This window comes from Amborella trichopoda, chromosome 13, assembly GCF_054954075.1.
Source record: "Amborella trichopoda isolate Santa Cruz 75 chromosome 13, AtrichopodaSantaCruz75HAP2 v2.0, whole genome shotgun sequence".
Classification (NCBI taxonomy): domain Eukaryota; kingdom Viridiplantae; phylum Streptophyta; class Magnoliopsida; order Amborellales; family Amborellaceae; genus Amborella; species Amborella trichopoda.
In genome coordinates this window covers 18,456,577-18,600,755 of record NC_142348.1, presented here as the reverse complement: position 1 = coordinate 18,600,755, position 144,179 = coordinate 18,456,577, and the positions used below count along the sequence as shown (strand labels likewise).

Below are 144,179 nucleotides of genomic sequence, written 5' to 3'. Positions count from 1 at the left end.
TTTTAGAGAGGATTGGAAGGCTGACGTCCCCAACCTTTTAGAGCCAAGGAGGGGTAGAGAAGGTCGAAAGATGGAAGAGACAGATAAAGAAGATTCTAGCAGTATTGCACTACTCGGATGAGATGAAAGTTAGACTTGGGACATTTATGTTAGAAGGAGAAGCTGAGCACAGGTGTAACTCGGTAAATCAAACCTGGAGGGAGTTAGAAACCTGGGCGAACTTTTTGGCAGCCTTTGATGAGAAATACTTCCTAGACTCAATCAGGGAAAGGAAAGAAGTAAAATTTATTGAGCTCTAGTAAGGGAACATGACTGTGGAGCAGTATGCTGCCAGGTTCGCAAAACTCTCTAGGTGCACACCCCATATTATAAACACCGAGGTGCGGAAGGCGGCCAAATTTGAAAGGGGCCTCCGGCTGGATATAAGGGGTAGAGCAATGTCGGCCAACCTAAAGTCATACGCTCTGTTGTTAGACCTCGCCCTGGAGATTGAGAGAGACTGTGAGAACCACCGATCGAGGAAGGAAGGAAGGAAGGAAGGATGAAGGCTATGTCGTCGAGGAGGCTCGGGAAGACACCCCTGCAAGTCCCACGAAGAGATGTGAGAAGGAGGCCATACTAGCTGAACCCGAGAACCCAAAGGAATCTCCCAGGCAGCAAGAGCAATGATCGACACCGTGCTTGTGCTCACTATGGGAAGGACAACCACACTGCCAAAGATTATTACTGGAAGAAGAATGTGTGCCTAAGGTGCGGCAAGCCCGATCGCTGGGCTAGGGACTGCCCTATGATGAAGACAAATGATCACCTGAAGACTCAAGGACGATTGTTCGCCCTTATGGAACAAGAGGTCAAGGCGTCCACCTTAGTGATCCGAGGTACACTCTCAATTTGTTATACTAAAGCTAGAGCCTTAATCGACCCTGGATCTTCTCACTCGTTTGTTGCACCCCACTTTGCTTGCCATTTGAATGTTGCACCTGCACACCTTAACTACACCCTGGTAGTATGCACACCATTGGGAGGCTCTATGAAAACAAGTAGAGTGTATAGGCAGTGTAAGATTTCAATTGATGGGCATGACCTGTCAGTGGACTTAATTCATCTAGTCATTCAAGACTTTGATGTCATCCTGTGCATGGACTGGTTGTATACACACCATGCTACTGTCAACTGCCATGAAAAGACCGTGACTTTTAGGCATCATAACCAAGGGGAGTTGCACTTCGAGGGCATTAGAGATGCTGCCTCGCTACATTTTGTCTCTGCCCTTCGGGCCTCTCACCTTTTGACAAAGAAATGTGAAGGGCATCTGGCTTATGTAGTGGAAAATCAGAGTGTTCAGTCTTAGTTAGAAGGGATACCTGTGGTGAAGGAGCACCCCGAGGTACTCCCTGAAGAACTGTCATCCTTACCTCCAGTAAGAGAAATTGAATTTGAGATAGATGTAGTCCCGATTACCATGCCCATCTCTAAAGCACCCAATAGGATATTCCCAGCCGAGTTGAAGGAATTGAAAGAGCAGTTGAAAGAATTGTTAGATAAGGGGGTTATCCGACCCAGTGTGTTACCCTGGGGTGCCCCCGTCCTATTTGTGAAGAAGATTAATGGATCCCAGAGGCTATGCATAGACTATAAGCAGTTGAACCAAGTGACGATAAAGAATAGGTGTCATCTGCTTAGAATCGATGACCTCTTTGATCAACTCCAGGAGGCCCAGGTGTCTTCAAAGATCGATCTTTGATCATGGTATCACCAACTAAGAGTGAAGGAAGGGGACATCCCAAAGACGGCCTTTAGAACTCAATACGGTCATTACGAGTTCCTTGTCATGCCGTTTGGATTAACCAATGCTCCTGCTACATTCATGGATCTGATGAATAGGGTGTTCCGACCTTTTCTATATGACTTTGTGGTGGTCTTTATTGATGATATTCTGGTATACTCGAAAAGCTGGGAGTTACATGAGCAGCGTCTAAGATCTGTTTTGCAAGCTTTAAAGTCAGAAAGGTTGTATGCCAAATTAAGTAAGAGTGAGTTTGGCTTCCTAGTGTAACCTTCCTGGGTCACATTATTTCCAAGGATGGGATCATGGTCGGCCCCTCCAAGGTTGAAGCTGTACTTAAATGGGAGAGACCAGCAAATGTGATTGAAATTCGTAGTTTCCAGGAGCTAGCCGAATACTACAGGCGCTTTGTTGAGGGATTCTCAAAATTAACGCTTCCCCTAACTCAACTGACCCAAAAGAGCGCAAAATTTATGTGGTCGAAAGATTGCGAGAGAAGTTTCCAAGAACTTAAGAAGAGCCTGACCACAACCCCGATTCTGGCATTGCCTGAGGGAAATCAGGATTTCGTGACTTATACTAATGCATCCCATAAGGGGCTCGGCGGTGTACTAATGCAGAGAGGTAAGGTTATTGCTTACACCTCCAGACAATTAAGGCCGTACGAGCAGAACTACCCCACTCATGATTTGGAAATTGCGGCAATAGTATTTGGGCTGAAAATTTAGAGGCTCTACCTCTATGGACTACAAGAGCCTCAAGTACTTGTTTTCCCAAAGGACTAAAATATGAGGCAAAAGAGATGGATGGACCTAACTATGATTACACAAGTGAATACCATCCAGGCAAGATTAATACGGTGGCCGACACCTTAAGTCGGAAAACCATGGTCTGCATGGCACAATTGATGGTGAGAGAAATGAAGTTATTGGAGGATGTAGTGGAGTGGCACCCATCTCAACCTCTTGGTGAAGAGAGTGAAGTATTGTCATGTCTAAGGGTGGAGCCCCAACTCTTTCAACAAGTCTGAGTGTCTCAGAAAGAAGATCACCAACTGATGAATATCCTCAAAAAATTGAAAATGGAGGGAAAAGATGAATTCTCTGTAGGAAGTGATGGACTGTTAAGGTTAATGGCCGAATATGTGTTCCCAATGACAAAAATGCAAAAAGGACCATTCTGAAAGAAGCACACCACTCTCGCTACATGATACACCCTGGAGGTGCAAAGATGTATCAGGATCTGAAAAGAACCTTCTAGTTTGTGGCTAAATGCCTAACATGCCAACAAGTTTGTGGCTAAGTGAAGGCAGAATATCAGAAATTTGCTGGACTATTACAACCCCTACCCATCCCAGAGTGGAAATGGGAACACATCGCAGTGGACTTTGTCTTTGGGTTACCAAGGTCAAGTGTAGGGCATCATGGTATCTGGGTCATAGTAGACCGATTAACCAAAGCTGCTCACTTCTTACCGGATCACATGACCTATACATTGGGCAAGTTGGCCCAACTGTACATCAGAGAAATTGTGAGACTTCATGGGATTCATATTAGCATTGTGTCAGACAGGGACCCCAGGTTCACTTCTAGATTTTGGTCAAGCTTACAATCAGCTTTGGGGACCAAACTTACCTTTAACATCGCCTTTCATCCCCAGACAGATGGTCAATAAGAAAGAACCATTCAAACACTAAAAGATACGCTTAGGGCGTGTGTCACTAATTTTAAAGGAAGCTGGGAGGACCACCTACCCCTGATAGAGTTTTCCTTCAACAATAACTTCCAAGCCAGCATCCAGATGCCACCTTATGAGGCCCTATATGGGAGGAAATGTAGATCGCCAATCTGCTAGGATGTGGTGGGCGAGAGGAAATTACTAAGGCCTGAAATAGTCCACATAACTTCTAAGAAGATTGTCTTAAAGCGAACGACTCAGGATAGCCCAAAGTTGGCAAAAGAGTTACGCCGATAATCGCAGGAGAGACCTCGAGTTTGAGGTAAGAGACCGGATCTTCGTGAAAGTATCGCCAACCAAGGGCGTTACAAGGTTTGATACAAAAGGGAAATTAAGCTCACAGTTCATTGGGCCTTTTGAAATTTTGGAGAGAATTCGGAGTGTGGCATACCGTCTTCCCTGCCACCAGATTTGGCCAATACCCATAATGTCTTCCATGTATCCCTGCTAAGGAAGTATCAACCTGACCCGTCCCATGTTTTGAAATATATGCCAATACCACTCAGGGACGACCTAACTTACATTGAATGACCAATTATGATAGTGGGCCGAAGAGTGCAGGTGTTGTGTAATAAAGAAATTTCCCTGCTTTGGGTTCAATGGCAAATATCACACCAGGGAAGAATCAACATGGGAATGGGAGGATGAAATTAGGGAAAAATACCCTCAGCTCTTTGATTAATAATTTTGGGGACAAAATACTTTCTAGGGGAGGATGATGTAAGGGTCACAATTCAACTGAGCTTGATCACATGCGGCAGAGAGAGAGAGGAAAGTCAAAAGAGATAAGAACGCATGCCCGATGCAAAAGGCGAAGGATAGCGTCGACCGTGTGATTTGGCCTAGTGTCGTCCATGTAACAAGGAGGCAACACCAAGTGCAATTGAGGGTAATGTCGTGGGTATAAGGGCCTACGTTGTGCGTAGGCTAGACTAACGCCGCGCATCGAATCGAGTATTGCCATTTGGAGCATCGCCGTAAGTATGTAACCATCTGGAGCATCACCGCAAGTATGTTGCCATCTGAAGCATCGTCGTGCAAGTATCACCATCTAGAGCATCGTCGTGCGAGTATACCGCCTGGAGCATCGCCGCGTGAGTATCGCCATCTGGAGCATTGTCGAGCGAATATCACCGTTTGGAGCATCGCCGCACGAGTACTGTCGTCTTGAGCATCGTTGCGCGAGTATCATCATCAGGAACATCGTCAAAAGAATGTCGTCGTCTGGAGCATCGCTGCTTGCGAGTATCGCAGTCTAGAGTATCGCCACAAGTGTGTTGCCATCAGGAGCATCGCTACCTGGGGCAACGTTGTGCACGGTTGATCAAGTGTGTAGCCGTCAGCGCCACGCCATACTTGCCAGCACCGTGCCATACTTGTTAGCGTCGCACGAGTGATGCCAGCCACAACTCTTTTCTCAACCACCCCGCGACATCAGCCACAGTTGTCCTCACCTACCCACGCGCCTATATATCGTGCCCCTCCTCACCCTCAGTGCCATTTTTCCTCTCTTTACCTCAATCTTTCTCCTTCTAGAGAGCCCAGTGCTGTTACCATTGGGAGGCTGCCGACTAGAGCAAAACATGGGGGCCTAGGAGTGAGGCTTCCATGGGGCGGAGGGGGGGGGGGAGATAAGGGGCGACCTGCGCAAGGAAGTTTAGGGGGCGTTGTGACCTTTAGGTAAGTGGATTTAGTTCTATGCCTTGAGATTTTCATGGAGTGATGGGATACGCAGAATAGAAAAGTGGTAGGTTAAATGCAAGAACGTAGAAATGCATGTGCATTCATTCATTGCCATTGAACTTGGAAAGAAAAATTACAAAGGAACTCTTCTAGCCAAACTTTCTAATTCGACTTGTAAAGGTGTGTATCATGGTAGTATCATGTTAATACTTGAGGGAAGGAAAAGTTTCCAGCAACTGTGAGGGCTCTTGCTCTGAGCTTTTCTCTAGCCAAACGGCATCCAAACGTGTCCAAACGGGTCTTAAATGAAAGATATACGTGCTCACTTCAAGTTTTATTTATATGCCATTTTGAAATGTTGTATAGATTGAAAAACGTGAACTAAAATGTCGAGACATGTTGCTGTTCATAATTACAGTAAATTCCACCAACTGTGACTTGTTTTGGGCCACACCTTGACCTAAGCAAATGACTTCCAAAGGCCCTTAAATTACACTGTTGGAAAGGTCTGTGAATGGGCTCTAATGTGCATTTTTTGAGATTTTTGAAATTTCTCATAAATTGTGAGTTATGCCTCAAGATGCATTATCACGTCACTGCTTACTATTTTCCATCAACTATCAATTGTATGGGGCCAAGCCTTCAATCTAACAAATGAGTCCTGAATTCCTTGATGAGTGACGCATTTAATTTCTCATTTGGCTATTAATTGAAGTATCGAATATTTCTTGATAAGTGAAAAGTGTGAATGATATATGCTAATTGCTATGCTTGTGCTATAAGACTATGTGAATGATGCTTCACCACAATGTGCTACGGAAAAGTGATATGGTAATATCAATGCGATAAATTAATGATGAAAGTTTCATGATATGTGCCAAATTTCCAATAATAATAACCATTTGTAAGCACCCCATGCTAGCATATGTGATGGGTGCCTTTTGCTAAATGTCATATTGTTGTACTGAGAATGTGATTTATTATTATAAAGCATTGAATTGGCATGAATGAATTGAATGCCCTCAAAAGAGATGGGGTCCTAATGATGACCACTACGTAATGGGACACCCATTGGTAGTGAACACTGCTCTGTTATATCAATGTGAGAATAGTTGTTGTTTATGGATGCTGGCCACTACGCGATGGGTCACCTATCGGTAGTGGAGACTGATACACTGAGACAGTAATGTCAGCATATTTCCCTAACCTGTATAATGATAGGAACTGATTAGGGGACTGTGTGTGTGAGTTGACGGTATTATGAAGCAAATTACCCCACTTGTCATTACCCTCCCTCCTGTGGGATGGTAGAAGTCCTATGCAATGGGTTTGGCTTGGCCTGATGGATAGGACTTTTACTAGAAGGAGTAGGTAAAATAGGGAGTGAGAGTGTAATAAATGAATTGTGACTGTGATTTCCTGTAGTTGTAATGATTGCATGATATTGTCTATAATTGATACAATGTTGCTTGGATATCCTGTTTATGATTGATGTATCGATTTGATGACAAAAATGCATGACTACTGTACTTCCACTGATTTTGATCTTGTAAACTGCTTATTGCACATGGATGGACTTGTTACCAGTGTATAACACTGGATCTGCTTACTGAGCTTCAAAGCTTATTCCATTATTTTTTCCTCCTTGTAGACTGAAAGTGACATGCTCAGAGTTGGGAGTGTAGGTTGTAGCTAAAGATCAAAGTGGCCATTCAGAGAGGGATTTTTTAGATCTTGTAGGTAGCTGGGCTCTGAGCCCTATTTGTACTTCTTCTTTGAACTATATAACTTTGAGCCTTGGAACCCCAAACTCTATTGTACTACTTTTGGGGTGCAATGTAAGGTAACGAAACATCTTTTCTTATGAATGGATTTGCTAAGTTTTAAAATTTTGTGAGCATCGACGTTCCTTGGTTTGCGTTGAGTATAAGACGTTGAGTATGCTCTTACTCGAGTAACAAACACTTCATTGTGTTCACGAACCTACGCCCGGTTGCCCTCCGTCATCAGGAATGAGGCTGTCAGGGAGGGGTCGTGACATACGGGGCTTTAGAAATGGGAACAGTGTCCAGGACTACCTTTATCTCAAACTCATTCTCCCTCTCTGGAGGTAGGGACGATAACTCTTCTGGAAATACCTCAGGGTACTCTCTTACAGCTAGTGTCTCTTCTAGCTAGGTCTAAACACCCCAGCTTTCTACAACAGAGGAGAACTATCCTTAGTCCTCTCAAAGTGTAACTCTGCTTGGTTAAGACGTTTAAAGGTTACCGTGTTTTCGTGGAAATTGATGGTGGCATGGTGGGAATACAGCCAATCCATGCCCAAAATAACATCCAAGTCTTGAATGTCTAGATGAATCAAGTCTGCTGATAGGTCACACCCATCAACTGTAATCTTACATGGTCTATATACTTTTTCAGACTCCTTAGAATCTCGTACAAGTGTGCATACTACTAAAGTATAATTGAGACATGCAGGTGTAACATTCAAATGAAAATCCAAATGGGGTGCAACAAAAGAATGAGTGGAACTAGGATCAATTAAGGATTTGGCTCTAACACCGCAGATAGAGAGCGTACCTCTGATCACCGAGGTGGATGCCCTAGCTTCTTGTTCGGTGAGAGAAAACACTCATCCTTGTGCCTTCGGTTGGTCCTCGGTCTTTGCCACGGGGCAATCCCTAACCCTGTGACCGGGTTTGCCACACTTTAGGCACACGTTCCGCTTCCTATGGCATTCGGCGGTAGTGTGGTTGTCTTTTCCACAATGAGAGCATACCGTGCATCGATCACTTTCCATATTGCTTGGGTGATGCTTTTGGGCCTTCTGATTAACCTGGTAGGCCCTTCCTTTAATATCCCTCCTTAGAAATTGTCGAGGCTTCTTTCCAAACCTCCACGGTGGCACAACCTTCATCTTTCCTTCCTTTCTCGATCTATGGCCCTTGCAGTCCCTCTCAATCTTTAAGGCGAGGTCACCATTGGGGCGTATGACTTCAGATTGGCCGACATCACTCTCCCACCAATATCCAGTCGAAGGCCCCTCTTGAATTTAGCAGTCTTTCGTGCCTCGGTGTTAATAATGTGGGGCACGTACCTAAAGAGCTCTACAAATCTGGTCGTGTACTACTCCACCATCATACCCCCTTGTTGGAGTTCAATAAACTCTACTTCTTTTCTCTCCCTGATAGAATCTGGAAAATACTTTTCATTGAAGGCTGTTAGGAAGTTTTCCCATATGGTCTCGATTCCTGACTCCCTCTAGGATTGCTTCACGGAGTCCCACCAGTGCTCGGCTTCTTCCTCCTGCATGAAGGCTCCCAATCTGACTTTCTGCTCATCCAAGCAGTGCAACACTTCTAGGATCTTTTCTATCTGTCTCTTCCACCTCTCGGCCTTTTCTACTCGTCCTTGTCCCAAAAAGGTTGAGGGCGACAACCTCTTAAACCTCTCTATAAGGCTACTGTCATTCTCCTCTAGGGTAGGGGTAGACTAAGCTGGCATTGACTCTTTCATCATCTGGGTCATTGCCCTCAGAGTCTTATAAAAATCACCGAGCATCTCAATGTTCTCATTGTTGGAGCTCGCATTGTTGGCACAAGCCTTCGGCATCTTCAACTTAGCACAGGAGCACCCAATCATTAATCTATGCTAAAGCTATTCTAAGGACTCTTCTAAAACCCCCTAGGCCAAGAATCATATCTTGGCTGCTCTGATACCATAACTGTGAAGACCCTGCCCATGATCCCCTTACCGTACGTGACAGAGAGTGTCCAAGTGTGGGTTTGTGATCCCAAAGTAACATTTGTCAATTAGGTCGGGGTGAACACAACACCATTATTTCGGTAATCAAAGCAAACCATGGAAAGATAAATACATAAGTAATTCTAAATACAGGGGAAATTTATTAATTTAAAGCTCCATACATAACAAAAGGGCTTTACATAACATTCTTCCAAAAATATTACATTTGAGTCTAGGGCATCAGAACCCAAAATTTACAAGTTTATGCAATAAAAAAAATCCAGGACTAGACTCCCCAACCACATACAAGATTTAGATCCCGCCTCCAATAAGTCTGGCTTCAACTTCCTTCAGAAATCCTTGTCGTTCCAACTCTTGGCCTGTGGTTATCATTCTACAAGGAGGGGAAGGAGAAATGGGATTAGCTATACAGCCCATAAGTAGGACTAAGCGCTATGCATCAATAATGAGCCTATACATGAATCATAAACAATTTATTTAACTATATGGAATTTCAGTACAGCAGTCATGAAAATCAGCATTCAGGTCAGTACATCAATTATAAGCATTTTATCCATATAGCAGTTAACACTCAAGCGATTCAATCATCGGTATTCATAATCACTATTCAATCATCACCCACTCACTCCTTAGTTCACCTACTCCCGTATTAGAGGCCCTATCCATCGGGCTAAGCTAATCCCATCGCTTAGGACCTCTACCATCTCCACTAAAGTAATGCTCTCATACTCACCCACACAACCCCAGTGCGTATTAGGGGTTCGATAGGTACCTGCCTTGCAAGGCGTCAGTCACTAGTCTCATCTCAGTAAATCTCGGGTGGTGTGACCCTTCCATTTTGCTTTTCCCCCTAACTGCATCCTATCATTCAACAAGTTAGGGGATATAGCCGACATCACTTTCCTTAGTATAACAGCCCTCACTACCGATGGGTTTCCCATCGCGTAGCGAGCAGTATCAGTGAAACAATGGTCAGTATCACAGTATTATCATAGAGCAGTACTCACTACCAATGGGTGTCCCATTACGTAGTGGTCATCGTTATGGCCCCATATCGTGCTCAAGCACTTAATTTCATTCATGCTAAATCAGTGCATCATAACAGATAAATCAAATTTTATCATGCAAGAATGGAGTCTTGCTCAGAATCATCAAACATTCACAAAACATTATAACAATTATCATGAACCATCCATTGCATGAGCTGTCACATAGCATTTATGCTTAGAAGTCATCGATAGAAATTCGACACTTTTCATATAGCATACATCATAGAAAAATCACTTCAGCTTTACACTTATCCATTTATCACATAGAACATAGTTGCGTAGCACCAACCACATAAACCTCACATAATGCTCGTATTTATCACTTATTAAAGATGTTACATAGCTACTTGAATCACTTAATGAGTAATCCTGAGAAAGGTGGCAGAAAACGACTATAACACTAATTTTTTGAGGTGCAATAGTGACATACTCCTCTTCTTGGGGCTTAATTCCCCAATCTAGGGAGAATTTCAAAACACTTTAAACATGCAACCTCAAGTTCATGCCCGAGACTTTAAAATGGTGATGATTTGAAATAATTTGAACGACTTCTAATAGGTCAAAAGCTCGGCTCAAAATGATTGAAAGTTGCTGGAAATTTCCTGCAACAGTGGGTAGTGATAAACCCATGGGCATAACTATCAATTTACAAGAAATCTCAAAATCATCAAAACATAAAACTTTAATTTTATTCACTGATATTTCAAATGGTGCCATTTTGAAGATGTTTGGGCACCGTTGGTTAAGCCAAACGTGCCGCACAAAAAGAGTCACAGTTGCTGGAATTTACCACGACTGTGGACAGTGATATGCCCAACGTTTTGGGGCATATCCTTTGATCCATACAAAATTTTATCATAGTATAAATGTAAACTTAACATAGACACACATATATTTCATTCAAGACCTATTTGGGCCCATTTGGGCACCGTTTGGTCATCGAAAAGTCCAACGTAAAAATCCTCACAGTTGCTGGAAAATCCCTCTATCCCACATTTTATCATGCTATCAAATGATACACCATTTCACAAGCCAAAATAAACTCAACACAAGCCTTATTCATGTTAAGTAATTTAAGCAAGTTTTACAAGAAAACTGCTCTATAAATTTATCAAGTTCATTACTCAATGCTCAATGCCTCATTGAAGCCTCTTTTTATTCATTTGTATTCATTCACCGCATTCTATCATCTTGCTCTTCAAATCAACTTAATTTTAAATCCTATGAAGTGAAATGATGCACGATACTAAACCCACTTACTTCGTGTCCACAGTGTCTTCAAATCTCCCACTGGCAGGCCACCCCAAGTTCTGAGCAATGGCTTCTCTAGGACAACAGTTAACTCACTGGTTCTAGAGAGAGAGAGAGAGCAAGGGAAAAGTGAGAGGAATGGTGGAAAATGGGGAGGGGAGAGGGCTTAAGTACCCAGAGTAGGTGAAGGTCACTGTAGTTGACGTGTACGGCTCTAACAGGTGTGGCATTGACACGTACGACACTGACAAGTGTGGAACTGGCAGTGGTCATATCTTCCCTCTTCACCATCGACGTTAGCTCTTCTCAGCCTTCACACACAACGATACCCTAGTTCATGCGCGACGATGCTCCAGATGGCGCTACACTCGCGGCGATGCTCAAATTTTCACTCGCGGTGATGCCTTTCACACGAGGCGTTGCTATTCCTTTTCTCTCTTCACAGCCGGCATTAGGCCTCTTCCACAGACGGCGATGCTCATCCTTATCTTCACATGTGGTGCTGACTTTTCATACGTGATGCTGACTTTCTCTCTTTTATCTTTAGTTCATAGACGGCTCTGGGTCACAGATGATGCTGGGTCTCCTTACACAAATGGTGATGGCCCTCACGCACATGACATTACCACCAGCACGTGCGACGATGCACAATCGGTGCTGCCCATATTCACGCACGGCGCTGCCCCCTTGCATGTGCAGTGCTGCCCTTTACACGTGTTGTAGTTGGATCTTCTTTCTCTCTCTTCTGCCACTACAGCACAAATGGTGCTAAGCTCTGATACATGCGCGACGATGCTCCAAACGACCCTAGGCCTCTGTTTTACCCTTCATCATCGTGCCCATCTCTGAACTGGGAGAAAATTGTGATCCTTACAGCAACCCAGAGACAAAGTCCATAACAATATGCTCCCATTTCCATTCCAGCATGGGTAAGGGCTGCAGTAATCAAGTGGGTTTTTTATGCTCAACTTTTACTTGCTAGCATGTCAAGTACTTAGAAACAAACAATGCTACTTCCCTTTCCATGTCATTGCACCAGAAAGTCTTCTTCATGTCCTGATACATCTCTGTACTCCTGGGATGTATAGTATAACGGGAGAGGTGAGCTTCCTCTAAGATAGCAATCAGACAATATCAATATCACAAAATGGCTAGGTTAATATCACAGAATAGCAATTTTAATATCACAAAGCTACAGTATTAGTATCACGTACTGACAATATCAATACCACGAAGTAACAGTATCAGTGTCACATGATATTTTTTCTTGTAATTTCAGATAGTGATATCCTATAAAAACAGGGTCATAACTCTTGATTCGTTTGGAATTTAAAGATAGTTCCAGAAACAATTTTATGCTAGACACAACTATCTTTCAAATAGGCGTAGTTTGAAAGAAATTGGACCTTATTTGCCCTTCAAAAGTTCCGAAGAGCAGAGACTCTTCCTCTAAAATCTGTTGTGCAGTGAAGACAATGACATGTCTTTGAAATTTTGTCCATGACTCAAAATCAAGAAGGAATTTCAAAAAGTGCTCAACATGTGAATTGTAGATAACTCATAAAACGTTCAAATGGAAGTAGCTTGGAATAAAATGGATATATCTTGGTCAGTCAAACTTAGTGACATCAGAGGCATTAAATCTGTGCTTTTACCAAAACTGTCCACAATGATATGTTTTCGTAATATGATAAATTACTTTTAATCTAAGAGGAATTTCAAAATGGTTTCTCATGAAAGTTTTAGCCTACACCGATATCTTTCAAAAGGCTATGGTTTGACAGAAAATGGATTTCTTTTAGTTGGTGAAAACCAGTGATCACAGCAGGGTTAGTGTAAAATCCAGAAAAACAGTCCAACAGTGACCTACCCATATTTTTCGAAACATATCTTCATTTTTGCAAGGAATTTCGACAGGGACAAAACAAAATTTTTTTACTAAACTTGTATATATTTCCAATGGCATTGGTTTCGTGTCATTTGGCCTTCAATAAATCAGGCAAAGTCTCAGTACAACAGAAGTAACGTTTCTGGAAATTGTAACAATATGCTAACAATGATATGCTTGCACATTTCATATCATATCCTCCAATCGATTGAGAATCCCTTCTAGACCTAAGAATCAAAATGAAACTAGACTCAGAGATCTTTCCAATGGTGTTATTTTTATGTGATTCTGAGATTATTTGATAGGCCAACCAGGTGTTACAAAAATATGAATAGTCTCTGGAGTTTTCACAGTCCAACCATGGTGTGCATTAAGGATTACTCTGCAAATTATAAATTATGCAAAATAACAACATGAGACCAAAACCAGTCTAAATTAGACTCACAAGAGCAACGACCCACCAATTTTCAGACCCAACTGATATAACAGTAGTGCATAGCATGATACACAAAGAATGACTAAATTCCTGTAAAAACATAGCACAACACACATACAACTCTATTCCCCTAACACAATTCCTATGCAATCTCATGCCAAAAATCATGCTTCAATTCATTCACCATTTAACTTTATTCATGCTTCATACAACTTCGTGCAAGGGGGTAGAGATCCACTTACTTCACAAGAACTCCAAGTTTTCTCTCCACCAAGCTCCTCCTCAAAGGTCAAGCTCCCAAAGCTTGAAGCTCTAAGTGTTCTAGAGAGGGAGAGAGAGAGCAAAACGTGGGAGAGAGAGAGGGCCAAATCTCTTGAGATGGATGGGAAGGGTTCTATTTAAAAAAGAGGAAAAAGGGAAGCATGGGACAAGTGGCATTCATGCAAAACTAAAGGACATGCATGAGGAGAGAGAGAGAGAAAAGGGAAAGCATGGGGGACAACATCATTGTGGGTACAGAAAATCATTGCCACTTGGCACACAACTTTTCTCTGCCTCCTTGTGCACAACTTCCTCATGCACTCCGCCTCACACACTTCTCCTCGTGCACTTCGCCTCGCTAGGAATAATCTGGGTTGTCACAACGGTGACCTACTTCGTTCGACATCGTATCATATATCATTTCGGAGTGCCCGACTGGATTATATCTGACAACAGTCCTCAATTTAGGAGTCACCACATCGATCGGTTAGTTAACCAATCCAATTTCGAATGGAGGTACTCGACTATGTACCACCTTCTGGTGAATGGATTAGCTGAGGCTTTCAATAAGACTCTGTACAACATTTTAAGAAAGTTATTATCAAAAACAAAGAAGAACTGACATGAGAAGCTTCCCGAAGCACTATGGGCTTATCATCCTACTATGCGAAATGCTACTGATTCCACTCCTTATTCTCTGGTCTATGAGGGTGAAGCAGTTGACCTCTCGAAATATAAAGCCCTTCACTGCGAGTCGCTATTCACCAAGGAATAACTGAAGATGAGAGAGTCAAGCTCCAGTATCAAGAATTGGATGCACTCGTTGAAAAGAGGCAAGAGGCTTAGCAGAACCTTGAACTCAACCAAGGGAGAATGAAGAGGGCTTTTGACAAGTCTGTCAAGATCCACTCATTCACCTGTGGCGATCTAGTCTTAGCTGTTAAGAGGCCTATTATTATGCATGGCCGGCGTAAAGGGAAGTTTGAGCCTAAGTGGGAAGGGGCCTTTATAGTAAAAAAGGTCTCGCCCAACGAAGCCTACATACTGGCACATCCTGAAGGAGGGGAAGCAGTGCCCCCTATCAATGGACGATACTTAAAGATGTACTACCCATGATGAATATTCAAGAAAAAGAGACTCAACGCGAAAATAAGCAAGACAATCCAAAAAAAATCTAACTCTTTTTATTGCAGTAAAAACGAGTTACGAGTTACAAGCTAAAGAAGCGCATTACTAGGGAGGTTACAAGTCTTTTGCACCTGAGAATAAGAGGACGGTTATAAACCAAAATCTGTAGTTTCATTCTTGCATCTGAGGATAAGAGGGCGGTTACGGGCTAAAAGAATTACTCCCCTCATAAAGAAGAAGCAAACCCACCAAAGAAAAGTCCTCCTCATGAAGAAGAAGTGAAACCACTTGGAGAGTTAACTTCAATTCATTTGACGAGTAAGAGGATAGTTACAAGCCAGAAGACGAAGCGAAGCCACTCCAAGAAGTTAACTTCAGCCCATCTGACGTGTATATCAAACATACAAGTTAGATATCTCACCTGACCTGTATGTCAAACATACAACATAGGATGCATTCGACATGTGTATCAAACATACAAAGCAGGCTAGACCTAGCAAGGAACTGCCCTATGCTAGAAAGCATACCCTGATCACAATGGTTGCCCTACCACATAACAACATGGACCTCACTGGTTTGCTGGAGGATTTGACTTCCATTAGGTACCACAAGCCACCCCTTACCATCATTCACCACTTTTTTCCAACCCTTGAACATCGTTGTGCATAGCTCATCGCTGAACATCGCAAATCCCACACATGACTTAGCACCACATGCGAGCATTACTCTCTGCATCATGACAAGTGACACTGCTGATGAGCGTTGTCTGAAGTCAGCGCTGGTTGTGTCTTCCAAAGGCTAACGTCGGCTGAACTCCTAACGCCAGTTGCCTTTCTTGAGGATCAACGCTGGTTGTCTCAGCACCGGTTACACTTCTAAACCATCAGTGTTAGTTGCCCCAGCGTCGGCTGCACTTACGTTAAGGCCAGACCTGTCGTGACTGTTCACTTCCCGAGACTTCTCTTTTTCGGGGCCTAAGTTTCCACACCCCGTTAATGGTCGCACAATTTCCAAGGGCGATGGTTCACCTCCCACGACTGTTCACGTTCCTTGCAACCGTTTTGTCCCTTTGGTTTCCCACCGGAACTTCTTCTACACAGCCAGAAAAACCCACTGAAAGACTTCCCCCGCCTACGTTTTTGGTCGGGAAGTCACCAAAACCTCTGCAAAATCACAACAACACTGGAAAAACTCACTTAGAGATTTTCCTCTACTGTATTTTTTGGTCGGGAAGTCACCAAAACCTTTGAAAAATCACTACAGCCCCCGGGAAACCCTTAAAACCACCAAAGAAACCTTTCAAAAATTGCGAAAATGCTTACTGCTGCATTTCCCACCTCTTCTACCCTCAAAATACCAAGGTCGGAGCTCGTCCCTCCACCGAAAAGTCCTCTGTGCTAAAAACACCTCCCCTGCAACTTCACCAAATTCTTGGCAAAGTTTGCTCGCAGAAGGTCTTCCCTGAAAACCACCGGGAATCCTACTGCTTGTCGAAACTTCAACCGGGCACCCTCTCCTCACTGTTAAGAAAATGTTTTGCTTAAGTTTTTACCTTTGGTGAAAAGTGAGGGAAAACGGGGTCTTACCCCCCTTATGTAGCCTACACTACCCTTGAACACCCATCACAAACTGGGAATCCCAGTCGGATCCAAGGGAAGCCAAACGACGATGAGCCGGGACGGGCTTTGACCTGAGGCTCGAGTCAACACTCATTGCCGCCTGCAAAATTCCAACAAATAGGCAGGAATGGGTCAGGCTTGAGTCATGACTGAAGTATCAATCCTTGCCCAACACCGGCTACTCAGTTGAAGTGACTTGGCGTCGGGTGAATTTCAAACAACCCTAGCGCCGGTTGACTTGGCACCTGGGGAATTCCAAACAACCCTAGCGTCGATCGATTTGGCTCTGGGTGAATTTCAAACGACCTTAGTGTCAGTTTACTTAGCACCGGTTGTGTTCAAACAATGTCACGGCTCCTTCACAGCACCAGTTGAGTTTTAAAAACCCAGCGCAGGTTGTGCTTTTGAAAACTCAACGCCGGATGAAAACTTGCGGGAAACAATTATTGCTACACCTGGTGCCAGCGGTATTTCAAGTCGTCTATTGTCGCCTATTTCTAGCTAAAGCCTTGTATGTCCTGTTATCCCTAGTGGAGTTGTACCCAGGCCGTTGCACCCAAGTCGTGACCTGTCATCCCCAATGAAGTCAGGAGCAAGCCACTATCCCTCATCCCCATAGAAGTCACAACCATACTGCAACCCATTATTCCCAGTGGAGTTAGGGTCATTCTTACCTCTTTAATTTTTGGTGAGTCTGTTTCGCACCAAGCTATCTTATTCCTAGGGAGTTGGGTTACCTTTCATAAGCCATTTCTCCATAGAGTCTCATCTTTCACCCCAAGGAGCCACGCTTGTCCCCTTAAGCCCTGTGAAGTCCGCTTCTGATTGCCATCCTTCATCAGGTCACCATTTCCGTCTGAGCCCTTAGTTTGTGGACGATCTTAACCATTTTATCCCCAGGGAGTCGAATTTTCATCCACAGACCTATTCCCCATGGAGCTCCACCTACATGGTGACACAAACCTCGATCCATGCTGCACGACCCTAAACTGCACAGCCTTAGTTCGTGCTGCACGACCCTAACCTACACAGCCTCAGTCCATGTTGCACGCCCTAAACTACACAGCCTCGGTCCGGTTGCATGACCTTAAAATTACACAGCCTTAGTCTAATTGCAAGACCTTAAAATTGCATGGTCCAAACTATATGACCCTAAGCTGTAGCGGAGGTCTAGTTGCACGACCTTCAACCGCACGGTCCTGGTTGTATGACTTTAAACTACATAACCACAGTCCAACTGTATGACCTTAAACCATAGTGCACGTCCTAGCCGCATAACGTAAAAGGACTCAGCACCATGGCTTAAACTGTAGCGGAGGTCTAGTTGCACGACCTTAAACTGCACGATCCTAATTGTATGACTTTAAACTGCAAAACCACAATCCAACTGTATGACCTTAAACCATAGTGCACGTCCTAGCTACATGACGATAAATTGTTTTGCATAAGTCTAAGAGGTATGACTTTAAAACTTGCCCCCACATATGCACACATGCCTTTACGTGCACTTTCATGCATGCCTTCTCTAACCTACCTGTTAGTGTGTGCGTGCGACCTTCATTACCTTCCCAGTGTGTCCATTCAATTCATCACCATACCTCATTTCCCAGTGAGTCTCACCCACGCTCACAAAACGGCGAACCATCATGCCATCCATACTCATTGTAAGTTAGTGATTCACCATCATCCACTCACATTTCATACATCACCCATTCCTCTAGTGAGTCAAACCACCACCATACTCACTCCATGGCCTCCACAGATTGCCATTCATTACCACGACGGTCCAGTTGTATGACCTTAAACCATAGTGCACGTCTTGGCCGCATGATGTTAAACTATTTTGCATAGGTCCTAGAGGCATGACCTTAAACACTCCTTCACAAAAAAAAAATGATGAAATAACGGGCATGGTGTATACCTTACCAAGGGAACATTATAAGTAAAAATGACGGACGAGCATCGTCACGAAACCATGAGCAAAAGAGTTCCGTGAATAAAAACCGGGCATGGTGAAAACCCAAAGGGCATCGTGAGTAAAAATGGATGAAAAGGGTAGACATGGCCGAAAGGTTATGGGTAAAAGAGCCCCAAAATTAAAAGGAGTTGGTGAAAACCATCTCCACGGTGCCGCTTCCCAAGTTCAAGTGAAAATCCACAAAGGATGCCTAGACCAATAAACAGGTTGATGCAGCACTAGCCTCAACAGGCGGCTTTAGCCCTCACTCAAAAAAAAAAAAAAAATCCCTAATAACACAATGCCAAGAATCCAAAAATACGATCTTCAAGAAAAAGATTCCGACAGCCTAAGTCCAATTGCAAAAGGACTCAAAAGACAGAAGATTCTCCAGGAAAGCAAGACAAGTCTCACGAAAAATGAGCATCATTCCTAAGAGGTTACAAATATACTCTAAGATGTCTGAGATGCCTCGAGAAGGCTAAGTCAGCCATCACTTTGGAGCGGCAGTCAGATGATTGTCGTAGCTGTAAAGCAGTGGGTAGGGGTGGTTGTACTCAGAGCTGGTCATCTCGAAAAACTGAGGTACCCCACTCGTCAAAGAACAATTGGTGCACGATGCAGATGAGAAATGACAAAAGGCTCTCCAGCAGAATAAACAAACAAGAAAGTCATTTCGATGAACCAAAGATGCCCCAAGAAGGCTAAGTCAACTAGGACTTTGTACTGGAAAATCAAATTATTGTCGTAGCTGCAAAGCAGTGGGTAGGGGTGCTTGTACCCAAAGCTGTTCATCTCGATTAACAAAGGTACCCTACTTGCCAAGGAGCAATTGGTGCTCTATGTAGATGAGCACCAACCAAAGGCTCTTTTGTTGTCTATCCATGACAAAGAAACCTAGACCAAATGGGAACAATGCGCTTTGACATGGCACTCAATTGCCAGACGAGCCTAATTCTGACTGACTAGGTCAGTACAAAATCCTCAGCTTCAGAATCACCAATAGTCTACATGAGGGTGAGGACTTCGAAAAAATCCCTCAAAACAGTATCTTCTCCCCGTAAAAGTCCCCACGGACAGACCTGCAAATAATGCATCCCTACGTCTGAGCATCCCAGTTACTATGAAGAAAAAAAGTAAAAGCCGAATGAAATTTTTCGAATGATTTTCCTTCTCACTTCTCTTGAAGGACAAAATTTGACAGGGTAAGCTGTTTGAACGTATTTTTCAGCACCTTGGTCCCTGATAGGAAGCAGATCAATAAAGCCTACAAAACCGTGGAAATTCTCAACAGTCTCAAAATGGCCCCATAATTGGTCAAGATCTTCATCAACACTTCAAAAGACCACCTGAGAAGTTTCATCGCGATCAGACATGCTTAAGGTAGTGAACACAAAGAAACAATTTCAGCGAAATCGGTCTCTAGCACCTTGAAATGGAACCTATAACGAGAGCAATAATTTTGGTGTGTCAAACATCTATGGGACTACCACCATTAGATCTAATATGATCGAAAACCCCTATGGGTCAAGTTTCAGCTTAATCGAGTAGTCCAAGACAAAGTTATGGGTAAAATACCGAAAAGGGGTAGACCGCACACTATTACCGTGTGGCCACTCTGGATCAAAATACCATTAAAGATGGTTGTTTTTACACTCACTAGCAGTGACTTTCAGGACCTATAACTCACCTGTTCCAAGTCGGATCGCTCCCAAATTTGGCTAGCGTGTTTATCTTATTAAGACTAGCATTTCGATATGTGGTACACCACATGACGATGCCCGAGCAGAGATAAAAACTAAATGAAAGTCGTTGATCTGTTAAGGAAGTTGCAGAAAATTCAGCAGTAGCATGCCTCGTTCGAGCAGCCAGATCACGATGCTCACATACCCGATCGGCACGAAACCAATTGTATTATGTGTGTGAGGTTCGAGGCTATCTCTGGTCCGAACTTCGCATACGATGAACAATTAGATTTCACACATGAAGACGTCAAAGCTGCTGTAAATTCCGACCGTCAGATTTCAAGATTCTGTTTAAACACTCAAGACGACAAAATCTTCATCCGAACATAAAATCAAGGTACATTTGTTGCAACGTGATCGTGACGGCAAGCTCAGTGTGATTCAATGAATAAGTCATGAAGAAACATCAAGAAACAAGCACACAATCGATCCGAAGTTTTCAAGATTCATTTAAACTTCAAGTCTCATGATCATAGCTCAAAAACATGATTCACGGCTCGAAGTTGGTATCAAAATGATCATCATGCCGAGCCCTACAAGAAAACAATAATCTTTCGATCAAACGGGCATCAGAACAACCTCGGGTCAGCCACAGAAGATCACACAAGTTCTTGATCAGCAACAGGGACTGCTCTGAAATTCTACATATTGTTATGTAGGGGCAAAATATTCCTTTTGCACCCATTTTTTGAATTTCTTTAAATTCAATTAAATTGTAATTATCTTCAATTCTAGGTGGTTTTTGGGCGTACACCCACATTTTAGCCCAATTCTATATAAACAGGCAATGCCTCACTGTACAAAGGACGAATTCATTCCTCTTAGATCAATCAATAAAATTCTGAATTTTTCTTAAGCTTGTGGGTATGTCTTGGAGAGAGAGAGGAGAGAGAATAAGCGGGTCAGTACCCTTTAGGCTAGTAACTCTCTCTCCTCTCCTCTTTCTCTATCCTCCCCTCTTTCTCTCTCCTCCCCTCTTTCTCATCTCTATCTCTTTCTCTCTCCTCCCCTCTTTCTTATCTCTATCTCTTTCCCTCTCCTCCCTTCTTCTCATCTCTATCTCTTTTTCTCTCTTCTTTTCATCTCTATCTCTATCTATCTTATTCTCGTCTCTATCTCTTTCTCTTCCTTCTTTCTTGTCTCTATCTCTATCTCTCTTCTTCTCATCTCTATCTCTTTCTCTCTATGCTTCTCGTCTCTATCTCTTTCTCTCTCTTCTTCTCATCTCTATCTCCCTTCATTCTTCGTCTAATGTAGTCGACAAAGCCTAACGCCACTAGATTTCTCTCTCTCCTTCTCTTCTATTGCAGTCAGTGAAGCCTAACGTCAGCTGAATTTCTCTCTCTCCTTCTCTTTTATTGCAGTTGGTGAAGCCTAACACTGACTAGATTTCTCTCTTTCCCTTTCTTCTGTTGCAGTCAGAGAAGCCTAGCATCGCTGGATTTCTCTCTCTCCTTCTCTTTTATTGCAGCCCTCGAAGTCTAGTGTCGAATGGATTTCTCTCTTTCATTTTATGTCACAGTCGGTGAAGCTTAACGCTGGCTCGATTTTACTCTCTCTCTCTCTCTCTTCTGTAATAGTCGGCGAAGCCTTGCGTCGGTTCGATTTTCCTCCCTTCCTTTTCTTCCATCACAACCGGCGTAAGCCTAGCGCCGGTTGGGTCTCTCCCTTTCTTCTCTTTTGGCACAGTCAACAAAGCCTAACGTGGACTACATCTTCTCTCTTTTCTTCTAGCACAGTCAGTGAAGCTTATCACCGACTGCATTTTCTCTCTCTCTTCTTTTGGCACAGTCGATGAAGCATAGCGCCGACTCTGTCTTCGCGCTCTTCTCCTCTGCATAACACAGTCGGTGAAGCCTAACGCCGACTGTATTTTCTCTCTCTTCCTTCTAGCACAATCGACAATGCCTAGTGTTGACTGCATCTTCCTTCCCTCTCTCTCTTTTATTCTCTCACCTTTCATACTTTTCTCTTCCTTTCTTCTCTCTGCTTCCTTTTGTTCCCTTCTTCTCTTATTTCATTTCTTATTCTTTCCTCATAACCATCATTCTGTTATTCTTTCATTCGACTAAGATGGATTGAGGTTAGCCTCCCATGATAGTCTTGTCGTCTAGTCGTAATGTTGTTGTGTTAGGATTACTTGGCCCACTTTATTGCCATGATAGACTAACCATCGTGTTTAGCTAATCGGTACTGGTAATGACGTCTAGTAATAATCCTGTGAGCCGGTCTTAGTTACCGAGCCTGTTTTGCTACCACGTCAGGCCAATTATTCACCAGCTTAGTCATCGCTCTAATCTTCCAGCTCAGTCGAATACTTCTCTCCCCCATCTTTCTTCTCTTATTTTTCTCTTCTTCATTTTGAATGTGCATGCTTGTGTACGTTCATCAAAGAAAAAAGGGTGAGATCTGACCCACCTATCTTATAACCTTTGCCATATGTGTGTGATTGCAGACAACAGAAGAATACAAGCCAAGGGAGGCAATTCCGAACCAGTTTTATTACTGTGGGGCTTTCTTCGTGATCTAGGAGGGCGCCCACGCGAGCCAGCCTATATAAGTCCCGAACCCACCTTAAATTCCTCTCTCACCGGTTGGTAACATCTGCCCCCGTTCTTGAATTAGGTTCTCAAGAGAGCGATCTCAAAAACATCCCGGGTCTCCCTCGAAACTCGAGACGTGTGCCGCCCAATCCTCAAAGGATCTAGAGGGCGAGATCGAGGCACCTAACCACCAGCATGATCCAAGACATTACAAAATACGATTTTTAAGCAAATGAAAAGATAAAAATGAAATGAAAATAATAAAGTAAAAGAAGTAAAATGAAGGAAATGATATCGAGACGGGCCGGAGGGCCCGAGACTCCCGAGCCTTTTAGGGCTTGCCCGCATAAGAATATGTCCTCTTTTGCCTCTTTGATTTGGATGTCGACCAGCAAGTCTCTGGTGTTAAGGGTTAGATCAAGGGTTGTTGTGCTCTAGGTCTAGCTCTGATCTAGGGTTTTTGTGCCCAAGGTCTAGGTTTTCTTAGGCTTCAGGGTTAGGGTTTTAAGAGGCTAGGGTCCTTCTAAAGCTATCTCTCGAGTTTCTAATCTCTCTGAGGTTTTTGATATCTGTCTCCCATCAAATGACCACGAAAAGAGGCCTTATATGGGTCAAAACTTGTTGGGAAGGATAAACACGCATAACAAAACACATCCCCATCTAAAAATCCAAATTTTGAGGGTCTCAGATCTGGGCGACACGGGCAGTGTCGCCCAAGTCAAACTTGGTCAAAATGAAAATTTTAAACTTTGGGTATGTTCCTTAGCCTTTTGTGAAGCTACTAGAAAAAATTTGGGTCAAAACGAAGTTTTTTGATATTTTTAATGATTTATTTCGTAAAATAGGGCATTTACAAGTCTCTGGCTCAAAACAGGGTTCTTGCAAGGTTCCGGGCAGGCAGACTAATTTTGGGTCACAGATAGGTTGTGTGAACTATGGATTTGGGTTTACTAGGTTAAGTGTGATCCTAAAGGTTCAAAAAACTATAGACTTTGTCAAATTTAAAATGGGGTGTCTACACTCTTTCACCGTAATGCACGCCTTATACTCTCTAGCATAGGTCTCAATCATTGTCGCAAAAGGATGTTTATTGCAGTGTGGTTCTTAGAGACCCAGGTAGCATAGGCATCTCTAGTAGCCTAAGCCACATTCCATTTGGGCTCAGTCGAAGGAGCCTGGGACATGATAGTGATGTGACTCTCTTCATGCAAGACATATCCCACTTTTCTTTTCCATTCAAAATAATTCGTCCCTTCAAACTTCTCATCTTTTTAGTAAATCAGTCAAAATTCCCTTTGCGGCCATATTAAAATCTAATGCATAGTACTATAACCTTAAAAAATTCCTTAGCTCTGATACTAATTAAAGTAGTGCCAAGGGAATCACACAAGGTATAAAATAAAAATTAAAAGGGACTTTACATAATCTTCGACTTCACCTTGGGAAAACCCTGACATACTACACACTACAATATTGGAATTATAATAGTCTTTGATCAAGAACAACAAACTTACAACTTGACATAGCTCTTTTACAATTTATCTGAGAATAATACATCAAAAGTAAAGACTAAGAAGTAAATGTGCATGACTTTAATATTTCTTATGATAAGTTGATTACAAATAACCACTGTGCATATACCGTAACGATATGACGACAACCTTTGCTATCACTCGGAACCGATAGTGCAAGACGACATGGCTTTGATCCAAATTCAGGAAGCAACCAAACGATGACCACATCATGGAAGTATCACTCTTATCAAATGTCTAACATAACTTCAAACGGGATTTAAGACCATGAGAGCCAAAGTGCGAGAAATCGGAGCCAAAACGGAGTAGTTTATGCTCTAGGGTTTGGTTGAAACATCGAAACACCTATGGGATCAAGTAGGTTAGGCTTGGTGCATGAGGGACACTAGAACCTCACTGTTATGCATGTCATATCAGCAACACGAATGACATAACAGTTTGCACATAAGAAATTCAAAACAAAAAAGGCATATACTCACTCTTATGCATGTCATATTAGTATTTACAACAAATGAATGACATAACAATTTGCACATAAGAAGTTAAAAAATACACCATCAAATAGGGCATATAATAAAAGCTCTTTAATGTAAGATTAGAACACATCAAAGATGAAAGATCAAGTAATTAAGCTTGTTGTTGTGAGTAATTCCAGCAGCTTTTACTTTCATAATAGTGAGTTGATCCCATGGAGAAGTGTGTGATGGTGCTCATGACGTCATGTTTCCAATATGGAGTGGAAAACATGTAAAAGGCTCAAAACTGCATTATCAAAGGAGCATATAATAAAATCCCTTTAATGAATGGATTAAATCAGTTCAAAACTAAAAGAAGTTAGCTCACTATTATGATAATTCTAGCAGCACACATTTTAAAAACAATAGCCTCAAACCATGGAGGGGTATGTGATCAAACTTGAAGAATCATGTTTCCATTATGGGCTAGAAATCGTGCAATAATTTTCTTGAAGGTAAGAAGCTCAAGTCATCAACTTTGAGATGAAAGGAAGAAAGCTATGGAGTGGGGCGTGGTGCTCTTGAGGAGGAGAGATGGTGAGTTAAAAATGAAGGCAAAAATATTGAACGGCGTGAGATGAGGTCTATACATAGAATTTACATATGGGCAATCAAAGATAGATTAGATCTCAACCACTCTTTGAATGATCCAAGGGTACCCTTATGGATTACCATTTATGGATATCAAATGGATGATGATGAATGAGTACACCTTTATCACCATGCCCACATAACACCTCCAAAACTCCAATAATTCCATAACTACTGTAAACCTAAATTGTCAAATTTGAACTCATTTATTTAAAACAATTAATCACAACTATAGATCTACCATCAACTTTGAAAATTCCTCGAGGGTGGTGTGCTACTCCTTTCTACCACCTAAGAGGATTAAACTTGCACTTCATTTAACCTAGTGAAGTGTCAATATCATGGGGGATATTACATCACCTTATGTCATGATGTGTCGCCTTTATCCTCTTAACACCAATCACAACACACCATTTTAAAAATCTAATGGTTCTCAAATTACAAAGTTAAAAGATTAAAGATTTTATAAAAAATATAAAATCTTTACTCTCTCACATGTAAACACACACATATCACCACATGTGTGCTACACACATGTACCATAAAGAACTTACACCTATCAACAATATGCAGTACTACCAAACAAGGGTCTCACGTCTAGGGTTAGGCTATCCACGTCATGCCTATTGGGCAATGGCGTGATAGTCCTATGAGATGCACGTGTGGCACACATTGGCTATCTGTGTGCCACATGCCATATGTGTGAACGTCCTCATTTAGAATTAGCACACAACAATTTTAATAAAGCATTTTTCTTGAAATAAAACTCCCAAACATTATCTAAAATCATGATAAATCATTTTTTATTATTTTCTATCAAAATATAGTGGTCAGGAACTGCTCATAAATCTGGTTGGGAAAGCAGGGTCCTAAAAGAGATTGGGGTATATGGTATTCCACTATGCTAGACCTAGAAACCCAATGCAATTTCTCAGGCCAACCCAATTGGCCCCTATGATCCATAAACTTCAGTCCGAACATGAGCGGACCTATCAAAGCTAACCGATAGTTAGATGGATCTCGGGGTGTTCAGTGGATTACAAAGACATGCATTCTTGAGGATGCGGGGGTCCTCTCTCAGTACATGTGCACAGTTATGATAGGTAGTCTTACCTCATCAGAAGAGTTTTCAAATATACGATTGTCTGTGCACACGAAGTGAGCACGCTACCTATGTGGCTACATATGTTAGGGATTTATACTTATGTCATTTCAGAGCCCAGCTATGCTCAAACATGGCTTATAGAAAAACATCTCAAAAGATCCACTGTCCCCAAGCCCTGACTTACACGAATGAGGCGAATGCAGTCATACCGATCCTGATTGGAGGAAAACCTTAAATCCTCTCATTTCACAATATGATCCAAGAACTTCGCCTCATTCAATCAGGGTTATTTCGGCTTATTCGGAGCCTAGTACGCAAAGATTTCGGTAGTCACTTTATTGATCACTCCCACTCTGACTCTAAATAGTACTGGCATTGCATACAGGGCCATGAAAATCCATAATCCAACAAATAATAGGGGTAGAAATGGCAAATAGGATGGGAATTGAGTGCTTGAATGCCTTCAGAGATTCCTAGCTGGTGATAAGGTGACTAAAGGGAGTGTACGAGGTAAGGAAGCTCTAACTGATTCCTTACTTTAAGTCAGCCGAGAACTGGTTAGCTACCTTTATAAAAGTGAATATCGAATACATTGCCCAACACCTTAATCATCAAGCCAATGCTTTGGCTAAGATGGCGACATCATTTGAGTTACAAGAGGGGAAATTACTACATACCCTGATAGAAATCTGAAGAGTCAAAAAATCTACTCACATAACTTGATGGTGGCATGGAAAGAACCCTGGAGGAAGATTTCCCACCATACCCATTCGGAAAAATAGACCACACAACGATGTGTGCGAATGTAAGTGAGATTGATTGGCATCAGCCAATGCTGGACTATATTTTGCATGGTCAGTGACCCAAAAATTGCAAGAAACGAAATGCTCATTGGGAAGCTAACCTTATTCTCATTTGTATCCTTGTGAAGCATCAACTAGTGATCTACCACATCTACTGAAGTGGGACGAAAGCCTTTAAGCAAGGCCCCCACCGGTAGACCAAGAGTGAAGCCCGGTGAATCGGGGAGGAAGCTCCCCTTGGCCCCGACCACCTGACTTCCTAAAATTGAAGGCTTGGTGAATCGGGGAGGAAGCTCCCATTAACCTCGACCACGAAAATTTCTTGAAATCCTGACGGATTGGGAAGAAAGCCCCTGACTGCTAGACAAATTTGGATTCTGACAAGATAGGTTTACAAGCCCTTAAGGAAGGACCCAAGTTGTTGAAACCAAAAATTTTGCTAGATTGGAGAGGAAGCTACCATTGGCCCCACTAATAGGTCAAATTGAAGCTTGATGGGTTGGGTTTACAAGCCCTTAAGCACCGCCCCAACAACCAGGCTTCCTCAAAAGTAATTCTAATAGGCTCGATTTACAAACCCTTAAACAAGGCCCAAACTAAAACTTTCTCAGTCACCCCTTAAGGAAGAAACTTGGCGTGAAATAACTCCCAAAGGTCGTGTTGATACCAATGACTGGAAACAAGGAAAATTGGGAGAGAATAATGATGCCTAAGTAAGGATTCGAAAGATGAACTCAGACAATTTTATTACAAGTGTCACAATTCTCGCTCCTCTCGAAGAGCGACATTCGGTGGGGCAAGCTATTGTAGAGTATTTTTGATGCACTTGTATATGCGATGCGAACAAAACAGTAGACAGTTGTGACCCAGGCCAACAGGTACCAACAATGTCTTTGGACCACGGAAGCCCTTGAGAAAATAAGCCTTATTTTTTGAGAGACTTGGAATGGTGTTATCCTGACCCGAAAAATCATGTGAGGGTGGCATTTGATCAAAGGTGCCACCAAGTTTCGTATCGATCAGACAAAGATACAACAGAACAAGACGAAGCTTCAATTACAATGCTGCTCTTTAACATGTATAAAATACTTCATAACTAGAGCTATATTGTCAAGGTCTCTGATGGTCATTAGACCACCACAGATAATCTCAGAAGGCTCAAAAATCTAAAATACCAAGTTTCAGCTCAATCAGACCTCTCTAGGTTTGAATTTTCTAAAATGGGTAGGCTTTCTACTATTCATGAGGAGCCACTATGAGCCAATTTCTATTCATGGAAACTGTGATTTCCAAACCTGGGGTTTCTTGTAAAGGCCATAACTTCATCGTCTTGAAGGCAATCGATCTCAAACTTTATATTATGTCCTTCTTCTCATTAAGACGAACATTTCGACATATGGTATGACCCGAGACAACGCTCGAGACGGAAGAAATATTAAAAAATTTTTTGTGAAAGCACAAAATGTAGAATTATGTGAGCTAGACGTCCTCACGCTCCAATGGATAATTCTCGAAGCCTTGAGATCGAATGACCCAGAAAATAGATCCATTACGACCGTGACTTGAAGGGATTCTATTGGAGGTAAGATTTTCTTTAGATCAAGGCCGAAACACCATATCAACTCTCCAAAGAAGCATAGTTTTCAGTCGTCGAAAAACCATTTTCCAACGACATCCATTCTCTATCTCTCTCTCCCCCCCTCTCATTTTTCTTTCTTTCTCTCTCTTCTCTCTCTCCCTTCCTTCCCTCTCTCTCTCTCTCTCCCTCTCACTAGAACCAGTGGCTAGGCCACCCACTCTCCCCCTCTTCTCTCTCTCTCTCTCTTTCTCTCCTCTCATTTTCTTTCTCTCACTCTCTCTCTCTTTGGACCGGTGGCTAAGCCATCGGCTTGGCCCCTCACCCCTCGCCCTCTCTCCTAACTCTGTCTGGTAGCTAGGCCGCCAACCACCTCTCCCTCTCTCTCGCTCTTCTCTCTTCTTCTCTTCTTCTCTCTCTTTTGCTCAGCCCCTCTCTCTTCCCCTCACTCTCTCTTTATCTCACTATCCCTCTCTCTTTTTCTCTCTCTCCATTCTCCTCTCTCTCATCTTTCATCCCTCTCATCTTCTTCTCATTTCATCTCTTCTCGTGGTGGTTTGCTCTTGGTTAAGGTCCTTTCGAGTAAAAAACTAAAGAGGGGCCTCCAGAGTAGTTCCTTCTCTCTTATCTTTCATCTCTCTTTTCTTCTCATTTCATAGCTTCTCGTGGTGGTTCGCTCTTGGTCATGGTCCGTTCAAAGTAAAGAATTAAAGAGGGTTTTCGGAGTAGTTCCTTCTCTCTTTCTTCCCTTCGCATTTCGTTGCTCTTCACGGAGATTTGCTCTTGGTCAAGTTCCCTTCTGGGCAAGCATCAAAGAGGGGCCTCCAGGGGGCTTAGCACCTTTCTTAAGGCACCGGCATAGCCTCCTAGGGGAGGTGACCTTCTTCTCTTTACATTTTTTTCTCTTTAACCACCCAATTTTTTTTCTTTTCCTTATGTTTTTTCTATCTAGAATGCAATTTAATTAGAGTAAAAGAAAACCCTAAAGAAAGCTACGATGAGACCCCCAACTTTCCAATACATATTGGAATCTTTATCCTATCATGTGTGAACTCACTTCTATCCTAACCATCTGGGACTTACTCAAACAAACTCCAAAAGAATAGGAAAGATGGTTAATGGTATGCGCCAAATTAATAGGAAACAACCCTATCAACTAGGAAATCCAAGATAAAGGAAAAAACCAATCCAAAAAGAAATAATCCCACATCGCTTGGGTTTCAAGGCAAAAGATTAACAAATTTATGCTTGCACATATAGAGTCCTGATAAATGAGATTTCATTGCATGATGATTAAGCCTCTATATTCATCTTTCTGTGTTCTACAACAAAAATAAGGATTATGACAAATTTTTTCATTTTAACTATAAATTTCATTTATTAGAAAATCTTTTATACTAGTTTTAAACAATAAATTTGGAAATTAACACAATTTGATGGATTACACCTCTTCGTGGCACATGAGCATGAGGTTTGGTTTCATATATTTTTGTGGCCATTTCTTTGCTATGCTCTTTAGTTCTCTCTCTATGTAAGAAAAAAATGTGGGCGCACATGAATCTACGTTGTATGGCTCGACTCTAAGGGCATATTTAGTTCACATGAAAATACTTCTTTATGTATTTTAACCTGAAAATACCTCATGTGTTTTGATGAGGGAGTTTTTTCACATTAAATGGTTGTCAATTGGAGTGAAAAAATACATTGAGACCAAATGATGTGAAAAAACTCAGGTTACGTAAAATTACTTTTACAGAAATATTTTCATGCGTACCTAACGTATCCTAATAAGAAAATACTTTTATAATAGTATCCATATTTCCCCATAAATCCATGGACACCTCCAGTATATACTGCCTTCAAATTGGCTTGGCAGAACATCCGTCTATCTATCCACATAAATGCATATCCCACCCGCTTCAGATTGGTTTATAGCTTAAAAGGGACCGAACCAAACTTTTGTAGCAAGACCCCCTTATTTCTCCACCCATCCCATTTAAGGGCCCTGTTTTATCAGATCTCCTCTTCCCCCATGCGCACAACCAAGCGCCACATAGCTGTTATGATGGACCACAGCAAATTCAATGGAAAACTCAGCCCACTTGAACAGCAAAATTGTATCCACCTGCATTTTAAAGGACTGTAACATGCAAAGATGTTAACATGCAAAGATGTTAACTTTGGTATAAAAAAATCACACTCGTCTTTAGTCATCAGATGTGAAATTTGATAATTAGAAATATATATTTCCTTTGCAAACAATTATCTTCAAGCACAATTAGAGGCACAACTTGAACGACTCAATTTCAAAGCTGATTGCTACGGATGATAATGAACGTTGTGTACCAAAGGTGTAGCTCAATTTTAAAAGCCGCTATGACCCAATGCCTGATCTCTCATAGAAAGAGAGAATTGACATAAATGGGAAAATTCTCGAGGTTCATCCAACACGTTCCAAAATTTACAGCAATTAGGTTGCTTACTGCATAACTTGATCGTGAGAAATTTCACATGAATCCAATGGAGTTAGATCATCAATGCAAGAAAAAATTAGGAGCACAATATTACAAAATGGTAACTTTTTTGGCTCAAAGTTAGGACAACCACCCCCTCTTTTGGCGGCCTTTTTTTCCTTTCCACACTCACCTGTCTGGCAACAATGACGGATAGGAGAGAGATCCCACATGTTTTCAAATATTTTTATAGAGCCAATATAGCATGCTCCTATGAGAGCCACGATACCTAGCTACAATGATTTTTTTTTTGGGTCTAAAATTTTGGAAACTATATAGTAATTACTATCTGATTAATTTAAAATAAAAATTTGAAGTTTGAGTTTTGTGATAATTAGACCCAGCCATTCAAAAATTGGACGGCCTTTATTCAATCTTGGAGCATTCATTTTTCTAATACATGGAGATATTATTTTGGAAAAGTTTTTTGTTCAGATTATTCTAAGGCTTATAGGGATTATATCTCCAAAAATTGCGATCTAAAAAGTATCCTAAGCATACATTTTGCCGACGGACTAAATAGACAGTATACTCCTACAAGAATAAACACTTATTCTCTTTCTTCTTTAGTGATCTTTGCTCCTCGTCCTGCCGGGTGTTGAAATTGCCAGAAAGTTTTGGCAATTGCATCAAATAATAAAGCGGCGCCAAAGAGGGGGGTGCTCCTAGTAATTTTGACCAAAAATGTACAAATATTATAATAAAGGCATTGAAATAAGGGTGTGATTTCTATAAGGATGCAACCTTAAACAATTCAATTAAGGCGCACCTTAAAATTTTATCTTAACATGTAATTTTGTTATAAAAAATTCTTAATTTTATCTTAAAATCTCTTTTCATACCTAAATAGAAAATTTTAAATTTCAAAAATAGTTAAAATCAAGTAGATCTATAAATATATGAAAATCTTGAAAATAGACAGTCGAGATAATATGTTGCGAGATGTACTATTTCCAAAACTCAAAAACTTTATTTTTTCATTTTTATATATCTCAATATCGAGATGATCAATTACAAGGTTTATTCAACATTAAAACAACATTCCAGATAGATTTTTGAGGTGCATTTGTGATTCTACATTATATGAACTTTTCCTTGGAAATACTGCACCTCCATAGTTTTCCCTCAATTTTCAATATCGATGACACGCCTGTGCATAATGGAGTCAGTCAGTGCCCTCTAAATTCATTATAAATATCTGAAGGTTTACAATAAAGAATAAATACAACATACTAATGTGGTGCCCAATTTTCATTGGCCACATCGTGCCTAAACAATCTTTTATGGATGCCGTTTGTATAGAACCTAGGCTCTAAACAATCAAATTAAAACTTAACTTCAAATGGTATCGAAAAATATTGTTTCAATATTGAAAATCTTTGTGATAGCCTTAAAATATATTTTTATATTTATTTATAAAGTTTATGGCAAGCTTTCTATGCATCCCCTACAGCATAAAACTTATATACTTCCCCTTATCCAACCGTCCATTCTGAATGAAGGGCTAAGATTGTCCAAATCACAATATCACATCTTTACACTATTTTATTTTTAATATTTTTCTATAAACTATTTTGACACCAAATTTTGGATATCCAATCCTCTATTAAACTCGCACTAGCGAAAAATATAAAAACAAATATTTTAAATAAAATAAAATGACTAAAATACCCCCTAAAAGTTTCAAAAGGTATTTTGGTCATTATATTTTATCGAAAATTTATTTTTAATATTTTTTATAGGCACACCCCAATGAAAAGATGGCACGTACCAAATTTTATATTCATACAATTTGTATAAAAAAACTAAAAATAAAATATTTTGAGACGTCGGATCTAAGATCTAACGGAGAGTGGCTCTCTTGATCAAAATTGGACGGCTGGATGATAAGGAAAGCATAGATCTTCTATGCTGTAAGGGAAGTATAGAAACATTTCCCTAAGCTTTGAAGCTTAAAAAATAGTGTAGATCGACATATCTGTGAGAAATTGAAAATCTTGAAAATTGATAGTCCAAAAATACATTACAAAATACATTACTAGCAAAACTTGCAATCCATTTTTTTCGATTGTCCATGCTTCTTGATGTCGAGATGATCAATTTGAAAATATCTGAGCATCAAAACAATCTCTTCTAGTGGAATTTTTGAAGTAGGCTCAAATTTGATTGTTTAGAGCCTCGGCTATATAAACTTTTCCCATCTTTTATACTAGATACAACAAACTACAGGTGCATGTACTCTCTCTTAAAATACCTGTGCATTTATTCTCTCTCTCTCCCTCTCTATTAAGGGAGACGTTACACCCAAATTTGTCTTCCGTTTTCTGAATGTCATTTCCTTCCAGTAGCGCCTTTCACACTTGTAACTGTGGTCACTGCTCGTTCTGCATATTTATTGCCTAAGTTTAAGCACAAACTTTATGAGCTAGGCAAGAATGGGACTTGAGCTAGGGTTGTTTGGATAGAGTCATGGAAGTTATGTGCCACTAAATACGCCACAATCCCAGCAGTATACCCTGCAAAAGCAAACCCGCTCACCTGCACAAAAAAACCCCTGCCTCAATTAGAACACAACACAAGTGACATCCAATTTATAAATGTTGAGGAAATATGCTAACAGCCCACGAACTTAAAGAAAAATCACAGTCCATTAAGTCTCATTTTTGTCCATTGATACGATGGGACTGTGATGGAGAATGGGATCCATAAGATTAGGACATGACCCCAATGTTGGGTGCCAATCATGGATCCTCATCAGTGTCTGTTTCAATGGTTTGTGATGACCCAAGTACTATTATTATTCAACGAGTCCATTAGCTGATGGTATACTTTGTAAGTTCTAGTCCTCGAAAAGAAGTGGTAGATTTTACCTTCCTTAGATACCAAAAGAAATCAACCTTCTCCATTCCCATAAATGCTACACCAGCTGCCGAGCCAATTATGAGCATGGACCCCCCCGTACCCGCACAGTAAGCAATGAGCTGCCAAAACTCAGCATCCATTGGGAAAGAAGAGAGGTGGTACATTCCCATAGTGGCAGCAACCAATGGGACATTGTCAATCACTGCCGATACAACACCGATGGCACTTGTGATCAGTACTACATTTGGTATGTGGGCATCCAGATAGTTGGCCAATTCTCTCAGGATCCCGGCAGCCTCAAGGCTGCAAAAACCCACCAAAATGTAGGCATTTATCCTCAGCATGCAAACTAAACTGCACTAGAAGTTTTCGGCAGTTCTCAAGGAAAATCTAGAAGGTATCTGTAATCTTTGACATGTAACAAATTAGGACGCAAATTTTGTTGGTGACTTTCCTTTCCATCAATGTTTTTGCTATTTCAACCATATTTTTTTAATCATTCGCATTATATGGGTGGCAATAAAAAATCCTCGCTGACTAGAATTTCCAGCCATTTTTAAGGGTGGGAATAGCAAAAACATAGGCCCAAAGAGCAATGCCTTTCATTAATTCAAGTATCAGTAGATATTAGGAATCAAATTTTAACTACAGGAAATTGCATCATAACATGAAACCACAAGGGCCAATAGAATGCTAGCATCCACAAACTAGCAATTACAAGTATGTAGAGATATGATATACCTATCTCCCAACATCTCCACAAGTTAGAACAGTTCCACTAAAATCTCATCTAGGAAGCTAAGTGGGATTAGATATTTAGAAGCCTTTTCTACCTCCAGTTGAATAATTCAGAATGGGCTACAATGCCTAAATCTAATTTAAGAACTGTAGTAGCTAGCCGATTATCAATTATACTATTGAGCAATGGTTTAAAAACCGGATCGGTGACCCGGATCGGGCTTTTCAAAAACCGATCCGGATCGGCGAATCGGCGATCCGGATCGGAATCGGGTGAATCGGTCAGAATAAAGCTTCAAAAAAATCCGAAAAAATTATTAAAATTCATTATAAATATTGGTTTTTAGGAATTCAATAAAAAATGAGGGTACTCCATTAAGAATTTTCATGTTTTTGAATGAATATGCGAATATTGATATGTTCTTTCCCTGCATGAACCGCCATTCAGCATTTAATTTACAGTATTTCGTGCTCATCCCTACACTGTTGCTGTTGGGACTCGATATGTGAATAATATGGCTGGGATAGGGTGGCCTCAGAATCATCATCTCTCTCGTTTTCTCTTTGAATAATATGGATTAAAAAAAAAAAAAAACAAATTTTCAAAAAAATCTATCATGGATTAAAAAAAAAATCACAAATTTTCAAAATATTCTATCATGGATTACAAAAAAAAATTCGATCATGGATTAAACAAAAAAAATCACAAATTTTCAAAAAATTCAATCATGGATTACATAAAATTCGATCATGGATTACATAAAATTCGATCATGGATTACAAAAAAAAACAAACAAAAAAAACAAAAAATTCAATCAAGGATTACAAAAAACTCTATCATGGGTTACAAAAAAAGCAAAAAACAAAAAATTCAATCATGGATTAAAAAAAAACAAACAAACATTTCAATCATGGATTACAAAAAAAAAACAAACATTTCGATCATATATTACAAAACATTCGATCATGGATTACAAAAAATTCTATCATGGGTTACAAAAAAAAAAAAAAAAACAAAAAAATCGATCATGGATTACAAGAAAAGAAAACAAACATTTCGATCATGGATTACAAAAAATTCTATTATGGGTTACAAAAAACCAAAAAATTCGATCATGGATTACAAAAAAAATCTATCATGGATTACCAAAAAAAAAAAAAAAAAAAAAAAAAAAAAAAAAAAAAAAAAAAATTCCGTACGGAATCGCCGATTCACTGTTCGGACTCGCCGATTCCGTACAGTGAATCGGCGATTCACTGTACAGAATCGTCCGGTTCTCTCTAGAACCGGACGATTTCCGATTTTTGGACGATCCGGTTCCTTTTTCACTATTTCCGAGTCGAACCGGGCGAGTCCGGTTCGACTCGGCGTTTTTTAAAACGCTGCTATTGAGCATTACCCCACATGAAGCATGAAACCTGTATATTTCAAATGCCCTTGACACTCAAAAATATATGATCTGGCAGTTTAAGGCAGCCGATATCTAGATGTTACCGTTCTACCCAGGTCTCATTGTGCCAAAGAACCTGCCATTTCCTAAATGCATGTATGACAATGACTTCAGAAACTTCATGTGGTTAAATCCAGGAGTAATCTATTCAGGCAAGTACTCATATCACACTACAGAAAATGACCTACATAGATGATGAAATAAGATGTGAAGGCTTCCACACGTTATGGTGTGCTGTCCCCAATTCTGTCAAGAGCTTCTCATAAGAATAGAGATAATAAAGGAATTACACAAATAATGTCAAACTTCCGAGAGAGTTAGATACAAGAGGACAAAGTGAATGTACAATAAAATGCAAAAAGAAACATCAAGATACATTAACAGTCCAATGAATTGATTATTCCTTTTACATATTTTTTAGTTGGAAATGGTCATTGTGATTTTACATCACAAGTAAACCTACTTTTAAATAAGATGGAAAGACCCGAAAGAGGTCGAAATAGTTTACCTGCTCACAGAGAGTAGAATTCCAAGAAAAAAAAGAACTCCTTGTGTATCGATCCGGGATAAAGCTTGTGGTACTTTCAACGTTTGCCTTTCAGATTCCCCATAATGAATTGCATCAGTCAAGATCCAAAGGACTCCGAGTCCTAGTAGTATACCCATGTAAGGAGGAAGACCTGTTATAGCCTTGAATATGGGAACAAACAATAATGCACCAATTCCAACACCAAAAACAAGCTGCCCTCTAGGGGCCATTTGCTCTGATGCCAAAACATCAGGAGATTCCTGTCCCTTACCATCAACTTCACTGGGAATCAAAACAAAAACATTTAGATCCATTTTCTGTATGTGAAAATCTTATATCAAATTTGAAGTAGTCAGAAATCCTGGTAAATATGACCAAGACCTAATACCTGGTAAGAGACATAAGGGCCAGAGGGACAGCCAAAGAAACTACTGCAGGTATAAACAGATTCTGCACACCATCATAAACTTCTATCAGGAATCTAACATTAGCCCAAAATAATGTGGATGAATTAAGCTCGATGTGGAACAAGTAATAAGCATCCTCTAACTAAACTGCCTGAATAGAGAATCACTACTTTGATGATTATAAACAATTCCACTATGAACTTTAATGGATATTGTACAAATAAAACAGTAATTGTACTATGGAATTTGTACTTAACCGCTCATGTTGTGGCATATTGGCATACAAAGGTAACTTTAATAAACCAGTGTAAGAACTTACTAGAGTATGGAAATCTAAGTGGTCAATGTAAAAACTCAGTGACCACTGATTAATGGCAAAAGTCTATACTAAAACTGCCTCTTAATTAAACAATTGAATTCAATGCCTATCCTGAGACCCGAACCCATATTTTAATACAAAACAGAGGTCCCCCTTGGACCGTTTAAGCATGTCTGATCCCCCCCACCGTCCCCCCCCCCTCTCCCCCCCAACACGCACAACGAAAAAGGAAAAAAAAAACAAAGCACACACACACCCCTTCAGCAATCGTAGAACTCCACTTCTCTTTGATTGTCCCTTTAATGAAACAGTTGACATTTTGGATCCAAAGATGCTCTGCATTGTCCCTGATGCTTGTAGATTAGCCCGTCAATCCAAACCGTACACTTTATGGGGGCGCAGACATCCATTATGCGTCAAGTTTGCAAAATCTACCTTCTTAAATAGTAGTTCCTTCTAGCTTTAAAATGAGTCCACAGCCATATCAAAATCTTCCAATAAATTTCCTGAACTTGACTAAAGATATGGCAAGAAATTCATTCATCAGCACCACATTCTGAATGCAGGGTGTTAGCCCTAATAAAAAGAAACCTATTTAGCAGTATTTTATAGATATAAATATAAATATTCTCTTTTGAATCACGTGAGCATTTAAAAGAAAAAAAAAAGAGTTAATTCTGAATTTATAAAAGCCGACAGAGCATGTGCCTCAGGGAACACACAATCAATAGACTTTTGCACATTCACATTATTACTTATAGTATAACTTTGTTTTATCTTATATATATTATAAAACTTTTTATTAATATGAAATATTTTTTTCCTCAGAAACAAAACCACCAACCAAACCTAGTGAAGCTAAACTTTGTCGACATGTGGATCCCAACCTAACTCTATTATATCAAGCGGTTGCCAAGCCTACTTCCTGAAGAATGCTGTTAGGCATTCCCAAAATAGGGAGCTTCAGCCACAGGTAGATCCCATGCTCCTGCTCCTGCTCCTGCTCCTGCTCCTACTCCAGCCTCCGCACCTGCTTCCACTCCCAACAACAAAAGATTGGTTATACAGATGTGTAGAAGCAGAATTACGAAAACCCAACTCGCAGAGTAAGTATTGAGCCAAATCATGTCACACGCAGTAGACAACATAGCTCAATTGGTATTTTGGTTTAGCACTTGAGTGAGCAACAATATTTTATTTGTCTACAATATGCTGTAGTAGATTGATGATCAATAGGACATCCAGGCCAATCTTCATCAAATGCCCCAAAACCTCAAGGCCAAGGTTATTGCGAAATAGAAGACCACGCCCAAATGCTGCACATATCGAAGAATTTGAACAATGACATCTAGATGTGTAGTTCAAGAAGCACATATAAATTGGCTTACAACACCAACAACAAATATGATCCTAGTAATGGTAGATATACCAGCCACTGATAGAAGCCAATGTCTTCTGAAGACTCGTCAGACATGAGATCCGGTTTGCAGGTTAGCATCTGCTGGTGTGTCAGTTGTGGGGTGGTTAATCTTCCTATCTCATAGAGAAGATCTATGATCCATTTTGCATGTTCTTTGAGAATTAAGATACATTTATTGATTAGAAACTTCAATTCCCAAGAAACACTTCAATGCACCAGGATTTCTAATATCACACTGTTGGATCACATACGCCTTAGTGTGTCTACCCCTTTCGGAATCATCATTAGTGACTGCTATTTCATCTACATGAACAAGCATTAAAGTGGTCCTAGATGCCAAATGGTGAACAAACAAGGAATAGTCAGATCCACTACACAGGAAATCAATAAACTTCTCTGCTGAACCTATCAAACCTCGCTTCGGGAGATTGCGTGAGACCATACAAAAATTTGCAGAGATGGCAATGGTCTCCCCAGAATTGGAGGTCACTACAGGTATATTTCCTCATTCAGATTTCTATGAAGAAAGGTAATCTTCAAATCAAGTCCATAGAATGGCCAATTCTTGTTCATTACGACTTCTAGAGAAGAGCTCGAACTGATCCCATTTTGACCACTGGTACAAAGGTTTCTCCATAATCTACTTCATGTGTTTTAAGTGAAGCCATTGTTTTCCAATGGACTTGATGCCTCTCAATGCTATCATCAAACTTATACTTCAACTTGTATACCCAAACAAGATTTTACAACCTCCTTCCCAGTTGGTGATTCGACCCAGTGTAGAGAGTATGCATTACATGCATTACGTTTTTTGTTTTTCTTTCTATTTGTGTAACAGAATGTTGTCATTGAATTATGATATAACTACAAAATAGTTTAAAAGGTATTGGAACCCTATTTTCCTTACAGGCCTTCAAACCATACATGCCTTGTCCCCTTGCTCTCTGCTAGGGTTTCCATCTTATACCATGCAAGCTTGACAGATAGCTTCAAAACATTTTGAAGGTAGTAGTACGCAATTTTAGATTCTCAAATTCACTATCGTATAACAGATCCAAACAACTACTAAGGATCTCATTGCCGACTCCTAGTGAATCTTTTAAATTACTGCTACATGATCCCACTCAATTAGGCTCCATTTCGATGGCCCAACAACTCCATTAAAGACTGTAGCTAGTTGGAAATAAGTGGAAAACAAGCTTATTTAATAGGGTTGTGAGCATTGTGGTGGAGTATTCTAAAGAAGCGGGGATGGAGAGGCCCATACCATCGAATACTGGAAAGGACCAAACTTTGTTCTGCCTATCTAAGTACGCAGAGGAACAAATAGACTTATTTGTTAAAAAAAGGACCAATCAAAACAGGTTCTTTTGCAATATTCCATGCAGATGACTATTGATAGTCATCTGTTCTAATCAATAATAATCATTGTGTCCACTTCCATAAACATATCCTGTATGTAGTCAGAAAATGAAAAAGGCATTTGGTGTGAAGAAGATAAGTTTCTCAGTAAGGTTTGAACTATGGCATGTTTTGTGGAAAAGTAAGATACAAGCAGGCATTCACATTTCTGATCATTCCTCTCACTCACTTATTTCTAAGTAATGCCGAAAAACAATAATGGAAGAGTAATCAATATTGGGCACATCAGTAAAGTAGATACATGGCAAGGCCTATTAGATTAAAATATGTGGACCCGACAATACGAGGAACTGTTAGTACTAAATGAATGACAAGGATAGGAGGTCAGGATTGATTTAGACTGATGGGAAAAAACCTGTATTGTTTGCACCGTTGAGATTTGACCATGTATCCATAACATCGTTGTTGTAACATCACCAATTGGAGTCCAAGCCCCACCAGCATTCGCTGCTATCACAACAACAGCTCCAAGAAATCTGTTGACAAAATAGAAAATACTTAAAGAGAGACAAATGTATGGAGTCAACATTACAACAATAATATTTATCCTGATCCTAGATCAAATATGTTGGGGGACTAGTCCGCAACTGCTTCACATTTCAAGACCATGGAGTACTTTCTTACCGATAAATGCTTTGTGATCATTATATCAGTGCACGGAAAACAATAGCAGGGCAAACAAGTGTATCTCCCAGATGGAACTTCACTTATCAAAATATCAATTTGTCCCGGCAACCATTGCAAATTAAAGAGACGATTCAATAATTTCCCATATATTCTTATTACTATACTAGAAAGGATTCAACTATGTACTGATGGATATTCAAATAATGGGTGTTAGAAAAGAAGTACACCAACAATGACCCACAAAGAGGACGATCAGAAAAGGGTGTTAAAAGCCCCACATGGGAACTCCATGCCACATTACAAGACACTCCAATCCTAGACATAGAAAATGTCAATCTTATTCTTGTGAAGTCTCACATAGAATTAGAGCTGCATGCGTAAAGTGAAGATGTGCAACAGGAGTTTTATGTGACCGCCGCACAACGATGAAGCTGAAGGGAAAATTCTATAGGACGGTTGTGAGACTAGCTTGCTTTATGGGACAGAATGTTGGGCGGTCAAGAAATAACATGCCTAGAGGATGAGTGTAGCTGAGATAAAAATATTGAGAAGGATGAGTGGTAAGAAAAGAAAAGATAGAATTTGAAATGCATACATTCGAGTGAACTTAAGTGTGGCTTCAATATGCAATAAGATGAAAGAAAGTAGACTTAGGTGGGCTGGCCATGTGCAGCGCATACCCAATACAACATCGGTTAGAACGTGCGATTTTGTTCATGTGGAAGGCTTTAAAAACTCAAGAAGAAGGCCCAAGAGAACATGGATGGAAGTAGTGAGAAAATATATGAGGACTTATGATCTTACTGAAGGTATGGCCCCTTGATAGAGCAGAATAGTGGAACAAGATTCGTGTAGCCGATCCCAATTAGTTGGGACAAGGCTTTGATGATGATGATGATGATTAGTCTTGTCATTTATCTCATGCCTATTACATTTCCTATATTTAAATAAATTAATACAAGTTATTTAAATAAATTAACTATTCCATAATGTTAAGATGGATATTGGTCTTATATTTTGTCTATGTCACTTGTCAACAAGTTTGAGGGTATTTTGTCATATTACAGGAGTATTTGCGTACCTTATGTAAACTAGCCATGTGAATATGGGTTTAGTACCTTTTTCTAATCAAGAGAATCACACACGATTTCTCTATCTCTGAGTTTAATTGTATTAGAGCTAGCATGAGAATTTTACTCGTCAAATTCTAATTCAGATATCAAGCACACTCTAATTTTCAAATATAGAAGTTGTACATCCGTAACCAACACATTTAATAGACTGATTTGGCATTTTTTTCTGACAACTGTAGCAATTACCTTATTTACTGTAGCATTCAGTACAGTACATATAATTATCCATACAACTTTGTTCCTTTCACTTTCCACAACTCCATTGACATACAACTAAGGGGTGTTTAAAAGGGAATCCAAGTACTAATAAACAGATATGTCACGATTTGATTTGAGGTTTGTGCTTCCAATTCTATAGATCTGGGTTTTTAAGAGTTTGAGGAACTTTTTTATTCATTTTGGCAATACCAATATTCCCTACAAGAAATTTAGCGAAAAAAATCCATTTTCTTGAGTTATTTATGTTTTTTCTGTGGCCTTCAATAATAATTCTGCCAGAACAGAGATTTCCCTCGAGTTGCATGTGTGGATGTTTGATCCTTGACATAGCTTCGTTCTTCAGATCCGACCCACTTAGATCTATTTTGCATTCAAGTTTCATCCTCATCCAGTAAGTATTTTTGGGATATGGCCTTTCTTTGGTTCCATGAAATCTGAATTTTTCAGGGTGGTATGAATTAAATCACAGTTTTTCATGGTTATGTGTCTGCAGCATGCTTGAGCTTCTATGTTTCTCCAACTCTTGACTGGCTTCCAGAGTTTCCTATTTCGTCATTCAATTCAAGTTTCTTTTTGGATATCATAATGTTTATACCATTTTATTTTTGTTGGAAATATTTTTTTATTATGAAATCAACCGCTAGTATTTTGGGTAAATGAAGTCAGCCACTACTAATTTTCAATTAAATCAAGTATATGAAAATAATCTTATTAATTCATTAGACATAGAATCACAAAAATTTGCTCTATTAAAGGCAGTTGCCCCCCTTATTAGCGCAACTGGAGATTTGCAACTGGCAGCACTGCCTCTAAGATAAAACAAAGCTTTACTAAATTATTGTTGGACTATAACTTGCACAATTAAAGTACATCCTAAATACTTAATACTTCACTACTTTCGAAAGTGTCCCCTTCTAGAAGGAACTTCTATTGAAAAAACCCCTCTTCAAAGAGCCATAATTTACTAAATAAATTGCGAAAATAGTGACAAAGGATAGAGTATTATCTTCCAATGTCAAATTGTAATATAGATAGAAATTATATATTAGTCGCTATAGACAGAGAGAGAGAGAGAGGTGTCTCTTTTTTTCTACTTTAACATCCGGTAAGAACCTTTTTGTGGAGTTTGGAAAGGTGTTGCCCCAACACCTTTTCAAACTATCCATTTGTGGTCCAGAGGACCACAACTTCCAAATTTAAAATCATTCAAACATGTGTTCCATTAAATTACCAAATAGGCCCCCGATATTTTAAAATTACAAAAATAATCCAGAACTTAAGTCTTTTGAGGAAATATATCTTCGTCCAAATTATTTTATGAAAATGGTCCAATATCAAAGTATAATTCTCCAAGACCTTTTCAAACTATATCCATTTGTGGTCTAGAGGACCACAACTTCCAAATTTAAAATCATTCAAACATGTGTTTTATTAAATTACCAAATAGGGCCCCAATATTTTAAATTACCAAAATAATCCAGAACTCAAGTCTTTTGAGGAAATATATCTTCGTCCAAATTATTTTATGAAATACCAAATGGTCCAATATCAAACTATAATTTTTTAGGCGTTTTCAAATCCAATTTCACAAAATATTTTGAAATAATCTAACAATTTTGAGCAATGAAACCAGAATAGATAATTCTAATGCCGGTTTTCCGTATGAGGAATTATATTTTAGGTTTTCCACATTATGAGAGAGGTAAGCTAACCAGCGAGGATTGACCAAGAGGCTCCATGGTACATTCATGATAAAAACCTTTACTTACTAAAAACTCTAAGGTTGTTGCATGAATAACTAGTTTAGTACTTCAGTAGAATTGAAGATTGGAGCTGATTTGACAAAATTCAGAACCACGAGAGTTACACAGTTGCATGTCGAAAAGAAATATCAAAAGACTAATTATGAAAAATGACGAGCAGTTATGAAAAATAGTTATTTCTTTTCGACATGCAACTGTGTAAAAAGACTAATTATGAAAAATAACTATTTGCACCATAGTTATGTACTGCTGCATGAGATTAGCAAATGACTTGTCAATCATAACAACGTTAGAAATGGCTATGTACTACTGCATGAGATTTTCAAATGACTTGTCAATCAGAACAACTTTAGAAATGGTTCCGATCCAAATAGGTTGAACCAGTGTTTTAAAAATCGGCGAGTCGAACCGGACTCGCCTGGTTCGACCCTGGAACCGACACAACCCGTACCAGTTCCAGTAAAAAACCGTGAACCGCCCGGTTCTAGAAAAGAACCGCCGGTTCCCATCTGATTCTACCCGGTTCAGCCCAGTTCCCTTCCGACACGCGTGCGACACGTTTGAGGTTGCCTCAATATTTGTACACAAATACTTTGATTCATATTACATAGGTATTTATATACCAAAGTTAAATACCCATCTTTCGATGTGGGATAATTCCCAAACATCATTAAATGAAATAGGAATGTAAATATATTCTATTAATCAGCAAGTTACAACCACATCTGATGAGGTGGTGTGGTGGTTAAGACCTTTGCTTCTTAATGTGATGTCACAAGGTCGAGTCCCCCCGTGAGCGTTACATTTTTGTGTTGTATAGTTTTTGTTGTATATATTGTATAAGTATTTTTTTAAATAATATAAAAAACATAAAAAATAAAAAATAAAAAAAGTTAATTTTTGTTGTATATAGTGCTAGAATTATTTTTTTAAATAATATGAAAAGCATAAAAAAATAAAAAAAAAAAGTTTATTCTATTTGAAATCTCTATCTTTCTACTAACAATCTCTTTCACTAAATTTATCATAGAAACTTAAAAAAATAAATTTTTGAAAAATTGAAGTGTTATTTCCAAAATTTGTACGTATTTTATTAATTTTTATATTGATAACCAAATCTTTTATTTTATCTATTAATTTTTACATTATAAATCATGTAATGTACTATTTTTCTTACAGTTGTCAATAATACATTTTAAATTAGATAATATTATAAAATATTTTTAATTTGTTATTATTTGTCTAATAAAATAATTATAAAATGTCAACTAATAATTATAATTTCATTATATAATATTATAATTAGTTAGGTTTTAATAATTTTGGATTATAGTTAGTTAGGCTGTAATAATTTAGATTTTTTTAGCGGATTAGGGTTTTTCGCCAAAACGAGATTTTAATGGCCATTCTTTCATTGATTAGTCTACTCTTTATAATAGTCCATGTATAATTATATATTTTATCTATGATATTTCTATGATTTTTCTTTTATGTGATGCAAACTTAATGGTTAACATAAGTTTATACAGGGAAAAAGCATCTCAATATTCACAAATTGATGAAAAAAATGAAAGTTAATAATGTAGTACCCTCATTTCTTATTGGATTCCTAAAAAACAATATTTATAATGAATTTTAATAAAATTTTCGGATTTTTTTGAAGCTTTAATCCGACCGATTCAGCCGATTCCCGATCTGGATCGGTTTTTTAGGTGCCCGATCCGAGTCACCGATCTGCTTTTTAAACCATTGGGTTGAACCATCCAATTGGATCTTGTCATTAAATAAACCAGAAGAAAAAATTAATGGCAGAGTAGAGAAACCCAGTAGCAAAAGAAAGGACCTTAGGAATTGCAGATAGACTTGCAGCCATATCATTGCAGGATTGCTAATGAGAGGAGTCCTCGCAAAATATATATATATATAAGCATAGCTGCATAGGTCTGAAAGAATCATGCTGCTTATTAGAAGTCCAATGGTAAGACCCCTCAAAATACTCAGCATATCATTCACAGCTGCCAACAAAATAGAATGGACTCTGCACCTCAGAGCCCATGATCGGACACGAGAACAAATGCATTCCCGGTGATTTCACTGATATGCATGGTCGTCCTAAGGAACTACAGATATAATATGCCTCGCAACAGGCCACTAGGTATGGGCATCAATAAATTAAAGTCAACTGCAACCAGAAGGTTCCCCAAGCAATTCTATGGATGCATCAGAACTCTACTTCTGGAAATAAACATCAAAACCCTTCCTTATTGCAAGCCTTCATGGACTTCCACCCAAAGTGCAACTATTGGCTTCCATAAGTAGAGGAAATATTCATCGAAACCTTGGTGCAGCAAGACTTTCATGAACTTCCACCAGAACTCCAAGGACAACCATACAAATCTCTTATATGCAAGCAAACCCCAAATGATTCAGGTCTCATTCCACAACCTTATCCTTGAAAGCAAACTCTAAAAGTTCATTTTTCTTCTGCCAAAGAGGCTGAAGAATTCCACCTTGGCTACTTCCCCGAAGAGAATCTGAATCTTGCTTTCGGGTTTGTCTTTCGGTTGATCAAGGTGTTTTGACCAAAGCAAAATTTCTTTTGTTGCTTCAGTTGAAAGACCCGTCTTTGGCAGGAACGCTTGATTGATAACTCGTCTTACACACATACAAACACACACACAACACACACAGAATACTTGCGATAAGTATACTTGTTTCCAGTCTAGCCCTGTATGCTTTCTATGATCAATAACAATGTAAGAAGCCATCTGAACAGGCCAAGACATTTATCCCAAGTATTTTAATAAAGCAAATGTTTAAATGCACTCAAGGATTAGGTATCAATGTCAGAATGCACAAGGTAAAGATAGGACCATCAATACTTCATAATTGTGTACAACTTAAACTGATGATAGAAGGTAACAATTGATCAAATACTAAACTGCAAACTACATCACATTCAGGTCCAAATGCTTCATATATCATTATGTTTTCTATAGTGCATTTCCTCTGATTACAAATTCAAAATTTTGGTTTTCTAAGGCTATATTTAATAGAAGTTGGCATGTAGGTAGGATTTAGGTGATAGAAAGAACAATAAAGCACATACTTCCTGTATTCAGATGGAGGTAAAAGTTTCCGCAATAATGACACCATCACAATCGTGGTTGTCAAATTGTCGAGGATTGCACTGAGAAAAAATGTGACAAAACTAACCTGCCATACACATAAATATCTTCATTAACTCTTATAGCCCACACAAACATTTAATGATGGGTAACCCCAATAGGAAACTTTTACAGAACAACTTCGAATGTAAAAACATGATTGCATTAACTACAGCCAGGAACATAAAACAAAGGACCAATATGGCTTATAAAAGAAAGTAGAAAGACTACTTAAAAATAAATAATAGTGTCCAAATTATAGCTTCTGTGTGTACAAATTCTTTCATGTTTCTCTTAGATTGTAACCCCTCTAAGAATCTATAGAACCCCACGATGTCGAGATTAGCTGGTGTATACATATCAGCAACTTCTTCAAGCAAATCATTAGCTTCAGGAAATATTACATGTTAAGCTCCGATCAGAAGCTTGTTACATCATCAAACACACCCACAAAGGCAACAGGAGGGGCCACCTATTTTTGCAAATATGGTCAAAGCTGAGTTTAAGATAACCATTTGAAGGAACTGAGCTCCACCAAACTTTCAGAGTAGGGGTATGAAGTGTAGAGGAGATCCATCAAGCATATATGAACTATGAAGAAAGGACAACAAATCTTTCATCGTGATTTCACCTTAGATCTTACTGTGAAGTTCAATGACAAGTGTATAAAGCCTCACATGCAAGCAGGTTAATATACCAGATGCATCTTGACTCCAGTATTCAATTCATGCTACCTCAAATGGAATATATGAAATGCTTTCACGCACAAGAAGGAACTCAATTCCATATTTTGAACATACCAAACACAAAAAACGGCTTTCTTTACCAGTCTTGATCATGGGAATGCATTAGTAAGATAAAGACAAAGGGATGCATCAACTTTTGGAGATTTTGGCTATCCAGTATGCCTATCCAACCTTGATCATGGGAATGCATTAGTAAGATAAAGACAAAAGGATGCATCAACTTTTTGGAGATTTTGGCTATCAAGTATTCCTATTGAAACAAAATAATACATTGGAGACCATAGAAATACATAAAGATTGGGAGTAACACTTCTTTAAGCATGTCTTAGCTGCTATCATTATTTGGCCTCTATTTAATGGCACAGTTTTGCTTCCATAAAAATGAACGACTTATTTCTTTGCGAATCTAGAAAGACAAATAGCAGATTTCAAGTCATCAGTCGGAAATACATAAAACTTTCCTCATAAACAGGAAGCAAGACAAGCACAAATTAATCTACCAGAGTGTTGACATCCATAAAGAACATTTGTGAGATGTGCAAGTGATGTACACTTGCAACAGATAGGAAATATAATTCAGATTTTTTTAATCTACTGACAAGATTTCAAATTCTATGGGATTAGACAAGCATGTTATACCTATAAAACACTTAGGTCATGATACAAAACAAAATTAAAGCAAACATGGACATATTTTAGTGCTTTAGAGATTAGCAGGGTGCGCCAAAGATGGACCCTGAAGAATTTTTTTCTTTTTTTGGTAATTAAAAACAATTACGTACTTACCACCCAAAGGAGCGTACGTGGTTTCCGAGTGGTGATATTATCTGTAACCAGCTTGAACCCTTGATGGGCATCAACTATCTCAACTATGGTCATTGCACCAAGCAAGAAAAATACAATTTCACTGACTTCGGCAGAAGCATGAGTCAGTTCATTTACAGCTATATCTGTTGAAGGAGCCTGGAAAAAAATAATATTAATTGTGACCCACAATGAATAAATGAAGCAACTTAATTCTTATGAAATATTATCTAATATCCAAAAGTAAAAAAACAAAGGAGAGTTCAAACCTTGACAAACAAGAAATATCAACATCATATAATTTGTATAGACAACATTTTAAGTTACTTATGTCCATACACTTCAATGAGTCAAAGAATACTGAAGTTTAAGAGTTGAAAACCCCGAGGCATATTTTCACAGAGTGCTGAGCGCATAATCGGGTTGAAAATCCAACAAGGGGTGATTCTAAAGCGGTAGTTAGTGACTCTGAATCAGACATGACATTAGGGGAAGAGATTAGTTTAATAAAGACCAACGCATTTAGTTGCTCCACCGAAATGAATGATATTGATTGTCAATAGGTAAACAAAATTAACCTCAGTCAAGCATGATCATTGATCTTTAACCACAGTTTTATTGCAAATGCATCTGGCATGTGGACACATAATGATGGCGCTGCAAGTCATGGTCAGAACTAATTGTTTTATTTGTCATTGGTTTGTTCATCTAGGTTTCTTTAGCTTAACATGATAATAATTATGTATTTCTATATCACTCAGCAATAGGGGCCCAAACTGCAATTCCTTTGATTCAAACTGAATAGAACTTACCATGATTTATTAATTAAATTTTTGTTTAATTAGTTAATAGAATTGTTATAACAATAATCCTACAAAATATAATTAAATTTTCTGATGATAAAGCACATCAGGATGACTGACAACTATACAAAGAAGCTGATTTTTTTTGGATAAAATCTGCGTTATATACAATTCACACTTTACAACCTCCAAAAGCACATCAAGCTGCTTTATTTACAATTTCACACTTTACAACCTCGAAAAGCCTTAGAGATAGAGAGTATGATCGCAATTAAGAACTAAATGAATCATCTCCTTGGCCTCTTGTTGCCCCTTCAAGTGGCTAGGATCGAACCTTAAGACGTGTGGATCAAGATCCCAGAACTGCAAAATCGTGATCGCGCCCTGAAGTGCTAGAACAAGACCATGAAGGGGGAACGACGCCTAGGTTGGGAGATGATGTAAATCGCATCCAAGATATTTATTGTTATTTATTGTTGGGACAGAATTTTAGGGATATTCATATAGGGGTTAAAAAAGGATTTTTATTTTATTTAGGATGGGCTTGGATGGATTTCCTAGATTGTAGGATTCCATGATCCTATTTTGGTAGGATTGTTAGACAATTAGAAAGAAAATGATGGGCAAGGGTTGATCACGCGAGGGGTAAAGAATTTTCCCAGAAAAGAGGATCTATGAGAGAAAATAGAAAAGTTTGGAAAAGGGTTGATTTACTTGATCTAGAGAGAATTATGTGGGATAAAGGCTTTCTAAATCATGAGGGAAGCTTTATGAAAGGAAGGAAGAGTGGATGGTTACGTGAAGTACATAAGAGGCTTAAAGCTTAGGGGATAAGAAAAAGAAAGAAAAATAATAGGTGGCGATATGGGCACGTGGTGGTTAACGTGATTTAGAGAGAGAGAGATTTTGATGTGGAGGAGAGATAGAGAATCAGTGGGGTTTTTGTTTTAGTTTTTTATGTTTGGCATGTATAAAAGAGAAAGGCTTATGTGTAGAGAGAAATGTGGATATTTTCCAGTTTGTTTGACAGCTTCTTCTTTTCCACGACTTGATTTACAACCACATTTTCCCCTCCATTATTATTGAAATTTTTGCTTGTGTAAGATCAAAAGAAGACAGGATTTAATGATGCAAAAGGAGTCCAGGAAATTAAATCCAGTCTTCTTTTGATCTTAAACAAGCAAAAATTTCAGCAATAATGGTGGGGAAAATGTGGTTGTAATCAAGCCATGGAAAAGAAGTAGATGTCTTTCTTCATTCATAAAACAAACTCTCTTTGAAAAATATCCTTGTTTCTCTCCACATAATCCTTCCTCTTTTATACAAGCCAAATATAAAAAACTAAAATAAAAAACCCAATGATTCTCTCTCTCCTCCACATCTAAATTTCTCACCCTCTCTCTCTCTCCTCCACGTCTAAATTTCTCGCCCTCTCTCTCTCACACACACACAATCACGTTAACCACCACATGCACTCTCCACCTATTATTTCTCTATCTTTTTCTTATCCCCTACGCTTTAGGCTTCCTATCTACCTCACGTAACCATCCACTCTTCCTTCCTTTCATAAAGCTTCCCTCATGATTTAGAAAACCCTTATCCCATATAAATCTAGATCAAGTAAATCAACCTCTTTCCAAACTTTCCTATTTTCTCTCATAGATCCTCTTTTTTAGGAAATTTCTCTGCGCTTCACGTGATCAACCCTATCCCATCATTCTCTTTCTAATTATCTAACAATCCTATCAAAATAGAAACATGGGATCCTACAAACCAGGAAATCCATCCAAGCCCATCCTAAATAAAATAAAAATCCCTTTTTAACCACTACATGAATATCCCTAAACTTCAGTCCCAATAATAAATAAAAATAAAAATAAATATCTTGGATGCGATTTGCATCATACTCCCCAGGTTGGAAAAAACACTCGTCACGATTTTTTCTTGTTGCATCTTCATCATCCTCCCTTAGTTGATGGTGAAGCCCTTCTTCTTCATGCAATTGTTCTTTTGTAAGGCATGAACCTAAACAACCAAGATGCATCTTCGAGGGCCAACCATTTGGCATATACATTGCAGAACAAATTGCTGATTGAGGGATCAAAATTGACTACCCTTGCTTAAGAAGCATTGTTTCCAACCGAAGAATTTTGATTCCTAGCAAAAGAACTTCCTCCCATGACAAACACCCAAACACATTCAAATATCTGCACAGGAAATATAATTGTTGACGAACACATCCTGCACCCAAGACTAGAACCGTCGGTCTTTCCTCCAGGTGATCTCCTGCCTGAACCAGTTTTTCACCAACCATACCAACCTTTAGTGAAATCCGTCTATACCTCTCCTGGAAATTCTAGCCACCAAATCATCACTTGGATTAGTAATAAAAGACAACAAATCAATTATTTGGTCAAGAAAGCTTTGATCATCGACTCCAACTTCTTGTTCTGAGAATAACAAGGCATCCGCACTTTGACCCACTTCACATTTCACTAAATGAAATGAACCACCAGCAGCCTCAATAACATCCAAAGCCTTGTTGATAAAAAATTGATCAGATAAATGTGTTATACGTCATTTTTTACATACTTATTTCAAAGTTGCATAAGGAGAGAACCAATAACAACCTAGTCCTGCCAATACCCAAGACATTGCTAGACCATGATAACACTGCAAAATAAGCCTAAAACTGGGCAACCTCTGAAAAAATATTGTAACGGGAAAAGACAAGAAAAGGGTAGTTTGGGATGCCCAAAGGACGCTCATAAAGTTTCGTCACATTATAATAAGTTTTGATATGATCAGGACAAAACTCGATTCTCAAATCCAGCTCCTATCATGCTGAAAAGGGACCTTATAACTACAGCCCCATTTTCGAGGTTTCAAAACCGTACCAGACCACGGCCAATAGATCCGGAACGTCGAAAAACCCCTAAGGACCAAATTTGAGCTCCAGCAGACCTTCAAGGATCATTATGGGCCCCAATCACCAAACTATTTCGGTGCAGCCTCAGTGAACTAGTTGCTCGTTCTGGAAACTGCATTTTCAACCCCTCGGGATGATTTAAGTGCTCATAGCTCGCTCGTTTGGAATCAGAACAAGCTCAAATTCGGACACAAGTTAGGTCTCAACGACCCCGTCATTTTGATAAATGGCACGCGTCATGACGTGGCCCGAGACTAGAAATTTTCTAGAGAGAAGATGAGCCCGAAAACATGAAAATCAGAATTTTGAAAGAAGACATTCCATACTTCACGAAGCAACAACTAGAGATCCGAAAGTCGGATCGGCACGAAATCGGGTCCGTTACAACCGCATCGCGAAGGGCTACAAGTTTGGTATAGCTTTTACATTCAATTAAAGGCTGGACAGTACGAATTTCAAGGTTGAAGATGGCAAGAGTTTTTCGATTGCCAGAATCCCATTTTTCGACAACTTCCCAATTTGGGGATATGCTCAAACGGAACCAAATTAGACGAATTTTAATGCAAAACAATTGGAACAATGTCCCCTTTAATTTGTGATCAAAATGAGGACTTGGAACATCGTGGATCGCACCGGATCCGTAGTCAAAGTTTATGGACTTGGCTGGATTTTTGCCTCTGCATGAAAATCTGTTTCAAGACGATTAAAAGACATCAAAATGTTCAGAACGGATCAAACATCCACTCTACGACAATGGATCATTCGAATCATTGCCACAAGCGTTTGAAAAAGCTGCTGAAGTCTAGCAATGGCAAGAGGCCCCTCTGGGAGGGATGGTTTTCTCATTTGCTCAAAAAAACTAAAGGGTATTTTGTTAATTTTGTCCAAAAACTAGATTTTATTTTAATTCCATTTAATTATATTTCCCACAATTTGGCTTAGTTTTGAGCATCCACCCATGTTTTGTGGTTGCTCTATATAAACAAGCTGAGGTCAATTGTAAAAAGACTGAATCATGCGATAATGGAATTAAGACATTAAGCTTGCTTTGCTTCTAGTCTCTGGATCCAGCGCTGAGGAGAGAGAAAACTTTTGTGGAGAGAGAAACTAACCCTAGTCCATATACCCTAGCCCACACGCTACACCATACACCCTAGCCTACACACTATGCCATACACCCTAGCCTATACCACAGACCGTGGGCTTTAGTCTTGACCCAAGCCTAACCCTTCTCTCTCATATGCATGCAAAAGGGCTCATGGGTGTCCACCTAGGCTAGAACATACCCCAAGTCCATTCTCTCTCCTCTCTCCCACATCCTCTTCTCTCACTTCCCTATTTCTCTCCGTGCCTGCGTGCTCTCTATTTTCTCTCTATACCTGTGAGCCTCCCTATTTTCTCTCTGTGCCAACGTGCTCTCTATTTTCTCTTCATGCCGATGAGCTCCCTATTTTCTCTCTGTGCCTGTGAGTCTCCCTATTTACTCTCTGTGCCCACAACCTTCCTATTTTCTCTCCGTGCCCGCGAGCTTCCTATTTTCTCTCCGTGCCCACGAGCTTCCTATTTTTCCTCCTTGCCCGGGCCTAGCAACCCTTTATTTCTTTATATCTCTCTCTCTCTTAGCTAACCATTTTATCTCTCTCCTCCATGTAATCACTCTCTTATTAGTTATTCATTCTCTCTCTTAGTTGTCCATTCTCTCTCTCCTAATTTGTTCATTTCCCCTCTTTTCTCTCTTGTGTGTTTATCTTTACCTCTACCTATAGCCGCGCTTAACAACGGGCTTAATTTCTCCCCCCTCTTTTATCTCATGCGTGCCTATCTTCTTCTCTCCCAAACTCTCTCCCTCTTTTATTTGTGTGTCTCCCCTTTATCTCTTGTACACCTTTCCCCCTTTTACTCGCCTTTTCTTGATCTCTTTCTCCCAATCTTTATCCACCCCTTCTCTCCTCTACACGCCCAAATCTCCTCACCGTCACTCCACCTTCCTCTCTCTCTCTCTCTCTTACACGTGTATATCCCTCTCTCCCCTCTATTTTGTTCAATCTTTATCCCTCTCTCTACCACGCCATTATTTTCTCTCCCTCCTATCCGGTTCAATCTCTCATTCCTTCTCCAAATTCCCTCTCTCTCAATTCTCCCAACCGTCTTTATCAACTCTCCAAATCATCTCTATCTAATTCAACTCTCCCAACCCCTTGAATATCCCCCTCTCATCTAACGTATCTCTCTCTCTCTTCCCTCTATGTCACTTTTCTCTCCTCCTTGCGCAAACCTCCTCTCTCTGTTTCTTGCACGCACCTTTCCCTATTAATCCCTCTCTCTTACACATGCCACTTACACTCAAACTCACTCATACTCTCACCCTCACACTCACATGCAAACTCACCGTATTCAAGGGTGGAGCGTCCCCAGTGGAGTCGCCAGTTTGTCGGACCTGATTCTCATCGTCCTGGGTTAACCCAATATGGGTGACCCAGTCAGAGGAATCCTCTTTCAAACAATTGCAGGGCCCAAGTGCGTGTGTGCACGTGTGCTTGTAGTGTGGATAGGAACCAACAAAGAGAGATTTTAATCGACAAAGAACGGCTCAAGCACCTACCTTGCCATGTTGGGTTCAGGTGATTCGCTCTCTTAGATCATCTCGAAAGCCCTCCGGCCGTCCTTGCAGCGCAGTTTGAATTCGGCTCCCTCGCTTTCCTGCACAGCACTTGGATCCACACACTAAAAATGGCCTTCAGGGTATACCTTTTGGGGTCTCCTCCTATTGGTAGTATGGTGAATTAAGGGTCTAAACTAAAGGCTAGAGGGGTGATGGAAATTGTTTACCACTCGAGTGTGACGAGACTCAACGATTAGAGCAGTCAAACAGTCAGAACTCTATGGATTGCTAACTCAGGATGACCCCATCCGAGAAAGCGAGGGCAAAATCTCGCAACTCAACTCGACTGTACAGAATGGAGGTTAGAGCAGCGATTCAAAAGTTGAAACCCTTAAAATAGCTCTAAATGTCGCATCAAGTCGAACACACAAAGAATAGAAGAAGCTACCAACATAAAAGAATAGAGAGGTCGTGAAGATTAGGGTGTGTTCAAAACAGTGTAGGCTCAGATGGGTGAAGTGCGAGTGGAAGTGTGTGAAAGGGCACGTACGAGAGTGGAGATAGGAGTATGTGGTAGAGAGTGAAGTGAGTTTGTGAGTGAGAGTGTATTATGTGAGCGTGTGAGTGAGTGAAGTGAGTGTGTGAGTGAGACTGAGAATGTGTGATTGAGTGTGTGTGAGTGAGTGTGTGTGAGTGTGAGTGTGAGGGTGAAAGTGTGAGTGTGAGTGTGAGTGTGAGTGTGAGTGTGAGTGTGAGAGTGAGAGTGTGAGTGTAAGTGTGACTGTAAGTGACACGTGTAAGAGAGAGGGATTGAGAGGGAAAGGTACTTGCAAGAAAGAGAGAGAGGAGATTTGAGAGAAAAGGACAGAAAAGTGGCATGGAGGGAAGAGAGAGAAAGAGATAAAAGAGATGAGAGGGGGATATTGAAGGGGTTGGGAGAGTTGACGTAGATAGAGATGATTTGGAGAGTTGATAAAGACGGTTGGGAGAATTGAAAGAAAGAAGGGATTTGGAGAGAGATTGAACAGGATAGGAGGGAGAGAAAATAATGGCCTGCGAGAGAAGGATAGAGATTGAACAAAATAGAAGGGAGTGAGGGATATACACGTGTAAGAGAGAGAGAGAGAGGAGGCTGGCATGAGGGTGAGGAGATTTGGGCGTGTAGTGAGAATGAAGAGACGGGGTGGATAAAGATGGGGAAAAAGAGATAAAGAAAAGGTGAGTATAAGGGGGAAAGGTGCGCAAGAGATAAAGGGGAGACACGCAAACAAAAGAGGGAGAGAGGTAAGGAGAGAAGAAGATAGGCACGCAGGAGATAAAAGGGGCAGAAATTAAGCCTGCGGCTAAGCGCGGCTGTAGGTAGAGTTAAAGATAAACACACAAGAGATAAAAGAGGGGAAATGAACAAATTAGGAGAGAGAGAATGGTTGCGTGAAGAGAGAGAGAATGGACAACTAAGAGAGAGAATGAATAACTAAGAGGAGAGAGTGATTGTGTGGAGGAGAGATAAAATGAACAGCTAAAAGAGAGAAAGAAATAAAGGGATGCTAGGCGCAGGTACAGAGGAAAAATAGGAAAGTCGCGGGCATGGAGAGAAAATAAGAAGGTCACAGGCACGGAGAAAAAATAGGCAGGTCGCGGGCACAGAGAGAAACTAGTAAGGTCGCGGGCACAGAGAGAAAATAGGAAAGCTCGCATGCACGGAGAAAAAAATGGGCGCTCGTGGGCATGGAGAGAAACAAGAGAGGCTCAGGAGCATAGAGAGAAAATACGGAGCTCGCGAATACGGAGAGAAAATAGGAAAGAGACACAAGAGGAAGTGGGAGGAGAGAGAATAGACTTGGGGTGTGTTCTAGCCTAGGTGCACACCCATGAGGCCCTTTGCATGCACATGAGAGAGAAAGGTTAGGCTTGGGTCAAGACTAAAACCCACGGTCTGTGGTATAGGCTAGGGTGTATGTAGCGTGTAGGCTAGGGTGTATGGTGTAGTGTATAGGCTAGGGTATATGAACTAGGGTTAGTTTCTCTCTCCACAAAAGTTTTCTCTCCTCAACGCTGGATCCAGAGACTAGAGGCAAAGCAAGCTTAATGTCTTAATTTCATTATCGCATGATTCAGTCTTTTTACAATTGACCTAAGCTTGTTTATATAGAGCAACCACAAAACATGGGTGGATGCTCGAAACTAAGCCAAATTGTGGGAAAATATAATTCAATAAAATTAAAATAAAATCCAGTTTTTGGACAAAATTAAAAAAATGCCCCTTAGTTCTTTTGAGCAAATGAGAAAACCATCCCTCCCAGAGGGGCCTCTTGCCATTGCTAGACTTCAGGAGCTTTTTCAAACACTTGTGGCAATGATTCGAATGATCCATCGTCGTAGAATGGATGGTTGATCCGTTCTGAACATTTTGATGTCCTTTATTCGTCTTGAAACAGATTTTCATGAAGAGGCAAAAATCCAGCCAAGTCCATAAACTTTGACTATGGATCCGGTGCAATCCACGATGTTCCAAGTCTTCATTTTGATCACAAATTACAGGGGACATTGTCACAATTGTTTTGCATCAAATTTCATCCAATTTGATTTCCGTTTGAGCATATCCCCAAATTGGGAAATCGTCGAAAAATGTGATTCCTGAGACCGAGAAACTCTTGCCATCTTCAACCTTGAAATTCGTACTATCCGGCCTTTAAATGAATGTAAAAGATGTACCAACCTTGTAGCCCTTCACGATGTGGTTGCAACGGACCTGATTTCATGTTGATCCGACTTTCGGATCTCGAGTTATTGCTTCACGAAGTATGGGATGTCTTATTTCAAAATTCTGATTTTCATAGTTTCAGGCTCATCTTCTCTCTAGAAATTTTCTTGTCTCAGGCCACGTAATGACGCGTGCCATATATTATCAAAATGACCGGGTCGTCGAAACCTAGCTTATGTCTGAATTTGAACTTGTTCCGATTCCAAACAAGCAAGTTATGAGCACTTAAAAATCTTCCCATGGGGTGAAAACACAGTTTCCAAAAATGCCAACCAGTTCACTGAGGCCGCAGCGCAATAGTGTGAAACCTACCCGTTTGTAGTAATTTGGGCCCAGAATGGTCCTGTAAGGTCCGATTGAGCCCAAATTTGGTCACTGGGGGTTTTTTGACGTTCTGGGTCTAATGGCGGTAGTCTGGTACGGTTTTAAAACCCCGAAAATGGGGCTGTAGTTATAAGGTCCCTTTTCAGCATGATAGAAGCTAGATTTGAGAACATCGTTTTGTCCTGATCATATCAAAACTTATCGGAATGTGACGAAACTTTATGAACGTCCTTCGGGTATCTGAAACTTCTATTTTCATGCCTTTTGAAGCCGTTACAGCACGTTTTCAAAGGTTGCCCAGTTTTAAACTTATTTTGCTGTGTTCCCATGGTCTGGCAGTGTCTTGAGTACCGGCAGGACAAGGTTGTTACTGGCTTTCTCCTTATGCGACTTGGGAATAAAAGTACGTCAAAAATGACATATAACAAAATGACCACTAAGGGAAACCAATATTGTGTATTTCTTAAGGAGGCCATCGCAAGGTTTTAGTGGTGAATCAACTGTCTCATGCGGGGAATATATTCATGTAAAAGTGTAAGCACTCCTTTGTGCAATTTACGACTTCTTAAATGAGATAAATCTGATATGTTCATCGTAGAGGCCAAGATACCAATGAAATTCGATAGGACATCTCCAAAATATTGGGTCGCTTCTCTTGCAAACTCAATTGGAAGAATGTCATCCGCTAGACATATTATACCCTCGCCTCTCATATCCTCATGATAAGAAGTTGTGAAAGGATTGTTCCTGAAGAAAGGCTTCTCTATTGACGTGGTTTGATTAACACGCTCAAATTGAACCGGCAACATCACATGTTACATCCGAAATATCAACAAGGTGAGCATCATTTTCTCATTATGCCTTGTAATTGCTTAGTACTAAGCAATCTGTCCCAGTACATGCAATTCACTACTACATATGCAGATGGTGCAATTCTTTCATGGAAAATGGCAACGTAGTACTCTGGATGTGCATAATAGTCAACCTTATCAAATGTTTTTGCTAGGTCCAGAGGTGTGTCCACAACTTCACAAGTTACAACACAACCATATACTTGAAAATTACCACACCAATTATGGGATGGTTCCAATAAACGACCAAACCATCTAAATTTATCATCATCATTCCACATATCATGGTTAGCCTTTTTCAGAACAGATAACCAATCACAACTCACCATGTTCGTACCAAACATGCTCATCACCTCTACTAGACTACTCCAATGCGCACACATAATTCTTACCACCGACACCAACATTAACCATATCATCAACTACAATCTGGATATCATCAACTTTTTCCTTTATATGTAGCCGAATAGAGAATCAAGCCACAACCTCATCTTTAAAAGATTAAGTTGGAGTCTCATCACTTAATGGCAACAAAGATAGTTCATGTCTGACCATCGACAATTCGCTTTGATCAAAAACCACTATCTTGGTTTTCTCATCTAATCCCAAATCCCATTTCATTGTAGTCAGGGGTTGCTCTTTCATGTTCACAAGGAGGGAATCGTTTGAAAATCCAACATTATCTTCAACAGAAATAATGTTAAAAGTTTAGCATTTTCCTTTGATTAATACAATGCAGAATTTCCTCATTATCAGACTTAGAATCCTCCATACTTTTATCAATAAAATAGCTAGGCATATTCTCAATTATCTCTACTTTTTCAGCAGATTGATCTCTAAATACATCTACTTGTTTCTCATTAGATTTAGGACCCTTTGTGTCTTTCAAAGCATCAACCTCTCTAGTGGAAAACATAGGATTTTCATTTACCAAGAAATCACATACCTTTCTCTGTTTACTTGTGTGATGCTCAGGTCGTAGATTTGTTGTAGGGATAGCAACTCCTCGGGTTGGAAGTGTTAGTCTCTTAGACTGGGATGATCCTATGCCAAGGATGGATCTGGATGTAGTAAAATTCTTTCTTTGCTTGTCTCTACACTGATTTCGGTCTAATCCCCTATGCCAATCACATCGGCTTTGGGGTTGTCGATTACTCAACTTTTCTCTGCATTCATGCTCCTGTCGATGCCATCATGCATCAAACCCATAAGTGTGATCAAACATAGCATCAAGCCATTCCTACTCAGACTCGCACTTTGATTTAAGCCGATCTCCACTAGATTTCGCACAATATGAATCTAACACCGTAGATCTCATATTGTTCGATGCATGATGTTGCAATCTTTATGTTTGCAACAACTTTTCAACCATCTCCATGAAGTTGTTGATTTTCTTGTATCTTTGGTCTTGCTTGGCATTTCTATGGCTGCGACCTCCACGACCAACCATCGTAATCGCTAACCTTTTTCGAACCGTGCTCTAATACCAAATGATGCAAAAAGTGTTCGGGGAAATTAAATATCTTAAGCAAGCAAACATTTAAACAATAATGGAGGGGAAAATGTGGCTGTAAATCAAGAGATGGAAAAGAAGAGACCTTTCTTCATTCATAAAACAAGCTCTCTTTGGAAAATATCCCCATTTCTCTCAACACATAAGCCTTCCTCATTTATACAAGCCAAACATAAAAAACTAAAATAAAGAACCTAATGATTCTCTCTCTCTCCTCCATGTCAAAATCTCTCTCTCTCTCTCTCTCTCTCAATCACATTAACCAGCACATGCCCCTATCTCCACCTATTATTTCTCTTTCTTTTTCTTATCCCCTAAGCTTTCCTATTTTTTCTCATAGATCTCTTTTCTAAGAAATTTCTCTACTCCTCATGTGATCAACCCTCTCCCATCATTCTCTTTCTAATTATCTAACAACCCTACCAAAATAGGAACATGCCATCATGAAATCCTACAAACTAGGAAATCCATCCAAGCCCATCCTAGATTAAAAAAAAAAAAAAATCCCTTTTTAACCGCTATATGAATATCCCTAAAATTCAATCCCAACAATAATAAAATAAAAATAAATATCTTGGATGTGATTTACATTAGGAGATCCCCGTAACTATGAATAGCACGATTGTCAAAGATGGGTTAAGGTTCCTTTAAGCCATATCTCCAGAATGCTGCATAGAGATCCACTTAATGGCAGTTGCCACAGCAGCCTAGTGGGCTTGGCAGTTTAAATGGAGACAACTGGAGTAGAACTTTCAAAACCTTCACAAGGTTTGAAAGCAGAACAAAGGCCATGATGATAGTCGTTGGAAGTTTTTGAAAGTAGAACAAAGGCCATGATGATAGTTGTTGGAATTTTTTTACTATTTTCCTCATGCCCCCAGTTAGTGGAAGGTAAAAAACTTAACACCATAAGATGGGTCCCAAAGAGACAAACTCCACTTACAAATCAGCTCCTTACCATGGAGGAGACATTGGAATAAGTATAAGGGAAGTCTAAGAAAACCACCTAGCGCCAAGAGCAATATTTTTCTCGTAAAATAAACCTTGCCTACCTTCCTTCCAAGATAGCTCAAATTTTTCCTTCTTACCTTCCTCTATTAAGGTGAATATGTCCCTTTCTTCCGTTCTGGTCCCCTAGAAAAACTTATCTGCCATATCCTTCCATGAGAAAAGCTCCCTACCTATTCCTCCCTTCGTCTCCCTACTATTGTTGTTCAAACCATTAGTGTTCAACACTTGGCCTTCCCACCAAAATTGGCCATCCCACTCATTAATCATGCTCATGAATAGGACAAAGCATAATATTAGACAACCATAAGAAACACATAACAATGTTCAAGAAAGCGCAGACGCCCATCTAGGCGTTTTGGGGGCCTAGGTGCCTAGGCGCCCCCCCAGGAATAGGGTACCCTCAAGGAAATTGAACCCCCCCAAAAAAAAAAAACAATAAAAAAATAGAAAAACAAAGGAGTTCTTAAGGCAGGGTTTCAAGCCTTATGGAGTTTTTTGGGCAATTTTAGAGCCCCAAATGCCTTGTGAAATAGACGAAAACATAATATTATAATCACACACATAACAAATTATGGATACAAGTCTCAAAGAGATTGTAAGACATTAAAATGCTTGAAATCCCAAATGTCATTGTTGGAAACTAGAAGGCTAGACTAGAAACAATACACAAAGTCAACAATGCAAAAACTAAAAACAAATACATCAAGTCATCAACCAAACAACTTTATGGCAGCCACCGCATCACCACGCTGGGTGTTCAAGTGCATCATGAGGAACACTTAATCGCCCTTAACATATTGGGCATCATCCCTCGTCTCCTCTAAATACTTCTTCCTCTTCATCATCCTCTTTTGATGTCATCACCCTCTTCCTCTTCTTCGCCACTGCCTTCCCTTGCTGGGCGTTCTCCTTCCCCTTCCTTTAGCTTTGACATTGACTTTGAGATTGAGCCCGAGTGGTACGCACAAGGGGGATTGATGTCCCAGAAGCCTTGCGAACCTGACAACAGGTCAAGCCCTCTCCAGGGAATACCTCATCGTCATCGGTATCAACCAGCCACTCACATGTGTCATCAATATCAAAAGCTTCAATGGCCTCCCTTTCGTTGTGCTCTAGCTGTCAATGGCACTCTTGCAACTTTTGATTATACTGAACAAAGACTAGGTCGTTCAGTCGTTTTTTCTCTAGTATGTTCCTCTTCTTTGTATGCACCTAATAAAAAAAAACTCAGTTACTAATTTACTAAGTACTAACTACTAAGTATGTATGAAATTAACTATTAAGTATTATTATTAACTATTAACTTATTAAGTGAATAACTAAATAAGCAATATTACGATTTCAAAGGAGTTGAAGCTGCTCTCACATCCAGAAGAGCTATAAGTCTGATTTAGTATTTTCATGGCCATCTGCCTCAAATGAGGGGTGCTTCCACCATGGCCCATTCACCATGCACCTATTTCATGTAAATGTAAAATTGTAAATGTAGTAATTTAGTAAATTAGGTATCTGGGTAATTGAAATTATATACTCAAATCATAAAATCAAATTTAGGAAGTTCTAAACTTACCAAGAGGGATCTTGGACCTTTGCCTGACAGCCACCTCCTTACTTAGAGATCTAGTAGCAAGCCTATATAAATATAACTCCATCATTGACTTATCCTGCACTTTAGGATCAGGTTGGAGCTCGAAAGCATCCATGAACTTAGGGCTGCTATGTACCTCAGCATCAGTGTAAAAGTGAGCAATGTTAAGGTAATATCCTGCTAAGTGTAGGGGCCTCTCAAGGTGGTAGTTCCATTTGTCTTCAATAATCTTCAAAAACTCCTCATACCTCTTTCATCCCTCAAAGATCTCTTGATTTCTTCCTTTGCATACTCCATGGCTTTATAGATATGCTCCATAGCATGTTTCTTCTCAACATGAACCATCTTGAGAACCTTTACCAAGGGGTAAACGACTAACAAGGCATACTGGACCTTGTTCCAAAATCTTGAGTCCATGATAATGTCCATAACAACTTTTCCATTAGCTCTCCTCAACCACTTGGACTTGGTCCAATCCTTAGACACAAACATGAACCTCACTTTTTCCTTATGCTCAAATACAAATTGCAAGGACAAGTACAAGGTGGCAAATCTAGTCACCCCAGGCCTCATCAAGTCTCTGTTCTCAGTAAACTTCCTCATCATAGCATAGCTAGGACCTGACCAACATAGAATTCCTTGGGTTAAGTAAATTACCCTCAATAAATCAATACATTAAAAAGACTCAAAATAAGTAGCAAATAGCTAAGCATAATACCATAAACATAGTATAGTACTAAAATGTATATTTGAGTGTCACTGTACAAATAAATTGTGACTTTCCTTACCTTTTGCATATTTGTCACGAACGTCTTCTTCTTACCAATAACCTCAAGCATGAGGTCTATGCAGTGTGTTGCACAAGGGGACTAGAACAAACGCAGCCTCTTATCTGTAAATAACCTAACGGCCACCATATTAGCCAAATACATATTAGTAACAACTTAGACCACTTTATCCTCCCCTATATATTGGTCAACCAATTAAAAATAAACTTTGTATCATGGGACTTGTCTGAAGCATCAATAGACTTCTTGAACATTGTCCCTAATGGACAACTCACCATCAAATTTATGATGCTTTTGTGCCTCTTATCATTCCAGCCATCGGTCATGACTATGCAATTATATACACCTCATGCATCAGTGTGGGTCTTCAAATAGTTATTCTTTAGCTCCACTTCTCTTTAAGCTCATAAACAAATGGAGCCCTCAACCCTTGCCCACTGCTCCAACATAGTCTGGAAGCTACCAAGTTAGCGGCATTAAAAGAAATGTCTGCTTGGAACAACCACCTCCCCACATATTGGATGACCTTAATCTCTATCTTCCTTCTTAAAATGGGTATCTAAGCTTGTTTGACCTCTTTCTCGTGGTAGTACCTCAAGATCAGGGCGGGGGAAGAAAGCATTCATAGGCCCTCTTGTTCTTAGCCTACTAGATAACCAATCTCAGTATAGAAGTCTTCTTCCTCTCCTCAAACTCCAAAACATCTACAGTCCTTACAAGTTCATCATGTCTTATTCTCACCTTCTGTTTCTTCGTTTTCACCCCCTCCATGTTCTCCAGAATCTCTCTTCTCACCTCAGCAGGCACTAGAGTGCATGTGGCCACATCCCCTCTAATGCCGGTTAAATGCTTCTTCAATTTGGTTGATGCTGACATTATATGTTTTTTTGCAAAACTTGCACCCTACCCTATTCTTGTCAAGGGGATTTGGACAAGATCCACACTTCCAAAATGGATCACTTGGCCTACTTGATGCACTAGAAGTCATTATCCTCAATGAATAATAATTGATCGAGTATCCATCAATATGAATCAAAATCACCTAATCAACAAACCTAAAAAATACATAAGATTAAAGAATTAAGTCATTAAGTCATTAACTAAGAAGAAAAACATAAGAAACTTGATTTAAGTTTTAAATGAAGATATAAAAAACATAAGAAACTCGATATAAGTTTTTAATGAATGTATAAAATTAAGATGGTATTGTGTTTGTTTTACAGTAAGACGTAACTCATTAAGTTATCATATAATTAAGAATTTAAGTTATATGATATCATTAAGATGTTAGTTTTAAAACAATAAGACTTAATTTTACTTTATAGTAAAACTTAAATGAATATATAAGATTTTAGTTTCACTTTCACATAAGACTTAACTCATTAAGTTATCACATAATCAATAATTTTCCAAATAAAGTAAAACAAAAATAATAGAATATCTAAACATGACACATTTTACAAAAAAAGAATCAACTATTTATAAAAGAATATGATACATGCCCAATTTCATCATCCAAATGAGGAAAAATTCAATTAATCAAAAAAAAATCAATCTTTCAACTACAAGCATGTAAATTTATCATAAAAGAAAAAGTAAAAAAAGAAGCAACTGATTCACAATATAATACGTAATAGCAAAATCAAATCAAAACCCTTTTTCAAATATGATAATACTTTAAAAATATCAAAATCAAATCAATATTGGTGCAAACGTTGTCTATTGCGTCGCCAAAAGTCCTCAAAATCAACTACTAGAAGCTCCAAATCTAACCATGAACTATTGCCTTTGTTTCGAGAAGAAATCGAAAAAATCAAAAATTTATCGATCTTTCGATAAATCACAAAAGAGTGGTTTTTGGGGAGTTTTTCTCTTCCTTAAAAGGCACAATTTTGTTTTGGGAATTTAGAATGCCCCCCAAAACGGGGAAAGACATTTTTTGACCCTCGCCAAGACCCTTTTCTACCTTTTTGCAAGTCACGCAGTGGCGCCTAGTCGAGCGGCTAGACTGTAGTGCCTAACGGCTCCTTGCCCAACGGCTCCTTGCCCGCCTAGACGGGCACCTAGATGTAGGACGTCTAATAGTCCCACCCATAGTTAAGGGAACCTTGTGGGTAGGGTGACGATTCCGCTCCAGAACCTCGATCCCACGGTTCCTACAATGGATCTCATAGGGACCCTGTTTTTTCCATTATGGGATCTCGTTCCCCAAAAAAGGGGACCGTTCCATCCATCAGTGGAATCCAGATCCATTTCGAAATAGATCCCTGCTCCCATCAACCATGGTCCAAGGTTTTGGTACATTAAAATCTTGGATTCCATGTTTGTGGGTTCTACTTTCATTAACAAATGATACCAGGTTAGAGATTGCCATTGTCCAGAGTTCCCACTATTTAGGAATCATATGTTTCATTATATTAAAATCCCATCCCTTTTTCGCATAGCACAAAGTTCCATTATTTTAGATTTTTAATTTGAACTAGGCATAGTTTAGAATGACTCACTATTTTATTAAGTCCTATTGTGTACGCCATCCCTCTTAGTTATAAGAATATATATTTCATTTAAAAACTTATATCTATGGTGTCCTATTGTTTTAGAGTCTTAAATCTGATTACAATTGTGAGATGAGAATATATGCTTTCATTTCAATCTTTAGAAAACTTCTTTTACATCAATCATAGAGAGAGAGCGAGTAGTTCATTTTGCCCTCCGTCCCCTTCGGAGAGCAAGCCTTTGAGAAACAACGGAAGCAAAGGAGACTACATTTGAAGAGGATGACTCTTGAGTGGTAGGGTTCTGGGTTGTCGAGGACCTAAAAGGAATAGTGCATGCCAAACTTGTGTCATGGCCTGAAGATGTAGTGGCCATAAGAAAAACCAACTTATAGAGCTACATAATTAATCCGTTCTTATTCACACAAAAATAAATAAATCCATTGTTAAGGGCGGGAGCACTTGATAAGGGATCTCTAGTAAATGGCACTTGTGGACCTCAGGCCAATCAGCTGAGGACCTTAATTCCTATACTTTAAGAATCTCGATATTAGAGCAGGAGGAACCCCGTTATATGACATACTTAAACCTCGATTCCTTAACCAAGGGAACTCGTACTAGCTATGTTTACAACGTCATTTTTTTGTATAGTGGAGCTTAGCTTCCTGCTAATCAAAACATCAAATCCATTGACGTCGGATCTCGCTCCCATAAACCTAAGGATCTCGATCCGCGTCTTGTTTATTATACAGAAACCGATCCTAACCCCAAGGAGCTCCCACTATAGGGCGGTTCGGCGACTCCCGAACCGATCCCGCTCTCGATCCTGCTCCCACCTCCAACAACTATGGTCCCGCCTAGCTAGCGCCTGGTCGTTTTTTAAATTTTTCCACCCAAGCGGTCGAGCGGGTAAATTTTTGAGCTTTGACACATACAAACAAGAAATAACTCACTTAAGCAAGAACTAATATAATACTTCAATCTAAACTCGGAATTCATATAACACTTGCTCAACCTAATCTCACCTTTTTATTGATTTAAAATATATATAAATAAAAATGAAACTAAATTTTCTCGATCACACGAACTTCCAATCTAGTTGTTTGCTATGTATCTTAGCAAGTGAGAGAGAAAGGTGGGTGTGAGAGATTAAAAAATGAGCCTTGCAGCCCTGAATAACACCTTTAATCTCCCAGGATCTTCCATTTGAATCGATCACACGAACTTCCAATCTAGTTGTTTGCTATGTATGTTAGCAAGAGAGAGAGAAAGTGGGTGTGAGAGATTAGAAAGTGAGCCTCGCAGCCCTGAATAACACCTTTAATCTGCCAGGATCTTCCATTTGAAGAATAAAACATGCACTAGAGACATGCTTGAGAGCAGGGGCGAGAGAGCTTTAGATTATGCACTGAGTGAAAAATAATCAACTACAATAATTTCCTACATGGAAAAATCAAATACAACTATTGATATGGATACGGTTCTTTCACATACTTGACAATGTCTTAAGACTTTTTTTTTTTTGAGACTGGTAATGGTTTTATTAAAAGTAGAAAATGTATAGGAATGTCTTAAGATATTTTTTTGTTATTTCACATACTTGACAATGTCTTTGAGACCTTTTTTTTTTTTTTGAGACTGATAATGGTTGTATTTAGTGTAGAAAATGTATAGGAATGTCTAAAGATATATTTCTGGTTATGAGGAGACAAGATCGCCAGAGAAATAGATGAGATGGATATTCATGTTTACAATAGTGACAGGACAAAAAGCCTGATTATTTTTCAACCATTTGGTCATATAGGATGCAAATTAAGATGTATAATCAAGATAATAAACTCAGCACTCTAAATTACATCACAGTGAAGCAGGTTCTACAGCAGCCAATGAAATCACCGTAAACCTGCAAAGGAATGAAATGAAACTCACTTTGAACAGGAATTAAAGATTCTTAGTGAGAATATGAAACTACCCCAATGCTTCGTATAACCCATAAGCAAACAGCCATCAGAAGTCCAACACCACTTTTGTTGAATGCTAAAGACTCTTCGAATATTATTCCTGCATACCCTAATGCAAATACCAGTGCCATGGCAAGATCCTGTAGCATAACACAACTTTAAATCAGAGCCCCAAAGACAAGCCCAACAGTGACATATGAAACATGTGCATGCTGACAACACAAACTCATAATTTATTTGTTAAACATGACCTATGATCTGAAGTACTAGCTCCAGACAACATCGAAAATGATCGAAGAAAATCCACTCGATATGGTAATAAGGTCAATGAGCAAATGAGCATGATGCTCAAACAAGAATCACCTGATTAGCAGCTACCCAAGAGTGATTAAGTGCAACTGCTCCCACTCCAGCTGCAGCCAAAATGGCGAACGCCTTCAACAAATCAGTCTTTGGCTGGTAATTAGCTTCAAACTCCAATGAGCTCATTTCATCAACTGAACACAATGGATCACAAGTGCCAGGTCTCTGCATGAGTTCCTGATACACATAACAAACAGTTGGCATTGTAAGTATGGAAGTAAGCTTTTCTATATTAGAAAATAAGCATTTAACAGTAACAGCACCAAAAACTCATATATAAATGCGCAATGTTAGTCTCACAGAGATAGATCTACAGTAACACTTTGGTAAGTTCCAACTGCTACCTTTTACTCATTGCTGGTTATGAATGCAACTAAAAGCAAAGCAATCAGAAGAGGAAGACTTTGATAAGTAAATACAATTAAAAAATTGGATTTTTTTTTTTTTTTTGTCTCAGAAACTGCTAGTAATTTGTTTAAATGAGCATTAAGAGTACAAAACAGCAGTTTAATTAAATTACACAATATGAAGAATTAGGAGGCAATAGTTCTCAAAGCATGAATAGATGCATTTTATCAACATAAAATTAAAACAGTGTAACATGTAAAATTCTGATGCAAGAGATGAAATAATAAGATTTCAAATTTAAATTTGAGGTTACAAAATAATAATAAATTAAATTAACTCACATTCCTTTATTGAGATCAGAGAGACATAAAACATAAAGAGACAGATTGATGCTAATTGGTCTACCAACTCAAAGAGGCTTTTAAATAAGGGCAAAAACATATAATCAAAGAGACCACATGATACAGAGACATAAGATGCCAACTCCACAAGGCTCTGCTCCAATGTTGATTAGAACTCACTGTTCGGTTAGGAACCACATGACACCAATGAAATACGTTGCTGGAATGACAAGGAGATAATGGTGGCCCACCTTAAACCACTAGAATTCTAAACTAGCTTTGCTTTACATTTACAACATCCATATTGGACACAAACATAAAGCACCTAGGTAAAATACGAATACCCAAGATAGCTTCATTAACCTGCCCAAGGATCTTTCACGGGCATTGTTTGCATTTAGTAACATGATATGCCTCAAGCATAGTCCTAAAATGCAAGGACCACTTAAATCCTAGACTCCCATGTTCTTTCCTTGCAAGTCCAGGTGCTGTTCCTAGCCAACTCTTCTGCTCAGGCAACACCATCGCCAAATGAGTACCTAGTAGATCTTAAAAAGTGATTACAGAAAGCATTATCACGACTTCAGCAAAATACACAAGTGTCTACAAATTATATAGCAGACGTGACAAAGCAGACCATTGGTTGACATCAGGATCTCAGAAGACATTCATATCCCTCTACATTAAGGTAAACTTCGCCATCCTGTATAGGGATATTTAGTCCTTCACCACATATATACATGTTATAACATGCCCTAGAGACAACATAGTGTATTTGGATGCTTCATTCTTCATTTGTTTCCTACATAATATCAAAGCCACCAAGTACCTGAGATTTTCTTTTCTTTTTTTTCCCCTTTTTATCTTTGTTTATATTTTTTTTTTGCCCCAGTTTGCATTCACTGATGATTGATTCCCATCCTATGACAATCATCCCTGAAGGCATGCAAAATCAGAGAAAGAAGATAAACGAAACAAACATCTTGCTATAATTTTAGGTTTCATTTAAATGCAGGGTAAAGTGTACAAGTACCGTTCACAGCTACTTTACAAAGAACTAAGAATAGAAATTAGTAACAGAAATAACAAATACAAAAACATACGAGTATAAGAAATACCTTATACAAGGAAGCACTACACCACAGCTAACACTGTTAATATGAAATTCTGTCAATGCTTCAATTGCCAACAAGAATATTGCCAATTTCTTTTGTTGAAATGATAATAATTCAAAATCTAATTTATTAAGAGAATGTCAATGAATTCTTGATAGTGCATTGGTAAGATTACTAGTGAATCTTCTCATTGAATTAGTCAACATTACAACATGGGGCAGTTTCTCTCCCGCATAGAAACAATTGAACCTTTTGTGTTTCAAGCACTTCTGATTCTATTTGACGCTTTGTTGAAGATATTGGGTCCTCCTTTTGTTTGAGAGACTTGTAAGGGTAACTTAGCTCCTTTCATAACTATTTTGCTGCCTATCAGTTTATAACTCATAAAGATGGTCTGGTATTATTCAGCAGTGTATCACATAGTTCAAAATCCCATACACGGATTAGTACTCTGCATATTCCCAAGCCAAATGGGCTCAGATGACTTCAACGAGTATCATTAAGACAGCTGAATCTCAATCTCAATGACTGATTAAAAAACAGCCAGGCTGACTCGGGACTCCACTAAGTCAACCTAGATCAAGAGTCACGTGACTCGGGAAAATAAAACCTCAGAGTCCGCTGAGTCTTAGGCAACTTTAAATAGTTGGGAAAGACTTTGATGATGATGAATAGCCTGAGTCTCACCTTTCTTGTTTCCTTTTCCTTTTAATTTGTTTATTAATAGTTCGGCATCCTACTTGGACTCGCTTGAGTAAGATGGAGTGACTCAGGATTGGTAGCCTAAACAAGTCCCTAATTGGGCCTGATTTCTTAGTAAGTGATCTCAAGTGACTTGCCTGACTGGGATTTATTAGGGTGCTCATACACTCAAGCAGTTCCTAATTCAGCTAGCTAGAATTTAAATGTGATGCATCCAGAAAGAATAATGCATATCTTCTGGGTGACGTAATAAAAAACGGATATTTTCTTGGTATATTTCATCATTGCCTTTGTGGCTTTAGAAACTCCACAGATTGGATTAAAGGTGGACTTGTATACATGAGTACTCATACCCATTCTATAGATAATGAGTTACAATGTTTTATCACATTTTTTCCATGAATATTCACCACAGAGCTATTTTCTATATTCACCCTTTTTACATAGATAAGGAATTTCTGGCCATCAATATTGAAAATGTTGGCCTCATATCATTAACAATCTTTCACATGAATTTTCTAGATTTTAAACCTAATTTATTTTCTCCGACAACAAATTTTAAGCAAGTACCTGACATGTAACCACCCTTCGACAACCACTGAATCTTCAATGTCTTGACAATCCATGTCATAATGCTCAAATTTTTCATGAATGTCTTATGTACATGTTATCCGATCTTCTTATGATAGATGGCATGCCTTTTCACATTTCTCTTTGGTCCTCGGCCGCCCCACTCTTCTCCTTTCATACGAGCCACATTCCAAAACAAAAATGTGAGACATGCTGAATTGATGGGAAGACCAGCACATTTAGCACATGGTATGCTTCATTTACTTGAAGGGTACAAGGTCTCCGAATGAGTATCTCTACTCCAATAGTGAGAACTCTGGAGAAGAATATAAAACTGATACAATAAGAAATTGCAAATGAAGATTATTCCAATGCAAAAACATCATCAATTATTCATCGTTAAAGCAAGTGGAGGGAGAGCCACAAACAGAGATGCAGTTGCTCAAAAGTAATACGGCAAGTCAACGAGGGAAAGAAACACACCCGCCTGCAGGGGAATATCTTAGAAACGAAGCGTAGTGCCTAAAGGAAGTAATTTAGTGAATCAAATAAACACACATAAATGTGTGGATGATGAATATTGAGGTACTTAGAAGTGAGATTTCCTCTACATGTGCAAATCTTAATATCTTCTCCATTAATTTACTAGTCGTACTATTTTCCTACGTCCATGTGAACCCATCCATCTTTAGGAAGCATGTACATATCAGAAGCCCAAACCTTCGACCACGAACATGGGTAGATAACTGGAAAATTGTAACAGCAATCTCTCATGAAAATTAATAAATGATAGCACTAGGAAGTATTACTAAATTCACGAACTCAATCACCATTATAGTGCAAAACATTTTACCACTTAAGTTCTCGCCAAAGCATTAATGAGAATATTATAAAGAAAAAAAAAATGAGGAATAAACAACAGCAATCAGAATAATTCAGATACATCCCCAACAAAATTCAGAGTAATAGATAGAAAGACTCAAAAACAACTTGATGGCCAAAATAATAAGGCAAATGGACCTGGTAATCGCCGGAGGTGGATGGGAGGTCAGGAGGACTACCGAACTTGGGTTTCTCCTCCATGGATTGAACAAGGAGGAACCCTCCACGCTTCATCATCCTCCTCTTTTCCATCCAATGAGACTGAGAGTGAGAAAATTCAAAAGGCAAACGCCCCTCAAATAATAGAGCGCTGCGGCCGTTATCACATAGAACAGAAGGAGAAGGATGTCGCATGGTGCAGCAGAGGTGGGAGTTTAGGAAGAAGGATGCCATACTCACAAATTACTGACACAGAGTGAACGCAAGCAATCCTTGAGAAACTATGAAGGGATACAATCTCAGAGGAGAGAGAAAGAGAAAGTAATGGAATAATGGAAATCAATCGCCAGTAGCCGTGAACTGTTGGACAGGTGGTATAATCAAATGGAAAGGAATTGCAGAGGGGTCTTTCCAAAAGATAAGTTAAAAAAACAATACTATGCGGCCAAACCCGCATATGTAGAAACGCGGACCTCTTAATAAATCGATTTTGTAGATGGATTTTAAGACTTAAATTTTTAAGGACATGTAATATCTAACATGGAGATCATGAATATAAAATAATAGATAAATTTTAAAAACTAGAAATAAAACTTTTATTAAGAAAACATTTGGACAGTTAGTTTCCATTGTTTTAGATGGAATACCTATTTGCATCCATCTTTAAGATGGATGCTTTACACTTTTTGGACCGCATATATAGAAATGCGGTCCAATCCACATGAAACAATTTATCCATTTGAGGTATGGACGCAGTTAGCATGTAGCCAGCCTGCATATTGTAAAAATGTAGGCTTCGCAATAGATATTTTCTTTAAAGGGAAAGTATAGAATGAGACCATTTACCTTTCATGCAAAGTGGTCCCATTAATCTTGACCATGGGATATGAAATTGGGTTGCTGCAATTATTCCATTAACCAAGCTCAAACTTCGAAAAAAAATTTCTCGAACTTTGTGACACATCCAAGCTATCAAATTTCACATAAAATGGTTGTAAGGAATTGCGTCGACCTTGTATCAAAGATAAATGGTCTAATTGTATACAATCCTTTCTTTAAATATAGTTTGATCCTAATTTTTAGATAATATATATTCTTTAACATGAAAATCATGAATATGAAAAAATAAAGAAATTTTGAAAACTAAAAATAATAATTATATTAAGAAAACATTTGGACCGTTAGTTACAATTGTTTTTAGATGGACCACCTATTTGCATCCATCTTAAGATGGATGCTTTATACCTCTTGACCGCATATTGCAGAAATACGGTCCAGCCCGCATAAAACAATTGTTCACTTGGGAATTTATCAAATTTTCTTGGAAAAGTATAAAAAATAGTGTGTTATTTCGAGAGCTACCATTGCCCCGGTTGTTTGCTGAGCTTGTAGATGGTTGCCGTGTCCCACCATGGCGGCATGATAGACTTTCTAGTCGAACTGATTTACAGATAAACTCTGACATGGAGTTCGGATTAGAGGCCTCGACATGTATAGCGATCTCGAGTCGCATGTTACGCACACAAGTTTGGACTGCTTCCTTCTCAGGCATAAGATTAGGATAACGGGACGCCAAATTTCTCCATCTTGATATGAACTGATCCACAGGCTCATTGGGGTCTTGAGTCAGGGTGAGAAGTTCGATGGTTTGAACCTCTCTCTGACCTCATAGAAGCGTTGATAGAACAATTTCTCCATCTCTTCCCATGTATGCACTGAGTTTGGAGGAAGTCGAGCATACCATTGAAAGCCATCGAGGGTCACAACGAACTTTCGGAGAAGAAGTCTCCCGTCAGCCGCTATTTCTCGACATGCTGCTTGGAAGTGGGCAATATGCTTATTTGGGGACATGGTTCCATTGAATAAAGGAAACTTCCATGTCTTATAATCAGAGAGAAATGGGAACTGATCAATATACAAGGGGTCTGACCTTTGATAAGGCATCGCACCCTGTATCCCCAGGATTTGTTTGTTCTTTAGGCTATGGGTGACCATAGCATCAATATCTGTTTGAGAGATGGGCTAAGGGATAGAATTGTCCTGTGAAGTAGAAGGAGGGGGCTGCCGTGGAGGTGCACCATCAGAGTGATGGGAATTGACCTCATGGTTAGCCGACTGTCGTGCGACATCAATACGATCGATCTTTTCCATCATCTCGCACACCATATCCTCAAACTTTTTTATGCTCTCTTCTTGCGAATCACCGGGCTCGCTTACAACCATTACGTTGACCGTTTCTCTATGGAGGTCAACGTTAGTGGCAACTGAGGGCTTGTGAACTTGATGGATCGTACGTGGTAAATCTGTCAACAGGGGGCCAGCATGCGCTAACTGAACTCGACTCTTTTATGCTGATCGCATTTGGACCGATTCTCGATGGTCTTGGGACTTTGGCTACTGGGTGGCTGGGTCTTCTTCTACGACAGTAACCACAACACAGGGTTCACAGAGCTCTTCATTAAGCTTCATCGTCTCAAGGGGGTAGAAGGGATTCACGTGAAGAGGGTCGTCATAATTGGTTGTTTTGACTGCTTTGGTCACCTCCCTAGTCAAAATTTGCAGACCTCTATCACGTTTAGCCTTGAGGTTTTGATAGACCTCACCCCAAAACTGCGATCTAGGTCACGACTGGTCAGCTCTTCTTACACAAGGGAGAGCTGTCTCCATCAGGTGTGGCATTGGATGCGGGTCAGGAACTGAAGTCATCTTTGGCAGGGGAGGATGAAGGACTCGATCTTCCATCAGGTCAATGCCCTGAGCTCTCTTATGAGCTCCAGAGACACGATCAAAGTGATAGGGCTGGTTCAAGATGGTACTCTTGGGGAAAACCTTTGAGTGTCAAGGCTGAAGGAGCTTGTTCGATGAAGGAGGAGTGGGTTAAAGCAGGATTGAGTCACGAGAAGGCCCAAGTCTAAGGCTAGGGGACGTCTGTGATGGCGACGCGTGTGCACCCCTTGAAGAAGGATTATAGGAGACTTGGGGGTCAGCCCGGGCTCGTGCAAGTGATCTGGCCTTATGACGCCAAGAACTATGAGCAGGTATCTATAAGAGAACAGATGTAGGCCTGCCCCTTACAGGGTGCGCTTGTGTGTTCTGAATAGGAAGACGAGGAGCTCGTCTCATGTGTACTCGTGTTGGCATAATGACGGTGTTTCCCCGAGCAATGAGATGCATGTGATCAATGTGCACAGGACTTGACCTTAGAAGGTTTGATCTTGGATGCTGACTCAGGGTAGCACAAGGGTTGCCTTAAAATGTGGCTCGAGTGGGTGACCCACAAGCCTTGTGGTGTGTATGAGGGGTGGAGACTGTAGGGTTTTCACCTCGATGTGTTGAGCCTCTAGGGATAGAGACCAATGGTGCAGAAAGGAGCACACGGCCTAGCTCACCGTGTGCTCCTTCAGACGGCACTATGCACTACTATCACCATGCGTGAACTATGTTGAGGGAAAGAGACAAACGAAGAGAGAAGGAAAGATAAAGAAGTTCGCACATGGCTCTGCCATCGCCATGCACTACCTGCGAAGTCACAAGAGGAGGAAGAGAGAATAAGGAGAGAAAAGAAAGAGGGAAAAGAAAGAAAGAGGCATACACAACGATGCCATTGTCGTGCATGGCCTCTAAGAAAGACTCAGCAGAGAAGAAGAAGACATACGAAGAAAAATAAAGAGAAGAAGAGAGAGAAGAGGAGAGAAAAAGAAAACCAAAGAGAAAGAAGAAGGGAAGAGAGAGGAAATACCTTGAAGATAGGAGGGGTATCGCTCTAAACTTTCTCGAGAGAAAAAGAAAATCAAAGAGAAAGAAGAAGGGAAGAGAGAGAAAATACCTTGAAGATAGGAGGGGAACCGCTCTAAACTTTCTCGAGAGAAAAAGAAAACTAAAGAGAAAGAAGGGAAGAGAGAGAAAATACCTTGATGATAAGAGGGGTATCACTCTTAAATTTCTCTCTCATCTATCTCTCTAAGATGTGCTCAAGAGAACTCAAGAGAACTCAAGAAGAAAGCCTTGATTTTATTGATCAAAAGTCGAATCTTTGTACACTGATTTTTTTTTTTTTAAGTTCTCTCCTTCTCAATGAGAGATAGTGTCTATTTATAGACTAGGGCTAAAAAGTGGGTGGATTACCCAAAACCAACCCTAATTGGGGATAATTATGAATTTCAAAAATAAGAAAATAGGTTATCAAATTACTGATTTGCCCTTGTCTAACATTTGGAGAAATTCCAAAACAGTCCCTGCTGAGAACTAAAGACGTTCTTGGTTCTTCTTAAACGATCCAGTGACGATCCGGCATCCGAATGAACAAAAGATGATTGCCATCGTGTAGAGCTTGATGCTACAATCATTTTAATATCAATTTTAAGCCATGAGTCACACTTTAAAGGCATGATCACATAACTTGAAAACTTTCGATCAATAGTGCATCTTCATGTTGATGTTTTTCTATGATTTTTTCGTTGAATTGCATTGAGCATGTCACCACGATCGCGTTGCAACAAATGGGATGCCATTTGGAGCTTAAACGAAGATTTGGCAATCTTGAATTTTTTATCAGAATTTGGGATTTCGGTTGCCGGAATCTGTAGTGACTTCAACTTGATCTTGTGCAAATCCAATCGTTCATCATGCGCGGGTTCGGACCAGCGATAGCCATTGACCTTACGCACATGATGCAACTGGTCTTGCACTAATCGGGCTCATGAGCGTTGTGATTTGGCCACTCGAGTGAGTGGATGTCCTGCTGATTTTTTGCAACATGTTTCTTTGAATCATTTACTTTTATCTAGCTTTTCTCCTTGCTCCGACACCGTCACGAGATGTGCTACATATCAAAACACTCGTCTTGAAGAGATGAACATGCTCCAATAAGTTTAAGCGCGATTCAATCTCGATCAAAGGAGATATAGATGTCACAAGTTTACTATTCGTGACTGTGATTCAATGGAGTTTAGTTGCAGGGTGCCCACATGGGAATAGTGTGCAGCTCCTCCTGTTTCGATCTTTTGTCTAGAACGTCTTCTTGAAGTGTCCGTTTAAGCTGAAATTTGGCCCTTAGGGGTTTTCAACCATGCCGGATCAAATGGTGGTGATCCTATGGCCATTTGATGACCTGAAAATACGGTTCTAGTTATAAAGGTCCGTTTCAGGTTGTTAGAGGCTGATTTTGCTGAAACTGTTTCTTTGTCTGCACTGCCTTAGACATGTCGGAATGTGACGAAACTTGGCAGAAAACCTTTTGAAGTCCTTATGAAAATCTTGGCCTGTTCTGTAGCCATTTTGAGACTATCAAAATTTTCACTGTTTGTCAGGCTTTATCAACCAGCTTCTCCCTTTTATTTCGCATCGGGGACCCATGGTGCTGAAATATGTCTTCAAACAACGTGCCCCACCGAATGTTGTGCTTCGTGAGAAGCGAGAAGGGCAACATTCAAAAAATTTCCTTCAGCTTTATTTCTTTTTTCTTCCTAGCCATAGGACCACATAGACGCCGGGGAGAAATCCATGCAATCCTGTAAGTAGGATGCTCAGACGTTTGAACGTATTTGCCGTAGATCCATCCATGGAGACTTCGGGGAGATGATGCATTGAGGGATCTTGTGATTGTCCTCACCCTAGGGACTCTTTTTTATTTTGAGGGATCTTTTATTCATCGTCCTCACCCTAGGGACTCTTTTTTATTTTGAGGGATCTTTTGTTCATCGTCTTCACCCTTGAGACTCTTTTTTATTTTATGGGATCTTTTGTTCATCGTCCTCATCCTCAAGGACTCTTTATATTTTTGAGGGATCTTTTGTTCATCATTATCACCATAGGGACTCTTTTTTATTTTGGGGGATCTTTTGTTCATCGTCCTCACACTGAAGGACTCTTTTTGTTTTTGTTTTGGAGGGATCTTTCGGTCATCATCCTCACCCTAAAGGACTCTTTTTGTTTTTATTTTGGAGGGATCTTTCGGTCATCATCCTCACCCTCAACGACTCTTTTTGTTTTTGAAGGAATCTTTTGGTCATTGTCCTCACCCTTAAGGACTCTTTTTTTATTTCGGAGGGATCTTTCGGTCATCGTTCTCATTCTCAAGGACTCTTTTTGTTTTTGGAGGGATCTTTTGGTTATTGTCCTCACCCTCAAGGACTCTTTTTATTTTTGGGGGGATCATTCGGTCATTGTCCTCACCCTCAAGGACTCATTTTGTTTTTGAGGTTTGGGAGATCTTGTGAGGCTCTCACTCCCGGGTGTGCCATCTTGATTGGATCCTGACATCTGAGGATTTTGTATGGACCTCATTAGCCAGAATTATGCATGTTTGGCAATTGGGTGCCGGCTGAGGCTATGATGCTGCGTCAACCAGCCTTATCGGTCCAAGCACCCTTTGTGGGTCTTCACCTGGACTGGGAAGTGGCATCGTCTCCTTTATTTTTTGACTCTTTAACCTATGACCTTATGGCCATGTTCGTCCTTTTCATCCATTTTTGCTCACAGTGCCCTTTCAGGTTTTCACCGTGCCCGGGTTTTATTTTTGGACATTTTTTCTCACGGTTTCGGGACCGTACCTATCTACTTTGAATTTGTTTTCTGACATTTTTACTCATGATGCCCTTGTGGGTTTTAGTCATGTCCGTCTTTTTTTTTTTTTTTTTGTGGGGGTGTGTTTAAGGTCATTCCTCCAGGACCTTCTGGAAACAATTTAATGGCGCATAGCTAGAACGTATACTATAGTTTAGGGTCATACAACTGGACCATGGTGGTGATGGATGGCAGCCTTTGGAGGCCATGGAGTGAGCATGGTGGTGATTATACTCACTTTGGGGACATGGGAGGTGGATAGTGGAGACCCACTAGTTGACGACGAATATGGATGGTGGAATGGTTCGCTGTTTCATGAGCATGGGTGAAACTCACTGGGGAACGGTGAATGTTGTAGAGGGGAATGGATCCCTTAAGGAGTTGATGAAGATGAGACGTGCAAAAGGGTATTGTGCGCACTTGTGTGTGTGGAAGCATATTTAAAGTCCTGCCTCCTAGACCTTGTGCAAAACAGTTTAACGTCATGCAGCCTGGACATGATTATAGTTTTGGATCATATAGTTGGACTTTGCAGTTTAAGGTCATGCAACTAGACCTCCACTACAGTTTAAGGTCAAATCGTTTGAACCATGGCTGTGCAGTTTAAAGTCTTGCAGTAAGGACCATGCAGTTTAAGGTCGTGCAACTAGACCTCCGCTACAGTTTAAGGTCTTATAGTTTGGACCATGCAGTTTAAGGTCGTACACCTAGACCATTTAGGTCGGTCGCCACGTAAGTAAAGCTCCGTGGGGGGATAGAGACAGTGGTTCCATGAGGCACGGATCCATTGGGGATTAATGGGGTCAATATAGCTCCACGGGGATAATAAGCAATGGCATGCATGTAACTCCACTGGGGATAGTGATGGAATACACCTGGTGAAGAGGTGCATCCCTTTCACAGTTTAAAGTCATGTGAATGGACTATTTGTCTTACCCTTTAACGTCTTGCTACAGGGACGTGCGTTACAGTTTTAAGGTCTTGTAGCTCAGACCATGGCTATGCAGTTTAAAGTCATGGAGCTAGAACCATGCAGTTTAAGATCATGCAACTAGACCTTCACTATAGTTTAAGGTCATATAGTTTGAACCAATGTTTTAAAAAACGCCGAGTCGAACCGGACTCGCCCGGTTCGACTCAGAAATCGCAAAAAGTGGATCGTATCGGCTAAAAATCAGAAATCGTCCGGATTTAGAGAGACCGGATGATTCTGTACAGTGACTCGCCGATTCACTGTACGGAATCGGCGAGTCCGAACAGTGAATCGGCGAGTCCCGTACGGATTTTTTTTTTTTTTTTTTTTTTTTTTTTTTTTTTTTTTTTTTTTTTTTTTGTAATCCATGATAGATTTTTTTGTAATACTTGATCGATTTTTTTGTAATCCATGATCGAATTGTTTTTTTTTTTTTGTAATCCATGGTCGAATTTTTTGTTTTTTTGTAACCCATGATAGAATTTTTTGTAATCCATGATCGAATTTTTTGTAATCCATGATCGAAATGTTTGTTTTTTTTTCTTGTAATCCATGATCGAATTTTTTGTTTTTTTTTTTTTTTTTTGTAACCCATGATAGAATTTTTTGTAATCCATGATCAAATGTTTTGTAATACATGATCGAAATGTTTGTTTTTTTTTTGTAATCCATGATCGAAATGTTTGTTTTTTTTTTTGTAATCCATGATTGAATTTTTTGTTTTTTGTCTTTTTTTGTAACCCATGATAGAGTTTTTTGTAATCCATGATTGAAGTTTTTGTAATCCATGATCGAATTGTTTTTTTCTTTTTTTGTAATCCACGATTGAATGTTTTGTTTTTTTTGTTTGTTATTTTTTGTAATCCATGATCGAATTTTATGTAATCCATGATCGAATTTTTTGTAATCCATGATTGAATTTTTTGAAAATTTGTGATTTTTTTTTTTTTAATCCATGATCGAATTTTTTTTGTAATCCATGATAGAATTTTTGGAAAATTTGTGATTTTTTTTTTTTAATCCATGATCAAATTTTTTTTTGTAATCCATGATAGAATTTTTTGAAAATTTGTGATTTTTTTTTTTTAATCCATGATCGATTTTTTTGAAAATTTGTGATTTTTTTTTTTAATCCTTGGTCGATTTTTTTGAAAATTTGTTTTTTTTTTTTTTTTAATCCATATTATTCAAAGAGAAAATGAGAGAGATGATGATTCTGAGGCCACCCTATCCCAACCATATTATTCACATATTGAGTCCCAACAGCAACAGTGTAGGGATGAGCACGACAGTGCAGGTGAGCATGAAGGATGGACAATCTTCGGGGATTTTAGATTGGGAACACAACAAAACACTAACACTCAGGGATTTGAGAATAGTCAGACGCCTGCTAATATCGATGATTCGTTTTTAGATCGAATCAATGAATTGTTAAACGAATTCAATCAATGGCGCCAGCGTGACCAAGAAGAACAATAACGTCGTCTATCATTTTATTTTTAGATCATATGTTACTAATTTTATGCTTTATTGTAGTCCATGTATGTTGATATACTTATTCCATGATAATTATATGTTTATCCTTTTGTGTGATGTAAATTAAATGCTGAATGGCGGTTCATGCAGGGAAAGAACATATCAATATTCGCATATTCATTCAAAAACATGAAAATTCTTAATGGAGTACCCTCATTTCTTATTGAATTCCTAAAAAACAATATTTATAATGAATTTTAATAATTTTTTCAGATTTTTTTTAAGCTTTATTCTGACCGATTCACCCGATTCCAGATCCTGATCGTCGATTCGCAGATCCGGATCGATTTTTTGGAAGCCCGATCTGGGTCACCGATCCGTTTTTTAAACCATTGGTTTGAACCATGCAGTTCAGGGTCGTGCACCTAGACCACCGCTACAATTTAAGGTCATATAGTCTGGACCATGCAGTTTAGGGTCATGCACCTAGACCACCGCTATCGTTTAAGGTCATCCATGCAGTTTAGGGTCTTGCACCTAAACCACCGCTATAGTTTAGGGTCATATAGTTTAAACCATGCAGTTTAGGGTCGTGCACCTAAACCACCGCTGCAGTTTAAGGTCATAGTTTGGACCATACAGTTTAGGGTCGTGCACCTAGACCACTGAGTTTAAGGTCATATAGTTTGGACTACGCAGTTTAGGGTCATGCACCTAGACCACTGTTATAGCTTAAGGTCATATAGTTTGGACCATGCAGTTTAAGGTCGTGCACCTAGACCACCGCTACAGTTTAAGGTCATATAGTTTGAACCATGCAGATTAGGGTCATGCACCTAAACCATGAAGTTTAAGGTTGCGCAACTGGACCTCCACTATAGTTTAAGGTCATATAGTTTGGACCATGGCTGTGCATTTTAAAGTCTTGCAATGAGGACCATGCAATTTACGGTCGTGCAACTAGACCTCCGCTACAGTTTAAGGGCATCTAATTTGGACCATGTAGTTTAGGGTCGTGCACCTGAACCACTGCTACAGTTTAAGGTCATATAGTTTGAGCCATGTAGTTTAGGGTCGTGCACCTAGATCACCGCTACAACTTAAGGTCATATAGTTTGGACCATGCAGTTTAGGGTCGTGCACCAAGACTACAACTACAGCTTAAGGTCATATAGTTTGGATCATGCAGTTTGGGGTCATGCCCCTAGACCATCGCTATAGTTTAAGGTCATATAGTTTGGACCATGAAGTTTAGGGTCGTCAACCTAGACCACCACTATAGTTTAAGGTCATATGGTTTGGACCATGCAGTTTAGGATCGTGCACCTTGACCACCGCTACAATTTAAGGTCATATAGTCTAGACCATGCAGTTTAAGGTCGTGCACCTAGACCACTGCTACAGTTTAAGATCATGTAGTTTGGACCATGTAGTTTAGGGTCGTGCACCTAGACCACCACTAGAGTTTAAGGTCATATAGTTTGGACCATGCAGTTTAGGGTCGTGCACCTATACCAAAATGTGGTAAGGGAATGTGACTCCAAGGAAATGATGGCTGTAGTGCAGAGATGGACTCCCTAGGGATGCCGAACAGTGGTCATGTAATATCTGGGTGTAGCTTCACTAGAATAGTGCGAGATATCCACAAGCAGTAGTGTCATAGCATGAACACGGTGCTAAGTTTTGAATGGCGCACGCGGCATTAGGACTGTGGATGATGCGTGTGGTGTTAGGCCTCTTGGTGAAGTGCCCGATGTTAAGCCTCCGGTGAAGTGCACAACATTAAGCCTTTGGTGAAGTGCACAGTGTTAAGCCTCTGGTGAACTGCATGGCGTTAAGCCTCTTTAGTAAAGTGCACAACGTTAACATGAGTAAGGCACGCGACGCTAAGCCTTAGATAACATGCATGACGATAAATCTTTCAGAGAAGCGTGCGACATTAACATGAGTAAGGCATGTGGCGCTAAGCCTTAGAAAATGCGCACGACGATAAATCTTTAAAAGAAGCACACGACGTTAACATGAGTAAGGCACACATCGCTAAGCCTTAGATAACGTGCACAACGTTAGTATCTGGAGGGGGCATGTGCGGCTTTAAGACATAGCGACGCCAATGACAGCAAATCACAAGAGAAGCCAGATGGTAGTAGACTCATGAAGCACAAGCGGCGATGACTCGCATTCAGGCCTCGGGCTTGACCCACCTCGGCTTGGACCTATCGCCATCTGAAGATGAGGATTGGAGCGTCATTTCGAGCTTGTGAAGGGCAATTTGTATAACCCCCGGCTATAAAAGGGGGTAAAATTCCATTTTCACTATTATACTTACAGTAAAACAGTGAGAGAGTTTAGTGCGGGAGAGAACTTCTAGCAATAAAACTCTAGGGAGACCTCATTGCTTAGAGGCCTGCTAATCGAGCCTCATCAAGTTTGAGGGCATTCGCAGGGTGCTTGCGAGAGTTTGTAGAGAGTGTCGAGACTCCTCGAGCGAGCAACATGGATCATTTGGCAAGAAGAAGGAGACTCGATGAAGTTGCAATGAGAAAAACGTTGGCGTAAGAAAGTTGTAGAGGCCACAGTAGTGCTTCCGCCAAAAGGTTCTAGCGAGACAAAGGAAGTGCAATGGCTCTACGACGACCTTTAGTCACTAGAAGGGGAGAGGCATCGCACTTGCCAAGGCAGAGGTGGGGGTTCAAGAAGAGAGGGAGCAGGAAGAAGACACCACCCCGGGAGAGGAGGCTACCGTGGTGCACCATGATACTGAGGTGGTAGCTTCTGGAGGAGAGGTCGCCCTTGCCCTGGCTACAATAGCTACAACACCTGAGCATGAGAGGGTCGAGCCCGAAGAGGTCATGGGAGGTATTTGTGCAAGAGGGCTGTTGCTGAGATACTAGGGTAGCCTAAGGTTACCCCTGAATCTAGGGAGTCTGAGGCCTTGGGTTTCGCGGTCGCTTCCGAGACGCCAGTGACACATCTGGCCACTGTTCCTATGAGTCATGTGGTTGTAGCTGAGGATTCTCCTGTTGTAGTCATGCCTGCTGCGCTGCCTAGGTCCATCCTTAGTGGAATCACAAGAATTATCAAGAAGATGCTTCGGGTAGGCGTTCAAAAGCTGAAGGAGCTACCCCTGGCCAAGCTTGGTGACGCATTCACACAACTGAAGTACCATGCCCTAGGGAGCGCAAAAGTGGCCATCCCATACTTTGTTAGCATCATGAACGAGTTGGAGGGATGGAGTGTAAAGGCTTCGTAAGAGGAAGATACTGTAGCGCGGGTAGGGGGCTCCCAGTTAGAGTCCTTGGAAGCCTCACTGGCACCCAGTCGTGAACTGACGGAGGCCCAACTACAAGAGAGCGAGGCTACCTTCTCTCATAAGTCTTCCCTTTCTGAGGAGACCATAACACGCCACAACAGGGTAAAGACCCTGAAGGCGAAAGTAGCCAAGTGGGCACGGGAACATGAAAAACTAGAGAAGGAGACAGTAGTTTGGGAGGTTGAGGATAAGGAGTTGGGCCAAAAGCTGCTTGACCTCGAGTAATCCTTGGGTGAAAAGTTGGCCTTGGTGGAGCACGAGGCAGGGCTGGTGCCCAAACTGAGAGGAGACATCCAACGGGAGAAGGCATCGGCCGAAGAGTGCTGGGGAAAGGTCAATGAGATCATTGAGGGTTTTTTGACAGTGCCTTCTTTATCTTTTTCTTTTCATTTCTTCTATTGAAAAGAAAAGAATGCTTATAATTCCCCCTTGATTTATGAATGAAATAGCTCTTTTCTCTTTCTGTGTGATGCATGTCTTTTATTCTTCATTCTCTTTATGCTTCATTATTTCTGCCCTTTCACAGTGTGAGATGAAAATGAATAGCCCACTCATTGCTTTGTCTTATGACAGCTTGTGTGGCTTCAATGACCTTGATTGGGGGTGCAGTTGCTTCCTCACCCCTTAGTGTTTGATTAGACAGGGGCTCATAATTCATGGTTCTCATGATTTGGTGAGCCTGTCCGCTGTAAATACTCAAAGCTGGGGGAGCCTTGGCTTTGACTCAAGGTGCATTGCTCTTACGCTCATCATAGGTCTTAGTCTCGAGGACAAACACCTTTAAGTGCTTTAAAGCGACATGGATAACCTCCAACTGATTCCGGAGGCTGCGAACCTCACTTTTCAACTCTACCATGGGGTCTTGTTCCTGAGAGCCAGAGGCTTGACCTTTGTCTTCCTGTCGTTCTCTGAGAGCATCTGAGAAGTGTAATACCTTCTTTTGGCTACTAGTAATCTCCTTGTTCAAGGAGGATGGGATTTGGAGTACTTTCCTTGGTGGTTGGTATGTCAGTTCTTCTTCTAAGAAAGCAATGGGGACATGCAGGAATTTTTGCTGGTCCGACATGTAGGTGACCCTCGGTGCTGGAAGGTCTACCTCTAGGGCTTTCTCAACTTTAGGAGTTGCTTCTCGCTCGTTATTTTGTTTTGGCTGATTAGAAGTGGAGGTAGAGGGGGAAGCTTCTTCTTCGGGGGATGACACCATGACCTTAGAGATGTGGCGAGGTATACTTGGGTAAATAAGAGTCATGGGGAGGATCTTTCCTTGTCTTTCCTCTTCTTTGAACATGTCCATAATCATTCTCCCAAGGTCTTCGACATCATCATGAGACGAAGGGTCCTGTCTCTCTCACAGGCTTCCAATCATCCTTTCGCTTTTCTGGTGCTGAAAGATCTGTGAAATAGTACTTAGCATCAACATAGTGAGTCTCGGCTATAAGGATAGGTCTCTTATCAGCATAGACCATGTGTTGTCTCTCATCTCGACTGTACTTGAAGCATTGTTGGAGTGTGGACGGAACCACCCCTTGATCGTGAAGCCAAGGGTGGCCGAGCAGGACATTGTAAGATGTATCAATGTCGATTACGTGAAACTGAGCGTAATCATTCTGATCACCAATCTTGAGGTGAATATGAACTGTCCCAATTGTCTTTTCTCCTGATTGGTTGAACTTAGACAATGATGTGGGTAGGGGTGAGGTCCCAAGATCTTAATCCCAATCGGGTGAGGATCCACTTGGGATCAGGTTGACTACTGACCCTCCATCTAGCATAATCTGGTTGATAGGGTAGGCATGTAATTCACCAGTCATGAAGAGGGGGCGATTGTGAAATTTGCCTCCCAGCTAAAGGTTGTCTTTGGAAAAGGTGATCGCCAAGCACCCACCCAAGATGGCTGGGTCCACCTCAATAGGCTTAACTTCAGTCTCGTGCACTTTCGGGTTAGAAAGGGCTTGAACTAAGGCCATACGGTAGTCTCTAGAAAACATATGAGCGTCATAAATACTTAGAAGGGCTGAAAGCTTTTTTCAAATGCCCAACTACATCATATTTCACCTTATCCTCACCAACCTTCTGCGCTCTTGATCCTGTCACTGGTTTAGATGGTAGGGTAGGTTTAAGACCAGGTTTTGGTTGATCTTTGGTTTGTGACACTGGCTTTGTTGTTCGGCTGTTGTGGTATGGGCTGATGGGGAAGTAATAGGGATTTGTATTAGGGATGTGGAGGTTTGAGGTTGAGGCTTAGGGAAAAGTAAAGGATCAAGAAACTTGAGGACCATGAGCTTCTGAGGGGTGGGCTGTAGCTTCTTCCCTGATCTTAGGCTCATTTGCCCTGTGTTGGATGATACTTCCGAGATCTGCGCCATATGCTTGAAGATGGCTCGGTCTTGACTTGCGCTGCCAGCGCATCAGCGACGGTTAAGAATCCAGTCGCCTGGGCTAACATCTTTCTTAAGCACTTTCGATGCAACCTACTAATGTTCGTGCCTTCGAGCTCTCTATTTAGAGCGTCAAAGTCTGAGCACTGCCAAGCTGCACCTGTGAAAGAGATAAAAAAAGAGGGAGGAGGAGAAGAAGAAGAAGTGGAGTTAGAGTGTTCTGGGCAGCTTTTTACTTTGTCACTGGAATTGGATGTGTGCAGGGGATATTTTAAGTCTTGCCCCAGCTCTGACTGTTAGGGGATGCTTTTAACGTTGTCACCTGTATTGGACGAAGGGATGAGGCGAGTTGCGTTTGGGATGAAGTTCTGTAAGGTTGGTAGTGGAGGAAGGGGCTTGAGGAATTGCTCCTCAACTGGTGGCTAAGGGTTCCTTCGGCAAGATGACCTAGGTGCTCGTCTCCTTTTGGATCCCTTGGAAGGTGTTTGGTCTGTCTTATTGGGCTGATGAGTAGCCCTAGCTTTGCTGATTGCCTCACGCTTCAGGGACTTGAGCCTGCTTCGTCCCTGACAGACTTCCCAAGGTCGAGACGTCGAGGGCTCTAAAGGGTCTAGGGTATCCTCGTAGGGGACTTGTAGTGGGATTTCCTCTTGGACGGGATTGATGGTTTGGAAGCATTTTGGGAGAATGACACAAAAAATGTGGCCTTTTTGTACCTTCTTTGTGATTACAGCTTCGAACCCAGAGCATTCCCTTAGCTCATGGCCCTGTACCTGGTGATATGGGCACCAAATATTTTTCGTACCCTGGGGAAGACGCCTAGGTTGCCTAGCCGACTTGGGAGTGATGAGACCCTGTTAGGGCATCACCTTGAAGAGGGCCTGCAGAGGGTCTTGCTCAGCACTGCCCTGGGCTTTTGTCGGGAGGTCTTCTTGCATCGGTAGAGCAAGGACTTAAGGGTATCATTCTGGGTTACCATGAACTTCTTAGTGTTGCTGCATCTTCTATGCTAAGAGGTTGTGGAAGCCAGTGCATACGCTCAGGTCATGGCCTCGTATCAGATGATATGAACATAAGAGGTTCTCAGTTCCTGGAGGTAGTAACTTGGGTTGCCTTGCCGGCTTCAACATGATGAGATCTTCCTCGAGCATCACGGAGAATATTGTACGGAGGATGGTAGGTGCCTAGTCATCCTCTTGAATTGTCATTATATGGGAAGTCTCAGTTGCCCCGAATGCTTTCATTAGCTCTTCGATCTTTATCTGGCCCTTGTTAAAAAGGGCTTCGATGATGTCTTTGAGCATATATCACTCTTAAGTGGGGTGACCTACTCTCCTGTAATAGGCACAGTAACTCTCATGTGTCTCCGGTTCAGGCTACTCTGGGGGTTTGACCTCTAGTAGCTGGATCATGTTTTGCACTTGTAGTAACTGAAGTAGCGCAGGAACCCACTCCTTCTCGAAGGGGTACACCTTGTTCTGGTGCTGGATCCAGTAGTCACTTTGATTTATATTTTAGGGGGTGGGACCTTATTATAGGACTGCTGTTGCTTGCCTCTAGCTTGAGGTGTTGTCTTTGCCTTGGTTGTGACTACCCCTTTGAAGAGGTCTAAGGTTTGAGGGGCGGCTTTCTTAGTGTCAATCATGGTGGCATTCACACTAATCACCCCTTTTTGCTGGTTGTCCCGATTGTTGGAGCGAGAATTGCCATTGCCCCGACTGTTTCCCGAGCTAGAGGGCTGCTGACGAGATCCACCATGGTGCTTGGACAGACCTTATATACGAACCGCTTTAGAGATGAGCTCTGACATGAAGGCTGGATTGGAGGCCTCAACATGCAGGGTGATCTCAAGAAGCATATTTCGTATGTAGGTCTGAACTGCTTCTCTTTCAGTCATGGGAATGACATGATAGGTTTCCAACTCTCTCCATCGGGAGATGAACTTATCCACTGGATCACTAGGACCTTGAGTCAGAGTGAGGAGCTCGAAGGTTTCCACATTTCTCTGGACTTCATAGAAGCACTGGTAAAACAATCGCTCCATTTCCTGCTATGTGTGTACCGAGCTCAAAGGTAACCGTGCATACCAGTGGAAGGCTGGCCCTTTGAGAGTCTCGACAAACTGATGGAAGAGGAGTCGCTCGTCAGCTGTCATCTCTCGAAGAGCTGTTTGGAAGTGAGCGATATGCTGGTGCGGGGATATAGTACTATTGAACAGAGGAGCTTCCCTTTTTGATAGTATGGGGGAAAAGACACCTGGTCGATATACGAGGGGTACAAATTTTGATAAAGTGACGCTCCTTGCATGCCCGGGATCTTACTATTGAGACTGTTGGTCACCACGACATCTATATCGGCTTGCGAAACCATGTGGGGAGTAGAACTATCTTGGGAGGCTGGTGGGGGAGTTTGCCTGGGAGCTATGTCTTCAACAGGCCGGGAGTTGGCCTCATGGTGAAAAGAAGGAGCTTGGAGGCTTCTAAGCGATCCATCTTTTCGAGAATGGACTGCATCATCACCTCGAACCTATTCATCCGCTCTTCTTGGGCGTCAGTTGGCTCGTTGATCGCCATGGCGCTGACCATTTCTTCTGGGGGGTCAGAGCCAGGTGGAGTAGTGGACTGCCGAGGTTGGCGAGTCGTACGCGCCAAGTCGGTCTGTAGGGGCTCAGCATACCCCGACTTGACTCGAGTCTTGTATGCCGACCGTGTGAGAACTGGTTCTTGACAGTCTTGAGACTGTGACTTCTTGGTAGCTCGATCTTTTCCTATGACGGTTATCACCTAGCAATATTCTTGGACTTCTTGCTCAGGTTCTGGAATTTGAAGAGGGAAGAAGGGATTGTGAGGCAGGAGGTCATCGAGAGTGGTAACCTCAACTGCCTTAGGGGCCTCTCTAGTCAGAAGCTGCTGGCCTCTCTTCTGCTTGATCTTGAGCCTGTAATAGACTTCACTCCAAAATTGAGCCTGAGATTTGGACTACCCCATCTTTTCTGAGCATGCGAGGGCTTTGTCCATCAGCTAGAGCAGAGAGTGAGGTCCAAGGATAGAGGGCATTCTGGGTTGTTGCCTTAGAGGCCGTAGGCTTTTATCTGTCATCAGGTCTTTGCCCCGAGTTCTCTTGTGAGGTCAGGGTGCATGGCTGACCTGAGGTGGCTGACTCAAGATGGTACTCTTAGGGAAAACCTTTGAGTACCAGGTCTCGAGGTGTTTGCCTGGCAAAGGAAGGGTGATAGAAGAAGGAACTAGCTAAGGACTCCGCCTGAGTCGGAATCAGGGAGGAACCTGTGAAGCTGGTGCATGCGCACCTTTGAAGGCAGCCCTCTTGGTGACTTGGGGGTCAGCCCGGGCTCAGTCAGCTGGTTCGACCTTAAGAGGCCGAGACCTACGAGCTCGTGTCTGTAAGGGACTGGGTAGGAGCTTATCTCTCACAGGGTGAAGCCGTGTGTGCTGAGAGGGAGGACAAAGTGGTCGACCCTCGTGTGCTCGAGCTAGCGTAGAAATGGCGCTGCCCCGAGCTATGGAATGCAGATGCATGGCGTGTGTAGGGTTCGACTCGAGAAGACCTAGCTTTGAGGTGTGGCTCGAGTGGGCGGACCACTAGCCTTTAGGTGTGTGCGAGAGATGGAGGCCCCATAATGTGTCGAGCCTCTAGGCATAGAGGTTCGGGGTGGTGAAGGAGTATGGGGGGTGGCCTTGCAGTGACCCTCAGGAGTGATGACAACCTGCTTGCCTTTCGTGAAAGCAGATAGGGCAGCCTTTCTGCGTACCTTAGCAATGTGATTAGTAAGGGACTTGCCAGTAGCAGGGTGCATTATGTGCGTGGAAGCAAACGTGCTACCAGTGCGAAGGGCCTTGGTGGAGGGTCCATGAGGACTAGGAAGTGGGGAATTAGGGACCTTCAAGTCCCTTCTCGCACCAATCCAGGAAAGAACCAGGGAGCCGGACTGTAAGTCCTGACTCAAAAGGAGTATAGGGAACGAAGCTTGAGAAACTCGCTTCCCTAGGACGGTCACGAGTGCGGGAATGAGAAAATCCCCAACTCAGATGAACGGGTTGAAAAACACAGATGCCATGGAATGCAGTGCAAAAAATAAAAGGTGATGCCGATCAAGCAAGAGCAAACCGACAAAGGGGTAGTAAGTCCCCAGTGGAGTCACCAAACTGGTTGGATGCCTCGATCTTGCCCCCCGAATCTAGGTGATCGGGTGACACATGTCTCGGGTTTAGAAGACCCGGGACTTGAGATCGCTCTCTTGGGAACCTTGTTCACAGAACAAGGGCAGGTGCCCAACTGATGAGAGAGGAATTTTATTCGTGAGGTGGGGACCAACCTCACTTGGGTCCGTGACTTACTCGGGGTGACTCACGCAGGGGCCCTCTTAGATCACGACGGAAAGGACCCCAGCTGCTTCAGTTGGTTCGAAATCGCCTCCCCTGACCTGCAATCTCCTTATTATCTACACAGCACTAACATGGTTACTATGCAAGACAAGTGGGCCGAGGGACTCACCCTTGTCTTTGGGCAAACATGCACAGATGTGTACATTCATATGGCAGAGAAGATGAGAAGTTAGGGCGATGAAGAAGATGATTTGAATAAGAGAACTTCACAAGGGAACAAGACAAGCATGATAACTATACCAGTACCGTGACCGACTTTGAGTGGTAACAAGACGGGCACGGTAACTCAGACCAATGCAATGGCAATGCTACTTGAAACCAAGGCCGATATGACCGTCCTAATCTGGTGTGGCAGCAAGTTGGGCATGATACTCTTGACCAACTTGACGGTAATACTGCTCGACGACCATGCCGCTATGACAGTACTAGACTGAATATGTCCTTTATTCAAGTGAGAAGAGAAGAAAAGAGAAGAGAAGAAAGCGAAGAAAGGATGTGAGGCGAAGGAGTAAGAAGGTTCTGATGGCATTAAGCATCACCGCCCACAGTCAGGGAGTAACGGTGTCGTGGCCCTTGGACGGCACTGAACACTACTGCTTGCGGCACAGGGGTGAGAAGTGAACTGCAGACGGCATTGGCCATCGTCGTCTGCGACACGGGAAGGCAGCAACAACCCTTCGCGGGGCCGATAGATATCGCCATCTGCGATAGGCACAGAGCGTAAAAGAGACATTGCCGTCTATGACAGACGTGAAGCACGGACGATACCCCCATGGGCGATGGTAAGAATCGTTGTCTGCGATAGGTGCATGACGCAAAAGAGGGCCTGCGGATGGCGGTGAGCATCGCCATCTACGCTAGACACAAAGCATGGGTGATACCCTCGTGGATGGTGATAAGCATCGCCGTTTGCCATAGGCATAGGGTGCAATAAAGAGGCTTGCGGACGACGGTAAGCATCGTTGTCTGCGCTTGCGCAAGACGTCGAAGACACCCCTGTAGACGACAGCGAACAGCATCGTCTGCGACCCCTGAGATAAAATAAATATAGTTCATGGTCGGCAATGCATCGTTGTGCGTCACACCAATCCTAGAACTACAACAGAAGCCCGACCCACTGCTTGAGCATGGCCCAGCTCACCATGTGCTCCTTTACACGACGCTAAGCACGACTAACGTTGTGTGAACTATGTTGAGGGAAAGAGGCAATGAAGATAGAAGGAAAGAGAAAGGAGTTTTTGCATGGCACTACCATCGCCATGCACGACCTGTGAAGTCACAGGAGGAGGAAGAGAAAATAGGGAGAGAAAAGAAAGAGGGAAAAGAAAGAAAGAGGCATGTACGACACTGCCACTACTGTGCATGGCCTCTGAGAAAGACTCATCCGTGAAGAAAAAGACTGACGAAGAAGAAGAAAGAGAAGAAGAGAGAGAAGAGGAGAGAAAAGAAAACTAAAGAGAGAGAAAGAGGGAAGAGAGAGAAAATACTTTTAAGATAGGAGGGGTATCGCTTTAAACTTTTTCTCTCCTCTCTCTCTCCAAGACATACTCAAGAGAACTCAAGATGAAAGCATTAATTTTATTGATCAAAAGTCGAATCTTTATACAATGATTTTTTTTTTTTTTTTCTGAAGTTCTCTCCTCCTTCTCAAGGAGAGGTAGCGTCTATTTATAGACTAGGGTTAAAACTGGGGTGGATTACCCAAAACTAACTCTAATTGAGGATAATTACAATTTATTTGAATTTAAAAAATTAAGAAAATAGGGTGTAAAATAACTGATTTGCGCCTGTCTAACAATTGGGAAAATTTCAAAACAGCCCGTGTTGAGAACTAGGGACGTTCTTGATTATTCTCGGACGATCCATTGACGATCCAGCATCCGAATGAATAAAAGATGATGGCCATCGTGTAGGGCTCGATGCTAAGATCATTTTGATATCAATTTTCACACTTTAAAGGCATGATCACATAACTTGAAATTTCAATAGATCTTGAAAACTTTCGATCGATAGTGTGTCTTCATGTCGATGTTTTTCTATGATTTCTTCACTGAATTGCATTGAGCATGTCACCACGATCATGTTGCAACAAATGGGATGCGATTTGGTGCCCAAACAAAGATTTGATAATCTTGAACTTTTGGCCGAAATTTGGGATTCCGGCTGCCGGAATCTGTAGTGACTTCAACTTGATCTTGTGAGAAATTCAACCATTCATCGTGCGCGGGGTTTGGACTAGCGATAGCCACAGACCTTATGCACGCGATGCAACTGGTCTTGCACTGATCAGGCTTGCGAGTGCAACATATTTATTCGAATCACAAACTTCTCTCTAGGTTTTCTCCTTGCTCCGACATAGTCGTGGGACGTGCCACATATCAAAACGCTCATCTTGAAGAGACAAATACGCTCGAACAAGTTTGAGCACAATCTGATCTCTATCGAGGGACATATGGATGTCGCAAGTTTACTATTCATGAATGTGCTTCAATTGAGTTTAGTTGCAAGGTGGCCACACGAGAATAGTGTGCGGCTCCTCCTGTTTCGATCTTTTGCTAATAACATCTTCCTGAAGTGTTCGTTTAAGCTAAAATTTGACCCTTAGGGGTTTTCAATCATGCCAGATCCAATAAGGGTGGTGCCAAGGCCATTTGATGCTCAGAAAGTAGAGTTCCAGTTATAAAGGTCCGTTTCAAGATGTTAGAGGCTAATTCTGTCGAAACTGTTTCTTCATCTACTTTGCCTTAGACATGTCGGAATGTGACGAAACTTGGCAAGAGACTTTTTGGAGTCCTTATGAAAATCTTGGCCAGTTCTGGAGCCATTCTGAGTCTGTCAAAATTTCCACTATTTGTCAGGCTTTATTGTCCAGCTTCTCCCTTTTATTCCGCATCGGGGACCCATGGTGCTGAAAAATGTATTCAAACATAGTGTATATTATACCATTATATCACTATTATCTATACAATAAAAGAACCACCACAAATTAGTGATGGGCATAATTATGTTCTAAAAAAGTTCTTCTTTCTCTCTACTTTACATGGCATTTCAATTAAATTAAAGTTCTTATACCCCGTAACGAAGGTATAACAATTAAATTAAAAGCATAATAACCCAATAAAGCATCAGGGTTTTTTTAAGTGTCGTGATGCTTCAAAAATACATTTGACTTACAACTCACCATATCACAGTTTTCAATTGACTGAGATCCCTTCAAGGTTCTAAAACCATCGTGAGGGCTATTTTCATTTACTCACTAAAAAAAAAGGGTATGGATGAGGTATTGGAAAGTTTGTGCTTTATTTCCAATAATCGAAAACTAATGTATATTTTTTATAATTTCCCAATTTTCTTTGATGTTCGAAATGTTGCAATTGCTCATTTATTACCCAATTCATTATTCATCAAATCCTCCTTGCAAAGTCTTCAAGCTATATAAATTGCGTATGTTTGGAGCGCTAGTTTCTTAATTGGGGAGATTCTGAAATATTAACCTCCCTATATTGGGTGTTTAAGAATATTTGGCTTCCGCAAATGATATATTTAGGATATAAGGAATATCTAGCGAATATTTAGAAAATATTTAGTTTTCTACGAATAAATATTTGCCATCTATAGAAAATTCAGTGAATATTCTAGGTTGGACTATGGTATGGGTATGACTTTCAGTGTATCTTATGTTGTACAAGCATAGTTTGCTCCAATTTTTAAGAATTCAGCAATAGAATTAAATTTGGATGGGCTGTCTTCACTAGGGACTTTCACTCCCATGTATATTTTACATCAGACCTCTATACGGGCCTAAACACCCTTGATTCGGGCCTTGAAGTGTATACATACCTTTAAAAACTACAATATACAAAACTAATGGGAAATATCAGTACCAAGAGGCATATCATCCCTATATATATGCAGGACACTGCCCATGTTCTACTCCTTCTAAAGACCAAAGCGTCAAGTGTGTCTGGATTGAGAACTTTTCTCTCTATTAAAGTTCTATCATGAAGAAGAAAGACACTATCAAGGGCTTGTTTTCTTACTGGGCATGTAGAAAGTGAACTGGCATAACTATCTCTCTTTCTCGCTCTACTACGTGAACACAATGTATGTTCAATCAATCCGTTCAATCCCCTTTCCTACTGCATTAATGGGGTTTAAATAGAGCTATGAAGATGATAAAAATGGAGGACTGGGATGCATGTCCAAATCTAGTGGCTAGAACCAACTCTCTCTCATAGAGTGGTTGTATGAGATAAGCTCCTATTTGAAATTTAAATTTAAATAACTCTAGGAGGTTATAGTATATGCTTGGATCCCATTTGCATTCAAAAGACCTTGAATTTTGAATTTGAACTAAAAACCAACTTGATTTTCCTTAATATCATGTAAGAAAATAAAGAAAAAAACAATGTTGGTTAAACCAACATGCAGTTTTGCCATATCAGAATCAATGTTACTTTCCAATGGTGATCCTTTTGACTCGAAATTTGCATGATGGTTGCGATTCAAAGATAAATTTAATGGTCCACTTCTTGCCTAAAATGGATTAGTAAAAAGGGAGATATGGCTCGTCGAATTTGACCCAATTAAGTTGTAGATTTCGGCAACAATTATGGCATTTCAAGGCCAAATATTTTCTTTTCAGGGGATTATCGACCTTGAGATCTAGATAATCTTGTAGAGAGGCTCATGATGTACATCTTTACAAAATTTGGTACAAAAATGTCACATATCTTGAGAGATAGTTGGGTCAGGTGGTTAAGCTTTTGCACAATTTAATGAACTTGTTGCATCTTGAACCTCTTTCCCATGGAAGATTCATAAAATGCCATCCTCCCATGGTTAATAATTAGAGTCAAGAATCTGATGGTCCATATTCCATAAAAACTATTTGTAGATTGGGAGACATATGAATTTTAGTGATTGGAGGTCATCCTAGTGCAAAATATGTACCTAGCAGACGATGGATGTTAGTCTTGGTTGCTAACGGGTATAGATGAGCAGTCAAATCATCTCAAAGTTACCTAAAACGTTAAGCAGAAAGTTATTATACGTCACATATGATTTCCTGAAAATTTTGAATCAATCCCAATATATTATCATAGAATCAGTGGTCAGGGCATTATATCCAAGCGATCGACGGATTTGTGGACCTCGAGCCTCTGCTGCGCTTGCCGTCTCTTTTCATCGAGGGCATCAAGCTCTTGGTAGCGGAGAGCAGCTCGTTCTTCATCCATCATCCTGTAGTGGATGGCCACTCTTAGGGACGACAACTGGATTTCTAATGACACCACGACCTTGCCCCCATACACTAGCGGGTAAGAAGTGGACTGCGTTGGACCTCGAGTCATGATGCGGTAGGCCCAGAGAATTTCAGGGCGCTTCTCGTGCCAATTTCTCTTGGTGGTGGAGACAGACTTCCTCAAGGCACCACATAGAGTTTTTTTGAACGCTTTGGTGAGGCCGTTAGCCCTCGGGTGATACATGGTCGAGTATTTCCATGAGAACTCAAATTTCTCGGCTAGCTTGTTAATTTGGCCACTGCGAATTTGAGGGCCATTGTTGGAAGTGATCCGATCATGGACACCCAACCAGTATATGATGTGGTGGCAGACGATGTTAGCCACCGCGACATCAGGGACCTTTTTGAGAGAGATTGCTTCGGCCCACTTGGAAAAGTAGTCCGTCACAGTGAGTATAAACACATACCCCGAAGAGGAGGGTGGGTCGATTAGACCCACAATATTCATACCCCAACGAGTGAAGGCCCAGGATGCCACCATCTGGTGGAGAGGCTCTAGTGGTTGGTGGACGAAACTTGCGTGAATCTGGTGAACAGGGCATCTTTTGTGAACGCGATTGAATATGCGCTCATAGCAGGATAGTAATAGCCTATCCGCATGATCCTATGGTAGAGCTTAGGGCCCGATTGGTGCATTTTGCACATCCTAGAGTGAACTTATATGAGGACGTGCTTCTCCTCCTCCTGGCCGATACATCTGATCAGCATGTTATAAGAAATTCAAAATAGGGCATTGTCTTGACATACATATCATGTGGCTGACCTTCGGACCTTGTTCCGCTCAGTGGGATCTTCCAGCGGCCGGTTGTGCAGTAGATATGCCCTTATTGGGGCGTGTCAGTCGGTTATATGTTCTACTTCTACGCACACATGGTCCAGAACTTCGAACCTCCTCTCCCCGCTTTCCTCGTCTTTGACCACACAGGAGATTAGGAGGTAGACGAGGTTCACGCGTCATTGGCGTTTGCTACAACCAGGGTGGGGTGGCGTTGTCCAGGCAATTCCCCTCCTTGGCGTTCCTTCTTAGACTTTTCTGTGAATTCGACGCGTCTCAACTCCACGACCCATATTGGTGTGGGCTCTTTTAATTGTAATTGGATCATGGCCCAAGCGCATTTGCTTGAGCATTGAGCCTTCGGGGTACGTGTTCAAGAGTCACTCCCCCGAGCTCAGTTATTAACGACTTGACGATGTTGAAGTACGGTTTGAGGCTCTACCTCCTCACATCATATATTCCTTTAAGCTGTTTAATTACCAACTCAGAGGCACCATAAATGCTCAAATATTGCGTGTTCAGGTGGGAGGCGATCTCTAGGCCTATGATGTGTGCTTGATATTCTACCTCATTATGCGACCCAACTCTCGGATGGGAGAGTGATAGAGGAACTAATCCCTCTTGGGGGGTCGAGAACACTACTCCTATGCCGCCTTTTTCCAACTGAAAGGCCCTGTCGAAGTGCATCTTCCATTCGCACGAGCTTCGATGTTGAAGACCCCTTCGTCCGGTAGGTCATCGGTTGTGGCGACGCCCGCTGACAGTGGATGGGCAGCCATAAAATCTGCGAGGGCTTGACCTTTGACTTCTGCGGTACATATGTAATGTCAAAGTCCGTGAGAAGTAGTGACCATTTTGTGAGACGACCTATCAGTCAAGGACACAATAAGAGGAAATTTATAAGGTTTGCTCTGGAGATGAGTTTAATCGACTGTGTGAGTAGGTAATGGGGCAGCTTTTGTACTGCAAAGATGAGGGCCAGGCATGTTTTCTCTATCGTTGAGTAGTTGGCCTTTGCTCCCTGTATCCTGTGGCTCAGGTAATATAGTGCCATCTCCTTCCCCTCATCATTATTCTAGGCTAGCAAGACTCGAAAGAGTCTTCGTGAGGCTTCGCCTCCACCTGCTCCCCTTGAAGTGCGCCTTTGGTGTGAGATCAGTGAGGTTCCTAAGATTCATTGTCGAGCCCGTCAAGATCAAAGCCATCAATGAGATGCCACCGCCGAGATATCTTTGAGAACTCAGGTCTCTCCAAAGCCAGTTGGCCTACATAAGAAGGTTCATCTCTAACCTGTTAGGACGGTGTCAGCCCTTTCCCATCTCTTGAAGAAGGACATCCCCTTTGAATGGGATGAAGCGTGTCAAACAGCTTTTCCTAATATCAAAAGTTACTTCCTCAACTCCCCATTTCTCTTTGCATCGATCCCGGGGAGGCCTTTCATTTTATACGTGGCTGCACTGGCGGGTCAATCCCCAATCTGTGGACCACTAAGTGCGGATCAGGACTGAGCATTTCCTCGTAATGCCAGGCGAATACGTCCTGGTTGGCCCTTAAGAATTCAATGTATTCTTATTTTTCTTTAGGCGACATGGAAGCGGAGATGAAGGTGGGTCTTGAGTCAGTTTCATCACCCAAGTTTATTTCCTCCAAGTCGTCCGTGGTGGCCATTCCACCATCCTCCAGAACCTCTGGTGCTTTGTTGCCAAGAGGCGATGTGTCCTCTGTAAAGGAGTGTGCTCCTGGTCTTTCAAGCATCAGTTCAGTTGGTGGCACCTCCCGAGTAACCTCTCCCAATCTAATACTCGAGGACCCTTGTTCGTCTTGACTGGTCAGGAGGCCCCGAGTGAATGTGTTGTCAGAAGAAGGCTCTCGAGGGGATGATGGGGGACTCTTGCAATACAGTTACGTGTAGGATCTCGTTGAAAGGGTACGACGATAATAGATCAGCCCAAGTAACTAAGGCCCTCCCTTTGGCGGTGTCGAGATGACATGGCCTCAATTACGGAAAAGGGGGCCAACAACCCGTTACCCTTATTGAGGCCCTGATTGCTGGTTTGCTCATAGTCCATCTTCTTCATGATCTAATGGGACTTAGGAATGTATAGTCCCAACTAGGTGTGACTGCGGGTTTTAGTGAGGGGTCGCTCCCTGTGCCCGTTGGGCTAGGCATCTCGGAGCTTTTCGAGACGAACACCGGTTATGGAGCGGAAGTGAGGAGGATGGTGCTCGAAGGGAATTTCTTCGAGTACCTTGCGGTAGATGGCGTGGAGGCAGTGGGCGTAGTGACGAACGCCCATCCTTCTTTGCAGCCGGCAATCTCCTTGGACCTACATGTGGGTGTGCCATTCAGAGTGGTGTTTGGGTGGCCCTGGGGCCAACCCCTCATGGGGTGATGGGCAGAGTACGTGTGACACCGGCTCGTTTAGTTGACGAGGCCTTCGGCCTTCTTCATGCAAGTGTATTTGTTTATAGGACTCTCGATTGTCTCGAAAGTCGTGTCCTTGTTGAGGGTCAGCCTATGGGCGGCCCCGAGCAGTAGGATTGACATGCATGATGCGGGCAGCATTGCACCCCGGTCGGAAGTGACCAGAGGTGGCTTAGGAGATTGAGGTAGGCTGCCGCCTGCCCAGATTCATTATTATGATGGTTGGACCACCAGGAATATCATAGATGTAAGCATGCACGATTGAATAGCCGCACGGGCTGGTATAGAAGCCTCCTACGGGTGGTGTGTATGTGGGAGTGCCAGTGTTGGCGATGCCTCCGTGTGACGTGGGTGGGGTTGCCCATCGGCTACCCCCGGGCATGGTGTCTTGCTAGGATCGACTGAGCAAGGAGGAAGAGTGGCACAAGGGCCACCCTGAGCTGCGTGACTGACGGGGTATTCTTTTGTGAGGGGGCGGCCGTAGTGCCACCCATGTAGTGGGTGTTAAGGGGTTTTCCCTTAGTGGCAAAGGAGGAGGGGTGAGGGGTTTGAGGGGCCCGTGCCCCGAAATTTCCCAGGTGAGACCAGAATGGCAGGGTCAGCAAAGCCACACAAGGAACATCCAAGGGAGACAGAGCCGAATGGTTCGCTCACCCCGAGTGAGGCCGGGGGTATGGGGATGTAGAAATCCCCAACCCAATGGTTCGCTCACCCCGAGTAAGGCCAGGGGTATGGGGATGTAGAAATCCCCAACCCAGATGAAGGAGGGACAAAAGGATCCCATAGCCACAATAGAGAAAGGAGAAAGAGAGGTTGATACCTGAAGACGGCTCGAGCCAATGGTAGGGTGACGAGTCCCCAGTGGAGTTGCCAGTTGACGTCGATGGGGTCTTGGTTTCCCTTGGGTCTGGAGCAAAAAACCCTCTCTTGAACAATCGACGGTGAGAGAGATTTTACGATTAGAGAGTAAACGCTCTTTACGCTGCTTGGGGGGTTCGGGGACACGCCTGGGTGTATAGACCTCTTAGAGCAATTACGAAGCCCGCCTGCTGCTTGTCAGCATGGTTTGGATGGGGTCCTCTTCAAGCTTGCAACCTCTCTCTTCTCTCTCTAAGTTATTGGATTGGGATCCAAATGTCCCTCCTTGGTCATCCTCCCGAGGGGACTGGCTGGCCGCTAAAGGGGGAGTGAGGAAACCTGAGGGTTAAGACCCATGGGTTTACTCACATCCGTGGGCTATCGCACGGATGAGGTCAAGCATGAAGGCGAGAGTGAGTGAGAAGGGGTGACTCAGCTTAGGAGAAAGGGAAGATGACCCACGCGACCGGGGTGCCCGTGGGACCACGCACTCCAGGGTATCTTCTCTCTCTCAAAGGTTTCTCTCTCCCTTTCTCCTCTCCTACGGGGATTAGGGACTCACAAGGGAAAACAAGCTAATAAGGCAAGCACAATCTAGTCTTGATTCTTCCCAGCCTTTGGGGCTACTAGGGCTTGAAAGGAGAGCTCTTTTACAAATGAGCTAAGCTTGCTTATATAGAGGATTCACCAAACAGGGGTGAATGCTCAAAATCCAAGCTTGATTACGATTTTAGAATTAGAAATAAATCCTGAAATTAGGCACAAATAATCAAAATGTCCTTGAGATCTTTTGTGTGAATGACGAAATAGTCCCTGCATGCTGATTGCTCCATCAAGGAGAGACCTTGGAAGATTTTTCTACAACTTGTGGAAATGGTTCACCTGTTCAGCAGCATATCTTCAATGTCATTTCGATTGTGAGCATTTTGATGCCCTTTAACTGTGCTGTGATGGCCTTTTCCTTCGGAGTGAAAGTTCGGCCAGATTTGTGAACTTCGTTTGCCAATGCTTCTTCAAGTTGCGCTGTTATGGTATCTTCTCTGCTTGCAAGTCAGAGAGGAGGTTGTCACAGTTGTTTTGAATCAAGTTTGGGCTGATTTGGTCTTGGTTCATGCATTTGCCTAATTTGGGAGGTTACTGGAGAAAAGGGTTTCGGCAACCGACAGGATTCACTTCTCTGGTGACCTGGGGACTTGCATTCATCAGACCTTGGATTGAATGAAAGAGTTGTACCAGTGTGTAGCTCTTCGTGAGGTGGTTGCATTGAACTCGTCTTCGCCACGATGCAAGGTTTGGATGTCGATCTATGCTTCACGGAATCCGAGGCTCCTTCTCCTTGAACCCTGGTTCTCCCTCTAGTTCTACGGACACCTTCTTCTTCGGAGTAATGCGGTTTTGGGTCACACTATAATGTGTGCCATAAGTCAAAATGACGGGGTTGGCGTGATTTAGAACATATCAACTTTTAAGCTCTCTCCAGTTTCAGAGGAAGGCAGCGTGGGTTGGCAAAGCTGCTGTCATAAAGTGTTGTCGCAGTCCCCATTTTTGGGGACTGGTTTGGTGAAGCCGCACCGCGCTAGTGTGAAACCCGTCAGTTACGAGGCCACAAGAGCGTAGATCCCTTTGGGGAGGTCCGATTGTGCCCAAATTTGGTCATCGGGGGTTTTTTAGCATTTTGAGTGCAATGATGGTGGCTTGGTGCTGTTCTATAGCTGCTAGCATAGGGCTACAATTTAAGGGTCCTTCTTTGGTGCGATGGCACCGCACTCAGGTCATGTGGCCCAAGGCTTTAGTTTTTGACACAACATTAGTCCGCCGGTGTCTGGTGTACCTGGGGAACCAAGCCGTCACAAACTCTTCCCTTATTCGCATGAGCGATGGAAGTACGTCAAAAATTACATACAACTTGAAGGGGTGCACTTTGGGGCGTGGAGGGATTATTTTTATGGGGACCACCAAGATTGCAGGGATGTTAATTTTAGTGCCCTGTGGGCAGATGAGGCACTGAGAGCGTAGGTAGTCAAGTCCTCAAAGAGACCAGTTACTCCTCCTAGAAGGGGTGAGAAGGACCATGTGTACCTGACATCTTACTTAGTCCTCTTCTTGTGCTAGCCGGGATCAAGGAGCTGCATCATCCAATCGGGCTACTTCTTCGCGGCATGTAGGATGGCTAAAGAGAGTGAGTATGCCCTAGCTCAGCTAGTCTTGTGTCACATTTACCATGGGTTTGGGGCTATTGCTCTTAGCAAGGCCCCTTTGAGAGATAACAGGAGTGAAGTCCTTGTTGGCGAGGGCTTTCTTGGGCATTTTACAATGAGTTTCCCAATCCACTACGTCTTTGGGTGTCTCTCGTCATATTTTCCTGAGAGGGTAACCATCCCATGTACCTTTGGAACACATGAGATAAAAGGGATCCTTGCAGGGTACATCTGCCCTCATATGCAAAAGATTACCGGGACGAAGGCTATGTACAGGGGGCCAAGAGAAGCTCGTAAATTTTTATCCAATGTCTCATTCTTCACTAGTGGGAGCCCCTTCCCCATGGGTGGCCCTTCTGATAACATCTTCAGAGACAATTTTGGTGAGGTCTTTGACGGGCTGACAACTGAAACAAAGGAGATCATGTATCTCTTAAGTGTCAGGGGCTGCATCTGGCCATATAGGGGTGTGGGAAATAAGAAGTTGGAAGGCTATTTCCCCCGCCGGTTCGCACGCCAACATGGCTTGGATCAAGTATGTTGTTCACCATTCTATTTGAGAAGAGTGGTCGAAGCCTGATTTTTTCCTCGTGCGGATGACAAGAGAAAATCCTCTCTCAAACAACCACAGAAGGTCCGTGCGTGCTGTATATTTGTGAGTGTGCGCACGCGTGCCTTACCTCGTCGTTTGGGGTTTGGGGACACACTCAAGCAATTCTCCCTCTTAGAACAGTTACGAAGTCCTCCAGCTATCTGCCATCATGGTTTTGACACAAACTCCCCTCAAGCTTTAACACGTTGCTCCGTTTTCTCATGCTGGAAACTGCAATGCAGATTCGTCGGTGGTCCCCTATAAAGGCTTGCTCAAATGAGGGGGACTAGCTGGCAAAAGTTAGAATAAGGGGAGAAATGGGTATAAGAATCCCTCTATCAGCACAAATGCTATGCGCTCGAGCGATCAGGGCAGCTAAAGGGTTAGAACCCTCTTGATTATCGGCTCAGGAAGACACCTCTTGAGCGATTGAGGGAGAGAGCATATGCGTCTCTCATGACTCAACTCAATTGTACAGAGAGGAAGTTAGAGAAACGGTTTGAGGGTTGGAACTCTTAGGATGGCTTTGAAAGGTATTGAGTCAAGTGGATGTCGAATAGAAAATGCTGTGTGGAGCCGTAGGTTTGCTGCATTTACGCTCGAGACGTGAGGGGAGGAGACAAGACCATGCGTTTGTCGCAAGCGAGGGTTGCTGTGCGGGACGAGAGACAAGTGAAGAGAAAGAGAAGAAGAAAGAGGAGAGAGAGTGGGCTTGAGGCATGGCCTAGCTTAAGAGAAGAAGAGAGAGAATGGGATTGTGCACTCAGGATGGGTTAGGGGTATTTTATCTCTCTGAAAGTTTTCTATCTCCTTGCCGCTGAATCTAAGGGATAGAAGCAAAAGGACAAGTGAATGCAAGCTTAATGTCTCTATTTCGTTAATGAATGATCCAGCCCTTTTACAATTGACCTAAGCTTGTTTATATATAGGACCCATCGAATAGGGGTGGATGCTCAAAACTAAGCCAAGTTATATTTAAAAGAAATTACATTAAAATATCGAATTTAGGAATAATGACCAAAATGCCATTAAACCTTTTGTTCTAATGACGAAACCATCCCTCTCTAAGGGATTTTTCACCATTGCCAGATCTTGAAAGCTTTTTCAGAGGCTTATGACGCTGATTCAGACGATCCATCATCGTAGTCTTGATGCTTGCTTGATTCTAAAGAGTTTGATGTCTTTTGATCGTCTTGAGACAAACGTTTTCTCGAGAGGTAGAATCCAGCTAGATCATGAGCTTTGGTCGTCAATGCAATGCGATCCATGGTGTTTCGAGTCTTTATTTTGTTTGCAAATTAAAGAGGAGACTACCACAGTCGTTTTCAACAAATTTTGTTCATTTTTGTTCTTGCTTGAAGTTCTTTTTGAATTCGGGTATATTGAGTGTAAAACTTTATACTAGCTTGTAGCCCTTCGTGATACGGTCTCATCGGTCCTAACTGTGCGATGATCCGATGTACGGATCTTGAGTTATTTCTTCACGAATTTCGAGATATATTTTCTTCAAAAACTCTGATTTCTATGGTTTTGGGTTCATCTTCTCTTGAGAAAAGCTTTGATTCTAGGTCATGTCACGATGCGTGCCATATGCCAAAATGTCTAAGTTGTCGAGACCTAGCTTGTGTTTCAATTTGAGCTTGTTTGGAATCCAAATGAGCAACGTGTGGGAATTTGCAGATCATCTTGAGATGTGAAGAATGCAGCCTCCATGATTGGGGACTGGTTCGGTGAGGCCATACTGCAATAGTATACAACCTACCCATTTGAGGTAATTTGGGACTAGAATGTTCGTAGGAGGTCCAATTGAGCCCAAATTTGGTCCCTGAGGGCCTTTCGACATTATGGATGTAATGTAAGTGTTTTGATGTTTCTTTGAAGCCCTCAGCATAGGTATGTAATTGTAAGGTCTCTTTTTGGCATGATAGTACTTTTTTCAGAGTTGCCTAGTGTTAGGCTTATTTTGCAAAGTTCCCTTGGTTTGGCAGTGTCTTGAGCACTAGCAGCACTAGTTCATCACTAGCTGTCCCCTTATTTGCACCAGGGATGTAAGTACGTCAAAAATGATGTATAACAACTTGCCCCGACGGATTATGCGCTTCGAGAAAAGTGAGAAGTGCAGCATTCAGAATAAACTTTGACCCTCGAAGTTCATCTTAGATGTCGTTATTGCCTCTCAACAAATATATATTTTTTCTCGATCACCGGCATCAGCACAATCCTTGATGGGGAGATCATACTAAACGTTCTTCTGAAGGGGCGACTGAAGTGGACTCTAGTCATTTGAGGCTTTGGTTAAGGGCTTCCTTCCCAATGCTATTGAAATCCTTTTCTTTTCTAGGAGAGCATGTTGAGAGGCTTCCTCATGCAGGGCTTACCATTCCATGTGAACGATGTCTCCTAGTGGCCCAGCTAGTGGGTTCCCTTGGTGGGCGCTGCCCCAATCTAGCTGGTGGGGATACTTTGGCCCTGGAGCAGAAATTTTTGTTTTGGTTCTAGGCTGGAACTTTGTTTTTGCTCTGGGAAGAGGATTTTGTTTTGGCCCTGAGGTTGGAATTTTTTTTTTTGCCTCCGGGGCCGAAATTTTGTTTTGATTCTAGGGTCGAAATTTTATTTTGGCTCTGGGGCCAGAATTTTGTCTTGGCTCTGGGGCTAGAATTTTGTCTTGGCTCTGAGGCCTACTAATGGGTTCCCTTGGTGGGTGTTACCCCATTCTAGTTGTTGGGGAGTTTGATTGTGGCTCTGAAGCCGACAAGTGGGTGCCCTTGGTGGGTGTTTGATCACATTCTAGTCGGTGGTGAAGGGATCTAAATTTTACTTAGTGCCATGAGATTTTCTTGCTTGTAATTGACTGAGGTCTTCTTCTTTTGGTCAATAGTTGCATCAACTTGTTTATTTTAATCCAAGTGCCCTTTCTGGGTTTTCACTTGAACTGGGTAGGAGTTGTGCCATGGAGTGGTTTTCGCCAACTCCTTTTATTGAGGCATTTTTACTCGTGACTTCGAGGTCACATCCACCTTTTTATTTTTCATTCTTGCTCATGGCATCCTTGTGGGTTTTCGCAATGCCTGGTTTCTTTTTTTCAGGACACTTTTAGTCATGGCTTCATGGCCATGCCCGCCTGTCATTTTTGCTTATGGCGCCCTTGCAGGTTTTCACCATGCCCAATTTTTTTGTATTTGGCAGTTTTTACCCATAACTTCATGGCTATGTTTGCTTGAAGCTTCTACTTTTACTCATGATGTTTCTTATCATGTCCAGCTTATTTTCTCTCAGGGACTCCCTCTTTGAGGGGTCCTGCTTGGATAAGCCTCACTGGAGCAGTGAACACCATGGATGAGCTGTCAAATGATAGAGATATGACATGGTCGCATGCTTGTGCAGGGAGACACACTAGAACCACGTCATGCGCGGAGCATAAGGCGTATGGAGCACAGGGCGCAGGGAGTGCAGGGCGCATGGAGCGCAGGGCGCATGGAGCGCAGGGCGCATGGAGCGTAGGGCGCATGGAGCGCAAGGCGCATGGAGCGCATGCGGTGCTGATTGTTGAAGTGGTGTGTGGGAGATGGAACGGATCCGCGAGGAGGTGAAACTTTGTCGGGAAGGTGGGAGGTCTCTGTGATAGGCTCGTAGATAGGGGAACATCACCAGGAAAGTGAGACATTTTGATGGCGGGAGATTTGACTCACGGTCAAATGAGGCGTTGTCAGGGAATAAACACTCGTCATCTCGGGATGCGAGATGTTTCTGCGATGAGCCTATTATTCGGAGAGGCTTTAATAAGAACAACAGTATGTGGGGATTTGGATGGGACTGTGGACAGATGAAGTGTTGTCAGGAAAGTGCAACGATGGGACGTTTTCTTGTTGATCAGATTGAGTGTCGCTAGGAGGCGAAGCGGCAGGAGATTGACCCATGATAAGAAAAAGTGACGCCAGGCAAAGCGCCTTTGTTGCTGATTCGTGGGTGAAGTGACCTATAAAAGCGGGTTTAGAGGGAGAGTGGGGCATTTTCTGCCTTGGAATGCCCTACTTCTTCAGCCTTCTTCCTTTTGTAGAGAGAGAAAGAGTTCTTCTATGTTGCCATATCCTTAGCTAGCACTATCGTAAGAGCTTTGAAGGGTTCTCATGATGACCTTGCAATTAATGGTGAAGTTGTGCCTCTTGACTCACTTGGAGTTTTGAAAATAGAGCCTAGGGCTATGTACAAGATTTTGCAGGTTATCAAGCCTGATCCCAGTCTCGTCCATCAAAGGATGATGGCAGGTTGAGAAGGTTCTTGCTGGTCCATCATCTTCTTCATGATGCTGGGCCAAATGAATAATTTGGTCCACTTCAAGATTCAATGCTTGAGTGAAATGTCAACATGTCGAGCGGGAGATTTCTTTCTCGGATTCTTGCTTGTTGCTGCTCCCTTAACTACCTCCTGGTTCTTTGCCTTCACTCAAGGGTGAAAAGGAGCAAGAGATTATTTTCATTCTTTTCAAGCTCCTTTTGCTTTAAAAGAATGACACATCGTCTTAAAGGACACTAACGCTATAGGAGGCAACGATGCATTTAGTGGCTGTATCTCTAGATGGGAGACTCATTTCAGAAAATAATTCTTTTTTTTTTGGTAGCTACAGATTATTGTAACCACTGTTTTATAATCCTTTCTTTGTTCATGAAATTAATCTTCCTTTAGTTTGAATCCTCTTTCCCTGTGGTTTGTGTTTCTTTTCTTCTCGTGGTTTGCTCGCCTTTCTTTCTTTTTGTGCTCAGTTCTTATTCCTCTTCGAGGGTGGGGATAAGAAATCGATTAAGAGACTTGTTTTACCTCCAAGGGGGCATGCCGAGTGTCTAGGCTTGAATGGTTCAAATGCCCTCTCGGGTTTTCATTCGAGTTCTTAAGGTGTGCGCCATTTTTAGTTTTGGCAAGGACCCCTTATTTTTATTTTTATTTTATTTTTGGGCACTTGACTGCTAAGTGTCCTGTGTTTACGGATAGCACAAGGAACATAACTCGTCTATCTATCCAGTGTAATAGTGCACGAGTGTGTGCTGAACCCCTGAGGTAGGCCTGAGGTTTGTGTGGGTCAAGGGGGAGTAATGCATACATGAGATGAGTGGTGTTTCTGTCAAAAATGCGCTCACCATTTGGGCGTGTGCGCGAAGCGACAGAACCACACGGTCCTTTTGCATCTAGTGACAGTTTCGGGCAGTGTTTGCGCTTAGCTGCGTCGAGACCACGAGTCGTTTTGCTTTCGTGTCGCTTGTGCTTCTATACAATGGCGTTACGTCACACTTTGCTTGATGTGTCATTTGTGCTTTTATGTACTTAAATCACGCATCCTTTCACTCGCATGTTGTTTGTGCTTGCACGTGACTGGGAGATGTGTCTTATCATTGGCTTGCGAGATACACTACCGTTCATCAGTTATAAAAAAGGCCTACAGGGGTGGTTTTCTTCTTCTTTTTTACCCAATATTTTTATCTGAAGTAAAAACCCTAATCCTTTTTCTGCCTGCTCCTTTTTCACCACCATTCTTCGAGTAGAATCCCTCACCCTCGAGTGTTTATTAACATCAATGCCTAGCTTTAGTTCGCCCCATCCTCAAGGTAGAGTCCCTCTTTCTCTTTTGATTTGGTCTCTTTATTTTCTTTTCTTTTTCTTTTTGTTGTGCCTTTTCCTCTACTTAGTCTTGGATGTTTGGTCGACCATGGCATTGCTTCTTTTGAAGCCATTCTTGCTGTCTGTTGAGCCTTGTGGGCATGAATCTCTTTTGTTCAAAACCTCTTTTGTTGCCTTTTGTTTATGGTTGCTTGGTCTGCATTGATAGTGCTCAGGCATGTTGATGCTTGTATTCATCTGTCATGGGCTTTTCAGCCAAGTCGTGGCTTGGTTTGGTGAGATTACCCATGAGCAAATCTCCCTCTTTGTTGGGAAGGCCTACAAGAGGAATCTCATGTATTGCTGAGTCTTGGCAAGCCTTGACATGTATGCTTTGAGTCAAGCTCAGTCTTTTGCATGTGCTCCACTTTGTGCGTGCATAGTCTTTCGCGTGTACTAGAATTTGTACGTGCACATTCTGTTGCACGATTTATTCTTGCATGAGCTGGAATCTGCACGTGCCTATCTTTTGTGCGTACGCACGTCTGTTCTCATGGATGCCTCTGTGAGACAACACTTGAACTTGTGTTTTAGAGTTGTGTGTGTGTGTGTGTGCGGCGGATGCACTAGTTGCGCATGCACGCATCTCAAGTGCTGCTTGAGTTCTTGTGCTTGCATGCCTCAGTTAAGGCACAAGTTTGCAAAACCCATTTGTTGCTCACTTTTTTTTTCTTTTTAGTTCTTTGCAGTGAAAATCCTTGACGTAAACCAGCCCATGAAGGGGAGCTAGGGACCAATTCTTATATTGGTGCTTCTTTTGTTAGAGGGACTTCCCTTGGGGCCCTTGAGCTTTCTCAAGAGATAAAGTGGCCTTTGAGCATTACCTATGTTGGAGAAGATTCCCAACTTTGTAGGTACAAATATGCTGGCGGGGAACCTATCATTCAAAGGGATGGTGTGCCTGCACTAGCATGAGGATTTGCCTACGCTGGGGAAGAGGATACTGGCTAAGACGAACCTTCACTGAGCCCCTGGTGCTCTTCGCTTTGAGGGAGAACATCAATATATGCCAGGGTACAACAATTGGATATTTGATGTCCTCAATTCACATGCTAGTACTCTGAGAAGATGCGGACTGGCTGCGGTGTGCTAGCGCTCGGCTGGTTATTAGAACTGCTGCTTTAACACCATCAAAGCTCTATTGAAGGCATGGTGTTATAAGTCTAATAGATGGCATTTGGATGGAGGGGAGGTGGGACTCACTCTTTTGGACTTGTATTTCGTGGGCGGCTTGCCCATGCTGAGGGAGATGTATGAAGAGTTTATACCCAGCAACAAGGCTATTTTTGGAGATCAACCCATTAACGACAAGCCCGCTCCTCCTTGTCTCCACCAGTTGTTTGAGATTTACCAACTCTTGCACTCGGAGACCAAACTCAAGTTTGGAGGGGTGCATTTTGAGGCATGAAGGGACTACTTCCATGGTGATCACTAAGACGGTGAGGACACGATTTTGGGCGCCTTGTGGGTGGATGAGGGATTGAGAGCAGAGGCAGTCAAGGCCTCAAAGAGACCAGCTACTCCTCTCAGAAGAGCTACTCCTCCCAGAAGAGAGGAGAAGGACTAGGTGTACCTGGCGGCCTACCTGGTCCTTTTCTTGTGTAAGTTTGCCTTGCTCGGGGCAAGGGACTATATCATTCGGTCGAGCTGCTTCTATGTAGCTTGCATGATGACCCAATGAGAGGATATTCCTTTGATGCAGTCTGTTCTATGCATCATCTATCATGGTCTGGGGTACATTACATGTGGCAAAGTTCCCTCGAAGGACATTAAGAGTGAGGTGCTAGCAGGTGAAGGCTTTCCTAAGCATTTCATGACGAGCTTCTTGGTCCACTATGTCTTTGGGTGGCTCGCGGTATACTTCCCTGGGACATACAAAATTTAATGGAAGTATCGCGGATGCCGCCTGCCCCCACATGCTGAAAGTTGCCGAAATGAAGGCTGTGTTTAGGGAGCTAGAGAAGGCTCATGAGCTTCTGATTGATGCCCCTTTCTTTACCAGTGGGAACCCCTTTTTAGTAGGTGGCCACTGATAGTGTGTATATAGAAGCTTTTGGTGAGGTCCTCGATGGGTGACCACGAAGACAAAGGAGGACATATACCTTGTGAGTGTGAGGGGTTTCATCATTCCGTACAAAGGTGTGAGAGATAGAAGATGGAGGGTTATTTCCCTGATCGCTTCATGTGCCAGCATGGCCTGGATCAAGGGTGCTGCTTTGACAAACTCTTCAAGAAGAAGTATGGGAAAAATGAGGTGGTGCACGATCATGAGGCCCCTGGGATGAGTGGTGAGGCATGGACCGAGCTTGACATGAGGATGGCATGGGAGACTTGCCTTTGCCTCATGGGGCTGAGCAAGTTTGTGGTCCCTCATTATGGTCACATGGGTCATCGACAAAGAGTTACTGGCAGTGGTGGAACATTACCAACTGCCTGTATTGGCACTTTGACCACCCATGGCAGACTGTCAACAACGCCAAGCACGACGGTAGGGTTGGGAAGCGTTTCACTCCTCATTTCTTCTATGGAATTTTCGAATTAAACCAATGCCCTGCCAACTAGAGAGAGCTCACCAAGATTTGTTCTTTGGAAAAAGACGATGCTGGCCTTGAGTACTTGTCTCTGAAGGGTGAGACAAAATCTTCATTCCACGACCTTAGTTCCATCTTCGAGTTGACTAAGGGAGGTATGGCTTCGAGCCATGAGGGAAGACCTGTTCAGGGCTTGGATACCCTGATAGAAAGTGGGCTAAGCTCTGGCCTAGCTGCTAGGCCCAAACGTGGCTAGAGAGCTCTTGCCATTACCAGACCGAGAAGTGAGCCCTCGAGAGAAAGGGAAGAGAAGTAAGGGGGAAGTAAGAGAAAGGAGACACAGGGTCCCAAGTCTGTCTCTTCTATTTTGAAGTAATATAATTGTTCAAGGCACCGAAGGCCTGGGTACACAACATCTAACTTCAATATAGATAAAAACATGGCCCACGACCGCTAGACACATACAAGCAAAAGATCTGCTCAGCAGGTACTAGCCTTTGTCAACCAGATCGATCACCCTACCGGTTGTTCTTGACTTGCTGCTTCTACTCTATAGGGATGGAAAAAAAGGAATGAGCTATAAAGTCCAGTAAGAGGATTTAGTTGCTATGCTTCAATGATATATCCATCCAGGCATAATGAATAATTCGTTTGACTATAAGCAATCATAGTGGAAAAAGCATTCAATTTAGCAATCTTATCAATATAATTATCACGGATGTCATATCGAACATCATGGCTATCATATAATCAATATATCTATCATCATTTACACTCACACATCCAATCATTAACCACTCACTCCTTAGATTCACCTATTCCTGAAATAGAAGCCCTATCCATCAGGCCAAGCCAAATCCCATTGTTTAGGACTTTTACCATCACACTGGAGAGAGGGCAATGACAATGAATGTCCTATTCGGTAATGCCCTCATACTTACACACATTGTTCCCAACATGCTTTGGGGCTTTGATTGACACTTGCCTTGCAAGGCATGGTTTATTATTTACTTCTTATAATACACTAAATTTCGGGGGGCGCGACCCACCCATTACACATTCTACCTAATTCCCCTCCTATCCTACAGGGAATTAACAAATATTGTCGGCCTTACTCTCTTATCAAGTCACATCGTACCACCACGGGTAACCCATACGTGGCGTAACTGAATTACTTCACTATTATCAATCACAAAAGAGGGTCACACTTGGATCATGCCTTTAGATCACTCTTCACTTGGCATTCATTCTTTGGCACGCAGGCCTTTCACATTGCTAGAACATAGAATTTCATTGCATAACATTCATTATATGGAACTTCAACACATGAATATTACGTGGCACTCACTAATTAACATTCACACTCATGTCATGATACTCGCTACATAATGTGCACATTTACTATTTAGATATCATATAACATTCACTAAATAGAATTCACATCCCTTTCATGGTATTTACTGCATAGCATTCACATTCACCAATTGAATATCATATAACATTTACTAAACAGCATTCATATCCCTTTCATGGTATTTACTGCATATCATTCACATTCACCAATTGAATATCACATAACATTTACTAAATAGCATTTCATTCACTGCATAGCATTCACATTCACTAATTGAATATCATATAACATTCACTAAATAGCATTCATACTTGAGTATGCACAATTTCTGAAAAGTTCTGTCAATAGTGACCTAATCCCCATAAAATGGGCGTCGCTTTTAATCTAGGGGGTTTTTCACGAAAGTTTTTGCATGAAATTTGAGTGTTCTCATAAACCTTTCAAATTATGGTGATTTAGAAGAAAAATGACATCTTTTTGTTAGTCAAAATTGGTGGCAACAGTGACATCAGTTCTGAGTTTCCACAATAGCTACCCACATCGATATATCTTCGTATTTAATCATGTAACTCTCAAATTAAAAAGAATTTCGAAAAGTGCTCAACATGTGATTTCAATCTTACTCATAAATATTTAAAATGACTATATTTTGGAAGAAAATAGGCATCATTTGGTCATTTAAAATGCATGACCGCAGGAACATCAATTTTGCAATTTATTATCCACAATGACCTATTTTCATAATTGAGAGTATGGTTTCTCATTCATGAAGAATTTGAACATAGTTTTAACATGAACATTATAGTAGATGCATATACGGTTCAAATGGCGGTGATTTGGAGGTATTTGGACACCTATTGGTTATCCAAACATTCGTTAAAAGGTAGGTGATAGTGGCGGGAATTTTTGTTATCTGTTAATAGTAATATATTCACACAATATGGATTGTAAATCCTAAAATATAAAGAATTTCAAGATAGTACAAGAAGTAAAATTATATTAGACAAGCATATATTTCATTAAAGATTGATTGGGGTCCATTTGGCCACCATTTGGTCTCTGAAAAATTCGATACAAAAACACCCACAATTCCTGAAAATTCATTTCCCAATTCATTCCCCAATTTTACTACCTACTAAAGCATAAATAATGTCTTTCAAGCCAAAGTCTAGTATTCAGTCAAAACCTTCTTCAACTTAACTAAATTACAAGGAGGATTTTAAAAACATTTTCATAACGACATACCAAAAAGCTCTTTACAAACATAAGGGAATCAATATTCATAGTAGGCCAGTAATAGCCTATTCTGATGATTCTTCTGTATAGCTTAGGGCCAGACTGATGCATCCCACAGACTCCAGCATGAACTTCTTTGAGCACGTGGTATACTTCTTTTTGATTGATGCATATGAGCAGCATATCATTATAGGAGATTCAAAACAATGTACCGTCACGACACACATATCGTGTGGCTGACCTTCAGATCTAATTGTGCTCAACAGGTTCCTCAGGAAGATGATTGTGTTGTGGATATTATTTGATGGGGATGTGCCAGTCTGTTACTGGCTCTACTTCTGCACACACATGCTCTGGCAACTCTGACTCTTCTTCACTTCCTTCTTCGATCACATATGATTTTGGTGGGCCGCATGAGGTTTGTGCATCCTTCGCGTTTGCAATGTCTGCCCCGAATGAGTAAGGAGGGCATTCTACAATTGCTCTTCGCCTTCATCGTCGAGTTTCTTAATGAACTCAACACATCTCCACTCTACTACCCATACTGGCGTGGACATTTGAATTGTCGCCCATAACTTGGTGAGCGTGTCGGGTTGTGCATTAAGCCTTAGAGGTATATGTTCAAGAGTAACCTCTTCAAATTCAGCTATCAGTGATTTGGCGGTATTGAAGTAAGGTTTGAGGTTTTCCTTCCTTACGTCATACACCCCTTTGAGTTGCCTGATGACCAACTCTGAATCTCCGTAGATGTTTAAATATTTCAGGTTCATATGGAAAGAAATCTCCAAGCCTACGATGAGTGCTTGATATTCTGCTTCATTATGCGACTCTATCCCTAGGAAAGAGAAGGACCGATGGATAAGGCAATCATGAGGGGTAGAGAATATGACTCTGACACCACCTTTCTCAGATTGGAATGCCCTGTCAAAATGCATCTTTCAATCGTATGAGACTTTGACGTGAAATACTTCTTCATTTGGTAAATCATCGATTAGGGGAGTACCAGCTGGTAGAGGGTGTACAACCAAGAAATCTGTAAGGTCTTGACATTATATGGATTTTTGTGGCAAATATGTGGAGGAGTAATGACCATTTCGAGAGTTGGCCTGACATGCAAGGGCGCGGCAAGAGAAATTTGATAGGATCCGCTCGAGAGATGAGATGAATCGGATGTGCAAAAAAATAGTGTCGGAGCTTCTGTACTATGAAGATGAGGGCAAGACACATCTTCTCTATCGTGGAGTAATTTTCTTCAGCTCCTTGCATCCTTCGACTCAAGTAATAGAGAGTCATTTCTTTCCCCTCATCATTGTTTTGAGCAAGCAGAGCTCCAAGCGATTCATTCAGTGCAGTCACATATAGAATAAGGGCCCTTCCTGGAATTGGTGCAGAAAGCACCGAGGGTTTTAGCAAATAGCTGTTGATGTCTTCAAAAGCCGTTTGGCACGCCTCGTCCCATTCAAAAGTCACATCCTTCTTCAAGAGACAGGAGAAGGGTTGGCATCGTTCTAAAAGGTTAGAGATGAACCTCCTTATATATGCCAGTTGGTGTTGAGAAGATCTGAGCTCTCGCAGATTTCTTGGGTGTGGCATCTCTTGAATGACTTTAATCTTGATAGGTTCAATCTCTAAGCCTCGATACCTGACAATAAATCTCAAGAATTTTTCAAATCGTATGCAGAAGGCACACTTCAAGGGGTTCATTTTGAGCTGGTGAAGACGTAGTCTCTTAAAGACTTTTTCCAGATTTCTATGTGATTGCTTCTTTTGTCAAGCTTTACTATGAGGTCATCTACGTAGTAATCCACTTCTTCGTAGAGCATTTCCTCAAATACAATGGTCATAGCTATTTGTTAGGTGGCCCCGGTATTTTTGAGGTCAAAGGGCATCACTGTGTAACAAAAGACTCCCTTAGGAGTTAAGAAAGCAGTGAACTCTTCATCTTCTGGACCCATCCTTATTTGGTTATACCCTGAATAACCATCCATAAAAGAGAATGCTTAGCAGTTGGCGGTTGAGTCTATTAGTGACTCTGTGAAGGGGAGTGGGAAATCATCTTTGAGACAAGCTGTATTTAAGTCACGAAAGTCAATACAGACCATGATCTGTCTGTTCTTCTTCTTGTCTGATTCTACGTTAACCAGCCATTTCGGGTGTTTGACTTCTTGAATAAAATGTGACTTTGCTTCGATCTGGATTTACAAGTCAGCTCTGAACCTTCTTGATTTTTGCTTGACGGGTTTGAACTATGGGTCAATTCCCAATTTGTGAACTACTACTCGGGGATCAAGACCTGTCATTTCTTCATAATGCCGAGGAAATATATTTTGATTCGCTCGCAGAAATTCAATATACTCCTTGTTTTCTTTAGGGGGCATAATGGATGAGATAAAAATGGGTCTCGAGTCAGTCTCATAACCCAAGTTCACTTCTTTTAAGTCATTGGCCATGGCTTGACCACCATCTTCCAAGAATTTTGGAGCCCCTCCTATCTCTTCCTCACTAAGTGGCATAGAATCGGTGGCTTGCTCATGCATTTCAACAACCTCAAATGTTTGCTTCACAGGTAATAGTTCTTCTTTTGCCTAGGTAACTTCTATTTTTCCTTGAGGTTCATGGGAAGTGACCTCTTCAGAAATACGTTCCAGTGGAGATGGTGATAGTTCTTGCGAAACTGCCACGTGAGAGCTTTGGTTGATGAAGAAAGACCACGGGGGTAGGCTTGGGTTCCATGGGTAACCAATACCTTCTTTTTGAATATGCTGAAATGTTGTAGTCTCAATGACGGTGAAGGGTGCCAGCATTCCTCTACCATTGTTCAATCCCCGGTTGCTAGATGGCTCGTAGTCCATCTTCTTCATAATCTGATGAGTTGAGGGACTATATAAGTCCCATTTAGGCATGACTGTAGCATCTAGAAAGGGATCATTTTGTTGGTTTACTTGAACAATTGTTCCCCAGGTTTTTGGGGTAAAACCCGATAAAGGAGTGGGAAAGGGTCTCGAGGGCACAACTTCCTCCATCTTAGCTTTTCCTTTCCTTATAGCCTCTTCTTGGCTTAGAAAATCTTGTAACTATCCCTTTAGATCTGCAATAGAGGCTTGTCTTTGAGTTTCATATTACTGCTCAAGGGTGTCCATGTGGTCACGAACAAAGGAGGAAGGACCACTCATCATCTTCTGATGGGCGATTCGAGTTCCCATCACCCAGGTTGGGATTTGCAAGACTTTGAGGGATTCTTGATGGTAGAGAGATGAAGGACTGGGTAAGCAGTATCTTCCTTCCTTTCAGGAACTGGGATATGCAAGACCTCAGGGATTTGTAAGAATTTAGGGAATCTTGCTAATAGAAAGGGAGGGAGTGAGTTAAATGAACACCGTTCTCTTCAATACGTAGGACCTTAGGTATTTGCAATACTTTGAGCTGGTTTGTGGGATAGTTAACCTGGGGAGCAAAGGAAGCATCATTCTCCTCTCTTAGAGAGATTGGGATGTGTAAAACCTTTTAGTTAGCTTTTTGTTCTTCAACCAGGCGTGCCGTCTCATCCTTAATGAAGGAAATAGGGATATGTAACACCGTCATGCCACCATGAGCATAAGTGACCGTAGGTGTTAGTTGGCTCAAGTTTGTGACTTCCCTTTTACAATGTTCAATCCGAGCCTCCACTGGAAGAGATTCTTGTGAGGATGGAATATGGGGGTGAAGCTTCCCTTCGTGTTCTTGATACGATATATCTTTGGGGGATGTGGGGAGATTTCCATTGACATGCGTTGAAGGGATCACTTTTTCACATCTCTTTTCTTCTTCAAACATGTAATTAAGTGACCCCGTCATATCTTCCACATATTCATGAGAGGTCAGAGCAGTATCTCTCAATTTTGGATCACTAGATTTCACAGGCAACACCAGCTCTAGAGAGCGCATTGAGTGCACAAAATAGTATTTTGCATCTGTATAGTGTGACTCAACAATGGGAAACGGTCTCTTATCAGGACAGACCATGTGTTGCCTTTCAACTCGACTATATTGGAAGCACTGATGGAGTGTGGAGGGAACCACCCCATGATCATGTAGCCAGAGACGACCCAGTAGGATATTGTAAGAGGTGTCTGTATAAATAACATGAAATAATGTGGAAATGCTCAAATCCCCAATCTTGAGCTTAAGATGGATGGTACCAGTTGGTTTTTCTCCTTACTGATTGAATCCCTGATTTGTCAAGCTTGTAGGCTCAAGCTGCTCAATGCTTAACCCAATCCAGTAAGAATTCTTCGAGGAATAAGGTTCACTGCTGAACATGATCCGGTAGATCTCACAGGAGTGCAGCTTGCCAGTCGTAAAGAGAGGTCGATTGTGGAACTTATCTCCTAATTGCAGGTCATCGTCTGAGAATGTTATAGCCATGCAACTGTTAATTATTGCAGGGTCAACCTCAACTCGTTCAACTTCCATTTCATATACTTCAGGACATGAGAGAGCCAGTACCAAAGCCATATGAAAGTCCTTGGATAACATGAAAGCGTCATAGACACTCAAGAGAGCCAAAAGTTTCCTCAAGTGCCCAATCACATCATATTTGACTTTATCAGCAGCAAAAAGAGTGGCTCCTTAGTTTACCACTGGTTTTAGAGGGGTAGGTGATGATGGAGAAGTTTGTAAAGAGGAAGTTTTATCTACAGCTGTCAAGGAAGAGAAGGTTGGCTGGATAGTGTAGCCGGATTAGGTGTAGGTAAGAAAGTGCAGGGTGAGGGCTGCATTGGTACATAAATTTCAATTTAGGAAGGTGAAGGGTCCTAGTAAGGGACTGGTGGAGGCTCGGAATATTTTAAGAGAGAGGATGTTTTATGAATAGAGGTGGATGGGTTTGAATAGGGAACCAGTGCTGGTCCAAGATATTTTAGGACTTTAGATGAAGCCGGTCTCTGGATTGACTTTAACCTCCTTCCTGACCGCAACCGTATTTGGTCAACCGGTGCAGTTGTGCTTCCTTCATGAAACATCAGCATATGGCATGCCTCATAGTTTGAGGAGCTTAGTCCTTTGGAGTCCCTCCATAACTTCCCCAAGTTCGGCTCTGCAAGCCATTGGGATTCCATCTCAGGCTTTAGTTTTAGAAGCTGATTGAATATCCCTTTTGGAGTGGGACAAGACGTACTCTTTTTGGCAGCAAAGGCTATAACATCACCAACATTTAAGAATCGGGCCTTTTGAGCGACCATCTTTCTTATCTGTTTACTATGTCGTTTACTGGTATCACAAAACTTGAGCTCCTTATTAAGAGCCTCAAAATCTGGGCAATCTATAGTGAGTTCAGAGAGAGACTTTAAGAGGGAAGAATGGTTTGAAGAGTTAGGGATGGAAGGAGGGACAAAGCTTTTAGGGTCATCACTTAAATTCGACCGAATCAGGTTGCTTTTGGGGTCATCACCTGAATTGGAGTCAAAGGGGCTTTTAACCTTCACTCTCATTAGATGTGGTTGAGGACCTTTTAGCATCATAACCCTTGTTGGGTAATTGCAGGGGATCTTTAAGGTCTTTACCTTGGTCTTCAATTTTATCAGACAGTCGTGGGGTGCTTTTAGTGTCCTCCCCCATATTGGATGGATTTTGAATTGTTCTCACAGTTATGTATTGACCGCCCTCAGCAAAATGAACTTGCATTGGGATGAAATCATACAGAGTAGGAAGAGAGGGAAGAGGTGGAGGGAGTACTATGGCCATTGTGCGTTGAGGAAGCTTCAATTTGTAGTGTTGGGCCCTTGGTGCCTTTTCATCTACATTTGCTTGGAAAATAGCCTCCCTCTTAAGACTCTTCATCTTACCACGACCATGAAATACTTCCCATGGTTCGTGCATCCTAACAGGGGTTTGAAGAGCTGGTTCTTTTGAGGCGTCAGGGACGAGAATATGAGTTTATTTGAGCTTCTCCTGTTGTGGGGTTTCGACTTCATGAGTCTTCTTTAGAGGTGAAGATGATGTGTCACCTACAACTATCTCACCACTGTTTATAAACCTCTAAAAAACAAATAGAAATCCATAATAGTGGCATAAGTCATGTCCTTTTAGTTGGTGATTTGGCACCACAAGTTTTTGTCTTTTTCTTCCACTTGTTTTAGTTTCTTGGGTGTATAAGGCACAATCATTTTTTGTTGCACCATCACGTCAAAGAGGATGGGGAACACGTGGGGAGATAGTTTAGTCATAGGGTCACTGCAGGTCGACTCTTCATGGATTGTGACCATGTGTGAAGCCTCCGTAGTCTCAAAAGATGTACTGAGACTATCTAAATTGATTTGCCCATTTCGAATTAAGGCTTCCATTTTTTCTTTAAGCTGAACACAATCTTGCACGGGGTGGCCTAGCATTCAGTAATAGGCACAATAATTTTTGTGATGGACAAGTCCTGCCTGTTCTGGCCTCTTGATGATAGGGAGAGTCGCCATGCCTTCCTCTATCAGCATCTTCAAAAGAATTGGTACCCATGTCTTGTTGAAGCTGTATTGCTGGCCCAGTTTGAGCTCGAATTGTTTAGTGTGATAGAAACTTTACGGTGGGGGTACCCTATTGTAACTCTTTGTTTGGAGCTGCTGTTGCTGGGATTCCCCATGATTCCCAGGCAGTAACCCCTGGGAAGTATCTAATGTTTGGAGAGGAGAAACATCAGCTGGGGGTTTATGGTGAAGATGTGTGGCAGTGATTGCTGTACTAATCATGTTTCTTTATTGGCCAATATGAGGGTTCGGCCTATTATTGACGGGATTGCGATTTTGACCCACATTGAGGTCTAAGCTTGACTTCCACCATGATTTCTTAATAAGGTTTCGACTTTCATCGCTTTCGTGATCATTTCTTAGAAGGTGGTAGGGTTAGAAGCCTCAACATGTAAGGAAATTTCCTTTTTCAAGTTCCTTATTCATGTTTGCATCACATCAATCTCTAGAATGGGTGTAGTCGGTACATTACGAGATCCCTCCATCTGTGGATATACTCGTTTACTAACTCATTCACTCCTTGGGTCATCCTGAGAAGTTATATTGCCTGAACATTTAGTTCTGCTTCATAGAAGCGTTTGTAAAACAACTGCTCCATCTCTTCCCAGGAATGAATCAAGTTTGGGAGCAAACAAGCATACCACTTAAAGGTAGGCCCAAATAAGGTCTCTACAAACTACCGGAGAAGCAATCTGGAATCTAAGGCTGATTCTTGACACGCTGACATAAAATGAGCCACATGCTGCTGGTGCGAGCTAGTGCCATCAAAGACGGGCAACCTTCCTTTTTGATATCCGATGGGGAAGGGGATTTGATCAATAAAATGTGGGTAAGGCTTCTTATAGTGAACACTTTCTTGTGTCTTTGAAGCTTGTAGGTATTAGATGCTTTTGTTGATCATGTTTTGGATATCTCTCTGAGTAAATGTCCATGGCATAGCATTAGGAGCTATGTTGGGCTGGTCATCGAAAGAGACAGGAGGGTTAGAGGTTTGGGATTTTGGGCCATAGGAGGAGGTGGTAGCCTCCTTTATTCTTCTTCGTGTTGGGGTTCAAGAGGGGAATTTTCCTCTTGATGCTTGGACCCTGCCACAAGTCGAGCATCTTTGAGTCCCTTAAGCCTATCCAAGATTTAGCTTAGCACGAGCACGAAGTTGATCAGTTTGGGCAGTGTATGATACCAGGGGAGAAGGAAGCACGTGGTTGACTTTGGGAGTTTGGGTTCACCTTGAGAAGGAGTATATTGCTTTGTCATCTTTGGGGGCCTCATCTTGGCCCGAGTCCAACCTCAAGGGCTAGCTCGTGCATTGAAAGAAGGAGTGCATAGAATTGTACTTGGTGGGAACTTCTTTGAGAAACATGAGGTCAGAGGCTTTGAAGTGGTTAAGGGTGAATTCGATGCAGCTTTTCCCTTACAGCCGACAGCATTATGGGACCTACGTGTGTTTGCATGGTCTATAGAGGTGCTCAGGGTGGTTTGTGATCCATTCCCCAGTGAAGTGAAAGGCTTGGTATTTGAAATACCTCCCTTTCTGATTGAAGCGGCCTTAGTGCCATTAGCATGCATGTGCAGCTCTTTAGGAGACATTCGCTTTTCTTGAAGGTCGTGTGCTCGTTTGGGCGTAGTCTTTGGGTTGCCCCAAGCTAAGGGATTATTCTGTAATGCATTAGCGGTTCAGAAACCACGTGTGATGGTCTGGGTCCCAAAAGACCTGAAGCAGGTGAGGAGATGGGGTTATGCAGTTGTTTTCCCCATTTTGCCACGGTGATAGTTAAATCATTGACCATGATGTGCTTGGGTGTGTGTGGAGTGACTTTGGAGCCACTTGATATGGCGCAGGAATTGCCAGGTTGTACTGTGTGGGGCGATTTGCTAGTAAGAGCAGTGCCCTTATAGAGTGGGGGTGGGGTGACCTTACAGTTGCCCACAGAAATGATGGTCTTAGACGAGCCTACCAAACGAAGAGAGGAAGTGGCCTTAGAACCACCTTCAAGCTTAGGACTGACATAGTGTCTGACAGTAATAGGGTGTGCATGAACGGACGCGGTTTTAGAGCCACCAATGCAGCTGACATCAACAGACTTTCTCTTAATGTTGGAAGAGAAGGGAGAAGGGGTTTGAGTACCTCTTCCCCAAGTTTTCCTAGCCTAGGATAGCAGGGCTAGTCAGGTTGTTCGAGGAATGCTTGAGAGATGCAGATTAAACGGACTTACTCCCTAAGGGTATGGTAACAAATACGGGAATGATGAAATCCCCAATTTGGACGGAAGAAGAGTGTTTGGACTCCATTACAAGCTTAGAAAAATAAAGAAAATAGATATTTGTTTGAGAACAATCCAAACTAACTGTAGGGTGGTGAATCCCTAGTGGAGTCAACAATTGGTCAGGGCTTGGTTTTCGTAGTGGGAAAAAACTCTCCCAAACAACCGTGAATGGTCCATGTGTGTTGGCATTTTATGCATGTGTGTGTAATCAACTTTATGCGGATAGGAACCAACAACGAGAGAAAGTTTTTGACAACGATGCGTTTTAGTGCCTACCTCATTGTTTGCAGGTTTAGGGATACGCTGGGGCAGCTGCCCTCTTAGAAATCTGCCAGTACGGTTTGGACATGAACTCTTTACAAACTTCAACATGTCGTCTCGTTATTTTGTTCCACAAATTGCAATGTGAATTCAAATATACTCCTCTATAATGGTTGAGTTGAGTATGGATTGGCTGTCGAAGAGAGGATAAAGGAGAAGTGATGACAAAGATCTTTCTATCCGCATGAATTCTACCAAACTTGGTAATCAGAGCGACTAAAGAATAAAAAATCTCTCGACTACCAACTGAGGATGACTCCACCCGAGTGAGTTAGAGCTAGAGCATATATATCTCTTATAACTTGACTCAACTGTACAAAGAAGAAGTTAGAGTGGTGATTCGAGTGTTAAAACTCTTGAGACAGCTCTGAGAGGTGTTGAGTCAAGCGTGTGATGGATAACAGGATATTGTTGATACACAAAAAGGGACGAAGAAGAATGAGGGGAAGGATGGGGTCACTCTTTGCCGTGGCTCTGTATGAAATGGGGCATAATATAGGAGAGAGAGAACAAGACCACAAATTTGCAGTGGTCAAGCTCAAAGTAAAGGTGAGAAGAAGAAAAGGAGAGGATGACAAAGCTGCGGGTTTGTTGCGGTTACACACAAAGCATAGGAGAGAAAAGAAAGAAGGGAAAATAACGGGGCCACAAGTTTGCTGTGGTTCCGAGTTTCTATGAGGAAGAGAAGAACACAGCGAGGGACAGGGTCGCAAGTGCTGCAGCTCCAAGACAACGTGCAGAAAATGAGAGAAGGTGTAGAGAGAGACGGGGCCGTAGGTGATGTGACTCCGAGTCTTAACTCGGGTAAAGGAGAGAAGGACACAGAGAGGGACAGGGTCGCAAGTGTTGCGATTCCAAGGTTTAACGCATGATAAAGGGGAGAAGGGTGCAGAGAGATGGGGCCGCAACTGCTACGACTCCTACACTTAACATGCGGTAAAGGAGAGAAGGCGCAGAGAGACATGAGGTGCAGGTTTGATGTGGCTTTGAGTTATTGCGTGAGAAAGACAATTCAAAGAGAGAAAGAAAGAGGAAAGAGGAGAAAGAGATGAGAGAAAGTAGGCTTGAGGTGTGACCTAGCCTGGGCATGCTGCCTCAGCCTTGTTTGCACACGAGAGAGAGTGGTTAGCCACGAGTCAGGGTTGGTGTGCATGGACCATGAGGTTGGCTAAGATGTATAGGCTAAGGGTAATTTCTCTCTCCTCAGAGTTAAAAGTAAAGCTGAGTAGGCACAAGCTAATGCCTCAATTTCATTACAAATGATTTTGCCGTTTTACAATTGATCTAAGCTTGTTTATATAGAGCAACCCCCAAACATGGGTGGAATGCACAAAACTAAGCCTAATTACTGAAAATTACATATTAAATGAATTAAAATAAAGTCCTATTTTTCGACATAATGACCAAAGTACCCCTTAAATCGTTTGGGCTAATGACAAAACCATTCCTCCTTGAGGGGCCTCTCGTCATTACTAGACTTCGGGAGCTTTTTCAAACGGCTGTGCCAGTGGTTTGAACGATCCTTTTTGAACATTTTAATGTCCTTTGTTTGTCTTGGAACATATTTTTCTTGAAAGGTAAAAATCCGGCCAAGTCCATAAACTTCCACTGCCAATGTAGTGTGATCCGTAATGTTTCGAGTCCTTTTTTCTATCTTGAATTGAAGATGACATCGTCACAATCATTTCAGATCAAGCTTTGTCTGATTTGGTTTCTGTTGAACAATTTCAAAATTTGAGAAGTCATTAGAAAGTGTGATTCCGACGATTGGAAGATCTTGCCATTTGAACCTTGAAATTAATTTTATTCGGCCTTCACTTGAACTAAAAAATTATACCAAACTGTACTCTTTCGCGATGCGGTCGCAACGGACCTGTATTTGTAATGATCCGATACCTAGATCTCAAGTTATGACTTCACGAAGTACGAGATGTCTTCTTTCAAAATTCTAATTTTCATGCTTTTTGGCTCATCTTCTATTTAGAGATTCTCTCATATCGGGATACTCTAAGACACGTGCCACATGTCAAAACGAGCAGGTCGTCGAGACCTAATTTGTGTCCAAATTTGGGCTTGTTCTGATTCCAAACGAGTGAGTTATGAGCACTTGAAGATCATCTCGAGGAGTGAAAATGCAGTTTTTAGAAATGACAACTAGTTCACCGAGGCCACACCACAATAGTGTAAAACCTACCCTTTTATGGTAATTTGAGCTTAGAATGGTTTTGGAAGGTCCGATTGAGCCTAAATTTGGTCCCTGGAGGTTTTTCGACGTGTCAGATCTAATGGCTATGGCTTGGTATTTTTTTGAAGCCCCAAGAATAAGTTTATAACTATAAGGTCCCTTTTTAACATAATAGGAGCTGATTTTGAGAATTGATTTTTGACCTAATCATATAAAAAATTATCGGAATGTAAAGAAACTTTGTGGGCGCCCTTCCGGCATCCCAAAATACCCTTTCTTGATTTTTGAAGTTGTTTCAGTGCTCATTTCAAGGTTGCCCAGTTTTTTGTTTATTTTGTAGTGTTCCGATCGTCTGGCGGTGTCTTGGGTACCGGCAGGACCAGGTTGTTATTGGCTCTCTCTTTATGCGACTTAGGAATACAAGTATGTCAAAAATGACGTATAACAAGTACATTTGGAATTCATTAGCAGTTTTTAAGTGAGAGTCTAGGTGAGGTGTTGAGTTTAGAGAGGGGGCCGAATTCATGCCACACTGTTGAATAGTTGGAGGGCTTTCGTTTAGTGATCTAAGAAGGCAATAGCCCGGGCTTATCCCGTGATCTGAAACTGCGATGTGGTAGGTGCTTGAGTCCATCTCTTCCTCACTTTAAAATCCTCTCATAGTTGGACATACCTATCTGCACATGGCACATGAGCCGTACATGCACTCGTGAGGTCGGGTGGTTATTCGAGAGCATGTAGATCGAAGATGAGTCCTCGCGGGAGCCCGAGCGAGGTAGATCCAGGCCTGACCATTAGGAACATGGGTAGTTTACACCATTGCATCCTCTTCTCACACTTGAAATTGGCAGAAATTTGACAAAGAAAGGTACAATTTTATATTGGCTTTTCTAGGGTTTAATGGCCTAGATCTTAGGTCAAGCTACCAGTCGATCACTGCCCAATCTAGTAATGAAAGGGTCACCTTCAAGGAATGGGTGAAATTCTTTTGTGGGGATTATCCCAAAGGTGGTTAGGGCACTTCGAAAGGGATAGGGAACGCAGTTGCAAAGGGGATGCCTCCTGTATATCAACTTGAGACCAGTGATGATTGTGTCTTCTTGGCCGCATATTTGGCCCTATTTTTGTGCAAATTCATGCTCCCTGGATGGGGGGACGACATTTATCCAGGAGTACTGTATGTGGCATACGATATGGCCAGAGGGTGTGAGTATGCCCATGCTCAGCCAGTCTTGTGCAACATATACCATTGCTTAGGGGCCATCTCCCGTGGAAAAACCTACAAGGGAAAATAGGGAGGGAATGGAATTGTAGGAGGAGAGGCATTTCCTTGGGATTTTAAAACTCCATTCCCTGTTCATTACATGTACGGGTGGTTAGGGGCCTATTTCCCTGGCACCTATGTCAAGCATAAGTGTTTAAGAGATAAACTGTGGCCCTTCTTGATGAGGATTGCAAACCAGATTGCTATCTTCCACACCCCAAGGGAGGCTCGGGGTCTATTTGGGAATGAATCTATGAACATGAGATGGGTACCCTTTCCGATCGTGAGCTTCACCGACCGTGCTTTCATTGATGAGTTGGGGAAGAAGCTAGACGGAGCTCCAACAACCATTAAGGAGCTCATGTTCATCCTGAGCATCAGAGGTGGAGTTCTACCTTATTCGACTCCGCACAGTGCTTGGTTAGAGGGGTATTTCCCGCACCGCTTCGCACGTCAACACGTGCTTGATCAAGGCTGCCCCTTCTTGGTGTTTTTTGAAAAGCACTGGGGTAAGGTGAACAAGGGGAAAATGGAAGATTTTGGAACTTTCCATGAGTTCTGGCTGCCCGAACATATACGGACCGCTTGGTCTATGTGTTTAGAGAGGACAGAAACCTGCAAATATGTATTACCTCACTTTGACAGGAGGGTCCGAACGACCAAGGCCTATGTGAACTGGTGGAGAATCACCAGTAAGGGATATTGGGATAAAGATCACCCATGTAAAGGTGCAAACGGTAACTGGCACCAGGATACCAGGCAAAGGAGATTGGCAGATGCTCCTGCTCCTGACACGGTATTTGGCTTAGAGTATCCCTTTAACTGGCAAGCTTTAGGGCTTCCGCGTGAGATAGCAGTTGATGAGGCCTTACCAGAATTTCTTGCAATGAAGGCGAGGACTGTGAGTGTCTTTGATAATCTTAGTTCCATGTTCGAGTGGGATGAGGGGTGGCAAGTCCCTGGTTTTGAAAAGCGTTCCCCACAGGACTTGAACTTTTGATTGGGTGTAGTCCCCATAGTAAATTTGTTGAAGGGAATTTTCAGGGAGGTGGATATGAAGCGGCCGCTCCTACTCCAGCAGAGGGGAAGAAAAGGATGCGCTCGACCGCTACCGATACTCTTGCACCATCTTCAGTTAGTGGGCATACTCGGAAGCACAAGAGTGCCAACCTTCCTGTGATGTTGGCACCTGGAGGTAGCTCTTCCTCTTCTGATCTTTTAGCAGCTCCCCCAGTATTGCCCTCTGCACTCTTTCGACCACCTTCTGTTTCTCCTGAATTGTCTTCTTTTTCTTTAGAAACTGAGGTAGACAACTCCGGTCGCTCTGAGCCCATTGTCATTACTTTTGATGGGGAGGTGACTCTGGATCTTGGGGCGATAAATACAGGGGCAAGTTCGGTGTCGGAGGCAGTTCGGATGGGTACTGAAGAGGCTCTAGGTCTTGAAGGAACTGCTCCAGGAAGGGAATTTGATGCTAATGTGGTCTCCGTGGATCAGGAGCACAGCGCCCCGACCGAGGAAGGACTATGACTCAAGAAGAAGAGCCTGTACTTGATGATGAGTTGGGCTTCACGAGGTTCCTGCCTCTGTGGTCACAGGTCGGGAAGATGAGGGGGTTGAGCTCTTTGTTGCCGAGGTTCTGGTTATTGAAGGTGCAAGTCAAATGGAAAAAGCCATGGCTAGGGCTGAATTGGCCGGGAAGGAGGTGGTTCAGCAGTTCAGGAGGACAAAGAGCAAGGGGAATAGATTTCTTCAGAGCCTGCTAGGACAGAAGTAGAGTTCCTTATGGGAGAGGGTCAAGGCAACGAGGCTGGCATTGAAGAACCTGGGCAGGTTGAGGCTTCTTTAGCAGTAGCAATCTCAGCAACACCATTTAGGCCCATCTTTAGCGAGGTTTCTAGCATGATTGCAGGCGTGCTACGAGCATGCCTTTAGGGCTTAAGGGAGTTGCCTTTCAACAAGCTAGGCGAAGCTTTGGCAAAACTGAGGGAGTTTGCTTCGACCATCGTAGTTGGGAGTGCACCAGAAGTGCTTTCCCATTTTAATGCAACTCTAAACGAGTTGGAGAGCTGGCGGTTGGGAGTGCTACATCATGGCGAAGAAACTAGCAGGCTAGCCTCCTTGGACGAGTCGATCTTGCACCGTCACAAAAGATAGATGCTTGCATCGAGAAGAAGGCCACGATAACTGGCCGTCAGCAGGATCTCAAGCGAGAGGCCAAAGGAATCTATAAGAGAATTATTGAAATCATATAGGAGATGCGAATATTGAGGAAGGACTTTGCAGGTCTTGAGATGGAGAGGTTCAGAGGAGGGCCATGGAGTTGATGATTTATCCGAACGCAATGGCACAATTGAATCGAAAATTGTGGCAATGGCAGAGGAGACTCAAACGGTGGTAGAACTGAAGGAGCGTGTCCAGGGCAGCGAGACTTCTCCTGCAGCGTGCAGCACAGAGATCATTTAGATAATTGATTGTTTCTGAACATGTCATTTCCTTTTGCCAGTACTTATAAAAGCTTTAACTTATGAATAAAGTGTTCTCTCTTTTGATTGACTTTTTGCTGCATGATTTCATTCTCTTCTTACTTTTGCTTCACCTCATGTGATTTATTTTTGAATGCCTCTCGACAATTTTATTGTTTCAAGAGGCTAATACCCTAGGTCTTGTTTAGTCCCATGATGGAATGTCGCGGCTTGGATAGCTTCGAAATGAGGAGTCGTTGCTTTTTCTTCTCTTAATGTCTGATTGGCCAAGGGCTCATAGTTCATTTTCTTCATGATTTGGTGAGCCTGGTTACTATGAATAGTTCAGTTAGCATGGGCTTCGGCCTCCATTAGTGGTGCATTCACTTCAAGCCCATCATAGCTTTTAATTTTAGGTACGAACTCCTTAAGATGTTTTGAACTAATACGCATGAGCTCCAATTGATTGTGGAGACTGCGAACTTCGCTTCTTAAGTTTGCTAACGGATCATGCCCTTGAGGGGAAGAAATTTGCCCTTTCTCGGACTGCTCTCTTCTTGCCAGATCAGGGAAAAGTAGAACTTTCAGCTGGTCACTGGTCCAAGGAGAATCCTCTATACTTATAACAACCAGATTTTGAAAAATATTTCGTGATGGTTGACGCGCCGCTTCTTATTTCAAAAGCACAATGGGGATGTGTAGGACTTTCTCCTGGTCCGGCGTATAGGTGATCCTTGGAGCTAAGAATTTTATCCCCATGACTTGATCAATCTCAGGAATGACCTCTGGTTCATCTTTCGGCCAAGGTGGCTCAGAACTGGGGGCAGAGGCGAAGACTCCTTTTCAAGTGAAGAAGGCGTTTCTTGACGGATGATGGTTGGGACATTAGAATGAAGGGTTAGGAGTAAATTTCTTCCCTGCCTTTCTTCCTCTTTGAACATGTTCACCAATGTTCTCCCAACATCATCAACATCTTCATGAGACAAAGACGTTGTCTTGATTGTAGACTTGTGACCTCCATCGTTCGGCTTTTCGGGCGACACCAAATCTGTGAAGTAATATTTAGCAACGGTATAGTGAGTTCCGGCCACAGGGAAAGGTCTTTTATCGGCATGGACCGTATGCTGTCTCCCGTCTCGGCTATACTTGAAAAATTGATGTAATGTTGATGGAACCACCCCCTAGTCATGGAGCCATGGCTGATCGAAGAAAATATTATAGGAAGTGTCGGTGTCGATTGCATGAAACTGAGCGTAATCCTTCAGCTCAGTGATCTTAAAATGAAGGCGTATTATGTCAGCTGGCTTCTCTCCTGATTGATTGATCCCTTGAACTGTGACGTGGGTCAGAGTAAGATCTTCAGACCCTAACCCCAATTGAGTAAGGATCCTCCTTGGAATAAGCTTGACTACCGATCGTCCATCTAACATAATTTGGTTGATGGGGCATGCGTGTAATTCTCCAGTAACAAAGAGAGGGCGATTATGAAACTTTTCCCCGAGCTGCAGATCGTCCTTTGAAAAGGTGATTGCCATACATCCTTCTAAAATTGCCAGATCGACTTCAATAGGTTCTAATTTGGTCTCGTACGCTTATGGGTTAGAGAGACCTTGAACCAAAGCCATCCGATAATCGTTCGACAGCATGAGGGCATTGTATATACTGAGAAGAGCCAGATGTTTTCGTAGATGCCCTATCACATCATATTTTACCTTTTCTACCAAGGCCTTATACTTTTGGTCCTGCCACTGATTTGGGTGGTATGTTGGGTTGAGGAGCAGGTTTGGGTGGAAAAGGTTTATTTTTACCGACTGACAGACTTGATTGTACAACGGGCATGGTTTGGGTGATGGAAGTTTGAGGTTTTGGAAGACATTGAGTGTATGGGATCAGAGGTGTCCAAGGGAATTGGAGAATAGGTGGACTGTTTGAGGTATTGGGATTAGAAAGGAGCCCAGGGAGCTGTAAGATAGAAAGATTAGTCTTTGGATTAGGGGACAACGGCAGACTAGAGAACATCAAGGTGCCTGACTTCTACGGTGGAGGCTGTAGCGTCCTCCCTGATTTGAGATTTATCTGCCCCATACTGGGTGTTGCTTCTAAAATTTGCACCATGTGGCAAGGTTCCTGAGAATAGAAGCTTTGCCCTCTTGATTCTCTCAGTCTCTGCTCAATGTCAAGCTTAAGGGGCCACTGGGGTTTCTTTGGCTTCGACTTCTTATGCTTCTTTGAAGAAGGTGCCTCTACCTTGGCTTTAGCTACTAGGGCATCAACAACTATTAGGAATCCTGCTGCCTATGCTAGGGTCTTTCTCAATCGTTTTCGTTGCATCCTGCTTATATTGATTCCTTCAAATTCTCAGTCGAGAGCCTCAAAGTCTTGGAATATCAAGGTTGGGCCTACTGGGGACATAGAAGGGGAAGAATGAGACAGAAGAATAAGAAGGAGAAGGGTTAGAAGGTGGGGGACTTGAAAGGTTGCACCCCTCATCAGATCGATCTGGGCAGCCTTTTACGTCATCATCTGGGTTGGATAGGTGCAGGGGGTCTTTTAGGTCTTTCCCTTGCTTAGACCATTAGGCAGTGCTTTTAATGTTGTCACCCTCATTGGACGTGTGCTGAGTGGGAGATGGCACGGAAACATCTTCTCGATAGGATGAAGAAGGAAGAAGGATCGTGCCAAGGAAGAAGTCCAGTAAAGTTGATAATGGGGGAAGGGACCTGAGAAATTCCTACTCAACTGTGGGTTGAGCTGTCTTCTTTCTTCGGCGAGTAGCCCTTGGTGCCCGTCTCTTTCTGGTTTTCTGAGGTACTGTTTGATTCGTCTCACTAGGCTTGTGAATAGCCCTAACTTGGCGAACTGTTTCTCGTCTTAAAGACTTGCATCTGCTTCGGCCATTATGGACTATCCATGGCTGGGAAGTTGAGCGTTCTACAGAGTCCGAGTCATTGATAGGAAGGTCCTGCTTTGGGAGATCTTCTTGCCCCAATGGAGGAGTTAATTTGGATCACTTACAGGGAGGATATAAAACCCCTAACACTCTTGCATTTTCTTTGCGGTCATGGAAACTCGTGCATTCCCACAAGTAATGACCTCTTATTTGGTGATACGGGCACCAACGATCTTCAGTCCCCTTAGCAAGGCGACAGGTTGACCTTGCCTGCTTCAATGTGATTATGCCTTCCTGAAACATTATAATGAAGAAGGCATGGACGATACCAGGCATTTCATCTTCCGCTTGGATGGTTATTGCATGGGAGGTCTCGGCTGCCCCAAAGGCCTTCTCAAAGTCTTCAAGCTTTAGCTAACCCTTCTGAATCAGAGCCTCGATAATATCCTTCAGCGTGTATCAGTCATCTGTTGGATGATTGATCCTCCGATGGTAGGCACAATAATTCGCTTGAGTGTCAAGGCTAGCTTGCTCGGGGAACTTGGCTTCTGAAAGCTGGATCATATTCTATTCTAATAATAACCGAAGCAACGTAGGGACCCATTCCTTCTTGAAGGGGCAGACCTTGTTCCTATGCCTGGTGACATAATCACCCGGTCAAGATTGTTGGCGGGGGTACTCGGTTGTACGACTGTTGTTGCTTGCCAGTCAGAGCATTATCTTTTCCGTGCATACCCCTTTAAAGAGGTCCAAAGTTTGGGAGGGGGCCTTTTTTGGATCAGTGACTGTGACGACTGCACCGATTACTCCTTTCTGTTTTCTGCCCCTCGTGTTGTTCCGAGAGCTACCATTGCCATGGTTATTTGCTGAGCTTATAGATGGTTGTCGTGTCCCACCATGGTGACGTGATAAACTTTCTATGTGGACTGATTTAGAGATCAACTCTGACATGGAGGTCAGATTAGAGGCCTCGACATGTAGAGCGATCTCGGTCGCATGTTCCGCACGCAAGTTTTGACTGCTTCCTTCTCAGGCATAGGATTAGGATGGCGGGAAGCCAAATTTCTCCATCTTGATCTGAACTGGTTCACGAGCTCATCGGGATCTTGAGTCATGGTGAGAAGTTCGATGGTTTGAATCTCTCTCTCGACCTCATAGAAGCGTTGATAGAACAATTTCTCCATTTTCTTCCCACGTATGCACTGAGTTTGGAGGAAGTTGGGCATACCATTAAAATGTTGTTCCATTGAGGGTCTTAACGAACTGATGGAGAAGAAGTCTCCCGTCAGCCGCTATTTCTCAACATGCTGCTTGGAAGTGGGCAATAAGCTGGTTTGGGGACATGGTTATGTTGAATAAAGGAAACTTCCCTTTCTTATAATCTGAGGGAAACGGGATCTGATCAATATATGAGGGGTACGGTCTTTGATAAGGAGTCACACCCTGTATCCCCGAGATTTGTCTATTTTTTAAGCTATGGGTTACCATAGCATCAATGTCTGTTTGAGAGATGGGGTGAGGGACATAATTGTCCTGTGAGGCAGAAGGAGGGGCCTACCTTGGTGGTGCACCATCAGAGTGATGGGAATTGACCTCATGGTTAGCTGACTGGAGTGCGGCGTTGATACAATTGATATTTTCCATCATTGCGCGCACCATATCCTCAAACTTGTTCATGCATTTGGACCAATTCTCGATGGTCTTGGGACCGTGGCTGCTGAGTGATTGGGTCATCTTCTACGACAGTAACCACAGCGCAGGGCTCATGGAGCTCTTCTTCAGGCTTCATCGTCTGAAGAGGGTAGAAGGGATTCAGGTGGAGAGGGTCGTCAGAACTGGTTTTTTTGATTGCCTTGGTCACCTCCCTAGTCAAAATTTGTAGACCTCTATCACGTTTAGCTTTGAGGTTTTAATGGACCTCACGCCCAAACTACAATCTAGGTTGCAGCTGGTTGGCTTATCTTGCATAGGAGAGAGCTGTCTCCATCAGGTGTGGCAATGGATAAGGGCCAGGAACTGAAGTCATCTTGGGTTAGGGAGAATGAAGGACTCAATCTTCCATCAAGTCATTGCCCTGAGCTATCTTGTGAGCTCCAGAGACTTGACCAAAGTGACGGGGTTGGTTCAGGATGATACTCTTACGGAAAACCTTTGAGTGCCAAGGCTGAAGGTGCTTGCTCGATAAAGGAGGAGCAGGATTGACTCATGAGAAGGCCTGAGTCTAGGAAAGGGGACGTTTGTTACAGCGACGCGTGTGCGCCCCTTGAAGAAGGATTACAGGAGACCTGGGGGTTAGTTCGAGCTCGTGCAAGTGGTCTTGCCTTAGGAGGCCGAGGATTACGAGCAGGTGTCTGTAAGAGAACAGGTTTAGGCCTGTCCCTTACAGGGTGTGCTTGTGTGTGCTGAGTATGAAGATGTGGAGGTCGTCTCCTTTGTACTCAGATTGGTGCAATGACGGCGTTGCCTCGAGTAGTGAGATGCATGTGATCAGCCTGTGCAGGACTTGACCTTAGAAGGTCTGATCTTAGATGATGAGTAGAGGTAGCACAAGGGTTGCCCCGAGGTGTGGCTCGAATGGGTGACCGACTAGCCTTGTGGTGTGTATGAGGGGTGGAGACCGTGACGTTTCCGCCTGGATGTGTTGAGCCTCTAGGTATAGAGACTAGTGGTGCAGAAATGTGGGGGGTAGCCTTGTAGCGACCCTCAAAAGCAATGGTAACTTGTTTGCCTTTTGGAGAAAGGGACTAGGCAGCCTTCCGACATACCTTAGGAATACGACCGGCAAGTGACTCGCCAGTGGCTAGGTGCATGCTGTGTGAGGCAACAGAAGTACTGCCGATGCAGGGTGCCTTGGTGGAGTTTCCACCTGAGCGAGGAGATGGGGAGTGAGGGACCTTTAAGTTCTGCCTCACACCGGTCCAGGTTAAGACCTGGGGACTAGACAAGGGGTATTTGCTCAAGAGGATGTTGGGAACAAAGTTGAAGGAACTTATTCCCTAAGGAGACTCTCGAATGCGGGGATAAGAAAATCCCCGATCCGAATAAATGGGTTACAGAACCTGCTAGCCATTAATAAAATGTGAAAAGATAATGAAAGCAGGTAATAAAAGAAGAAACTAACCAAACAAGAATAATCCGACTATGGGGTAGTATGTCCCCAGTGACGTCGCCAAGCTAGTTAGGTGCCTCTATCTCGCCCTCTGGATCTTTTGACGATCGGGCGACACGCATCTCGGGTTTTAAGGGAAGATTCGGGACATTTTTGAGATATCTCTCTCTCGAGAACCTCGTTTGAGAACGGCGGGAGGTGTTACCAATCGGTAAGAGAGGAATTTAAGGTGGGTTCTAGACTTACTTGGGTTGGCTCACGTGGGCACCCTCTTAAATCATGAAGAAAGCCCCCCAGTAATAAAATTGGTTTGGAATCGCCTCCCTTGGCCTGTATTCTTTTGTTTTCTGCAATCACACAATATGGCAAAGGTTATAAGACAGGTGGGTCAAACCTCACCCTTTTCCTATTTGGTGAACGTATACAAGTATGCGCATTCAAAAGAATAAGAGAAGAAAGATGGGGGAGAGGAGAACTCGACTGAGAGGGAAGATCAGAGCAGTGACTAAGCTGATGAATAATTGGCTTGATGTGGTAGAAAAACGGGCTCGGTAACTCAAACCGGCTCACAAGATTACTACTATATGTCATTACCAATACCAACTAGCTAGGCACGATGGTTCGCTTATTGTGGCAATAAAGCAGGCCAAGTAATCTTGGCATAAGAACATTACGGCTAGACGAGAGGACTACCATGAGAGGCTAACCTCGATCCCTCTTAATCGAATGAAAGAATAATAGAATGAAGGTCATAAGGAAAGAATAAGAAATGAAATAAGAGAAGAAGGGAACAGAAGGAAGGAGGGGGAAGAAAGGAAGAGAAAAGTGTGAGAGACAAGAGAATAAAGGAGAAAGGGGGGAAAAGGATGCAGTCGGCGCTAGGCATTACCGATTGTGTGAAAAGGAAGAGAGAGAAAACACAATCGGTGCTAGGCTTCACCGACTATGTCAGAAGAAGAGAGAGAAAATGCAATCCATGTTAGGCTTCACGGACAGTCTTAGAAGAAGAGAGAGAAGATTAAGTCAATGGCACTAGGTACTGTTGATTGTGTTAAAAGGAAGAGAGAAAAAACATAGTCGGTGCTAGGCTTCGTCGGCTTTGTCAGAAGAAGAGAGAGAAAACACAGTCAGGCTTTGCCGACTTTGTTAAACAGAGAAGGAAGAGAAGGCACAATCGGCGCTAGGCTTCATCAACTGTATTAGATAGAGAAGAGAGAGGAGATGCAGTTGGCGCTAAGCTTCATCGATTGTGTCAGAAGAGAAAAAAGGAGAGAAACCCAGTCAGTGCTAGGCTTGCATCGGTTGTGATGGAAGAGAAGAAAGAGAGAGAAATCAAGCCGACGTTAGGCTTGCGCCGGTTGTGATGGAAGAGAAGAACGAGAGAGAAATCGAGCCGACGCTAGGCTTGCACCAGTTGTGATAGAAGAGAGAGAGAGAAATCCAGTTAGCGCTAGGCTTGTGCCTATTGTGACATAAGAGAAAGAGAGAGAGAAATCGAGTCAACACTAGGCTTCATCGACTATGACAAAAGAGAAAGAGAGAGATAAATCCAGCCGACATTAATCTTCAACGACTGTGATAAAAGAGAATGAGAGAGAGAAATCCAACCGGTGCTATGCTTCACCGACTGTATTAAACGAAGAATGGAGGGAGAGAGAGATGAGAAGAAGGGAGAGAAAGAGATAAAGATGAGAAGAAGAGAGAGAAAGAGATAAAGATGAGAAGAAGAGAGAGAAAGAGATAAAGATGAGAAGAAGAGAGAAAGAGATAAAGATGAGAAGAAGAGAGAGAAAGAGATAAAGAGATAAAGGTGAGAAGAAGAGAGAAAGAGATAGATAAAGATGAGAAAAAGAGAGAGAAAGAGATAGAGATGAGAAGAAGAGAGAGAAAGAGAGAGATAAAGATGAGAAGAGCAAAAGAGAGAGAAAGAGATAAAGAGGAAAAGAAGAGAGAAAGAGGGGAGGAGAGAGAAAGAAAGGAGGAGAGAGAAAGTTACCTTCTCGAAGAGTATCGACCCTTTTCTTCTCTCTCCTCTCTCTGTTTCTCCAAGACGTATCCACAAGCTTAAGAAAAATTCAGAACTTTGTTGATTGATCCAAGAAAAATGAATTCGACCTTTGTATAATGAGGCATTGCCTGTTTATATAGAACTGGGCTAAAACGTGGGTGTATAAATTAAAATAAATTTTAAAAATGGGTGCAAAATGATTGTTTTGCCCCCGCCTAATAATGTGTGGAATTTTATAACAGTCCTGGCTACTGCCCGTGAACTTGCATGATCTTTCATGATTGACCGGGGGTTGCTCTGATGCTTGTTTCATCGAAAGATTATTGTTTTCTTATAGGGCTCGACATGGTGATCATTTTGATACCAACTTCGAGCCATGAATCATGTTTTTGAGTCATGATCATGAGACTTGAATTTTGAATGAATCTTAGAAACTTCGAATCGATTGTGTGCTTGTTCCTTAATGTTTCTTCGTGATTTCTTTGCTAAATCACATTGAGCATGCCGTCACGATCATGTTGCAACAAACATAGTTTGATTTCGTGTTTGGATGAAGATTTTGTCGTCTTGAGTTGTTGGCCAAAATGTTGAAATCTGGTGGCCGAAATTTACAGCATCTTTGATGCCTTTGTGTGTGAAATCCAATCGTTCATCATATACGAAGTTCAGACAAGAGATAGCCTCAGACCTCACGCACATAATGCAATTGGTTTCGTGCCTATCGGGTATGCGAGCTTCGTGATCTGGCTTCTAGAACGAGATGTGTTGCTGCTAAACGTTTTGCAACTTTCTTCAAGGATCAACAACTTCCTTCTAGTTTTCTCCCTGCTCGACGTCGTCACTGGGCGTACCACATATCGAACTGTTCATCTTGATGAGACAAACACGTTCACCAAATTTGGGAGTGATTCGACTTGGAAGGAGTTAGATATAGGCCACGAAAGTGACTGCCCATGACTGTAAAAACGGTCACCTTTAATGGTGTTTTAATGCAGGTTGGCCACACGGGAAGTGTTCTGCCTTACCATTTTTGATATTTTACTCATAACTTTGTCTTGGAGTGCCCGCTTAAGCCGAAACTTGACCCATAGGGGCTTTCGATCGTGCCGGATCAAATGGCTGTGGTCTCACAACTAATTGACACACCAAAAGTATATCTCTAGTTACGGGATCCATTTTAGGGTGCTAGAGACCGATTTTTCTGAAATTGTTTCTTGTGTTCACTGCCTTAAACATGTCAGATCGTGATAACACTTGGCAGGTGGTCTTTTGAAGTACTGATGAAGATCCTGACCAACTCTGAGGCTATCAAAACTTTCACTATTTTGTAATCTTTATTGACCTGCTTCCTATCAGGGACCAAGGTGCTGAAAAATGCGTTCAAACAGTGATCCCTACAATAATACAATATCACTCAAAACACCATACAAAGATTATACAACAAATCCAAAAAACACTGAAATTAACATTAATCGGAAACGATTCAAGATGTAAACAGGATCAACGACCAAAAAAGTCCTTGACCTTACACCCACCCTCTTGAGGAGGTAACAAGGTTTGATTTTTAATATCTAACTCTCTATTCCAAATGGGTGGATCATCTAGGAAATCTTGTGAAGGTAGCTCAGGAGGTCCCCTTGGAACGTTTCATAGGTCATCTTCCCTTGTTGATTCTGGTTCTTGGGGTGATTAGTTTTCTTGAAAAATTTGTTCATTTGTTTCCTTTTGAATGATCATCCTCGATCTACCCTTGTCACCTTGATTCTAGGAACCACTAGTTTCACAACCTTGGTTGAGCTTATGCTCGGGTTCATCTCGAATCCCTTGCGAGTTTTAATCATCATCCCATGTGTGTGGGTCATCTTTTATCACGTACACTTGGAAAAACGAGTTAAATGGATTGTCTACCCAGGTATCATTGTTGATGATCAAGACTACTTGCGACTTGCATCTTCAACTGTGATTGGCCTCATAAGACGGCTGCTATTATCTTTCATTTTCTTTTGTTCTACAGGATCTAGGCTAGAGTTATCATCATTATTGTGGCTTTTGGTGTCCTTTGCCACAGATTCTTGAGTAAGCATGTATTCATGTATTCCTTTATCTGCTGAATTTCCTTATTGATTTTTTCATGTGCTTCAAGGGCATTGTGGATGTTCTTCTGGCTTGGGCACGATTTCTAATTTTCTTAAGTTGATTAAATTAATGCTGGCCTCAGTTATCGAGGTATCGTATGCTATTTGTTCTTCCTCACTATCAACATCTTTTTTATGATGTATCATGCCATTATCAATGATACCTTGAACCTTATGTCAGAAAGTTTGGCATTCCTCGGTACTATGGGCGTGGTTTTGATGCCACTTGCACCATCCAAATGTACCTCTGAAATAAAGTGGAGGATTTTTTACTTTAGGAAATTCCACGAGGTTTTATTTAAGTAACTTCTTAATAAAATTAGTTATTGGCTCGTTTATGAGAGTGAATTTCCTTGGTGTGAAAGTCTGCATCAGCCACGTGATCGAGTAAGCCTTAGTCACTTCTTGTGGTTGGTATGCAGAATGATCGTTTTTCTCGATAAAGTTCACTTCCTTATCAGTTGAAGCCTCATCATCCTCTCATTCTTGAGAGGGTTCTTCACTAGCTGAGTTCTCATTCTCATCTCTTTTTTTTGGAGTGTAAAATGTCATTGGGCTGTTAAGGACTCTAGCTTCATTCTCAATTGGCTCATTCATATTATTAGACTCTCTCATGGACAGGATCAAATGAGTAAGGGATTGCCCCATTGCTAAAGAAGGTGACATACTCTAGAGTCATGTTTTCTAATGTCATGCCTACCTTCACAGATTCAAGGAGTAGAGTTTCAGGGACTCACATAACGACCTCTCTAAATCATGTCATAAAATCAAAAGGAGACTCGTCTGACTTTTGTTTAGTGGATGTTAGCTCATCAAGGGTTATGGGTCTCAGCCTTACCTCATAATAGCATGAGGAAAATTACCTTTGTCACGACCACACCCCCTGACCCCCACCGTATAAGTCCAAGCGCGACAGAGTGCAGGACCGCTACGTGAGGTGGTGAACGTCACTCAGGTGAGAGTGGCTCAACGCTTATAAAAGGTAAAAACAAGATCAAACCATGAAAGAAAATAATATCATTTCATCAATAACATAGATTTAACCAAATTGTAAATTCATTCCCATATACAATCATTCTCCAAAATTTCTTTACAAATAGTTCTAGGCACTGAGCCTACGAAATACAAGGTAAACATCAACCAACACCTACTAAGTGGCGCCGCCACCAACACCTACTAAAGGAAGCTTTCAAAATTCCTTAACTAACTCGAAGCTTTCTGTGTCCCAATGCACCGATCAGCTGCCCTCTCCTTCAGAAGGTTAGAATTATCACTCTACAAGGATGAAAATGGACGGAATAAGCTAACAGCCTAGTAAGTAGATCTACACCATTTACACAAGTATGAAGAGAATTTTCACTATTCATGCCCTTCAGTACTTTAACAACATAAGAGTAAACACAATTCAATTATCAGGAACATCCAGTGCATAAGTCATCAGTCATTTTATCTTTAACAGAACAGTAAGGCCGATAATTCACAATTTCAAACAATAGAAGCTAGGGAAGCCTACTCCTCAAGTAGAAGTTCCATCGCTCGGGTCAATCCAATCCTATAGCTTGGAACCTCTACCCTCGTTCAGGAGGGAGGACAATGAAAAGGGGCTGACCCACTTCATACTGTCCTCACATACACACAAATCCCCAGCATGCTTTGGGGTCTTTCAATAGGCGGTGGCCTTGCAAGGTACGACTCTCTCCATATGCCTTTTTGGGGAGAGGGCATTACACTGTCATTGTGTGACCCAGTGCATAGTGCCCATAATAGTTGGGGGGAGAGACCCACCCTATTACTCAGTTTCACCTCTCGACCTAAGTGTTATCATTGGGTCGAGGTACAGTCAACAATTGCCGACATAATAATATCCAACTACCAATGGGTGCCCCATTACGTAGTGGTCAGTGTCACAGTATAACAGTATTAGTGTTTCTCAGTAGGATAGTACCAACTATCAATGGGTGTCCCATTGCGTAGTGGTTAGTATCACCATATATCACAGTATCGATATCACAGTATCGATATCATAGTTCAAAGTATCAGTATCACAGTATCAGAATCTGTAACAACCCAAAAAAATTTTGAGTCAGAGAAAAGGAAAAGACATGCACGGTAGGGAGTCTGAGGCAACGCCGTTTGGAGAGGGTGGAGTGAGGCAGCGCCATGCGTGAACAGAGGAAGCGGTGACACCGCGCATGTCAGGGGAGGATGCCACACGTGAAATGGACTAACGTCCGCTGTAAAGTGAGGGGGTAACGTTGGCTGTGAAGTGAGGAACTAGCACCATCTGTGAAGAGAGATAGGCAGCACCGGCTGCGAAGCGAGAGGTAACACCGACTGTGATTCACTTTATGTGTAGCGTAGGCTGTGTAGCGCAGGTTGTGTAGCGCTGGCTGTGTTTCGCCATGTGCGATGGGGGCCATCGGACCCAGCTGTATAGGGTATTCCAGAGGACTTCCTCTTCTTTTATCTTATGTTATGCACCACTTGTCCCTTTCTTATTGTTTAGTGTGCTATGAGATTGCCACTTGTTCCAAGTGTGTGCCATGCGGTGGCCCTTGATGCCACTTGTTGATGAATGCATGCTGTTCCTTTTGTTTATTCACCCCTTTACATCTCTCTTAAGAGGTTGCTCCCTCTTAGCCACGTTTCCCCCATTGAGAAGCTATTTCAGACCCTTTGAGCTTTTGGAAGAACTTGGATGGGAGTGGAGGTGAGTTGTGTTAAAGCTTGAGAAACTTGGAGAAGAGTGAGTTGTGTGTAGGTTTTGGTCACCATTGGCACACAAGGTAAATAGCTTATGTTATTATGTGTCCATAGTATGAAGCATGATTTGTAAGCATGAAAGTATGAGTTTTAAGCATGAATTTCCATGAATTAAGCATGAATAAAGTATGAATTAAGCATGGATTAGACTTGAAGTTAAGCATGTATGTTTGTGTTCTATTTTTCCAAAAATTAAGTCTTGTTTGTATGATACGTTTGGCATTATTATCGCTCTTGTGGATCCTAAAATTTTGTGGAATTATGGTTGTGTGAGTCTAGTTTAAGATAGAAAAGGTTTCATGTTGTTATCATGTATGGATTTGAAGTTACGGAGGGGTCTTTGGAATGTGCATTGATTGTACTATGATTTTCCTGGGAATTTACATGCTTTTTTAATGAGATTTTAATTGAACAAATGGAATCCAATTGGGCTTAAATAACTGCCATTCTATGAGTCTACTTTGAATTTGGTGTTTATGACTAGCTGAGATTCTTGATGGTTTGGAAGATATGCTTCGTTTTGTGCATATATGTCACTGTTAGCAGACTATGATACTTTCCATAAATGTTACTTCTATTGTACTGAGAGACTAAGCAATTTAGTTCCAAATGACACTAAATCATAGCCATTTGACAGATACATAATTCTATTGTGATTTTTATTTTTTAACTTGGTTCTAATTATGTATAATTGTGAAGTTGTGATCCAAATTGTGGAGGCATGTCACTGATTAGCAGATTTGCTGAATTTTAGAATTGTGTCCTCTGTTGGCATGACTTTTGGCCGATCAAATGGAGTCTAATTGCTCCCAAACCTCTTCCATTTGAAAGATAAGTATATTGGCTTAAAGTTCCATGTGGAAATCATTTTGAGATGCCCTCTAGATTGAGAGTTGTACCTTTGATAAGAGGGACATGTCACTGTATTAGAATGCAGGAATTCCAGCACCAACATTTATGTTATGACTAAGTGTTGATAGATCAAATGGCTATCAATTGACTTCACACCACCTTTGGGTGAGAGATAACTGTGTCTACTTTAATTGTTGTTTTATGAC

General features: G+C 41.8%; 1 protein-coding gene, 1 long non-coding RNA gene and 1 pseudogene across 5 annotated transcripts; all 3 read right to left on the bottom strand.

Annotated features, from left to right (window-relative positions):
- Positions 1 to 33,625: 33,625 nt before the first annotated feature.
- NHD1 (sodium:hydrogen antiporter 1) lies at positions 33,626 to 73,549 on the bottom strand. Of its 4 annotated transcripts, XM_020667040.2 has the most exons (11): positions 73,179 to 73,549; positions 72,159 to 72,474; positions 69,083 to 69,259; positions 68,731 to 68,859; positions 49,073 to 49,249; positions 47,483 to 47,589; positions 40,987 to 41,107; positions 37,452 to 37,513; positions 37,043 to 37,345; positions 34,354 to 34,648; positions 33,626 to 34,021 (listed from the first exon to the last, which is right to left on the bottom strand). In XM_020667040.2, exons 3-11 carry the CDS (start codon positions 69,251 to 69,253, stop codon positions 33,902 to 33,904), a joined length of 1,485 nt encoding a protein of 494 aa, XP_020522699.1. In that variant the 5' UTR covers positions 69,254 to 69,259; positions 72,159 to 72,474; positions 73,179 to 73,549; the 3' UTR covers positions 33,626 to 33,901. The 4 variants fall into 4 exon arrangements, with proteins under 4 accessions (XP_020522699.1, XP_088711492.1, XP_006844012.1 ...); XM_088855366.1 differs by lacking the exon at positions 34,354 to 34,648; XM_006843949.4 differs by lacking the exon at positions 72,159 to 72,474.
- On the bottom strand, positions 58,817 to 59,880 carry LOC148779062 (alpha-aminoadipic semialdehyde synthase pseudogene; annotated as a pseudogene).
- LOC110007230 (uncharacterized) lies at positions 62,467 to 65,318 on the bottom strand. Its single transcript, XR_016047240.1, has 4 exons — positions 64,264 to 65,318; positions 63,458 to 64,095; positions 63,254 to 63,343; positions 62,467 to 63,099 (listed from the first exon to the last, which is right to left on the bottom strand). It is a non-coding gene; the product is annotated as an uncharacterized LOC110007230 (long non-coding RNA).
- Positions 73,550 to 144,179: the final 70,630 nt, after the last annotated feature.

Bases quoted from the DNA above. Each gene is read 5' to 3' on its own strand.
- NHD1 (XM_006843949.4), bottom strand. From the start codon at position 73,433: ATGGCATCCTTCTTCCTAAACTCCCACCTCTGCTGCACCATGCGACAT. The intron at 69,260-73,178 runs GTCCATTTGCCT...TATGTGTATCAG, and splicing joins CCACCTCCGGCGATTACCAG to GAACTCATGCAGAGACCTGG. The intron at 37,346-37,451 runs GTATTAGGTCTT...TTTGATTCCCAG, and splicing joins GCCCTTATGTCTCTTACCAG to TGAAGTTGATGGTAAGGGAC.